Source organism: Enoplosus armatus, chromosome 11 (assembly GCF_043641665.1).
Source record: "Enoplosus armatus isolate fEnoArm2 chromosome 11, fEnoArm2.hap1, whole genome shotgun sequence".
Lineage (NCBI taxonomy): Eukaryota > Metazoa > Chordata > Actinopteri > Centrarchiformes > Enoplosidae > Enoplosus > Enoplosus armatus.
Window position 1 is genome coordinate 10,429,066 of NC_092190.1, and position 107,299 is coordinate 10,536,364.

At 40.1% G+C, this 107,299-nt stretch overlaps 1 protein-coding gene across 1 annotated transcript; it reads left to right on the plus strand.

The window, feature by feature from the left end:
* The first annotated feature begins 595 nt into the window (after positions 1–595).
* LOC139292851 (NALCN channel auxiliary factor 1) lies at positions 596–71,223 on the plus strand. The gene is made up of 3 exons (XM_070915245.1): positions 596–1,315; positions 68,406–68,577; positions 70,922–71,223. Exons 1-3 carry the CDS (start codon positions 596–598, stop codon positions 71,221–71,223), a joined length of 1,194 nt encoding a protein of 397 aa, XP_070771346.1.
* Positions 71,224–107,299: the final 36,076 nt, after the last annotated feature.

The following is a 107,299-nucleotide window of genomic DNA, read 5'->3' on the forward strand; positions in this document are numbered from 1 at the left end:
GATGGAGCTATCGCAACGATGGAGATGACGCAAACATTCCCAGCTCTCCGAAAAAGTGTTTCAAGACGAACATGGCGGCAACTTAACCGCGGTCCAAGATGACAATGGCCAACGGGAGAAAGGATTCTAGGCTTTCCGCCCAGGTACGGGACAGAGAAACCAGCCTGCGTGCATCGAAAGGGCTCGTTGCTCTCCTTTAAGTGAATCTGCAAACCGAACGGCAGCAGACGCGCAGCATCAGTACCAAGAGGCTCGCAACAGCTGGTCTCCCTGAGCCCCCGACGAGAGAACAAACCCGTGGAGGGACGGTAGAAAGAGAGGGGCATGCGGTCAAAGAGGACGCCGTTTCCCCCCGGAGAGCCATGGAGAACCGGGATGCGGCAGCGCGAAGCTTAATCTGTGCGGGCGCGCTAATTGGATCGGAATAGCACCGATTGCTGCGGGCGCGATAGAGGAGCGCCCTGGACCGGCGGAGGCACGGCACCCCACCGTTACAGAGGAGAACCAACCGGAGTCCGTCTCCCCCCAAGTCAATGAGTATTGTGGCAGAGCAGCCCCCGCGGTGGAGTCGGCCAGGGCAGCACTTTCCTAAAATATGACCAGGGGTGCTTGGATGCGTCGGCAGCATGATGAAGGCTTAAAATACTGGTTTGCACCCCGAGAGAACGAGAAGCCATTTACCGAGTCGGAGCGGGCCCAGAGATGGCGACTGTCGCTGGCCTCTCTGCTGTTCATCACCGTCCTGCTCTCTGATCACTTGTGGTTCTGCGCCGAGGCGAAACTAACACGAACCCGAGACAAGCGGTCGGACGAGGGGCTTGCAATTACGGACATGGGCGAGTACCCAAACTCCTTCCACCGACACCATATCCCAACATCACCTGACCCCCACCGTCTCGCCAGAGAGCAAGATGTTATTTTTCTAGGGAATTCTACCAAACCTCTGTGGCGAATGGACACCTGTCACCCCGACAGCCTGTCCAAAGACTGCTTTACTTTCACGGACGCGAAGACCGTGTGCCTGGGCCTCTCCGGTGGAGGGGAAAAGGGGACACATTTGGCGTACGTGAATCTGAGCGATTTGTACCTTTCTTTTTGTAATTCCTACTCACTTTTGGATTTGTTTTACGGGTTTACGAGTCCGGACGATTTGAATTGCACCCTGGATATGGCCATGGGGGGATGCAGCGAGTGTGTCCGGGCTTATCAGCGTCTCGACCAGCAGGCGGAGGAGAACTACCGGGAGTTTGAACTGCTGGTTCAGAAATACGAGACGGATGCATACTCGGTTAGGACGTGCATGGAGGAATGCAAGGTAGGACTAACGAGGCCGGGGTCGCGCACGCGCATGCACACACGCGCCAGTGCATTTAAGGGGGTGGGTTCACAGTCGTCATGGCAACCGTTGGGCATATCTGTCAGTATTTAAGTATTTATTTTTTAGACTTCAGGCTACCAGTGCCTTCACTGCATCATTTGGCCTGTCAGGACTTGCACAAACACACAGTTGCACCAAATGAAACTGGCATGAGGGACCAGAGGACAGGTCAACAGACTCCTGCAGTCCTTCATCATTCTCTCTCCCTCTCTTTTTTCCTTGTTTTCTCTTTCTCTGGCTCTCCAAGTCTAATCTTTCTAATATGGACTACTTTGTGAACTGTGACTGTGGAAGTGACGTTTGACATTTGGAGTAAGGGCCAGGCTTGCACCGCAGCTCCATGGGACGAAGGGAGAGAGGGCTGTTGAGTTGTGCTCATTTCAATATCGTTAATAGCACGCCAGTGATTTCTGCACCTAATCCAGGCTTTGTACTGTCCCCAGTTTACTAGTTGTTCCAATAACATGGCAGTCTTATAGAGCACACATCTCAGGCTGTGGACTACATGTTGTGCATGTCAGCAGCATAGCATACCTAGATCCATATTGTCTATACACACATACACTCACACACACAGACAAACACACTTTGTCTTGTGTTACTTCAGGCATCAAGGCCCACTCGGCTGTGCTGAACAATGAAAACTTACCTGTAAATGGAAACAAGGTGGGGATACACTGGTTGAATTACACTTGAATCTGTTTCATTTGTTGTGCGCTGGACTGTTGCAGAGGCCCTGTCTCCCTGTCAGCTGTGCATCCTACTGTGCTCACTGTCCATGGTGCTGAAACAAGGCCCTGCAAAAGGCCTTACGGGAGGACATGCTTGTTTCTTTTGCTGTGTACTCATGAAATTATATCCATTGTTTTAATTAGTTTGGCAGTGAAGCATGGTTATAAAGTGGACTTTATTAACACATAGACCATAACCAACCTTATTCCTTGAACAAGGCAGACCACTACACTGTATGTTCTCCATCTCTCCCACCTGTACCCATACCTGATTAGCTCAGTCAGGTGGGCTCATGAGTTCCTGTTTGGCTGAACACACCTGATAGATGGAAAATGTGCAGTGTTAGGGTCTTTCATTAACAGGATTGAGAATCGCTGGTATGGAAGGTATGGAATACGATTAATGACACTAGGCATGTGGGAGTGTGGCCTGACAAGGACAATAGAAATGTATGTCTCTGATGTAGACACAGTGCTTGCATTGTTATACTCTACGTGCTGTTGCCTACAGTACAGCTTTGTTTGTGCTTGGCATATTAACTTTTCACCTGTGCTGTAACATGTTTTTGTGTCTGATGCATTGTAAGCTTGACTCATTTCCTTGTCCTGAACATTAAGGTTTTGAGGAGTTGTAATGAACGTTGTTATCAAATGTGTCCAAAGCCAGGAGAGCTGCATCATCACCACAACAGCACTATAACACAGGTCAGGGAACGAACGAACCTTGGAAAGCAGGAAATCTTTCCTGAAAACTGTCCTCCACTGTCTTAATGATCCTGCAGCCCGAACTAATTTCTACAAGATGGATGTTGTACAAGGGCAGATGGTCAGGCTGCTGGGCCGTGAGTGCTGATAATCCATGTGTGTGTGTGAGGAAGGATAGTTAGTGGGAGGATATACTGAGGATAAACCTTCACAGTGGACTCATGTGCTGTTTATATGTTTGTTTATTGTGAGTCATACCTTATTGTTATGCCTGTTTGTCGGTGTGAGTGTGTGCATGCATATATGTATGCGCATGAACCTGTTTCCTATAACATCTTATAGCTGCTTCCTTCTTATGCCATCTAATCAGTAGTGTGCATTTGCACTCCTACTCTCTGCTAATGTAATCAGACTCAGGCAGGGCTATAGCAGCCTTTTAGCCCCTTTAGCCCAATCTGAATTGCTAATCTGCTTCAGTGTTCTTGTGACCTTTGTGAAAGCACAGCACCCCAGGCCTGCATCACAAACCACCGCTCCTTGAAGAACCACTCTCCTGGACAATAAAAAGACATTAGACAGCCTGAAACAATAATTATTGCTTTTCACTCTTATCTCTCTTATTTCTCTCATCTCAGGCCTCTCTCCCGCTCTTGTAAATTCTTCGTCCACATTTTAAACAACTGCACAAGGCTTCTTTTCAAGTGATTTAAATGAATTGAAGCTGTAACATCACGTGGTGTTTGTGTATGTGTGATGTGTGTTATCAATGTTGTATATGTTTTTGGGAAGAAAGAACATACAAGCAGTGAGATGAGAAGAAAGGAGAAGGAATAATGGAAAATGTGAGGTAAGATTAAGAGGTGAATTTAAAGTAGGAAACAGAAAAAATAACTTTGCTTTGAAGATGGGAAACTGTCACAAAGAGGCAGCAACATCAACACATATAAACAGTATACACACACACACACACTGCACACATAGTATGACATAACTAGCCCACTAATCTTCATGGACAGATGTGTCATTATCATTCAAACCAGATAGTTTTCATCAGGATGGTGTATGGCACTGGGCCCGCCTTGTTTACCGTCAGAGAATGATGTGTTACTAGAGTTTGCCAGTTAGCTTAGCCAGAAAAAGAAAATCAAAATTCATTACAAAACAAGAAGACACCTATATATTTGGATATTTGGTTGTTGTAAGTGAAGCAGATATTGCAGACAATAAGACGAACATAACATTTTTCAAAGTTAATATAAAAACATGAGCAAATCCTGTTGGATTTGAAAGGCTGTGGGTGGCCCTCAGGTGATGCAAATTGTTGCAAATATAGAGGATACATTTATTTTTTGAGGTAGATAGGTTGCACTTGCTGAGCTGTATGTATAGTACAGTGTCTGTATGCAGTTCTTAGGTCGATGCAGGATCTGCTTCAATAGTCAGATCTCCATCATGTGTGATATAAATGCAAAGAGAGGTTTGGCATTGCCACTTGACAACAATGCTCAGAAGTACTCTCCTTTCCTTCCACTGTCAATAATATGTTGGCCTAGGTTTTCGTGTTTTCACTATGACCATATGAACTGTTATAATACTGATCTACTTTTCTGTTATTGAAAGAACACAGCTGGTGTTATTGTATATATTTTCTTATGGTCAACAAATCCCATGATAAGATTAAAACCCGCAATATATTGATCCTGCTAGCAAGTGTTACCTGTTTAGCTAAAGCCTCATAAAGCTTATCCCTCTGTGCCATAGAGCTCCATTGTTGCCCAAAAACTACATTTTGATTAAAAACACATCAGTGAGCCACACTGTTGCACCGGGTGACATATTTCTTCATTTCAATGAAAATGCGCACAGTAGTTTATTTAGAGTCAATCCACATACTCATAGTGCTCCAAATGTGTATTAATCTTCTGCTGAAAATAATACTCAACAAATGCACTATTTACTTCTGTTTGAGTAATGTTTGCTTAAAACTACAGTGCCCAGCTGTTATAGGAAATTACTTAGCCATTTTGGATTTTTTTAAAATCAAACTATAAATTCGAGAGATGCTTTTACAAATGGGCTTGGGCCTGAGAGCCACAGACAGGGCAGAGAAGTTTCAGTATCAGATGCTGCCTTTGACTTGTGGCTTTCAGATTCCCACCTGCTTTGCCATATTAACAGTCCCAGACAACAGCCACCACTTCTACTATTAACTTACTCTAAACCGATCATTTGATAGGCCTCTTTCACTGAAGACATTTTGACATGTCATAGTAGCAAAATCACAGCTGTAAATATATGTAATGAATGATGGCTGAATTCCACTGAGCTGCTTCAGTTTCAGGGTCATGCCGGCTCACTGTCACACTGTCATGACTTACTGGGACACTTGAATAAAACAGAGACATTGTTAATGTTAGTGACACCAGTGCTTTACTATGAGAAGTCAACATTTCTGCTGTCAAAAAGGCATATTTATGCAGATTGTTGGGAGCGATATCTAGCCTGGCAGTACCTGCTGTGCCCTGAGAAACGAATTTCAGGACATTAAGTCAACTAACCATCTTTGCAGTGGCTTAAGGTTCTCAATATCTGATGTTTTCAGACAATAATTTGTTCAGACCTTCTTCATTTGAGATGGAAGTATGGCAACATGAGATAAACTGTACACACATGCATGAGATGCATGAAGCATTTAAAGGAAGGTTGACATTATTGTGAACAAACAAGGTGTTTCTGCTACAGCCACAAAGATCAGCACAACTCTGTATCAAACATTTGTGGTGCAGTGTGGCCTGTACAGTACACCGTGCACAGGGTTGCCAGCAGAAACAGAAAAATACAAATATACAAGAAAATACATAAAATAAAAAATAATGGGGGATGTGGAAAAGCTGAGTTACACATCGTGTATCATCATGTGTGATTATGATTGTTTTATGTGTGCTCTGCAAAAATGATTGCCATGCTGTATCCCTCCTTTTGCCTTCTGGTCTTTTCTGTCTTTGTTCTTTCCTACTTGTGTTCTTTACACCTTTTGATCTCTGTATGTACCTGTTTATATCACATGGACACATGCTCACATGCATGTGTTCACACACACACACACACACACACACACACAAAGAGCCCCATGTGCAGTGTTTCCTGCAGGTCCAGACCTGACTGTCCCTTCCGGTGTAATTTAATTTGCACTCCCATAATTCTCTGCTTCTCTGGTGGCTGTGTCTCCAGGGCTCTATCTCAACATGTTGATCTCCTTTCTCCCTCTATCTGTCATTGTCTCTCGCTTACTTTCACATCCTCTCTCTTTGTCTTTCTCCCATCTGTGTCAGAGCTCTGAGGAACCAACATCGCACGTACACATGTGTCCATCTGTCTCTACATCCCCTCCACCCCTCTCTCCCTCCTCCTTATAGACTTACTTCTCGTCAGAGGCCTTGGTTTCTCTCTCCCTCTCCCTTTCTGGAAATATATGGGTGTTGAGCTCTTTTTTCCTGCTGGAATGATAGATACTGATCTAGGTTAAGGCCCTTTCCTTCCCTTCAATTACAGGACTGTCCACACAGATCCCAGCTCCTTCACACAGCCTCTCTGGCCCTCTGCCTATTCAATCACCTCTTCTACTCTATCACTCTCTATTTCGACAAGACTATTCAGTTGAGCCCCTATTTAATTTAGCTGTTTAGGTTTATGTTTTCACTCCACAGTGAGGATAGGCCTGATTGTGTTGTCCATTAAGTGAAGCAGAATTACAAAAAGTCCCTGCTGGATATGCGTGTATATGCCAAAGCAAAAATGAGAAAACATACGACAAGATACAACTTTATTGATCCCCAGGAGGAAAATCTTGCGTTACAGCGCCACAAGAAGCAGACCAGAGATATAGGAAGGAGCAGGATAGAAATACAGTAAGTAGAAACAAGAGCCTGCAGTCATGCTAGCGGCTCTGTGAGGCTCGAAGTACAGAGTTGCCTCAAGCTAAATTTGAATGTCAGCATGCTAACATGCTTATGTTTTGGTATATGATTACCATGGTCACCATCTTAGTTTAGTGTGTTAGCATGCTAACATGTGCTAATTAGCATTAAAGTACAGTTGAGGCTGATGGGAATGTAATTTGTATTGCAATTATTTGACAACCGAAGTATTAGACAAATGATGATGCTGAATGAAAAATTAAGGGATCACCAATGTGATTATAACTCATCTTGAGGGGGACATGAATGTGTATCAGTTTCATACCAGTTTATCCCATAGTTTAGTTAGATTCAAAGTTCATTCTTGACCTTGGAAACAGCAGTGGACAGAAACAACCAGCACAATTTTCTTCCTCAGCAGATGGAGATGTTCCAGTTGCTGTGGTATTGTAGATGTTTAAAGCCCTTTAATGACCCCTTTCCCATGTTGGCTTAAAAGTTGAGACTGTGTGATACGATTGAAAGGTCCAGAAAAGCTACCAAAGAAATGTGGTGAGATTGTCATTGTCAGTCCACTATTTGTGGAGATATTCCACCCTGAACGCAAATTATTAACCTGCTGGTGGCGCTAGATGTAAAGTGAGGCTGTCAGCAGGAAAAACATTGTATTTCATGGAAATCTTCCCAATATTTGTAGCGATAACTGACCAGTCAGCACACAATGCCATCCCTAGAGCCCCACTGCTAGCATGGCTAAGATATATAGCCTACATATAGCAAATAAATATAAATCAGATCTATATGCAGAACATTACCCAGGACCCAGATATTTCAGCTCAAAGTGACAACGTTGATATTTATAGAATATATGCAATATTTGTGTTTGAATTATTCAGTAAGTTTGGGACAACTAGCCATTCAGAGGTAACACCATAAGAAAACACACTGACTCAGCATGTTTCTGTAGCAGATTTAGCTTTAATACAAATGGATGTTGTGCTAAACTTCACATTTTTTTTTAAACAGATGGCTTTTCTGTGTAAATTAAATGAAAGTAGGCTTTGACATGACACATAATGTACAGATTGTTCTGCTATCAACACAGGCAGCATGTCCCTACTGCAAGTCCTGCACTTTTCTCTCTCTCCCTCAAATTCAATTAGGGCTCTGTTGCTTCTCTCTGCAGCTCAAATAGATCCAGGGAAACTCCCCTTCATATGAGCTGCCAGTGTTTGTTTCTCCCCAGGCAGGAGATAAGGGAATGCGTCTGTTCGAGAAGAACACAGCAGCACTCCCATGGAAACGCCTCCTCGTCGCCCTCTATTCCCCTTCTACGCAGCACAATGAGACTGCACAGCTCCCTCCTTAGCTGCGTTGGGCCTCAGCCCCATCCACAGTTCTTTCTATCCATATTTCTTCCGTCCTCTTTCCTGCAGGCCACTACTTTGAGAAAAAGTCCTTTCCATCATTCAGTTAATACATGGAGGAGTATTGTCCTGTTTGCCTGGTGCGTGGGTACCGTTTGGGTCAGCTGAAAAATTCAAAGACAACATTCACGTGTGACTGTGTGCGAGAACAAGCTGCCAGTATCCAGCCACAGTAGGGCATAGCCCAGCCCCACTCATAATGAGATAAAAGTTGCAATGAGTCCTTTTAATGCTTCCAATTCAATCAGATCTATGACATAAACAAATTATGGCATTTACAAATGCACACTCGCTATCTGTCTCTTCTCTGCTGTCTCACTGGTATGCTTAGTCGAATGATTTGATGAGTGGGTGATGTGTTATGTTTGATTTTCTGTGACAAAGTGAAGAGAGAGAAGGGGCTAGAGAGAGCGGAAATGGCTGCTATTGATAAATGACTCCATACAAAATGCTTTAAACACTGGAGACATAAAATCGGCACACATCAGACATTTATTTGTTTAAGCTCGTGATAATTTTAGGGGTTTAACAACCCATATCTATATAAAATACTCAGCATCTTCACGACTTAAGAACAATAACCAGTATGCTTCTGTGCGACAGAGTTTTCACGTGTGTCCAGCATTTGGCGGATATCTGCCTCTTCAGTTTTATGCAGTGTTATTTGGTGGCAAACATAAGGAAGATGAAGATGACAATTAGATTAACAAAAACAATAACGTGAGGAGACTTATTGTAATACACAAACCATCTGAGAGACACAAGTGCTACCATGACGGTAGCAGTTTCACATTTTTGGTCTCAAGTTCTCCTTTGTGTTGAGATGCACAAGTTAATTCGGTTCTTGTGCGTAAGCATGACACTGATCTGTAGACTGAATTGTTTAGTTGAAAGGAATAGAAATTTGCTTTTCAATAGAATGAGTCATTGATAAATATCGAATCCATTTAATCAGAATGTTATTGAAGCAGCTCCATGCAAGCCATTTATAAAGCAGAGAGTGCAAGTATGTGCTATTTTTAGAGTAAAGTCTGTCAGCTGTTTAATGGTGTTGTTCATATTGGACGTGAAATGGAAAGGAAAAGCACATCACATTTAATTTACTCTCAGAGAAGTAAAGGCATCTGAATTATGAACGAATTTGAGGTGAACAGGGTCTTTACATGAAACTTCTCTCTAAATGAGAAATAATAAACACGGTTGATTATCACATTTAATATTAAACGGGAACTCCACTCCAATTTACAGGTCTTTGGAAGTACTACTGCATATGTGAAAGAAGTAGTATAAAGCTCCTCCGGACGGAACTGCACAAAATCTGATAAATTTCCTCAAGCGATGTCACTAGAGTCTGCGTCCTTTGGGTCTGAAGACCACAAGTTTGAAAAACAAAACATCTGGGGGTGTGGAGTCAGAAAGAAGTGAGCTTCGACCTCTGCAGCCCGTTCCTCATCTCTGCTTGAGGCTAATGGCTTGAGGCTACATTAGCCGCTACTAGCACAACACACCAGTCTCTCAGACAGAACTGTTGGCAGTTAGAGTTGCATTATGGGTAATGCAGGTGCCAGACAAGACAGAAGAATGTGTTCAATCAGGATCTGATGAATGTGTATGTGACTTATTGTGTATATACTGTTGATGCTGCTGGAAACTGTCCAAGTTGAGCTTTTTGTCACCTCCCCCGGCTGCAGCCACCAGGCGAGAAGGGATTCATCTTAAACAAGCCTATTTTATCAAATCTCCATCCACTTCCTGCTTACATGCACAAATATCAGAGTACTTTGTTCCCCTGAGCTTGACTTCTGACGCAGCACTTTCTCTCAGGCTGTTTACAAATCCTATGTCCTGTGCATCTAACCTAAAACATACATATCAACCCTAAACTTAACCACCTTGAAGATAAACCTATAACCATTTGATGGGTGGAGTAGTTATGGATGATTAAGGCTCATTGTTTTTATTGATTTTCACAGAAGACATTGGTCATCACAGTTTATAATAAACAGTCTGACTGGGGATAAGTAGGGAAATTAGTAAATAAGTACAATACTCCAGACTCGAGCTTCACACAGATATCAGAATTAGATATCAAAATAGTGTAATTGTAGCCAAAAAAGCAACAAAGCATTACAAGCAGATTAAAAAAAGAAGCATTCTAGCCAGGTATTGAAAAGATATCAATGCATCAATCTCTCTCAAATGATCGTTTGTCCTACCAAATGCAACTACAACCTCAGTAAGCTGCCAGTGGAAGTAACGTTAGCCACTTACAGGGCCTATCGTCTGTGATAATGGCAGCTGAAGTGACACTGAAATTAGCCGTGATTGTTTCTGCCATATTAAAAACAACCGGAAGAAAGCAGGACAGTGCTTTCAACACAAAAGGTCCTACAGAAGACATGACGTGCTGTTTCTCTGATCCCTGATCAGTGTAACCCCTGAATGATCTGTGTGGGTGAAAGAGCGTTGATCTGTTATAGGTGAAGAAGGGATGTGAGTGAGAACCTGTAATAAGGAGCAAACCTTTTGTCATGCTAATCCCTCCAAGTGAGTTACACATGGGTTTGTGCTAGTTTATAGCTAGTTGTTAGCTACCTAGCTAAGCTGCTAATGTTGTGACTACACTTAAGTGCACAAGTTCATCCTCTGGTGTTTGTTTTAGCCAAACAGCTTCAGGTGTGTTACCACCACCCTCTGGACTGAAGTAGCACATGATTTGCATGCAGCCCGGGAAAACCTGGGATTGCAATCAGATTTGGGATCTGGCCAAGGGATTTACGTGTCTGCCTGTCAACAAAAGTGTATTGAATTGCATCTGGATTTTACCTGCATAAAAGACACTTGTAATAAAAACAACGAGAACAAGAAGAAACTGACAGCAGCAATAGTGAAGTGGGCTGAGAAAGCTACAGTCTGAGCATCACTGGCAGAGAGACAGAAACCAGTCACAGTTCCCAGACTCTGGTGACATTCTCACATTACTGACTCATCATCATCATCAGCCGCTCACAGCATGTCCTGATTCGGAGAGAGCAGATCAGAACAGTGAGAGAAGAGAGACACACATACAGGAAAGTCTATAAACTCCATCAAGACCACACACACAGGAGGGAGGCTGACAGCGATCAGGTGACGGAAACAAATACAAGAGGGGTGGAGAGGGAAGGAGAGTGACAAATGAATGGTTAGATTAGAGGGAATACCCAGTGATGTGTGCAGCATGATGGGCTCATGTCAGATCCCCTGACATACTGTATTTTCTCAGGGTTTTGTACAAACAATTCATTTGAGCACCTGGTCCTACATAATCCTTTCCATTTTAATCAGGCTAGTGTTTCTGTCAATGGATGAGCGTGTGTGTATTTGTTGAGAGAGGGCGCAATGTTAGCATGCATGAGTGCATGGCATAGTGGGATGTTCATCATTATTTGTCATAGACTTCGTATGAGAAGTAAAAGGAGCCTGAGACATTTTTGGGAAATCCATTTATTTGCAGAGAGTTAGATGATGTTAGATACCTTAAATATTAAGCTACAGCCAGGAGACATTAGCCTAGCTTAGCAAACTGAAAGCAAGGTTAAACAGCTGTTTGCGGTTTGATGTAGTGATTAAACAAACAAGATAGAAAGTGTTAATTAGTGAGCTTTAGAGGTGCTGGTGGATTTTGTTATCTTTAAACAGACCCAGGCTAGTTGTTTCCTCCCGCTAAGCTGGGCTAACTGGTACAAGAGTGGTATTGATCTTCTCATCCAACTCTCGGCAAGAAAGCAAATAAAGATATTTCCCAAAATGTTGAACTAATCCATATAAGTTATATGTTTGCTGAAGTGTATTTTTCCATCAGTGGAAAACTTGAACAGTTACTTTCATATTAATCTGGCAGATCATAAATCCAAAAGATATTCAATTTACCGTCATATATAACAAAGAAAAGCAACAAATCATCACATCATCATGTCTCTGGATTATAAGTGTGAAAACAAAATGTGACTTTGCTTTGATGATCTAAATGTTTTCTTGGGCTGCCACGACCAAAGATTTTCCTAGTTGACTAGCAGTTGTTAGTTCAAGCCATTAGTCAGCTAGTCGTCACATGCTTATGATATTAATTTAATTATTTATTCATTATTAATTATTATTTTTGGGGGCATCAGAAAATGTTTTGAGTTCCAGGGCTGAGAAATAGGGCTGATTTCTGTGTTACAATTGAAAAGGTCTGTATTGCAACTCCCCTGGACTTTTGTCCCGGCCCTAACGTCAAAGTGCAGCTCCCGGATGGAGTTTAAGGTTTTTTTTTCTGTGACTAACAGACCATTGAAAACATGGTCGACCAAGACTCTTCTCATCGATTAACGGTTGGCTCGATTATTAGGGGACAGCTCTAATGTTTTTTTTATCCGCATCTGGAAATCAAGATAACAATATTGCATTGTTTCATGGCTGTTTCTACGGCAGCATGATGTACAGTTGCACTCAGGGTAACCACCATTCATGTGTGATACAGATTTCCCTTAGTTTTTTAGTAATTTCTGTGTGTGTGTGTGTGTGTGTGTGATGTTTTTCACAAAAAGTGTTTTCCAGGTGGGGTGGAAAAACCTCCAAAATAGCATTTAGGCAACATCACACTAAACGCCTCCATTCAAATTGATGCAAATTAGTTTGTGTTGTCCTCCTCACAGCCCTCATTATGAAGCCAAAGAGGCTGATTATTCACATCATTACTCCAGTGGCACCTAGCAACCACCTCACCACTAAAGAGCTTATCCTGGCGCGTGATACAGGCTTTAAGTATGTGAGACCTACGGTACGTTTGGTGGTCTGATTGAAGATTTCTGGGAGTGGGCTAAAGCTAAGCAAGTAGCATCCTCACCCCAACACCTCCTCCGGTCTGACGCAGTAATTTGATTGTGGGAGGGGCAGAGAGAGAGAGAGAGAGGTTATTGATGGGCACAGATACAACATGGAAAAGGAACAAAGCAAGACAGAAGAGGAATGGAGGGGAGCTTGACCTGATGATGAGGGTCTTATCGGCACCTCTTCGTAATGGTTTTTCGACTGCCGTGTGTGTGTATGTGTATGTGAAGAGGATGGATGGTGGAGAGGTTAGTGGGGATGTTCACCTGTTGAAGTTTCCCTCTTTGTCTAAAATCCTTTTGTCCATTTGTCCTCAGCCCCCATTTGCCATTTGTCAACTGCTGCTGTGTCACTCTTTCATCATCCTTTTACTCCACATTTCCCACTGTTCCTGGCTTCATTCTGCTTTTTATTCTTTTTCTTCCATCTTTTCCCCACTTGGAGGCTACCTGTGTAACATGGATGGTGCTTTAGTCGTGTCCCGCTTTGTCTCTTTGGTTGCAGTTTTGCTTTACAGTGGCATTGGCAGCCCCTGACTGATTCTCTGTAAATTATTCATCTGTCATTGACTTTTCAAAAGCACTGAGGAGGAACTGGAACCCACCCCTGTGACACTCTGCTGTACCTCGCTTTTTTGTAAGGAAACACACACACACGAAGGCCGGTGCATGGCCCCACATTCACATGTAAAAGCATGGGAGCACACTCAAACATAACCACACACACACACACACACACACACACACACACACAAAGGAGGCAGGAGACCTCATGCTTGCAGATCTTCTTATGGGCCTAGTGCAGAAAGAGGGGCTTTACAGTATATATGAGAACTACATTGTTTAATTGTAGTTACATACTAAAAAAGAAAAAGTCACAGTCACTTAGGAGATCACCTTTGGAAACAGGTGTCTCTACCTTACTGTTTTTTCAATCTCCTTTTTCTACCTCTGCACATCCTCTTTCCAGCATATTTCAACAAACATCCCGGGCACATAACAGTAAATAAAAAAGTACTCATGACTCATGTCTCATAGCGTACAAACATTACATCTCAAGCAAGGTTGATGCTTGATCATGATTTAGTTCCTGAGTTTTCTTCTAGGGACTTCTTCATTTCAGAGACCATTTGATCACAAAGGGCCATTTACGTGTGCTTGATGTGTCAAGCAATGTTCCACACACATATTCTCATCTGTGTCTTGGTACCACATACCCATGTGCCCAGAATGCTACAGAGCACAGCTGAGACAGCAGTCATTGAGTATTTAGATAGTAGGGATGAGCTTTACATAAAATTAAGCTTTTTATGGTGTCCAGACAGCCACTGTTTGTGTGTGTGTTTGCCTTGCTCAAACCTGGAGGGCATGAATGTGTTTTGGTGTAGATATCGTCTCCCCACTGTAATTCTACTCTGACCTCCGTATTGACACTTTCTCCGCACTGTCGTCTGTCTCTGTTTCCCCCCTACCCATTTCCTTTTTTCATCCCTTCCATTCCTCTTTCCATTTTTATCAAGGTTCTTACCCGTCACACAATCACTGCCCCTGTTCGTCACATCCTCCTCCTCTCCCTATCTTGCTCCCTGTAGCCCTAATCCTCCTGTGCAGGCTCTTAGCTGGATAAAGCTGTCTCCCATCCTTTCTCTTTATGGCAGGATTTACAGCAGTACCCCTGCATATCCCCCTTTTAGCACTCTTATGGTAGCTTCCACTGTTACAGGGCTGTGCTCTTTGGAGAGCATACAATTCAGTTGCACAACGGAAGGAAATCCCTGAAGAACCCTGATGGTCTCTGAAAAACACCAATGAACTTGAAAGGGTTAAATACAATTGAAAAGATTGTTAAATTTTCATGTATAACTTAAAGAAATCTCACTGCATTGAACAGGAATTAAAAATAGAATGGTCAGGGAAGGACATTTTGGTGGACATTTTGAACTGGCTTTGCGACACACTGTTTATGTGATGACCTCTCTATAACAGACTACAATAGTCTGTAGAACTGGCAAATAGTTTGCACAGAATTTGTCGTTGTCTCGGTTAAGTATTAATCCCACCTTTGTGTTGCTTGTCATTGTTTGTTTTCAACAAGGCGAAGAAGACGCTGCACTCAAAAACAGACTCTGACAAGCCACACTAAGGTGAAATTGATACTTTATTTGATTTTTATGTTACTTTTTACAAGAAAAAGGACTAAGTAGTTGGTTTGACAAATGTACGTCTGGTTAACTGCCCCACCTCCGTTAAAGTGCAGCGCACAGCCACTTCCCTGAGCTTCTCTATGGGAACGTAGCACTAAGGGCTTCACATTCATTTTCATCAGCCACCTTTTTAAATATGATTGCAGTTGGCAAATAGATGTGTGGGCTCCTCATTTTTCCTCAGTGTCCTCTTGTCCTTGGTGTCAGTTAGTTGTGGTATGCATTGCAGCACCTGAGCATAATGTGCTGTCATTCCTACAGTATCCAGAGTGTGTGTTATTTCATTCCTGCAGTGTCTTTGAGTCAGACAGGATGAAAAGGAGACATGAATTTGTCAAAGAGATTTTCTAAATTTCTAACATTTAGGATTTAACGGTTTGTTTTTGTGTTTCATAGCAGTGTTGGTGGGATATGAGGGAAGGCGTATTACTGTATATGTGACTGTGTGAGTGAGTAAGCGAAAAGAAAGAGTGAGAGAGAACGAGGGCGTCTTTCTCAAACGGACTTATTGATTTCCCATTTGAAAGCAGGGGTGAGGTTTCGGACGGGAGAGATTGGGAGGTGGAGACGTCAAGAAAAAGGAAGACATGAGGTGGAAAGAGAAGACAAAAAGAGAGGGGGGGTGAGATTGACAGCAGAATAATACTGATGATGCTTGGAAACGGAGTGAGCTGGAGAGTCATGTAGAAGGAGAGTGGACAAACAGGGGGAGGGCTGGTGATGGGGAGGATAGGGGCTTGACCTTACACCCCCCCATCTGAGATTGATGTTTTCAGTCCAGGCACACAGATGCTGGTAACTCTGGCATAGGAAATGATGGTGATTGATTGATAGGGGACGATGAGGGTCACATCCTGTACAGAGAACAGCAGGACTGTTACGGACAGAATTACTTTGCCTCTCTCTTTCTCTCTTTCATCTCTTCTTCTGTCTCCATCTGTCCTCTGTTCACCTCCCCCAACCCACCAAACCATCGTCTCTGCCTTCCTGCATGCTGTATCAACTCATCTTCTTCCTCTGTCTCAGGTTTTCTCTTCCAGGGATGCAGTGATCCAACTTTTTCTTCCCTGTTGCTGCTGCTGATACCCAGACTTAGAGTATCTGCCTATTTCGAGTATCCATCTGATATCAGTGCTCTTTTTTTTCTGAAAATGTAACATCTGTCAACCTCCCTGTGTGGAGCAGATTAACATATGTGTAAGCTTACGTGAGGCTTCTTAACTACAGAATCAGTGGAGCTGTTTATACATTATCATGCTTTTTAATAAAATGTTATTTAAATTGTTTAGATGGATTATGAAATTGACCCCCTTAGTTGCTGTTTCTACGCCAGTCAAGCTTTCTGTTCTGACACAGCACATATGCGGTTTACCATAACGATGACTGGTTTACCACTTGAAATTTGATGTATTGAAAACTACTGCAATAAAACAATGGGTCTTTGATTTGATATTCAGTTCAGTTGATGATCTACAGAAGACATGGAAATACATTTGCAGCATTGTTTTGCAAGTTTTGCAGGGTAGAGCTACTTAGCCCTTGTATTATAGTACAGTTGTTTGTTCTAACATGAACCTTGCGTGATTCGGATGCTTACTATAGAAAAACATCTGTGGACAAGCATGCAGTAGTTAGATTTATGCTTTAATGTTCATATGTTCCAACAGTGTGCTTTACTTTTGCAAGAGAAAAGAATTTGAGAATAACCTCATAATGATCTATCGTAAATATTGTAAAGTTTGACTGGAGTTGGTGGAGTGTAAACCAGGACAGAACTGCTGTTGTTATTCTAAAATCTGAAATATTAGCACCTTGGCTGCCACAGGGTGGATGTTCCAGTCCTGAACAGATAGTTTTGTAACAATACCTGTAACGCCCCAAAACAATATAGTTTGCTTACCTTTGGAAAGTTACTTCTGTAGGTAGTAAGCCAGTTATCTGGGGATGCTATAATTTGAAGCTTATGTTAGGGCAGATAAACACACACTGTTTAATCTCTTTCCTACACTTTTGCTGTTGTGTTTGGAACAGTAATTTTAAAAAGCTGAGACCCCATCAAGTTCTGGTCTAACACACACACAGTCAGTGCTGTAGAATAACTGCTGCTGTGAGCAGCGGGGATCAGAGCTGGTGCTGCACTCAATGTTTTCTGTGTCCACACTGAAAAGGCTTCCCTCAGTGCAATTATATAATTACAGCTTCTACATCTCTTCACCAAACCACTTCACCTGTCCGTGGCTCCATTTTTTTTCCCAGACGAAAACTAACATGCTGAAGAATGTAGCTCTTAGTGGTTTGAACTGCGGTTGTTGAAGATTTGTTGGTAATAAGACATAACATCAGTATGAGGTCTATCTCTGTGAGGATCCTTTCCATAATTTTGTCAGTTTGACACTGGCAAAAACAACCACTTTTAATGACTGTACTTTTCACGGGTGCAATATTTTCCGCAAGGATTACGTTGCAGCAATTGCAGCCTGTTTGCGGCTGAGGCGACCGACTGGACTAATTCCGAAACTTTTGGTAAATATAACTTATTTAAACACCAAAATGTGTAAGAATAGAGCCCACGTTTAAAAATACTGGAATTTCCCTTTCAAATGCATTTATAGTGAAGCACATGCTGGAAGTGTATCAGTGGTAGCCTTACGTACGTTAGCTTACCGCTCTAAATGAATCATGTGGAACAGAAAACGGTCCTTAATGTCAAGTGGTGATGTTAGGGCGATATCGGCTATCAGTATTAGTGCCGAAAACGTATCCAATACTTCGAATCGGTGCATTCCTACTCTTTTCCTCTGCCTGTCTGGATTTCTCTGTCTCAGTTTCTCTCTCTCTTTCTCTGTATGTGTCTCTCGCTCTTGAAGCTGCTTGGCCAGTAGCACAGTGCAACAGTAGAAAGGAGAAGGTTGCAGGTGGAGCACATGACGCAAGCTTCAAGTCTTTGCTTGTGAAACTTCGATCCCATTTATGTTTGTTTGTCCACATGTGTGAGTGTGATCTGGGCATGTGTGTGTGTGTCTGTATTATTGTGTTCCAGTGTGTTCTTGGGGCTCAGTGTAATCACAGCTCTAATCTGTCTGCCAGGAGTCTGTGTGTGGGTGACATTAAAGTTCTCATTAGCACTGTAACTCAGCACCAATGTCACTGTGAAGACACCAACGACACATCCACTGCAGCAAAATCTACCCACCATGTCTGCGTGTGTGTGAGAGAGAGAGTAAAAGCTTCTTAAGTTAACAGATCGAATGATTTCTTGTGCCCATTCTCCTCATTTTCTTGTCTTAGTCTGTGTTAATGTGCTGTCGATTTCATTACTCATGTTGGCAAAATTAGATAAAACAGTACCCGAGTGCTCCGTTTAATAGCATGCACTATTAAAAAGTTGAGAAATAATAAGTAATGTGTGATTTACCGGATCAGATGAATCATGTCTTGCTGCACCACATTTTCATTAAATAACTTAACAGTTCTCTTTATAGACACACTATTTGATGTAGCTTATGCTGAAGTAAGGCAAGGATGAATGAGAGAGAAGAGGTGGAAAGAAGGAATAGTTAGGAAGAAGGGAGAGACAGGTTGCCATGGTAACAGGAAATGGGCTGGAATTGAGTGAAAGATGTGGTGTAGACCGTTTCACTGAGTGAAAACCACAACAATATATGGTCTACCAGTCGTAACCAGAGCTGCTGGCTGTGCATGCTGTAAACATTTCTTTTCTCACGTCACTCAGATATCAGCATCCTATTTCTATCCCCATCCCTTGACCCACCTCTGAATGCTGTTTGAATAAGCATGGCCATGAGCGCTCTGCACCAAGTTAGTCTGAGTTGTTTGCAGCAAGCATATTAAGTAAAAGAACCAGAGCGAGTGAGAGAAGTGGGTCAGGAGAGGATATGGGCGTCTGCACTCAGGCCGGTTCTGTCTGATTTCACACATCCCAGCTAATCAGCCTCTAACACTTAGCATCCTCACTTTCTCCAGAATGCTAACGCACAAGCAAGCTGCCTGACTAGTTGTTCTGGAAGAGGATAATGCTAACATGCTAACACAGAGCTAATCGTTGCTGGTGTACATTGGTGGTGTTACTGTGTGAGAGTGCCGCACTGGGAAACTGATTCACAGCTGGTCCGTGTGAGTGTTTGGATGTGGTGTTAGCATTTTAACGTGCAGCCATGTTTCTCCTGTTGTTAGCTGCAGCTTTTATTTGAAACAGACTAGATTTTGTGGTTCAGGATGGTTTTCCCTGAATGAATGTTTTTTTCTTGAAAAAGACAGCAAAAAGTGAAAGCAAGACAGAGTGGAGAGACTGATAGCAGATCCATCAGACTTGTCTCTTGTGTCCTTGGTGACGCAGATCTGCAGTTTTTCTGCAGTAGGAACAACAGAGACGAGGAGAGAGAGACAGAGAGAAAGAGAGCACATTTCGAGGGTCAGGGGCTGAGACAAACACTGAGGCTCAGGGAGTGAACATTCGGCACCTGCAGTGGGACTTGGTTGCTACAGTAGTTCATTTTATTCTGGAGGAAATAGGGTCTCTGATTTGCATTATGCAGCATCCTAGCTGCAATGCCAGCTCTGCTGCAAAGTATAAAGTTGACAAATATGCGCTTTATTTTCAGTAGCTGGGCTTGACTTGTTGTGGAAAAGGAAAGATTTCTTATTTGGCCTTTGGGCTGAAACCGTGTAGCTTTTGTTGTTGATGGTTTGTGTACGTGTGTGTGTGTGTTTGTGTGTGTGTGTGTGTGTGTGTAAGGGAGGGGGGAATAAAAGCCCGGGACTGCAGTTTTGAAGTTGAGCTTTCGAGAATAAAATAAATAATGACTGCAGAAAGCTGAAGCAAGTTGATAATATTGGAAAAGTGCTGGGCTACTTAAATTTTATTAACTTCTTCTAATATTTCGGGCTCTCTAAGACTCAATAGCCTCCTCAAAAAACCAACAGTGCAATGATACGAAATAATAGTATTCTCCTGTTTCAGAAGTAAATGAGGGAGCGAGCAGGTTCACTTAGTCATGCAGAGTTTGCTTGATGACAACCAAAGTGTTTTTTACTATACTCGCCTGCTGAGTGGTGCTCTTGTTACAGGAGCATATTATCACTTCAGTGATACACTTTCACTTAAGCATAAAAACACTCACTTTTACTGACAACAGTTTCCCATACTTTTAATTCTTGGAAATGTTTGTATTTAATTGAACTTAGTAAATTTGCCTCACCACTTTTACTGCACAAAGGAAAACAGTTAAAATACAGGATCTCTATAATATAAAGTATTCAGAAAAATTGTATTAGGGGTGGGTTATACCACAAAATTTGGTTTCGATCCAATACCAAGTAATACCAGGGTCAGGATCACAGATATAGATACTGATATGATGATCTATGAGGTGAATACATTATTAATAGGCTACTTCTGAATATATTTAAATTACTACCAAATAATTTGCCAAACGGGGCATTTATTTTTACTGTTCACTGTTTATTACTTAATCACATGCTTGTTTAAACACAAGACAATTTTTAATGGCAAATACCAAACGTTCATCATGTGAATTCTCTGAACTAAAGAGGTGATCACTGCAAACAACAGCAGCAGAGATGCAAATATTGCAACATTAAGAAGACCGTTCATGCACTCATGATGATCTAACATGCGATGGATCGATTTTTTTAAATGAATCCTATTGGCACTAGTATTGATACTCAAAACAAGCAATGTATCGCTTCCTTAATTTACTTGTCTATTAAAACTGTAAATTTACGTAACAGGTAATATTCTTCAAAAATGATTTGCATGGTGGAACTTTGCCACCTCTCTAATATCAAAATAGCAAATGTCATAAATGAGGATACAGTGGCGTTGGAACGTTTGTTTTCACTATTAAACACTGCAAAGTTTGCAAATTAGTTTATTGGAAGGTGAGGTGGGTGGGTGTGTGTGTGGGCGGGGGGAATGATAAGTGTTTGGGATGGTGGGATAAGAGTGGTCGATGGGTGGGATGAATTGAAGGTTGGATGGGGATCTATGATGGACTAGAAGGCTTTGTAGCAAGGACCCAGGGGAGTGAGACTCAGGTTCGGGGCACGTCTCAATGAGGCTTCATAGCTCCTGTGGTTCCTGTACTAAGAGTGAGCGTGGACAGAAAGCAGAAAAGGGGTTTGTGGTTGAGACTTGAGACAAATGGGAGAAGAGTATAGGCACAGTCTTTGTTTCTGTACCTTAGTTAAAATACATCAAGTGTAAGCATACATCAAGATGTGTTATTACCATATAAAGGAAAATGTTTTACATGAAGTGTGGACTGAGTTCATGAAATGTATGCTTTCTGTCTGCCTTTTTAAAATTTTAACCAGCCATCTTTAAGCTAATCCAGTCAGAGTGGTTCTATAAATGGACCACTGAAAACTTTTGCTTAATTAATAAAGGTTAATGCATTCAAGATGGAACACTTAATCCTGCAATACAAGGGCGTTTGGTTGAACATTCACTTTCAGTATGTTTGATATCAGTTTCGTCAATATTTAATGTAGAAAATGAAGTAAAACTTTAAATGGTCTTTCCGGGCCTTTACCAAATCTATTCTTCAAGGGAATAAATCGTGTTGTACTTCTTCCCCCACTACTTTTGTAATACAAGCATGCACATGGAGAGCATGTGACAGGTGTTTACTCTAGATTCTTAATTTCCACACTGTGAACAGTGGAAAGTTGCAAAATGGCTCTCTGATTAAATAGCATAAGTCTATTGTCTTCCTACTTATTGTGTACACCCTTAAAACTGCAACAGTCATTTTGTGTGAGTAATAATTCATTACATTCACCAATTTTCAGTTGATCCTTTAATTAACACACTCACTGAATGTAGCTTTTGGTGGAAGTTCATGTGGGTAAGTACATTATCATTTTAATTTCCTCATCGTGTCTCAACTTCTCATTAATTGCTCAACAAACTCACTGGGCGTATGCTCAAGGGGCTCTCCTGCGTGTCAACCAATGACCATCCAATCTGAAGGGTATTCAAACTAGTGGACAAGTCATGTCTTTCTACCGTAACTGCAGTAAATGGCGCTTTGGTCGCCCACTGCCACCAATGTCAAAGCTCTATGTATGGCTCCCTACATGGACGTCACTCTCTCTCTTATTTGTTTGTGCGTAATGTGTTTATGTTCATATTTTAGGTGCTAACTGAATTTTTTCATTCTTTCCAAGTCTCTACCAGCACTGCTCCATATGTACTGCAACATATTTGCGTGTGTTTGTAAATTCAGTTCAACAGATCACTCTCGATTTACATTATTAGAGGGATTAGGTACCGGGTGGCCTAGCAACTGGTGGAGCAAATGTCTGTCCACCAGACAAAAGCTTCTGCTGCAAGACATTTTCAAGAAGCTGCTCTTCCGTCCTCAGCCCTCTCTGTTTATGCCGTCCTAGAAATCTCGTAGAGGTGTTTATGAAAGACCACTTAAACCGGAATGTAAATAGATTTTTTCTGTGAAAACATTTCATTCACAGGGGCTCATTGAGGGCTTCTCTTTTACTTGTTTCTTGTAATTATACATAAACGAATTTACATTATGTTGATGTATGTGTGCATGCAAATAGATCGTCTATATATTCATTCAGATTCTTTTGTAGATCCTACTGACCTCATCCAACTGGTTAATGAGTTCATGGAAAACACATTTTGCCTCTTACCACCTTTCTCCTGATTGGTTATTACTGTTTGTCTGATGGGTTCAGATTGAATGAAGTAAATTTGTTTCTGCACAAATTTGACCATTTAACTTTTTTTGGCTGTCAGATTTTTTTTTCTCTACGCTAAGTTGCATTAACAGAACAAAAGTTAGCTAGCTAGCTAACAATGCACGTTTTGTGTGTGTGCAGAGTGTGTCTTTGTGTGATACAGCTCTGGCTAAGACAGATTTTACCAGAAACAATTCTATCTATTATATCCCTTCAGACCCTCTCCTTTTTACACTTGTCTCTATATTTCATGACGTGAGTCTCACAGCACAGAAATCACATTTTTCATTGAAACATTTTCAACCTCAATTTGCATTTCCTTGAGTGAACCCTCGCCAGCCTCACTTTATAAGCAGTCTTGTCAACTCTAAACATCGCTTTGGTTTATTTTTCACTTTAGTTAACCTTGAGACTCCGACTATAACTAACCAGAAATTATTAGACAAAATCAAAGACTGGGAATGTAATTGTAGTGCTTGGGTACTTTTGAGAGAAGAGGGAAACAAAATTGTAAAAGAGATACAGGACAACCAACAAGGTTTTAGCACAACTGTTATCAAAAACTACCAGATACAAGTGAGACAATAATATAAACTTTAGTCTTGTGAGTCATGACTTGATTTAAACCATAAATGAAGCTGCAGGTAAAAGTTCAGGAAAAAGGGTCTCCTGCATGTAGCAATGATTTCCAATACTGGGATAAACCAAACTACACACATCAACAGTCTACAGCGACGGCTATTTTGTTTAACTGGCAAACTGTTCTCTTGTTTGTCATATTTACTCCCAAACAGTTTCTCTTGCTGTACTCAAACTACAAACTAACAAGTAGTATTTCAGCAAGTGACAGTTGCAACGCTGTCCTGAGAATGGTGCTATCGTCTCCAAACGTTAGCAAATATCTGTCCAAACACTGACAGTGTGAGAGGTGCATGTTGATTTTTTATGGCAATCTGCCAAGAATGGATGGTCCATATGACATTCAACAATAACATGTCGGTCTGCACATATTGGGGGCCAGCTTTTTGTACATCTCGAATTAGGTTTTAACGTACTTAAACCTGTCCCTGAGAATATTTCAGAGCAACTATACAAATACTGAAACCATTATTATTAGATTAAAGGTCATACTGTTCCGCAGTGTATGCAGAGATTTCTGTGAAAGATGATATTGGAGCAGCTGTGGTTACATATCACACCTGCAGCTGCTGTAAGGGTTCTCCCTTAGCTGTCAGAGGTTTGCCCATACAAGTGCCGGTGTGTGTGTGTTTGTTGCTTTGCACACTCACAGACACAGACAGAGAGAGAGTCAGTGTCAGCTGTGCACCTGTGTATGTTATGTCCTGTGTCAGCGTGGCCTCTCTGAAGCCTGATGTTATCAACCTCTGGTGATGAAAGGCAGATTTTCTCCTTTCCAGGTGTCCCTGGTAGAGGAGGAGGGAGAGGGAGCGGGTTCTGCAAGTCCTCCCTGGGCCTTGATGAGCATTCATGATGGGCTTGTTATTAAGCTATTTCATGCTAATCTGAGTCGAGTCTCAAGTCAAGGCATGGGTCTGAATCAAATCTTAAATCCCTTTGGATTTATTATCACCCTTTTGTATAATCTCTCACAGGACCAAGTGCCGTGAACAGTCACCATGATAATGAAGCACCTTGTGTCTGAAGATTGAGTAATGTAGTCTTCATTGGCTAAATAGCATTTCTTTCAACCTTTTGAAATTGTACAATGTCATATTACAGTTTATACGGTAGAACATATGGAACATACACTCGGTTGCCACTTTATTAGGTAAACCAAGCTACTGCCGTCTAATGCAACAGCCCTGCACTAAATCTTATAATGTTCAGTTTGTTGAAACTGTTTCAGAGAGGTTTTGAATCAACTTTATGGTCATTTGTGTCATTCTATGCTATAGTTTGTGGTAGTTTAAGGGGGTTTTAATATTTAGTCTACCTTCATTGATATAAATAGGGTGGAACAAATATTAGAAACATCTTCGAGTATAATGCAAGAAAATCTATTTTTTGTCAAAGTCAAAGATTGTTTGATTTGGTTTCATTGAAGAAACATTATGAAACAAAATACAGATATTGATATGGTTTCATACAATGTGATCAAAGAGCATATATAACAATGTATGCTGGGGTATATTCCATTTTATTTACAATACATACATGCATTTTTGATGAACAGTCCTGGAATCAATAACTTTAAACAGGGCAGCACCAAACATACAGTGTGCCCTCTCCTTATCCTCAAATGATCATCCTCTTCAACATCTTTCCCGTTTTATCCTTAGAAAACCTGTATGTTTGTGTGTTTCTTCCACATCTTGCTGCGTCTATGTGTGATGTTGAATACATCTGGGAAGGCCAGGGAACAACATAATACACAGGCACTCTGCCACCTTTCAGGACACTGAGTTTATATTAGGTGACAAAGCCCCTGCTGAATATTTCAGTTATCCTGCCTGGCTGCAGGGAGGCATAATTCTTGAAATGAAAAAGCTGTAAGGAAGAAAAGGACCATATGTCACTGTGTAGTGCCTGAGCATGTTGTTTGTCAATAAACACAAATCTTTTTTTTCTGTTTACCTTCTCCTTCTAATTTTATATTGAATAAACTGGGGGATGGAAGTTTACTATGAAGCTTTCTAAGGTTTGACCTGAATGTTTGCATAAGGACACTCTTTGCTTACGATTCATTACGAATCACACGATAAGGGGTCTCAAACTTCACCAATCAGAAAAAAAGATCATGAAATAGGTTAAACGTAGTTCAAGCAGTGTTTTATTGGTGCCCAGTCCAAAATGGTTCACATACAGGCAGGCACTTGTTCCCATGGAACCAAGCAAAGCTTTCCATTTACCAGTCGGTCTACGTTCCAACTTTTACCTCTGGTCATGAGCTGTGGGTATTGACTGAGAGAATGAGATTGCAGATAGAAGCAGCTGAAATGAGTTTCCTCCGTAGGGTGGCTGGGCTCACCCTGGGAGATAGGGTAAGGAGCTCAGACATCCAGAGAGAGCTTGGAGTAGAGCTGTTGCTCCTTCGTGTCCAAAGGAGCCCATTGAGGTGGTTTGATCAGGGTGTCTCCTTAATGTCCAACTGGTAGCGTTAGGGTTTCAACCCTGGGGTAGACCCATAACATGCTTTCCCATTGATGAGTTATGATAGAGAAGTGATGTCTCACTTTGTGCTGCTACCATCTCCCTCCGCCAAACCACTGTCACAAGAAGTGAAATTTTGTGTTAACCTGCTTCTTTTGTGTCTGTGTGGCTAATAAGTGCTTTCCTTTGAGAGAGTCTTGGCAGGAGGTAGCCAACTACTGTTCAGGCCGCCTCATCTCCCCTCACTGTGCACCCCCTGCTGGCTCAGCTGGTCTGGAAACTCACCTTAATATAGATCTGGCACCTGGGAGAACAGCATGGGGTCCTGGCCCTCTGGCCTGTTCCAGAGCTTTATTGATAGGCACCGAGCCGAGCTGCCAATATCACAGCAGCACATGGACCTAGTGGCTGTCGTTCAGTGTGTGTTTGTGTACTGTAAGTGTGTGTCTCTATACTGGAGCACTTTTGCTTTCTTCTTTTTATGTTTTTGTTTTCCATCTTTGTGAGAAAGGCTTTTATTGACAAGAAAAATGCATTTGAACAGCCATGCCTACATACACATGCATTCACATACACACACACACACACACACACACACACACACACACATACTCACCTGTACAATGTGAGCTTAACATGGGATCATTCTGCATAGGAAAGTTGCTGGTCATGAAGTATTGTCAATGAAAGAGAGTGTATGTCATTAGATTTTCTTTGCTCTGACTTTGTTTTTCCTTATACTGCTGCCTATCATTTTTAAATGTCATGATTTATTAGGTCTAAATAATTACATTGTGATGTTTAATCCATATCATGGAAAATGACATACATATACACGTGTACATCTTATATCTTTACCCCATTACAGAGGTTTGACTTCATCTATACAGCATATATGAACATGAACAATCTGTGAAAAATGGGGGTAAAGAGGATGGGTAATGAGAAACATGGAAAAAAAAGTGTAGAAGGAGGCAGACAGAATAGAAGGAGAATGAAGAGGTGGTTAATATTTCATTAGTTAATTAGAGACTGTGCTACGTTCTGAGTGAGTGTGCTGTGGCTTTAGGCTCCTGGGTGTCACTGTGGCCGGCACAGTCATCACTTACTGTACCAGCCTATTTCCGATGGCCTCCACTTCACAACAAATACAGTACCGGGACCAGAGTAGTTCTTTTGCCACAAGCCAAGTGAAAGTGAATGCAGAAAGGTAAAGGTTTTTAGAAGCAAGGTGCAGTTTAACATGCAATGTACAGCCAGGCAAACATTGTGCAGACCATAGAGGGTGTTTTGGTGTCTTTGTGGCCAGAGGTGCCTCGTGCACCTGGGTAAACTTGAAAGGGTGGAATATGATATTATCCATAATTAAACCTTGTCAGAGGACATGTTAGAGGGTGGTTATGGTCTGGTATCAGTCACAGCCAGTCACATCAGCACCTTTAAAATCAATGTTCTACCACCATGACATAGCGTTCCTATAAGAAAACTCTATTACTCTGCAGACTCAGAAGAGTAATAGAGAATCATAAAGTGGCAGCAAACATAAGGGTGACACCATCTTCTTTGATTTTGAGGACAGGTTCAATTGACTAACCCTCTACCATCACAGAAACATAAGACCACATGTGTAAATATGTATAAATGCTGGGTCTCGTTATTTGCATAATCAATACCTACACTAAGTTTCAAGCTTTAGCAGGAACAGGCTGTGAGGGCATACAGTGATGTGGAGAAGAGATAGATTATTTTTTTATTTACCAAAATACAGTAATTTGATTAACTTTGCATTACTACTGTACATCTGAATGTGTTTACCAATTTATAGTCAGAGAGAAACTAAAATGCATAAAATACATGTGGGCTTTGGCTGATTTTTGTTGAGTTAATTATAGGTGTTCCTCCATCTTAATGGGAGATAATTAGCACCAAACACGTTCATGCTATTTGCCTTACTGCTCCTGCGGCACCACTTTGGTGCACAGTAAAGTCTCCAAAGTAAAGAAAAAGGTGAAGGCTGCGCTTTTTCTGCATCTGCACAAAAATAAGGCCCAGAGACCCAAGGAGTGGGGAAAAGTGAGGACATAAGGTAAGGACAATCAAGGACAGAAGGGCAGCTTTGAGGAAAGCAGTGGGAGGCGTTGGTTTCCTCAGAGAGAAACCATAGAAATGCCACGAGTTACCTCAGGCTTCTGGGGAGCAGCACTGAGAGAGAGAACAGTGAGTGTAAGAGAGAGAGAGACGGGCAGAGAGGAACATTTGGAGAAAGAGATTTAGCTTTTGACACATGGTTGCTTGAAAAGTCTCTTTTCTGTTGAGCATTTGCCAATTCTTAATTAAGTGTCATTGCTATTTCAGGCATGGATGTTGAGACAGAGGTGAGAAAGTGTCTTCTCTTATTAACAAGCGTGTTATGATGTGAGAACGTCACTCTGCGACCAAAAAAAGATACAGAGGTCTCAATGATTAGTCATAGATACAACAATAGGGTGAGAGTGTGTGTTGTTGGAATAAATAACTCTACAGGTGGTGAGTGTTTTGGTCCGTATATTTGGCTGCAAAACATTCTGGAAACTTATAATTACACATACAAATACAGGAACGCACATGAGAAGCTTTGTCTTGTTTTGCGAGTCCCCTATGCAACAACATCTTGCCAGTCCATGAATAAAGTTTTCCGCTGAGAGCAGAGCAGAGAGAGACTGATGCACACGAGCTGTGATTGATGCTTTATTGAGCTTATCAACCCAGAGGGGAACAGAAAACCTAATTCTCCAACTCTTCTCTTCTAACCACGAGACCAGAGGAAAGAAGAAAGAGAGTAGGGACCAAGGTCTGCATGTTAATTACAAGTGTATAAGATAAACCCAAGTGCATTGTGTGTGTGTGTGTGTGTGTGTGTGTGTGTATGTGTGTGTGTGTGTGTGTGTGTATGTGTAGTCAATAATTAGCACCGTTACTAGTAGAATTAGAGGTTTGAAGCCCAAGGAAGTCATTCATTCAAAATAAAAGGTCTCATTATAGAAGGACTTACATATTGCAGCTTTAGAAGAATCACAAGTAATGCGTCACACTTTTAGAAGTACTTGGCTTGTTTGATACTTATAACATTGGTCTTACCCAATCAAAATAAGGAAGTGAACACTAAAGAAACACATTATAGGATGTTAATATAATCTTATAATATATTTCAGCATATTTGTGCTGTGAGTTGATGTATTTTACTGACTTGTTTGAGTCAGAAATACCAAAAATGACCAAAATGTGGCACAGTTAAATTATTCATACCTTTACATTACGCGTTGCATAATGGGACAACAGTTTCCATTGATATCATACTCTAAAATAGGGAAATTGTGCATGTTGATATCTTTAAGTGCATTTAGTCTTTTCTTGTCAATTAAAACTACATGTTCCAAAAATCAAAACAATTTTATGAATTATAAGTTGTAAAAACACAGCAGATTTCAGTATTTTACAGTTTAACAGAATCCAACAGTGTTCAACTTTCCATTGGGTGAATGACTTTATATAACCTTACATGGCTTTTTTATGTGTGTGAGTAAGCGTCTGACTGGCCTCCAGCCTTCTTCTGAGTTTGTTATTTGAATTTTCATGCATTTGATGTGAGCCTAAAGCGTAGCTGCAGTCAAAGGAAATGCATGGCACGGTCCCTGTGAGAAGTTTGAGGGCATTATGCAACTGAGCCACCGTACTGTTACAGTAACCGAGGCAACACTTTCATATGCATCACACCTTCAACATTTTAAACGGCTGCAACTGTATGAGCTTGAGCCCCCTTTGCACTTCAAATGAATTTCCACTCAGATCTAGGCTGGCAAGTTTTGCAGTCTCTGCCTGCAATGTTTCACTGAGCAGAATTTTTTTTTCATGTAGGAAAATTTGCATTCTACAGTAGCTTTCACCCTCACATCAGGGTGTTGTTGCTGCTGTTTTTAGCAGCTTTCACTCCTACACTCCTGGTTCTAGCCAGATATGATTCAGGACTACTAATTGTCTTCATGGCATGAAGGAACCCTCGGGGGTATCAGAAAATAACTGAGTGATAACTCACGTTCATACTTTTTTAGATCCCTCCTTTGCTTCCAGGTATATCATGTGATCTACAGTACGTGTGTGTATACTGTAGGTGTGAAATGTTCCTTGTATGCACATTTCTCTACAATACACACAGTATGTCTGCTAGTCAAATATCCCAAAATATGTGATTAGAGTTTCTTGATAGGACTGGGCATACATTGTGTGTGTGTGTGTGTGTGTGTGTGTGTGTGTGTGTGTGTGTGGGGTTTGGTGGGTGCAGCAGTGTGACTGGGATGATGTCTGCTGTTGGAATAGATAGTGATGACCTGGCAGTGGTGTTATTTGGCTGAGAAAAGACTCTGGCCCTCTCCAACCCTACGCTGTACTGATTACTGACTCCTGACTCCTGGCACACACACCCCAGCTATAGGCCAGGGCAGTTCCAACCCATAATCACTATTGATTACTGATAATCCAGTTAGGTGAAGGAAAACTGCCTGTGTTCTGGCAATGAGGAGAAGATGGCATCAGTTAGATGAGCTATCTTCTGACAGTACTGCTGATGCAGGAAGGATTGAAAGCATACTGTCTGATATTAACTTTGTGACATAAATGTGATGGCGAGTTTATATGTCGGCCTCATTTTGGAATAATCTTGTGACAAATCTTTCTGGATCAGACCTAGTACCATTTCCATAACACTTTTAATACATTTCATTCCCTTTATTTTAATCACTATATAGCTCTTCATACTATAGAATATACAGTATATTGTACATATTACTCTTTACTATATTTTGACTGTTACTGTGTGCACCACAACACCAAGGCAAAATCCTTGTCTGTGAAAACCTACTTGGCAATAAACCTGTTTCTGATCAACACTTCAAGTCTGATATGGTCAAGGTTAAATAAACAGAGAGATACTGAATGTTAGCCTTGTTCCTCCTTCAAAGAACACTTTAGTAACGTTGTTTAATTACCATCTATAATGCACAAAGAAAACCCAATCGTTGAGTATACCACAATGAAGGAATGAATGAACGAGCCAGTTTAAATTTGTATAGGAGATTCTATTCATGTCAGATCAGTCTATATAATTATGTTTTTATTAATTTCCCTCTTTGTGGTGAAGTACAAAAGAGTAAAAAAAAAACCAAGATAATTATTAGACCATCAGTCTAACGTTTTATCTTTCATTAAAGATAAAAGTTAGCTAGTTATGAGTCTGGCAGAACACCATGTGAGCAAGTCGGAATTAAATGAGAGTCAAAACCTAACTCTGCTTGGATGCTGTTGGATTGTAGGCAGGGTTGGTTGGACTAGTGAGAGGAGGCGATGAGCGTCATTCGCACTCACAGTTGTCATTAACTAAAGGTGCCCTGTGGAGTTTTCTTGAGGACAGACAAAAGTTATGTTTACATCCAGTGTTACTCACCAAAATACATTGTGTGTATCCCTGAGCTCTAACAAATGAGTTGAACGCATTATCTTCCTCATAAAACATTTGCAAAGCCATTAAAAAACCCCAATAACATTAGTGTTTGTTAGCTGGCATATTTTGGCCTGTTATGGCCGCAAACTCTTGATTAGTGTGGAACCAAAGGCAGAATAATTTGCAAGTTCATGATCGTGCATGCATGTCCTTGTGTGCGTCCATGAGGCAAACAAAACGGGGACCCACTTGTGAAGACATGGCTCCATGACTGCTATCAGTCTGTCAGAGCAGTTTTGACAGGGGACAGGGTATTTAATTCCAGCTTGAATGTCTTTCCCAAGAAGTCTAATAGTTGCTGGGAAGTAGCTGCTGCGGAAGCACTTCCTGTTTGCTCTGATGCTCTCTGGTTGGTTGGTGGTATCTTAGCTGCTGTCTGGAACTTCTCCACCTAAACAGAGAGTGTACCGGGTGAGGTGAGTCTGCAACCTGCGAAATAAGTTTTAAAAACTGTGAACTCTTTCTTGATATCATTACTTTCCAGCTCACCGCTGTTCTCCAGCAGCACTTCCTCCACCTCTCCCTCACCAGATGCAACATGTTACATGACCATTCCAGCTCTACCTGTTGTGGTCCTGTCACGTTTTAATGATCCAACAGGGAACATTTATGCCACAGAGACCTATGTTTGAAAAAGTAATTCCCTTAACTGATAGATCAAGCAAGCAATGCTACAGATTCTAATGGGCTATGTTCTTTGTGAGAGTGCAGGAGAGAGTCTGCATTATTTCAGTTCAGCAGCCTTTGATGAAGAAATATGTTATGATAAAGAAGTATATTTTCTGAGTGCCGATTAAGACAATCAGATAAAAAGACAGAAAAGAGATTTTGAGAGAGGAGAGAAGAAAAGCAGAAAAGAGACAGAAAAGAGGCAAAACAGCTTCAGTTAATCTGCAGAGTGGGAGATAAAGATAAACAGAGAGATGCACTGTAGGTGTGAGACTAAACTGAGTAAGGCATTAACACACAGATGTTTTTGACACAAAGATTTTAGCATTATATCATACAGGCATGTTAGGAAATGTTAAAATTGAAACTCTTCAAATTAAATGTTGAGTTCAAAAGCGGAACAATGTGAAAAAACAGACTACGTTGGAGTTATATATTAAACATTAAATTTAAGATAAATCAGGAAAAAAGGAAGCCTTTGTTCACACTATATTCTAGCTTTCAAGTAAATGCAAATGTAAGTCAAATATGTGTACAGTATATAAACATGATCAATTAATATGCTTAATGCTTTTAAACCAGCTCAAAGTTCAATTAAATGAAGATAATATTGAAAGAAAATACATTTAGCTTCATACAGATTCCTTGAGATGCATTCTCAGTAATGGTTAAAAATGTGAGGAAGCAGGCATCTACTGAGCTGTGTGGCAAAATCCTGGCCATCAACTCCCACGCTCTCTGCATCTCCACAGCATGGAGCATCCACTGTCTGTCAACACTCTAATGGGAGGCAAACCAAACAACGCAGAGGGAAGGGGACAAGAATATATACATAAACTACACAGAGATGAATGCATATTGGGCCAATGTTCGATCGAAGTATTATGAGTTATGCTGATAATGGATCCTGTTTTGGACGATCTGCGTCGGACAGCTGGAGTAGACTTTTCCTTGTGTCACATTTCAGCATTATTGCTTCAGTGCTAAGAGCCTGTATCAATTGTAATGCGATTATAAATGCTGCAGCTGGGCCACAGGAGGAGGGCAGGATTTAGAGGGTCATTACGGCAGAACCTGTTAAAAATAGAGAATAAACCAAATGTCCTCAAGAACAAAACCAAATAGCAGGATGATCTAAAAACTGCACGGTGGCATATTGATAGAAACATTGAGCTTCATCGCCTTTTTTTTACCCTTGTCACGGCACAGTGGATTTAATGGTACTTGCATAAAACTGAAGGGTGATTAAGGGACTGAATACAAGATAATTGTATTTACTGCAATGCACACATGGGGTCAATAATAAGAGTGAATAATGCTGTTGCATGGTGCAGTTAGCTGTGTACAGTGCTGCAGGGCCGGCTCATGTCCTTCCTGTTCTCTGAATATGGGGTCCCATCGGAGTCTGACGGCAGAGATGGCAGCTAAGTGGGCTCTGGATTGATGTTCTCCTACAGCAAAGCACTGCGGAGGCCTGACTCTCGCCCCCCCCACCCACCGCTGAACCTCTTTTTCACTCACCTGCATTGCACCAGTTATTTCTCACCTCCAACTTAACATCTCCTCCTGTCCTATAGATTCAGTGCTCCCACCTCCCTCCCTCTGTCCCTCTATCTCTCTCTCAGTAAACACTGCATGGTTTCATTCACAGGTGCTCAGGTGTGGGCTGACTTCAGGGCAAATGAAGGCTAATAATCCTCCTGTTAGCAACAACTCTGAAATACAGACATCTACCGTGAGGGAATAATGGCATTTTTCCAGTGCAGGAACTTAACAACCCGTAACATGGAGATTCCCAAAAACGTTTGTGAACCTGTAAGGGTTTGGTTCAACGTTGTGCCTTGTTTTTCCACTGTCTTTTACAACGACATTGAAAAGGGGACACTGCTTTGGATCGGCCATAAAAGTTATAATCTTAAAGATTTTTGTCCTAGTTGATTTGGTGACACCTGTGGTTATTGGTGATGACAGCAAGCGAGGTTTAATACTGCAGCAAACGCTACATGAGCAGCTACTTTGTCAGAAATACAAAGAGCGACTGGTGTGACTGTTCACAGTGCAGCCAAACAAACTCACATTGCGATATTTAAAAGTGACCTGACCAGCTCTTAAAAGACTGCAGAAAATGAATGTGATGATTGTGGTCAGTGCCAACCTCGTCGTCAAATACACTGCATTTCCTGTGACTGTTTCACAATAAAAGCCACCTTATGTTTCACCAGTTCAGTTCCTTTAATGCAACGCAGCGTCAGTAGTTCGATTTTCATTAGCGGTAACTTAATACATCTCTGGTAGGAGAGTGAGCCATACACAATAAGGCTAAAGTCAATGAGATAAAATTAAAAACAGTTACATTGGATTACATGCTGCATCGTTTTATTTCAATATATAGCGATGCCTTGTTTGGTCACACTGCCTCCTTACTTAGTGGAAAAAAATGATCACTGCTGGATACATTTTATGATTTGTGGAATAAGGAAGCAAAACAGGCATGTCGGATATTCACAGTCAAACTATTGACTGTATACTGAAGCACACTTTCTCACAATCCTGAAATTAACACACGTCCTGCATTATTAATTGCAGTGTTTTGAAAGCTGTTGCATTCCATCCCCTCGAGAGTACCTGCAACTTGAATGTAGCATTAGTGTCACCTCCTAAGCAGTGATCGTAAATGTAGCTCCAGGAGCGCATCCCCAAAGCCTGGAGTATAATGGCAACAAGAGAAGAACCCGTGACAATGACTACATGTCCAGCTTCCGGGTGTTAAGTTGCCGTAGTTGCCCACAAAATCAAATAGGTGCACCACCCTACAACAAATTGCCAACATGTCCTAGCTTCTTGTGGCACCACTGAAGCCATGCTATATACAATGTTGTTCTACCTCCTCTGTATTGTATAATTTCCCGCCGGGGATCAATAAAGTATTTCTGATTCTTATTCTGTCTCAGAAGCAGAGGTCTTGGCCTCCTGAAGCTGAGTCGGGTTGGGTAGACTGTGCTCTCCTCAGCTACTGAACCATGACGGGCTACTGACCGCTGTTTAAGAGCTCTGCCTAGGGGAACAGGACCCAGCTTTATAGCTCAACCCCAAGATTAAAGGGCTAAGGGCAGGAAAAGCAGGAAGACCTGAATGTGTTTCTTTGTGCGAGAGTGTGACAGTAGTCTGTGTGATCGATCATGATAGTAGGATGTGTTTACAGCATTTGGTGGGGCCACTGTAAATCAGGCTTCTTCCTTTCCCCGTCGCTATGGCAATAACTTCCTGATCCACTCTGGGCTGATTTAATAGTCCTGAGGGACCTCTAAACACACGCCATGGACGCTCTCTGGGCTCTGCTCACCAGGCTTAGGCTGCCGTAAATTCAATCAGTTACCGGTTAGAGCACCTGTGTGCACTTGGTTGAATATGTGTCTGTGTGTACAGCTTATTGGTGTGTGTGTGTGTTTGTGTATTTATATAAACAAACTAATCATTTTCTGAAGTAATTCAAAAATAATCTTAAAAAAGTGTAAAAAAATGAGTTTTCAATTCAAGCGTCATTGTGATCTGCCTTGTTTTCAGTTGAAAAAAAGTGGAATTATTTCAGCCCTCTGATAGAAAAACTTAATTTTCTTTAAATTTACATTTAAATTAAGCCCCTTTTTTTTTTTTTTACATAGACATTGAATCAAATAGCTCCTGCTAATGTGTTTTTTAAGTTGCTTATACTGCTGGTCCCACTGAGAGTTAGTGCCTCAGTCTGCAACTCTGTGCAGCTTTTAGCTTCAGCTGAAGTAAATGAGAGTTGAAATAGTCAAAAAGTAAGCCAACGGCACTGAAGTAGTTGATTTAGGGATGGGATAGTATGGATTTAAGGCAAATACAAAAGCAATATTGGTGCTTTATTGTGGGATATTATTCATATCAGTGTGTTTCTGATGGAGGTATAATTACTGTACTCACACAGTTACATTCTCACCTGGAAACTGCCCAATACCACCACTGTCTTGTGTGTGTGTGTGTGTGTGTGAGGCCAACGGATACCTTAGGTACATGTTTGCTAGAATATGAGCCAGGAGACCTTAAATCTACAATAACAGATTTTATGGCCACTTGGGGGCAGCGGAAACAAGCACCTTATAAAGTTGATATTGCGAATTTGTCAGCAAACAGTTGCCTATTTACACATCCAACAGACACAGAGCAACATTATCATTCATTTGGAGTCGTGTTTGTGGTCACCTGGCAAATGTAAGCCCAAAATTCACTCCCCTTTTAGTTTTGATCTCCACCAACTTCTGAGAAAAAAATCTATTGTTGCTAGTTGCCGTTTGGTGCAGTGTACAGTGGAGTTCTTTTAGGTGTTTTTTTCTTAAAAACAGCTGCATGTTGTGGCCGAAAACAAAGCTGTGAGTGTGGTGAGAAGGAATGAATGTTTGGGCTTTGTATGTAAGTATGACATACATAAATTAAATATGGCCACCATTTAAATCAATGAATATGATAATTGTAGGTTTTTCAGGATCATACCTGTTGTCTGTAAATACTTTTAGAAAACGATTTAAATCACAAGAGTATCTGTGGTCTAATCAGTGCTCTTCTAGGTTTGTGGGGTGGTTTGATTCTGGGACCTTGTCTTTATACCCATCTCTCTCTCTCTCTCTCTCTCTCTCTCTCTCTCTCTCTCTCTCTCTCTCTTCTGGCTGTTTCCTCACTCTCTATATGATCTATGGTCAAATACAGTAAAAATGATATACAAATAAATCTAAAACAAAGTATTTACATGACTAGTTAATTTCTACATTATGGGCAATACATTTTGAGTAAAGGCATGAGTGGACATTGGATCAGTCAGCTGGCAATATAAACTAACTTCTGTCATGCTGCTTGTTGAAACAGATAATATGAGATCTAACATATGGGCCCACAGAAACATGGTGTGAAAAAAATGTTTTATGTCAGCACACAAGCATGCGTCTCTTTTCCTCTCTCGCTCTCTCTCACACACAATGGAGTATGAGATCATGGTATAGTGCATTTGTTTAGGTTCAGTTTGTTAACTGGTATTAAGCAAGATTGCAGTACAAGAATCAAGACTGATCTAAAAGGAGATTGCCGGAAAGACCACGAGCAGCATTGTGTATCTGTGTCTGTGTGTGTACTTGTGTTTCAAAGGAACCACGTTATCAGATAAGCCTAATAAGCTAACGCATGTTCATCAATATCCCTCTGCTCATTTATTAGTGAGAGCTGCTGTACAGGCGCATGTGGGCCTGTAACACAGGCATCTGGGCCAGTCTCCCAGTAGAGTAGTAGAGTGTGTACTATTAGTAAGATGCAAGAAAATATGACAAGTAATACTGGCAAAAGTATCTGTGTACAGTGTAATCGTGGAATAATTTGATATGATGTTATTCACTCTATTTTAACCTTTTGCATGTTCTGTCTACACCTATTAACAGTTCATCCTGAAAGCAGATTGCAACTTTTAAATGATATTTTCAGTGTTTTTTTTGTAAGTAGTTAAGATCACAACATTACAAACACATAAATATTTCCTTAGAATCATCACAATAACATAATACCATTACTGAATTACGTATGAGCTGTAGTTAAACCATGGCTTTACTTTTGCTTTAAAGTAAAGTCTAAATGAGCAAAACGGAGCAATGCAACTGTTTATCAGTGTAAAATGAATACAGCCCTGGAGTATTGTTAAGCAAACCACTGGTGCGATAATGGCTTTTTCATTTGTAATATTTCAAGGCAAATGTGCCTCATTTACTTTTTCTTTACTGGTATCACACATTATCACCAGTGGCATTGGTCTATTCTTCCTGGATGCTGAGTCTGTTTTTTGAAAATCCTCTTTAAAAGTCAAAAAACATATCTTGACTTTCATCTTTTTTTTATTTGTGCTCTGGTGGGGATTTTAAGAGTCTTTCCATTGAGGGAGTTTTCTTGTGAACAAACTGTACTTCAATTCAGTGTTTCTCATCAGAACAGAGTGTGTGTGTATCGGCTAGCAGTCTTCTTCTTCTCTGCTTTTTGCTGGTGCATTGCTACATTTCTTGGAGCTTTACTGCCACCATCACTTGGTCAGTGGAATAGTGTGAAGGAAAGGGACATTAGCCACCTCATAATAGTCACGGCCAATGTTTGAGGCTAATACCAGTTAGTTAACCATCACATTGGACGTTTTGATGTGCAGGCCTAGCTAGCAAACTGATGTTTCCAGCTGTTAGTTCTTGAGATGTTGCACCTGTTTGTCTTCTTTATGGCTTGCATGCACTACACCTTTGCATTTCTGCCCTCAGTTCTGTCCTCCCACTTTGACCACATTTGGGTTTTCTTGCTCCAACAACTGCCAAACACTGGCAGGAAATAAACCCAAATCCAGGTTATAATCTTCCCTTCAGATATGTTTGGGTGTCAATACTGATGCTACATCACTATTTTACGTTTCTTAATGAAGTTAGTAATTTGGACTTTTTGTACCTTGATGGTAAAAAGTTAATGTAGGTCAGTTCAAAACCTACAAGAACCTGTGGTTTCTTATTCACCCAGCAATGTTCTGTCAACTTTTAATTAATACAGCAGAGGTGGTCAGCCGTATGCCATGGAGAGCCCGAAGTCTGCAGGTTTTCATTTAAACCAAAAACTCAACCCACTGATTAACACTGTTTCGAGTAGAGGGAGAACTCCTGCAGACTGCTCGCTCTCCACGGCACATGGCTGGCCATGTCTGATTAACAGCACAAAGAAGAGATATAATTGGGAATGCATTCTGTGAATCTGTTAGGAAATCTTCAGTTGTAATTTAGCTGTTTGTTTTTAGAATTGGGCCAAGTGAAACCTTTCGTTTCCTAATCCTCTCTAAACTTCACTCAGATTGCAGGAAGATCCCGTCGTATGACTGCCATTGAGTGTTTGCACACACATTTACTTTCTAGATATTCAAATGTTCTGTATTTAACTTGGCACATGTAAACACCATATTGTGTTTACACTATGCAGGATAAGCCCATATCTCAAATATTAAAAACCTGAATATGCTAGCTGGGATACACTGAGTCTGTCAGCAAATGTTTGTTGAGGTTGATGAATAGTGCAAGAAGATAAATCAGGCCGGAGTTAATTAAGCTTTAAATTTTAAAACCTGCAATACCTGATTTTTGTGTCCACTTGGGGCAGCAGAAACAAGTAGTGAACTCAACATAGACATATCATCATCAAGTTGATACGGTGAACCTGTTGCAAGTAGTTGCTTATTTGCACGTCTAGCAGTTACAGAGCAACATTATCATTCATTTGGAGTCATATTTTTTATTTTCTATTTCTTATTTTTATATTTTGTACATACCTTTAGTTCTAAATTATGCTATTTTTCTACTCTGGAATGGGAGCACCGGTACTGTATAATTTCCCCCCGGGGATCAATAAAGTATTTCTGATTCTGATTCTGATTCTGATCACCTGGCTCTTTAGTTGCTAAATGCTCCGCTGTGTCACCAGCTACTTGCTCACTGAGTCTGTCTGCTGTTCGGTGCTGAGCAGGTAGTGTGCAGGGTTTCGTAGAGCTGAAAATGACACTACAAGAGCAGTGAGAGTGAACCAAAACAGTAAAGCTTGCTATTAAACTCTGTAAAGTCAAAGGGAGGTGCAGATTTAGGTGATAATTCTCTGTAGGTTCAACACAGTGTGAGACTCCTTTCACATATTGTTTTCACATTGTCACAATACATACATACATACATACAGACCCACTTACAACACACAAATTATCGATGCATTATACCCATATCAGTGCTGTCTAAACATATAATATACTTACAATGTAAAGTGACATTACACTTCATTACTCCACAACACTGTTTGCACTCTTGTGTAGTACATACATAAGCTAGCTTGTAAATGTTTAAATCAAAAACTATCTCCGCTGTGTTATGGGTTGATTTAAACTCATTCATCATCATCATCTTCTTTCATTTTACTGAATGTTAGAAATGTCTTGAAATGACTTTGTGAAAGAAAGAAGATTAACAATATATAATAAATTTAGTGTTATTATAGCCTAAAGCTTTACCATTGTATTTTGTACTGTGGATTATAAAGTTCATAGAGCAATACAATGGAACTGAAAATCCATATTGTGCTATATTCATATTATTATATTTAGTCTGCATGGATACTATAATACACTCTAATAGATTATAAAATTAGCCTTTTAGAGAAAAGTGTAACCATGGGAAACATGGCTATATGTTTCACCACTCATTCCTAGCAAGTGCTGTTGGAGGAACTAGGTCCGCGGTTGTCATGGAAACCACTCTATTCATGCCGGGTGATGTGCGACTGCTTCCTGTTCGCTCTCCCCTTGGACATTTCAGCTCAATCGCCTAGAAACTGGCCAAATATGAAAATGTGAAGCAAGTTTGGCAGCATGCGCTAACTTTAAAACAGCAACAAATGTAATGTGTGTGTGCATGCTTTTTTTTTTGTTGGCTGTTCTTCCTGCCGCTGTGGAGGGCATACACATGTGAATTTGGATGAGTAGTAGTTGTGTAGCTCTGCCTCTGACTGTGTTGTTGTAGAAATAGTTTATCTTGGCTTCAGCTGACTCGCTTTCCTTTATGAAGGCAGACTGATGTCTTCTTCAGTGCTCACAGTATCTGACCAGCAGCTGTCAGCTCTTAGATCTGAAGGTGAGGATCTGTCTGTCCCTGTAGACATATTTGACACATATACACACACATCCACTTACACACACCCTTTCCACTTGCTCCTGCTGCATCAATCCTACTCTCCCTTCAAGGGAAATTTAAAAGAGCTCTGAGCAATAGCCTCAGGGCATTACAAGGTGGCTAGAAAGACCTTTCGGCCTGCCATATGCTCCTCGAAAGACAACATGCTGGTGTGACTCCATCAACATCAACATATGAGAACATAAATGATTACAAAGGAATAATTCACCCTTAACATTGTAACACTGTTAAACAAACAGCCAACGGCCAAGTCCTCACCCTTAAATTATTGGACCATTCTGTTGTTTGCTGGATTCTCATGCATAACTGGCAAAATGTCGCTGACATAACAGCTTTTGGGTTGGAACACAACAGCACAATACGTTGTACAAAAAAGTAGGATGGTGAGGTGAAAAGTCACTTTCAAAATGAATGGAAAAATGTGACATAAGACAGTTAAAAACATTGTGATTTCTAGGAAATATTGTGGCTGCACATATTAAACCTTTTTAGTGGTGTTACTTGTGGTTTAAGGGTCCAGTTATAGAGAGGATTCACACCTGAACAATAAGGCTGTCTTAAATGTAGTGCAATGTGTTTAGTCGACAAGATGATCCAGTGGTTTGCAGATACACACAACCAATATGATGGATTTAGCCTGCTAATATTTGTAATGAGGGTCCCGCACCCAGTAGTGAGACGGAGGGTAAACCTGCTGATTTAGAGGACAGAAACATGTTGCTTATATTGAACATGTGACCTCTGATGGTTTGTGTGTGCAGTCAGAGAGCAAGCAGGGCAGCAGAAATTTACATTACATTTATTTGGCAGAGGTGTTTGTTCAAAGTCACTCATAATATGTGCTTTCAAACTCAGGAACGAAAGCAACATGAACTAGATGTCATCAAAAATCAGAAGTGAAACCTCCAAAATAAACAGCTTAAAGTGGGTTCAGATAGCTTATAGGGCTTTTGTTTTTTAATTTTCACCCCATCTACAGTAGAGTTTAATAGAACACTGACTTAATTGAGTCTGAGTTATCAAAAGTCAACTTCAGTCTTTGGTGTTAATTGTAGTAGGGATGAAACAATAAGTTGATTAATCAATTTGTGGCTTGACAGGAATTTAATTGGCAACTGTTTTAATAATCTCTTAATAAGTTTATTTATTTAAATTTAGCTTTCAAGCACAAATGTACAAATGCCAAACATTTGCTGGCTCTAGCTTCTTAAATGTGAGGATTTGATGCTTTTCTCTGTTTTATGAGATTGTAAATGGAATATCTTTTTGTTTTGGACTGTTAACAGAAAATACAATTTAAAGAAGTCTCCTTGAGCATATTTACTATTTGCTGACATTTCATACCAAACAATTCATCAGTTAACAGAAAAAATAAGCAACAGATTAATTCAGAATGAAAATAGTCTTATAAATTATAATAAGGACTTCTTTCTAGACTCTGTGATCTGCATCAAGGTTTAACAGGGACAAAACCATCATAAAAGAGGAAGTGATACTTATCTCTGTGCTGACAGCTGCCTCGGAGGACACATTAACAAGATGTACTGTGTTTTGAATAAGGGCCTCGACCTTCAGTTGGTCTGGACTGGCAACTAGCATTATTATTCACTCACTAGCACATAAACCCCTGTATAGGATGAGGAAAATCTTAACTATGAATACCTTGTAAACAAATAAATCCGATCAATTGTTATAGATGTCATTCCTGTACAGAAAATATATGACAATGGCAAGTGTCTGATATCAAGCTATGATTCTGAGTCACAGCAAAGTGGAACAAGTTTACCTGGTCTCTTTAGAGGTTACTCAAAGTCGTTCTAGGGAATGTAAGAAATGAAGCAGGCACACAACAAAAAACAAATTAGACCACTTCATATGAAAATAACTTCTGGACTTTGTTGAGCATAACTAATTGATGCTATTTGTAATCTTCCTCTGTGACGTATCGCCTCTGGTCACCCTCTCTTGCTCTGACATCTGACCTTTTCCCATGAGGCTGCACTCCAATCACAGAAAAACAGGAAGAACATTGCCTCTGACAGCAGGCGTTACGAGTGGCCTCATGGGAAATGTAGTGCTGGCAATCTAAAGTGGGGTATGAGTCACCATCTGTCTCCCTCACTCAGTCATTACACAAGCGCTGCACATGTGTGTGTTTTAGCGTGTGTGTGTGTTTGTCAGTGTAAACTCTGATTGTGTTTACTGGTTATTTGTCCTACTGCTGTCTTACAGTTGGAATCTATTACATTTTTGATGACATGGAAATTGTGGGTTGACCTTGTAAGATACTCTCAGATGTCACTCCATCTTGTGTGTGCAGGTGATTTCAGAAATGTCTGCATGTCTGGGAAGTGGCGTCGGTGCTGGTAGCTGGTGACGTACACACAGAGAGGATGTACTACTGCACACACACACACGCGCACACACGCACACACACACACACACACACACCACCTCAAGGCTGAGACTGTCCTACTGTGTCTCTACTTGGCACCATGTTTGGGTATTCCAGGCAACACTCACAGGGTATATTGACATTCCTGTCTCATTGCTTCTCTATTGTGCATTCTGTGAGAGCTAACCCCCCCATCTCTCTCTCTCTCTCTCTCTCTCTCTCTCTCTCTCTCTTTCTCTCTCTCTCTATCCTCACTTACACTCAGCTTTGGAGCACAGCAAGACAATGCATACATCAAAACAGGCACACACACGTACATAAACAGTGATTACTGTACACAGATAATATTTGAAACATACATTGATTTAGTGACCCTATTAATGTGACCAGTTTACTGATTTGTCGATGTGCCAGTTAATCATGATGTCAGTCTCTCCTTCAACAAAAGTAAAGGCAGGGCATGGTGTCAATACTAACAATCCTCCCATCAGCCTCAGCTGTGATCTGAGCTAAATGCTAATGTCAGCATGCTAACATGCTTACAGTAACAATGCTAACATACTGATGTTGATATAATGGTTACCATGTTCACTATTTAGTTTAGCATGTTAGCATATAGATTTTTCAACTGAGACCAAAGTGGTGGACCAACCAACATGGCTAAATGTTTGGCCATATTCTTACAGTAGTGTTGCTTACTTATTCTTTGATCAGAAATCATGACTTTGCTCGGGCAAAGTTCTTGAGTGAGTGTCAAGGATGATTATTTTGTTAAACAACAAAAAGGCTTTTCAGTATGCTTACACTCGTAATGTGCTGAAAGAACTTGCTGGTTGTTGGGTGTGATTTTGTTTTTACACTGGAGATTCAGCTCTTTGTACAGTACAATCTGTTGCAGCTTTACAGGATTTTGTTTCTTTAATTCTTCACCTGATGAAAAATTACAGGTGGCATTCTGTAATCATGCTGAAGCATTTTTGTGATAGAGAATAAATTACTGTAGGATTACTATAGTATTTCCAATATAGCTACTGTGTATAGTTACCACAGAATTGATTTTGACGGCTTGAAACTTAGTCATATAGTTGATCCTTATGATCCATATTTCTAGCTTTCGTGTGAATGATTTATAAGCCATTTTTGAGAGTCAAGTGGCTTTTTATTTGGAAGAGAAACTGTGGGTACATGCTGGCAAAATGCATTGTTTGTCCATGTTTTCTGATCTGACACCTCTGATGGCAGAACAAAATAATTTCTGCTTTCCAAAACCATTATAAATCAGTGTTGACAAATAAATCTGTTTATATGATATGACAATGCTAGGGTTAAACTTTAACCCTAGGTTAGGTTTAGGCACAAAAGTGACCTGGTTAAGTTTAGTGAAAGATCATGGGTTGTGTTAAAAAGACTACTTTGTGAGGGTTAGGGGACCTTTGTTGAGGTTACAATGACAAATACTTGGTTAAAGTTAGAGAACGATCATGGTCATGCCTAAAAATAAAACGTTGACTATCGGCTAGAAACAAGAAACAAAGACACAGCGCTATCCTGTGTCAAAGTCCGATATTTTGTTGATCGCCTGACTTTGCTCACATCATGATTCCTGCGGCTGCTAGAGGGCTTTGTCACTTGAACATAAACGTATGTCATTGTGGGGCACTTGCTGAAAGAACTAATGCTATTGCTCCTCTTGGGAGGACAGTCTCATTTGGCAAGTGAATAACGTATCTTTGATTATTTGTATACAGGCTGGTGTACAAATAATTTCAGTTGTCATTTCACTAGTACAACCCATGGCTGTTTGGTTGGGGATGGGGAGCTGCTGTTACTCCAGTAAATGTACTGTAGAAACTATTCAAAGGTGATCACTTGGAAGTGCTATGCAATACATCAAAGCAATGAGACCTTATCAACAAAGGTGTTGCCAAAATCAATTTACATGAGAAGAAGCACGTATATAGTGCTAATTTAGATCTCAGGATCTCAGACCTCAAGAGCTGCCAACCAAAGTAAATTTAAGGTGATAATGCACTCATAGTCTTTGTAGCTGTGTCAAACAATGAAACAAGGTTACTGGGGCAGGCCAGGACACGAAACAACAGAAAAACACACTTGATTAAATAATGGTACAGGGGACTATGATCTCTATGTGTTTGCTTGTCTTCATCTCAGACAAGCAGTCGTGGCTTATCTGCTGCTTGTTTATCTCAGTGCTACAGGTGCTGTAAGGGAAGACACACAGGTAAATATATTCCTCTTGCAGCACAGAATTGGACCATTTAAAACAATTCCTTGATTATGTATTTTTTCCCCAGAAAATAATAAAATAATAATAATGAACTGAAAAATATAAATAAATTGAAAATGTGAATTGAAAAGGACTGAAATAGAAAGACTCCATTACACACACATTTAAAAAGACCTAGTTTGCACACACACATACATTTGCACACCTTCAGGAGCTGGAAGCAGTGTAGCTTGCTCTCATCACACTGGCCTGTGATGTTGGTTTGTTTATGTGTGCCAAGGGAGTGATAACCTGCTACTGTAGCTAACATTTCTAAACAGCTCCAGCAGCAGCTTGCACTGAGAAAATGAATGGGCAGATTTCACCTGAGTTTGGCGGAGAGAAGTCTTTGAGGCAGCTGGTCTCTTTGCCAGCTAAAAACACCCATGGGTTTATTTATTTTGACCGTGCTGCATCCTTATCTTCCTTCATCCACATCACACCTCTCAACAGTTGGTATCTCAGCTGTTGGTGAGGAGACATATAGTCTTTTCTTTTGAGTAGTTTTAACTTACTGTAATACCACCCTCCTTTGCTACTTACTCACTACATACTTGTTTTGCTGGTACTGTGTATTACAAGTCTAGAACTGAAATGAGCAACCAGAGCTACTATTTGAAGTATGCCCCTGATACCAAAACAGCCTCAATCAAGGACAAATTAATCAAGTTTTTTTTTTTTTTTAAGTTTTCAAACTGTATTAAGCTACTTTTGTGACTTTGTTTACTTCAAGTGCTTCCATCCAAAGACTTTGACTTGACCTTGACCCGTAGGGTCAAGAGATACTGATGAAACTCTTAATGAGAGAGCAGTACATTTGAAAAGTAAGACACAAGATGAAATGTAGTTTGTTTTATGTCAAAATAATATTAAGCTGTCAGCTGGAATATGATCAGCCTCTGCCAAGAGGTCAGATGAGCCAGTGTAACACGCATACAGTACACATACATTTAAGAAGCCCTTTGTGTTTTTACTGTAAAATGTCCACCTTGACAAATTATGGTTAGCAACCTAGTCAATAAAATTTAACCTGTGAAAATAGGTTGAGACTTAATTATTCTTATTTTAATTATAGTTCACCTGCTTATCTGCTAGAAACAAGTATTAAGATTACAGCAAAGTAGCAAAAAGCAATTCTTAAAACAAGTTGAAGTGTGTGAAAGACAAGAGAATTTATTGTAGCACATTTGCAGATTTTGTGTCTTTCCTTTTTAAATTTTATTTAATTTCTACATTTTTAATGCCACTCTTGCCATTTGATAGCATGACAGTATGATAACACAGCGAGATGGCGTGATGACATGTGACAAAGGTTCCTGGTTGGAATTGAACAGGGAACATTGTGGTCAGGCTTTTAGAAATGCTAAGGTCATGGGTCCCCCCAACGTACCCCCCCCCCACCCTCAGAAAACTTTATAATATAATATAAAGTATCTAAAGAGTAATTAAGCCGAAAACCTGTGCTTCACTGTCCTCTGGTTGACACACCAAGGTGCAGTCAGAAGTGTGCTTTGTTACACCTGCAACCACACCCAGCAGTGATGTCATGATGTACTGACAAACCCTAACCCTAACCCAAGGTGAGAAGCTGAACTTCTGGAAATCAGCAAAAATAAGAATAAGTGTTAAGTTGCTTTTAAAATATCAAGGACATGACCTTAGCTTCCACTAAAAATACTGAGAACATGACCTCAGGTTACATGCTCCATGGCCCTGGACACATCTGAAATCCCAAATCTTAAGAATAAACTCTTAATTAAAATTCTGGGGATGTATATTATTTGCATTGTATATAATTACATTCTACAATGTGTAAATATTTATGCAGCATCTCTTTTTGCATGTCACCTTTTTAATCATCGGTCAAGCAGTCATCCATCAAGTTCATTTAAGAACAAATCTGAACCACATAAACAGGCATTTATATTTGCATATGTTAGCATGCACACACACATACACACACACACATGCACACACACAGGCCTACTAAACTACATTAAGTGATTCAGCATTGATCAGAGCCCCAGAGAGTGGACCTCTTAGCTCCTTTATTAATAATTGATACAGGCCAGGAGAGCACTGGGGCGCTCATCTTTACTTAGCATATTAAGGCAGGAACCTTTTCCTTCAAGGCTTAGAGGCAGAAGCCACTTATGGGAGGTTTGTGGCTACTGCTTTCGCATGCTGATGACATTTAGCCGAGCAAAGAGTCAGGGGACCTTATTTAGATGATGGAGACATTAAGACATGGCTGTAAGCTGGCAGACCAAAGTCATAATATCCGACCAAATAATGTGGAGAAGTAGAGTGAATCCCCAAGAGACATGCTTGTTTGCTCTATTATCATACATATTTGTCATCGCTGCATCGTTTACGGAGGTGTTTCTAGGAATAAGCTCCATTTAAGAGGAAAATGACTCCATACCAGTGCCTGCTGTATGTTATTTTTTAAAGTTGATAGAGGGCTTTTACACCCTGCTTACACTGAAAAATATACATCTCTGTGTGTTCTGTCAGACAAGTAAAGCTGAACATAGATTGAAAGAGTTTGGAGGGTTTGCACATTTAATGATTTGTTTCTTACTAATGAAGTTGTTACATTACACATATATATTGTTCCATGGCGAGAATCACAGTAATCCATAGGATGAGATGTGATGTGATTGTGGAGTGAAAAGTGAGAAGTGAAGCTGCTGGTCTTTATGCCCTAGCATGCTACTCAGCAGGCCTGCAGGTCAGAGCTGCCAGGCTGGCAGACAGCGGTGGTGGTGGCGAGCCACTTACGTACAAATGACACAATGCGCTGTGATGCCACAAAGCTGGCACTGACAAAGACCAGCGAGAGGACAGGCAATACACATCCTGGCATTTCTGTGTTATGTAACTGCCTGCACACTGTGGAACATTTAAGGCCAAGCTGCACCTCAGGCAGCAGATGCACGTGTTTTCAAACATCCTAAATGTTTTTGGTGGCCCAATGAGCAATGAAAGTATCATGCCACGTGTTATGTGAAAGCAGGGCATTGCTGCTCTTAGCCTGATCCAGCACCGTGTACTACGTATCACATGCATGTTTATCCCTCGGATCTCCGACATTTCAGTCACACATCCAATCAGAGAATTTGTTAGGCTGAAATTACAAAAGTACAAATGAAGCAAAGCAGATCTTGACTTACAGTCGGCAAGAGGGACGAGAGAATTCAAATTTGTTGTGACCAGTAATTTAGCAAGTATTATACAATTGTATAATTGTATTGTATTATTGTTGAAAATGTTAAAAAAAAGTCTGCAAGCTAGTTCAGGCAGACCAACTCAAATCCGCCGCTACACTCACATGGCATACTCCTCTCATTGCAACATATATCCAACGCATCCTTTTACTCATGGCAGCATATTATATATCCTTGCGAGGAGCCATGAGGTCAGAGCCTAGATGCCAAACATTGATGCTGTACATTCACATGCAATCTATTCCATGTGAGTTGTCTGACTGAAATATGAACAATATACACAGTAGTTATCTGCACTTCTGTTATTCCTACACACCACGGGGTTGAAACGCAGGACAGCACTGCTGACATTTCAAATCTCCTGTCTGCAGTGCACCACATTTAAAATGACACATTTAAAAGAGTATTGCTTTGGATCAGTTTCATAAATTCAAATCAATTATTTTATGTAACCCTCAGAGGGCTTTAGATTCTGTTAACAGGTATCAAGCCTAGAAAAGGGCAAGCTGTTTATGAAACAGTTCAGATGAGTATAAGCAGGGGTGATAGAGATACATGTGCTTCAGCAGATTGTCAAAAACAGCCACCTTGCAACTCTGGGTCAACTCTGTGCTGTGATTGAATCCATTCACAATTTCAGTATGGTCAGTTAATTGTGTCTTCCTAAGCATCATTTCCCTGGTTGGTGGAAAGGTGTCCTCAGACCACAGCCACGGCCACCGTTATAGACTCATCACTAAGAAAGGAGAGAGCTCACAGCAGTGCAGGAGCCACTGTGTTTCCCCTAATGACAACACAAATCCTCACATGTCCTCTTCTGACGCTGACATGGCTTTGTGTGTGCATGAGCTTGTGTACACGTGTATGTACACCCTTTTGTGGATATTATGTGGGGGAGGAAGAGGAGGTGTCAAGCACACAGTGGTATCCAGGAAAAGATTGTTCTGTTCTTGTAGATGTGTGGGAGGACACTGTGGAGTGGGGTCACCTGGGACCGTGGATACTCAGGGAATTGAGGAATGACTTATTCTGTTTTCAATTTCACTGCAAATGTTGGGAATGTGAGCTTCCAGAAGAGTGCAGAGACACCAGGAGAGGAGGGGACAGTGGGCTGTGTATGTGTGTGGAGGGATGTTTAGAGGCCTGAGTATATTACCCATTATTGGTTGTTGTCAGTCAAGATCTCCAAGGGCAGGACCTGGTGGGATCATTACAGCTGCAAGAGAATGACCTGAAGTAGGTCAGCAACAACAGCATATGCAGCTTTGTCACATTTTCAAAAGCTGCTGGCTACAGTTCATTCATAATGTCACGGTAACTGTGTTAACTACCTGTCCGGGCTCGTCCACCCTGTCCAGTGGAGGACACAGCATATGTACGCTCTTTACAAAAGTCTGCCCCGCTTTCATAAATTCCCAGGAGTAACTCTTACATTTACATAATGGAATAGAACAGACTCATTGGGGATTGTGACTCTGCAGAAATATGCACCAAATTTTCAATTTCATAAAACACATTGTCGTGGCTCAGCAAGCTGTGTCCCCATACTCAGATACTACTCCGCCACATGTCATGGGAAACATTGAACTGAAATTGGGAAAGGAGGGCAGAGTAATAGTCAAGGTCAGAAAAAAAAGAAAAACATAGATGGTGGGTGAGTGCAACTGGGAGATAACTGGGAGGAATAACAGAGATTTATAATCGTAGAATACAACTGTACAGTCCATCACCCACAGATGGTTTATCTTACTGGGATAAATTGGAACAGTACAGTGATTGATCATAGCCTCACAGGTAGCACACCGTCACTTGAGTTTAAAATAAAGTACGTTTATTTGAACACACCGGCAAATCAGTGTGGCTGAACACTGTGCGCATTGGAAGGGAAGAAGGCAGGCGCATAATGTAAATGCATGAGTCGGGTCTATATTATTCTTATTGTTGTAACAGTTGTAAGTAGTATTGCCGGTGTAGCCAAAGCCTGGTATAGTTTATTCCTCTGCGCCATATAGCTCTATTTTCCAAGAAAGATTTAAAACACATCAATGAGCCACACTTTTGCAGCTGGTGACATCTTCCTTCATTACCAACAATGTGTGTAGTTTATTTTAGGTCAACTGTACACACCTCATTCTCATTTGCTCATCAAAACCACAGCTGAAAATAGTCCCCAACAAATGCACTATTTACTCCTGTTTGAGTGAAATTTGCTGCACTACGTTGCACTACAGTGCCTTTCTTGAAAATGAAGGTATATACAACAATCTGAGCCGTATTTAAAGATTTATGTCTCCAATAGAGATGAATGGGCTCGAGGCTCAGAGCCAGAGACACAGTGAGTCAGAAAGCATTGAGCGACGGTCTAATGCATTGTTGGTTTTGGTCTTTCTGTGTGATTTGTTAACAGTATTTAAAATAAGATTGCCAGAATTATCTTTTACAGCTAATTCTGAAATGAATATAGTGTGACTATATGGGACCTGACTTGTGATCCCACTACAGCTCGGACACTAACCCCTATTCTTAGAAGATTTATGTGAAAGGGCCTTGAGCTCTAACGTCCAGCAGAGCAGACCTTGAACTGCAGGGAGATATAAGCTATCAATTATTGAAGTGAGATATGGGTTATCTATTATTGCTGTGCACAGAAAAGAGTGATGTACTTTCATCGCAGCAGACAGTTGGTGAGAATGTTCCTCATTAAGCAAGCCCTCCATGAGTGGGTGACAGTGATTAGTGCTGAAGAGGACACATACACTTGATGAGGCTGAAGTGTAGTATTAGCCTTTGTTACATGGAGCGTGTGTTTGCAAGTGGAGCAGAGTGCACCAAGAGTTCCTGTGTTCTCTCCTCCTCACAATGGAGGCAGCAGAGTGGAAAATCTCTGGATTATGAAGAGCCTGACCCAGGGATAAGCACACATGCACACACACACACCGCTCCACACATGCTACACTCACCCCATTTATGTAAAACACTGCTATGCCTGTGCACCTGCGCTATACTCACAACATAATGATCATGGGTATTTCAGGTATTGCAGTGTTACTATTATGGGAAACTGCTGCTGCCCCTAAGCTTCTCTCCTCCCCTCTGCTCTCCTCTCATCCTCTCATATATCAACTCCCCTAAGCAGTGGTGAGCTGGGCCCCGAGGCTAGCTCTCTTTCAGCCAATGACGCTATTAGATGGTCCATTTTGTCATCACATCCCAGTGGAATTACAGCCATGCTCCTGTTCAGATAAATATTAGATGTGAAGAAGGAAGCCTTGAACACACCTTAGTGCGCCTTTCTCTGCCACCCGCCTATTGTCTCAATATTGTACAATACGTACTCTGTTACATGTGATACCGTGCTGTAGATCGATGATATGAGACGACAGGCGAGGTGGTTTTGAGTTGGCTCTTGAGTTGTAATAAGCCAACAGATAATAGGTAGCAACCATGTTCCTACACAGTCTCTTGTAATGGGATATATTGCTTAGATTAATGGACCTGTCATTGCTTGGTCTGAACATATGGTCGACATTCACCTGAGAAACACATGTTGAATTTTAGTGCATATACATTGCAAATCTATTTTCCTCAAGCATCTGTCAGGTGTTTCATTTTATAATTTCCTGTGTGTGTGGAAGCACTTAATCAGCACTTAATATCTTGTTTTATTGTGACTAATTTTATTGCTGTTTTGGAGATCACATCTTGTCCTACTTCTCTCTACCTGTTTACCTTTATATCGCAAAATCTATTATTCATGCAATAAGGCATGTGACCAATAGTAAAGCCCAGCCCCCTTTAGTTACTTACGTGAGCCACCAGGGCGCCCCCAATTTGTGTAATTCTATTGTTTTCATTCATAGCTGTTTGTGCGTTTAGTGTTTTCTTATTAGAGCAGTACTGTTCTCTGCCTAGGTTGACACGTTTATGGATACACAGAGTATGCATTTAGGTGCATATCTTGTAGGACCTTGAATGCTTAACTTGATCATAGTAATATTCTCCAAGCTATCATTATAATTCACTGTAAACTTGATGCTTTTCCCTGCAGTAGGCCTCCCAGCAGTGTGGGGGCTGCTCTGTTCTACACTCTCCTCTGCTTGCACAAACTCACATTCTCTCCATGATACAGAGCTGCAGCTTATTCTGGCAGCAGCAATCAGATTAATAAGTAAACAAGCTAGTAATTGTCCTCAATAAAATATTCAAATGATACGGCTGTTTACTAAAAGGATTCTCATCCTGGAATTTCAAGCCTTAACCACCCATGATGATATCACATGTCACAAGTACCATCTCTCTCTCTCTCAGCTCATCCCCTCTTTGCATACAAGCGCACTCTAACATGCCTGCACTTTAACTTCAGTTGTGGTGTGTTTTAGAATAATGTACTGCAGAATACCAACTGATACTTAATGCTGATCAAATATACATACCAAGTGTGCTTTGCAAAATATGGTGTCATGTGTTTCCACTAAAACATACATCTACGTATGTGCCATCGCATGCATTAGGTCTCCGCGTTAATCCTTTCATCTTGCAGTGTATGTGAGTATGAGCGCCCATGTATGCTTGTGTGCCTCTGTGATCTTGCTTTCTGTCTAAGCGCAGCATTGCAGAGCACAAGCTGCATACTAACCCAATCATTAAGACATAAATGAGAACATCAGAATCTATCTGCAGTCTCGCACACAGCAGTCCCGAGAGAGAGGCAGAGGGAGGGGAGGGAGAGAGGAGGGGGAGGGCTGACCAATTTATCTTCAGTCTCTCCTCCATCCTCTTCTAATGTTTGCATCTCCCCATTTCTCTCTTGCTCTCCCACTTCCTTTCTTTCTCTGACAGATAGAAGCACAGGGCCAGAATGTGTCCTGGTTGAATATATCAGACTTTCTGCCTGTAGTTTTTTCCCTAATTGGGAGCAGCAAAGCTGCTATGTCTCAGGCTCGGCCCAGACGCTGTGACCCCATCGGATTCTACCATTCCTTTCTAATTTTGTCCTGCATTTCAAACACTGGCCAATCCTGGCCCACTTTCCCGTCCATATGTGTGATAAAAACACAACATCAGAGAGAACATGAAAAGAGGGAAAGCTATGATAGAGAGGAAGCTGGGTAAGGATGGTAGAGACAAAAAGCTACCTGTGCGCTATAGTGCTGTTGCTAGAGAGAGTCAATAGATGTATGCTTTGGATGAGGATGAATGTGTGAAAGAGAAGACAGGGTGTCACACTGTGACCAGAGAAACCAGTGAAGATGAGAATGTGAGGGACGGTAGGCAGGAGTGACAGGAGAAGACATGATGAGGGATTGAGGGGGTTGTGAGGTTAATGATTCATTGAGGTCAAATAGGCACTACTTATCTCCCTGGCTCTATGGAGAACCTGCACCACTGGGAATGATTTCCAGAGGGACAGTGGCATCTTCCTCTGTGGGAATGGAAAGCTTATTTTGATCAATGCTACAGGTTACATGATGATTCAAACTGCATGTGTGTGTGTGTGTGTACCTACTGTGTATCTGTGTGTGCATGAGCATACATAAACACACACATATACCTAACATGGAGCATTGCCCTTGAGTTTGCTCTGTCTTTGTGGGATAATCATGTTATAAATTAATCTTCTTAGATGCATTGCTGACACAGCATGTTTTGTATTGACCTGAGCTGTTCCAAAAATACCCCAAAACAAATGCATACATATTCCTGTCAGGAATTATGTGTTTAAGGACTGTTGTTCCTGGACTCACTTTCTGTCATGCACACTTCTTCATAGCCTCCGTGTAGAAAGCAACACCGACTGACTAAACTTACAAAGCATTTCAAGTGTGTGCATTAATGTATAGGCTGGTGGGCCAAATATATCGTCCTCTATGTGGATACAAGACTATATATTTGTGTATACACACAATTAGAAACATGAATGAAACCATGCTATGTAGATCAATAACCAATAGCAACAGCAAACACAATGATTTTTAACCTACCTGGTTTGATTGTCTAGGGCTGTCCTGCCTTTACCTTGATTTTTATTGTGCAGCATGAAAAAGCCAAAACAGGCTCTGTATTGTTATATACAGCCAATAGCCACAACCACTGTATATACTGTGCACCGCTTTTTATAATCTGATATGAGGGTGGAATCGATAGCCATCAAATGATATGGTGCATTCAGAGTTAATTAGATTTTTGCTATCTCTACCACCTTTAATTAGGAGCTGCTTTTAAGGTCACATTATTTAACTCAACTCAACAGCACTTCCATCATAGTGCAGTCACATTTCCGTCCTACCCACCCAAAAAGCACATGCACTCAATGAGTTACACTTCACAGGTTTGTCCACAGGGTTTGTCATGTAACTCGCAACATAACTATGGAATCACTGATTCCGTAGTTTCTGTAAGATAACATCACAGTCTGCTCTGCCCCATGCAAGAACACATCTGCATGTGCATTTTCAACAGGTAGATATGTTCATTATAAAGTGCATGGATACATCATACTGATGGGTGGTAAGATGTCAACTTAGATGACACACAGTTAACCTGATTGAATTGAAACAAATGAGGTGGTGTTGAAAGCAATATCAAATTAAGTGCAGCAATGAGTTTACAGAATCAGTGGCAAGTAAAATTGCACTAAATCAACTTGTTTAAGTTTCTTGTTGATTGAGTAAATGTCGAGCTGATAAAATTGAATCATGAAATGATTTGTTGACAATTTCATTTTGATCACTGTGAAATCATGTAATTTTGGTAATTGGTTCTAACACTTCAGTATTTAATTTAATTGCATTTAATTTGATTCAACATTTAATGTAACATTTTATTCAATTCAGCTTTTCAATTGAGTCAGTGTTCAATGTGGCATTTTTGTGACCTCCAACCAAGTCTGAGGTCAAGTGGTTAGTTGAATTTATCTCCAAGTTTGCAAGATGTTTTTACTTCAACTACTGTATGTTTTGATGATAATATTCAAACACATCTACTAGAGTAAAAATGATGTTATAAAGGAAGTGGAACTGTTAGATGTCAGATGTTAGTCGAGTTCTGAATGTTACCCCAAACAGCTGAGACACCTTTTACTATAATTGAGTCCAAGTATGTGTGTGTGCGTATGTTTGTGTGTCCTTGTGTGTGCAGTAAGGATGTTCATATTTTTTTTTTTTATTCATTATTTGTTTTTGTATCTCATGTGTTCCTGGCTTCATGTTGACAACATCTTATTTGTATTCATGTAAAACTAAATCTACTTAATTATAACACACAGAACAATTAATCTCATTACAAAACTGTTTTTCAAGACTTTATATGTATGTTCCACCTCCATACTCATATTGACTAATGTTATTTATAAACATCTGATAAGTGAATGGACAGAACTTAATTCACACAGTAATTACATTTCCTCCAAAACATATAGGGTAATCACATAGGATGTCATTACATCTACATAAATAGAGGTCATTTCTAGGCGACACTAAATGCTATATAAAGCAAAAGAAATGACCTGGGTGAGAGGGTGACTTTTAAAGGTCACATTAGTAATGGCTTGATGGAAATAAAGACAATGGGGATGAAGACAGTTTCTTAAATAGAATCATCCACAAGAACACAATACAATGCAGTAACTGGACCGTCCCACTTACACCTAAACGCAGCGTAGCAGCCCTGACAAGAAAAAGGATGAAATTAACTTTTTTAAATTGCTATTTTTTTTTTACTTTTTGTAAGTGGTACTATGATGTATTTTTAAAATTGTTTAGAATATAGCTCATGCATAAGATGTCACGTCACACTGTTGCAACAGTGTGAAGGATTTTGCTGACTCTTAAGCAGAAACAACTGGAACACAAACAGGACACTGACTAGAAGTTACTGCATGACCTTTGAATTATAAGCTTCTTTCTGATAAGGCTTTACAGAAAGCAGCAATTTTTTTGAAAGAAGTTGACAGTTTAATCTTAAACTTTACACAAAGTATTCACTAAAGGGAGTTATAATACCAGTAATTGGGCACAGACAACACATTTTTTACATTTTGACACAAACATTTTGGTCACATCAAGATTTTCACTGACAGATATGAAATGATAATACATATTTTAGGGGCATTAAGGCACCAAAGTCAAAATAAACCTACACAAAATCTTAATGACTTAATAACAAAGAAGAGTTTCATGTGAAAAAAAAGGCAGATTTAACCTTTTCATTGATGTTTAGAAATTCATGGGTTTTAAACTTTACAGTGTGTGGACCAGTGCCCTTTTCTGCTATAGCAGGCGTGCAGAGCAGACGGCATGTTTGTCTTTCTCAGTCTCTTTTTCCTTTGCGTAGCTTTGTAGGTCCAATGGGAGCCATGTGCTATAATGGGCATATTTAACAGCAGGAGTAGGATATGTTCATTTTAAATAAGGTGAGGGCTGTTATTCCCTCTAAGTCTCTGCTTTACAATTATTTAAGGTGAGGCAATGAACAGCCATCAGTGCATTAAAGTAAAGCACTAATGGTCAGTGTTGCTGATCTGGGGAATTAGACATTACCTGCACTAGCTCCTATTTGTAAATTGTATCCTAATGCCTCCACACCTGTCACAAAGTCAGTATACGAGCTTCTATAAACCGCCCCATCCCCCATTAGGTGCTAGTCTACATTCGATTTGCTCTGTCCGTCACCTGTTCCTCTACTTTCTTCTCCTCTGCATCCCATGGATCTTACCTTTACATTAGCTTCTAATTAAAAGATGCTGTTTTTTCTCTCTCATATTTCTTTGAAGAAATCTTTGATTCCCCTCCCCCCCACCAAATGCAGAGATAAACATCAGTGACACCCTTTGAAGATTCCTCCCTCCTTTTTCTCTCTGACTTTATTTTTCATGCCGGTGCCCAATGAACATGGATGGAATGATTTCCTTTTTATGGAGATGTGAATAGCAAAACATCTGCGGGGAGTTATTAACGGAAAGGTTTTGTGTATGTGCATGCACACAAATGCATGTTTGTATATGTGTCAAAATAGAATATCTACATTTTTATCAACTAACTGCAGTGTGGATTTCTCATCTCTAAACGTTAGATGCTAACACTGCCATATACACACTGTGCACATTTGGTTTATGTGCCTTCAAAACAAAAAGGTATTCAACTGATAAAACTAGGAGGCCAATTTAGGACGTAGACCCAATTTCTAGTGATCCCCCTTTAAGAGGCTCCACGGGGCCTGACATGGCTGGCCTGGCTGGGTCAGAGGCACCCGTGGGAGGAAAACCTTCTGGAAACAAGCTAATGACAACTGTAGGTTACTAATACTACAAAGAGCTGCTGACACTGCCGTCCCTCCTCGACTGTCTCTAACTCTTTCTTTCATTCACTCTTGTTCTGTATGCCTGTGTGTGTGTTTGTGTGTACGCTTGCTTTACCTGTAAAAGAGACAGAACGAGAGCAAGCTAGAGAAATAGCACAGCAAAGCTAGAAAGAGAGCACAGTGTGTGTGTCTGAAGGTGAGTGTGTATATCTGTTATGTGTCTGCTGGCAACCTTGCACCAGCCCCCCCTCCCAGGCCATTTTTCATCCAACTGCTGCAGTACATACTGCAGAGGGAGACAAGGGTGGTGGAGTGGGGGTGAGGTAGCATGGGTAGCAGCAGGAGAGATAGCAGTTTCGCGAAGAGAAAGGGATCTTGCTGTGATATTGTACAGTTATGTTGAACAGTTGTCTGTAGCTGGGATTATTTAAATTATTTAACAGGCTGGCACAGCTGAAGATGCAGGAATGGGACCCCACAGAGGCAGAGAGAGTTGATAACTGAGCTGCAGGTACACGCACATGCATACAAGCATGTCCTGGTAGAGCTAACAGCAGGCTGTATGACTGCAGTGGGCGTTGATTCATCAGTCTCACTCACAGTAGGCCCATCTTGCTCATAATTATCTTTGTCAAATTAATTATCAGTGTAAGTGTCAGCATGACAGTGTCGATGAATTACATCCAGATAACCTTGATTAATCAACAAAATGAGTTTTAGGGCAAATGTTTTGTGCATATGGATGTGCTCCCCGTAGAAAGTCCTCTTTTCTTCTTCATCCATCTCCATCCTCACATGCATAATTCCTCATCATCGGGGCTCTCTCTGTCTCTGCAGTCTGTATTCTCATACAGAAGTTTTTTTTCCCTCTTATCTTCTCAGTCTGAAAGCAAAGCTGTCTGTCTGCAGTAGGTAGAATCAGCACGTGTTACAGCTGAGCTGTGGATGTAAACTAGCCAGGATGCTGTAGTACAGCATCCATGTGTTTCTATTTAGGTTTTTCTTTCATTTATTTATTTGCTCACTCTTTTCTGCTCGACTGGACAGTCTGCTCTTCACTTCATGAAACATAGTGAATGATGAGATGTGGTTTGTAATTGGCTGACTTTAGCTGGGTCAGTAACGATCTCTCTGAGACCAATTTCTTTTCTCTTTATCTGATTTTTCGGGTATTTTGGTCTGTGGTGCTCAGTTGTTGTTGTTTTTGTCAATCAAACTGTTATCTGCACTATATGGAAAGTGTATCACCAAAGTGATATTAATTCACCCTGAGGGGGCAGGAATGTCTTTACCAAATTTCATGGCAATCCATCTAATAGTTGTTATGTCAGCCTGCTGGTCATTTGGATTCATTCTCTGGGCTCTATGAATGTATGTACAAATTTTGAAGATGAAATCTTGAGATGTTTCTGGACCGATTGACCAACAGAACGACTTTGCCTATATCTCAGTCAGGGTTCGAAATGCGGAGGCGCTACGGGGAGCTGAAAGAGAGATTAGCTGCCCAGACAGCCTTTAAGAAATTTAGGAGGAGCTCTAAAATATCGGATTTTTTGGTGCTAACGGACATGAAAGAGTAGCTGTTGGAAAAGTTATCTTGTTCCGTTTTTTGTAAGGCCAACATTTGAGGCTGTGGGAATATTCATAATTATCATTGGATGCGACCGAGGTCTGGTCTGTTTAACAAAGTAACGCAAGCCATTTCCTGTACACTGTGCATTGACATTTTCATTGTCTCTAGGCAGAAAGCGAATAAAAAAAATTTGGTTGAATGATTGTTTGTTGTTCCGGCAAAATATTCTCTGTATGTATTGATAGTATACTTTAGTAATATATGCATGTGCATGTGTACAGTACCCACCCCCCATCCCCAAAAAATAGGACTCTCCTGAAAGCCTTGGTGTTATTCGAACACTGTCAAGAGTCATGCCTAAAATGAGTTCAGTATTGAATAAAGCACAATTTACTCCTGAATCAGAGCTCCACACCAAGCACAAATGTTTCTTTTATAACATTTGTGTCACATAGTTCATGTTTATGAATGTGTGTGATGGGAGCTGGGTGATAACTTTATCCAGTGGTCCAGACAGAACGACATCCTGACAGCAGGACCTGAAATGGATCGTCTCCAGGGCTCAGAGGGCAGCGCAGACCACCACCTGACACACTCTTGCAGGCAGTGAACACCTCCTGCATGGAGGAAATTCATTCTTTCATTATTAATTCACACACTGCCATGGCCGTATCTTTCGTTCATTCATTTTTCATGTAACCCTGTACAGCTGCTATTTTGCGATTCAGGGCTCATAATGCTTGTTGTATTTTTTCCCTTTCACTGAGAATCATTGAAACATGGCCTGTCAAACGTCTCAGCATAACAGTCTGGTGAACTTTGTGCTGTCTGTGGTTATTCTATTTATACACACATGTCCCCCTCTGTCTCTCTATTTGTTTTGGACGTATTCTCCTCGCACAATATAATACTTTATGTCCTTGCCGTGTGGCAATTAGGTTAACATGGCTTTTGTTTGTCAAATGAGCAGCCCATATTAAAAGATATGAGGTGGTGTTTAGCTGTCGGTGATTGCATGTGCGTGTGTGTTTGCTGCATGTCGTGCATCCACCACAAACAGCAGGTGGGTCATTATTGAGAAACCAGGCCTTATGTGCCCACACAGTAATTCAAATGTTACATGAATGTAATTGAATAGGTATCTCTCAGGGAGTTGCATGAGTGCTTTCTGCTTCACTTCACTTTCAATCAATGCATTGTGTTCGTGGCTTCAGTCTGCCGGCAGCCTCGCTAGTCCTTTTGTTTTACTGTTGCATTCTCAGTGGCTCCTCTAACCATCTTGGCTAAACCTGCCAGTTGATTTCATGTCTGTCTTGTTGTTTAGATCATTAGCTATGTTACATTTTCTCTGTGTAACTGCAGCTGACACAGTTTGTACGCTTGCCAGGTGCCTGGCGCCCCAGGCTAGTCAATATACACACATGCATTTTTTCACTGTACACACAAGGAAACGCTCATAAGTAAATCACAGCCAATTAAATGTTACATGCTTAAGTTAGCAGGGTAGTTCTGCAGTGATACTGAATTGATTATACATGCACTTTCCTTGCAGAGACCAATGATCTGTTTTGTCTTTGTGTTTGAGTTCACGCTTGATTACATTCATTGACTTACCGACGTGTTTAGCCATGTACACCCGTTTGTTTGCATATGTGAATGTGGATGTTGTTTTTCCAGATTATATTTGGTGTAACCTTTACTATTTGACCCTTCTGCCCCATCTTGTAGAGGAACTCCCATGGGGCACTGCTGCTGCTGCTGCTGCTGTCGGGATTAAAGTGATAGTTTACATGCTGGCTCCTACTAAAGAACACCCTCTATTTGACCCCTTACATCTCAGACGGCTTTAGTGTCACTGCTTGAATGGACTGCTCATTTCATCAGCACTGTGGAGAGCATGCAGAATGATAATCTGTGCGTCTATGGACAGGGTATGGGAAATTACATTTTCTTCAGTGGACAGTATAGAGTGCACAGGGCCAATTAATTCATTTCACTATTAAAAAGATAAATCTTGAAATGGATCTCTTTATTTAGATTATTTAAAAACACCCAGAAAAATTTAAAGACACATAAATCCAAAAGCATTCCCTAGTTTAATAATTTCTAGTTCTAGATTTTCTTAGCTCTGCTTGTTGAGACCTAACAACGTGTTGGTGCGTGGAGACAAAATCTGGATTATAATCAGTTTAAATCTGTGTTTTTTCCATTGAAAATCGGTAAAAAGCAGAGACAGTGAGCCTTAACTTGAATTCACTCAGTTTTCATCATTTCCTTCTGTTGTTCTACACCCATGCCGCAGTCTGACACAATTTAAAAGTATGCTAATACCAGGCTATTGCGCTGTACACTTGTCCTGGTCCATTATTTAAGCTGAGGATCATTTAAATAAACAGAGCAGAAAAGAGGATAAAAGAAAAGAGGATAGCCTAAATGCAGTGAAGCAGTGAATGGCTGTTTTAGTTGTAAATGACCAGGCGGCTCTGCGTGTGTTTGTGCCTCTCTGTAGCACTGCCGTACTGTATCGCATGTCGAAGAGGAATGAGTTGCAGCAATCTGGTGCGTTGCTACCAGCTCCCTCAGCCTCTGTCAGCAGTTTAGCCACAACCACAAGTCCAGATAAAACATTAAAGACGAGGCACTGACAAGGCAGGGCCCTCCGGGGCCACTTAAAACCAATACCACAGGGCAGGGTAAGGCCTTCCATCAATTACAATCTTATTAGTCTAATCGTTATGAAATAATCCAATCCAGGAGACAGCTGAGTCTCAACTCTGCACATCACCAACAACAAGCACAGCAGTGGAGGGCAGAGAAGAGAGAGGGGTGTAACAAAATATTGTGCCATTATGTTTTGCAATTCAAAAATGATGTGCATTAGAGCTGAAGATTGGATTGTATCAGCTGAACATCTTCAGTTGCCTTATTTTCAAATTTCAAAAGCTAACTGGCTTTGATCACTGGAGTGTTTTTAGTCTTTCAGCCACAAGCAATGAACAAGTTTCCCGACTGGCTTTTGCTGTGACAACAAGCACCAACTCTGTGTGTGATTGCTTAGAGCAGATAAACCAGGAGCTCCAGTTTCTCTAATTTCCGTCAAGACCCTCTCTTATCTGCTGATATCTCTCTTTATACCATCTCTGTATACTCATGGAGTCATACAACTCAGACGACCACAAGTTTTCACTCAAGCTGTTGTTGTCATTTTCAGCTTTAGCAGATGTGTTTTCACCCACATTCACAGTGGCACATTTGCATCCATTCATCTCCACTGTCTTCTTTTCATTGACTTTGATTGCATTCATGCCGACTCTAAATATCTCTTTGCATTGTGCATTTGCTGTGGAAATAAATCAATAGCTGAGGTCAAATAAGCTAAGATGCTAAGGAATGTTAACCTTTAGTCCAACCAGATTTATACATTTGTTCTTTATCTCCATGAGGACATTATTTTATATTACATATATTCATTTAGGTCCATTACGCTTTTAAATCATGTACATTTTCCACCACATACACATACATGGAAAGCACTTTGGGATTCAGTGTCTGTGTGCTATCTACATTTTGCACTAAAACCTGACATAAAAAATAATGATAAAACTGAAAACATGTCGTGCTTATAAGGAATAAACTACTGTCATAGTTTATTTTCAGCCAAACGTTACTGTTAATGCTCAAGTGGCTGGTGCCTTATTTACCTTTTAAGATTTACCATTTGGAAGACAGAACTAGGCCTGTATATGAAACAGACTTATATTAGAGACCCTTATTGCTAAGTTTAAAGTATATTTGATCATATTTTTTTATGATCTTTTTAAATAATAATTAAATAATGTTTTCAGTTACTAATTTATTCCAGTTGATTGAACTTTCATCCATTTTTTCAATCACTGTTTATTAATCTCAACACCTCCTTCATAGATGTTTCACATTAAAAATCTCTGAACAACTCAACTGGTATAATGTGAATCATCTGCAGGAATTGTTGAGTTTTGTTGAGTTTTACAGTGACTGCAAAGCAAATGAGTTTGTCACTAATAACTAGTTCTGTTAAAAAGAAACTCAGAGCAACAGTACAACTACTGATGTGGTGCATAATTATCCTAAAATTAGAGAATGGTGAACATGACTGTTGTTGTGCTGATGGATTCAACCTGCCTAGGGACCTCAGGTGAAAATTTGTTTTTCGGCCTAATCACATATTACATCTTTATATCGCATTAATGTTAATTATTGTGGGCTATCCTTGATAAATACATTTATTGAAGTAAAGAATTACTGTTGTGGAACTATGTATTATCCTGAATATGATCCTTTGTAGTACAACGGCAAACAGCTGTTATTTCGGACCAAGCTATTATTTGAAAATACATTTGGTAGTTTTTTCATGTGTGCCTATCCGAAAATGTACAGTAAAAGCATCTCTTGCAAATCAAACCATGAGGCCTGTATTGTGACACTGTATCTGAGTCGCAGCCTGGGAAAGATGACACAGTGACAGGAGCTGAGACAGCAAAAGCGAATAGGAGATGTAAAAGGAAGTGAAAGGTGACAGAAAAAGGAGAATAAAAATTTGAGAGCCAGCTGGCTGACCTCTAACTCACCGAGTCAGTGATTGAAGAGAAGGCAGTATTTTACTCTCTCCCCAAGGGGGTTGAGAGAACACACCAGATTGGAAAAAGTTATATAAAGGAGAGAAAGAGTCCATCCCACCACTATCTTTATCATGACACTCGCTATCTCTCTCACTCGCTGTCTCTTTCAACCTCTCTGAGATTTGACAGCAGGATGATAAACTACTAGTCATGGGTCTACAGTGGACCGAGGGAGTGCAGATCCCGGCAGCAGCAGCAGTGGGCTTCACTAACTGGGACTAAGTGCAAAAGGACATGACTGGGTGGCAAAGAGCCAAAAAGAGCTGTGGTTTGCCTGGTTTTTGGTCTAGGTGTCACCTAGATCTAACCTACTGTAATTCATTGTCCTTATAGATAAGCATTACTAAACATTGACTTGAATTCTAATAGAAGGAAATGTGAAACAGATAATGTATGAGACCTTTTCTTCTATGCTCAATTCAAAGCTGAGGGGCTGCTTCAGGCGGTGTTTAAAGATAATCTCTTCAGTTGTGATATTATTGATTATTCAGCTTTTGATTCATGTCTGAGCCTCAGTGCAAATGACCAGGCAGACCTTGACTTTCACACTGCTTTCTGAGATTCTGCTGAGCATGGGAAATGTCTGATAAATACCAAAACAGACACTACTTGACACTCATTGCCAATGACATTGTTATTGTAATGTGATACAGTTTGTCTTTATCTCCCCATGCTGACAGCTACAGGATGAGCAGTTGTCCAAACAGGGGGACATGAAATGGAAAATGTGTTGCACAAGCAAAATGCAGAAGACAGCCACGTACTCTCACACATACGTGGACACTCAGATTCACACATGCACATACACAGACGCACAGTATGTTAATAATTTAGAAATATGAATCTAATGTGTACAAGATGTAATATTACATCATGTGACTACATTATTATTTGTGACATTCACACAGTGATAGATTAGAGAGAAGGGCAACCTCATCTTGGACTGGAAATCTAATTATTAGTGCACAGCAATTTACTGTACAGCATCTGTGAATGTGTGCAGAATGTCTGTATGTGCACATGCCTGTCAGTCTACAATATACTGTACATGACAGATGATTCATCCCAGTTACTGTTATTTTGAAGCAATATTTAAATAAAGATATAATGATATGATACATTTCAGATGCTACAAAATGACATCACAGTGTGGCCATTAAAAGCACAAAGGATATCTGAGTACCAGACAATAGGTACTTGTCACAATAAAGGCGATTGTTAAACTTCTCTTTGTTATTCCAGCAACATTTTCACCTCCAGTAATGAAGCCCCCACTCAAATTCTCAATAATTTGTGAACATGAATCAAAGAAGGACAATTTCTAAGAATAGTTTCCTCAAGCATTGCATTTTTACACCCTCATTGGAATCACACATTGCATTCTCATTTGCCTATTTATATTCAGTGAAACAGACACATACTAATGTATACATATTACAGGGTAGTCAAGAAGACAGAGTGCGTGAGAGGGCTTTAACTCTGCCTTATAGTAATGCAAAAGGAAAAATAATAGGTACTCCATTGTGCAGTAAATGTTTTAATAATAAGCCCATCAATGATGTTTAATGAAGTCAACGTATCATTGTCTTATCTTTGCCTGTTATTCACCCTTTAAGATTATATTTAGTATTTTGCACCCTCTATATTGTTCACTGCTTGACATTACTTACCATTTCCAACGTATATCAATAATCATTACATTTTGTGTGCTTGTGTATATTTCTTCTTTGATGTGCTCAGGGATTTTATTGGTATTTATGTGTGTCATTCAGAAGATGCTCTACATTAATGTAGCCAGAAGGTCCTTTTTATTTTTACACTGGTTAGGCTTTAAATTTGAGAGGGGCTTATAGATGTGAGGTTAGGGTTAGGGTTAGTTTTTTTTTTTTTACAGATTTATAATGAATTATACATGACATTGTTACTTTAGCTTTTCTTGTTTTTTGATGTGGGAGTTGTTTTTATTTCTTAAATTTTGGTGATGTTTTTTTGGATTTCAGGATTGTGCTGTTTATTTTTTTTGGCATCTTGGGACCATGTTGGAAATGAGTGTTTTCACTTTAACATGGTATCCTTTGGATTTTCTGTTTTTTCTTGTTTTATCTTGCTCTCTTCTTCTCTTTTTGGCACACACACATGCACATACACAACCACAAAAGCAACATGTTAGTATCTATGGAGGAGTGATATGATCCACAGTATGGTTTGGTGCACTGTTTTTAAATGTGATGATTAACTCACAGCAGGTGCTAGCTTGCCTCGCAGTCCCTGGAGTGTTTTGCAGGAAATACCGGCTAATTGCTGCAGGTGATAATACCACACAATGAGGCGACCACCTTATCGCGTGAGAAAGGAAAAGTAAGGTGCTAAGTAAATCGGTTGTCCCCATTTGTGTGCTTGTAGAGTTGAGAAAATGGGTGTGAAAAAATTACCAAATTACTGCACACAAACATCAACATTGCATAATATAAGCCCTGTTTTGACCATACACTGTAGATCTGAGCTAATCTCACATACATGATGAAAATGTGATTTGTTTTAACACAAATGTTGAATTGAATGTTTGTGACATTAACGTAAGAGCTTCAGATACCATTAGTAACTTAGATTGTTGTCTGCTGTTGATATTGTATTATAAGAGCTGTCAATTAATTTGGTAGCGATAGGTCATCCAATTCTGTGGTGATGGTGGTACACATATGTTTTCAGTTAGATCTCAAATTGTAACTTTTAAGGGATAATTCTTACAATTTTAATTATCTTTAACCCATTTTTTTAAAACAATGTATATGTCTTTTTGTCAGCTATCGCCATTCAGTGTATTTGTATACTGTAAATTCCCCTCTTTGTAGTTTTCATTGTTACTAGGCTTTTGCATGCAGATTTAAAATTGTGTATCCACTCATAAGGGATTCACAAGAAACTATATGTGCACATACTGGACTCTGTGTCGGAAACTGAGGAAGAAAAGTGGAAGACCACATTCGATCATAAGTTCAGTATTACCTTACCAGACGACATTGTTGATTTTTTTTAACAATTCATGGGTTGCTCTTTTTCTGTTGCATTTCTGCCCAAAGAGTGTTTGCTGCGTTTTATTCTTCATAATCACACTATTTCCAAAAAGCAAAGCTCCTGTAAGTATTTCTGACCACATAATTTGAGATGTATCAGTGAAAGAATCTGCAGTTTGTTTGACAACAAAATATTAACTCAAGGCCCACTTACTAGCTTTTTCCAGATCTTTCAACTACATCTCATGGTTCGCTTAGTTGTCATGGAGACAACTTTTGTTTTATTCTCTGGATCATAATTGATAATTATGCTGTAGGCAAATTGTACATTACTCATGAAAACAAATCCTAAAAAACCTTCAGAAAACATTAGATTAGATTTAGTTGTTGTCTAATGTTAGTCTGTCTATTAATATGTGAGTGATAATCTTTTGTTATGATTTTTGGTGGTGGGGGTACTAATATGTTTACATTTACGGTATAGATTGTGACTTTGAACGCTTGCAACAAGTTGCAGGTCCTCTAGTGCCTTACATTTCACTCAGGCTGGATATAGTAGTAGTGAAATATGTGTTGTGTATTCCATTTGAGGATCTCTGCATATTAAAAAAACAGGAGTTATCCTTGTGAACTGCAGCCGCAGTACTCAGTTGTTCTGAAGAGGATGTTGGGTAATACTGTATATTGACTGCCAAAGTGATGACTGCCCAGCAACAGCCACATTCATTAAACAGTGGATATCAGGATCACCAGGATATCTGGATCAATAGCTGTAGAGGTCATGGATGATGCACATACATGTGAGAGTGTGCATGTGTGTGTATGCGTATCATCCAATACAAACTCTCCCTAACTCATCAATATCCTCTCTCTGCACCCCCTCCACTTGTCCTCCTCTCTCCCCTGCCCTCACCTCTGTCTCCCACCTAGATGGTTTATAAGCCCTGGCTGTGTTCTCAGTACTTCCAGACCACCCAGATGCACTGCAGTAAGCGAATCCCCTGTGGTCAGTACTGCCTGGAGGTGCAGCAGCGGTGCCCCTTCGTCCTGCCCGACAATGATGATCTCATTCATGGAGGCAGCCCCAGTTTTATATGCACAGGTACAAAAAAATTATATTACAGTTTATGCATTCTTCTGTGTCTTTGTATCTCCTGTGTTTGTTGTCTTTTAACCTAATTTTAAAGGTTAATGTCAGTACAGTACTTGCAGCTGCCCAGTGTAACTTTAGTACTCAACCAGTAGTCACTGAGCAATTGGGCCCAAGTGCTTTGTTGACTATTTTAGGGATAAAAGAGTATTACTTCCCCACATCCTGGAATTCCAAGCTGCGAGTAACAAGCTTGTCTGACCTCTACTGCTTCTGCCCACCCCGTGTACTGTAGATCATCCTCTTTGCCTGAGCAACATACTGTACGATGAGCGAACACATCGTGAGCACAAAGGGAGCGTAGTGTCTCGATACTTCAATAAGGAACACAACATCTGATGGACACACAGTGAACACTTGTGACTTTACAGTTACAGGATGTTCTGTCTAATCACCAGACTAACAGGGTGATGCACCATAATGACAAATTGTTGCCAATTACTCACAGCACTAAGAGGCAGCTGCACAATGGAGCACTGTGGCAATAAGTCTGAATGCTATGTCTGTACTGAACAGCATAAAGCACTCTGTGGGTCAGTGTTAGTGTCCCCCACAGTATTACTGTGTGAGCAGTACACTTGCATCACATGCTGATGCTGCCCTCTGGTGGTCATGTTGAGCGTCAGGTTACATTCATGTACAGAAGAAATTCACAGGAGTGTTTGTGTTTCTTATTTGTGTACGTTTTCCTATTAATCATTTGTACTGATTCATGTATTTATGACGAATAGTAAACAAGGCCGCTTTTGTCACTGAAATTAAAGGACAAGGCTGGCAGCATTCTATATTTTTGCTCAACAAGTCTTACGAAAAGTCCAAAACTAACAATGTTTTATTCCATGTCTGATTTCCCCAGCCCAGCCCCTGGTTCTCAGCCCGTAGCCCAGAAATCTTTAAAATGGGTCACAGAATTTTCAATAATTTCTTAAAACAGCTGGGCACTATAGTTTTTGGCAAATGTTACTCAAGCAGGAGTAAATAGTACATTTCGTGGGGACTATTTTCAGCTGCGTATTGATATGCATTAATGCAAGTATTTACGGCAACAGGACATTAAATGTGGGATTGAAAACAAGCTACAGTGCCCATGTTAATTGTAATGAAGGAGCATGTCAACAGTGTGGCTCACTGATGTGTGTTTTAATAGATTTTGGACAATTATGGAGGTCTGTGGCACAGAGGAATAAGCTATATCAGGCTTTGGCTACACAGACAATACTTGTTATTTGGATCACTGAATTGGTTTTGGTCTTTTCATCAGCTGTGCTGACAATAAGAATATTATAGAATATCATCAAACCTTTTAGAAACATTTTATCCTATAGAAAGTTCTCACCATGTGACAATCAATACTAAATGTAAAATCTACTCTGTGATCACAAGCTGATGTGCAGAGCAAGACTAATGAAGCATTGGTAAATAAGAGTAAGTGAGTGAGGTGACAGCAGCTATTGAAGATCTTGAGGTTGCGTCTTTTGCTTCTGCATGTATGTGCATGTGTGTGTGTTTTGTCAATAACTCTGCAAAGACTGTCGCTCCAAATTCAGATTTGTCAGAAACTTGCAGTAATTACATGGTTCCTCTTGTCACAGTTAAGCTGTTGACAGTCAAACTGTGCTGAGTGGGCACACACTTCTTCCTCCTCACATTAGCATGCTCACAGTCCATGACAAACCCCCTTTGCTTATAATGTCAGTGGAGAGAGTGTCAGAAAGCTGTTTGTGATTTCAGTCCTTGTGTGGATGCAGTACATATTGATACATAATGCTATTGTTGCTATCGAATATATCTTTAGTATGTACTGTATAGTACAGTCTCCATAGATAGTACTTAAGTACTTAAGATTGTGATGGCATGATGTGATACGAATAGAGATCTTGGCTATACACCCAGTGATAGCCTTTTTCTAATTACTAGTATATTCATCAGTTTTTAGAGTCCATTGTTTTCTGTGTTTGCAGAGTGTTTCTTTATGCTGTGCATGTGTTGTGAAATAGGTGAATATGTTTTTTCTTTGTTTTATTTTTTCCCTTTGCTTGTGTTTTCTTACATTGCAGCACACTGAGTTCTGAGTTCATTGCTTTCCAACCTTAATTTAAACATGTTCATAGGAAATCATTCTCACTGAAGTCCATTGTCTTTTATATCTTTTGGTAGCAGTACTCTTTTTGTAAAAGGAAGCAAGTACAGGATGTATTAAAATAAATGCTACATGCAGTATTTTTAAGACAACATGTGAGCTGTGAGCTAACTGTTTATATTTCCTCTCTTTCCCTTCCCTAAAAACAACCCCCAGGGCTGCTGGAGGACTATCCATCAGGTGTGGACCCAGATGCAGAGTGCTGTGACGTGCGGTGGGACTTGAAAGTGGACAACCGTTCCCGGGGGACCCTGAAAAGAACTCACCCGCCATGCCAGCACCGTACCTCCCTCAGCTCCTCGGCAGCCTGCAGACTGTGTAACAGCCGGCTCAAACTCTGCCTGCTGGTCCTCGTCCTCCTACACACTGTTGCCAGCCTCACTGCATCCCACAATGCAACAGGACTGGGCCTCCCCGCCATCACGCCTCTGGAGGAGAGCCCTGCCAACGAGGAGTGATACAGCTGCCAGGAGGAGGTGAGGTTGTTGGGGTGGGGGATTCCCTCACCATGGCAACCGATGTGGAAAAATACAGCCACAGTTGTGCGAACGGCTGGAGCTGTGTGCCTCCTGTGGACATTCTGCAACGCTTTATGGCAAATGGAAAATGTGGGACGCTTTGAGACGAAAGACACACAAATCAATCAAAACAAACAACTAAGTAAACAAACAGACATACTAAGGGACTCAACCAGTCCCTTAGACAGAAAGGGGACAATGCCACAGCCTTTGTTGAGTGGGAAGGTCGGCTTCCTCATGGCTGAGTTTCTCTCACTACGCTTTTTTACACTGTGTTCCAATTATTGGTTTCTGTTGCACTGGCTGACTATGGAATAACACAATCATATTCTCTTTCTAATGTTCATCCTTTGTGTTTGTTTCTGGGTCTCTCATACAGGAAGAAAATGTGCTCTCTAAATAAGACAGATAACGTGTAAAAAAAGAATAATTAGCTGCAAGGTTGCGTGCGTGCGTAATGGTTTGTGTCTCTAGATTTTCTGTGTGTATGCGAGCATGCGTGGGTGTGTGTGTGCTTGTATGCATGTCTTTACACATGTGTGTGTATGTGTGTGTATGAGAGGATGAGTGTGTGTTGCTGACACGTGCCCTAAAAGTCTACCTAACAGGCTGGTGCAGCGATGATGTTTTTTATGGAGGCCCCCTCAGATGTCACTTAGCTCTGCCGTGCTGGTTTGTTGGCCACAATCCCATTAAGACGTCACTGGGTTTTGAATGTGGTTCTGATGTCCATGATAAGCACTGTGTTTAACACAGGTTTATGGTTTTCCCTCACTTTGTTTTGTGAGATAATATTTCTGTAATTAGCATCAGTAAAAAGCCAACACCTGGCTAAACTGTGAAAAAACATCAGGAACAAACAGGATGCATTCCTCTAATGTCACCAACGCTCAAAATCTTGAAGGATGTCTTGGTTTTATTACACCTTGAGTCCTCTTTTCATAGTTTTGACCATGATTCCTATCACAGCCCGGTACTCACCATGGTTATTGGTTTCCGGGAATGGGACGATACATTTCATTTTTACACCATAAACAGTGGTTTAGATAATCTGGCTAAACTGATGTTGTTTATAATATATGTCTTATCATCTGACCCCTTGGTTTTCTTTCCCCATTTGACTTCATTATAACGATTCTGACGTGTTGCCAGATCTCAGCGATTACTTTGTTGGGTAATATCTCTGATTGCCAAAACTACAAAAGTAAGACCCAAGCTGTAATAAACCAGAATGATCCTTTAAGCTTCAGGCTAACACTACAATAGGGCTTTTACATAATAACACATTGAAAATAAATATAAAAAAGTTTAAAATAAAAATAATTTTAGCTCCCATCTGGATTCTCAGTCTGCATATTATGTGTTGAATAATCATGGTTTAAAGATGCTAAACTAAAGCATTAGGATTAGCATGTGAACATGCTGACATGAGCAAAATCAGGAGGTTCAAGGAATCTTTATGTTGATGTTGGTAAATCTTTGGCTCATTACCTTTTAATAATGCTAGTTGATGAAATATTATACTTGGAATAACTGTCAATGATTAAAGGCAGGGTAATAACATTTTACAATAGATCTTCTGTGGTTCAGTTTTTACAGAGTTAGCCACTTGTTAGCGACTTTGTTAATTAGTGCACATGATGCTAAAGAAAAAGCACAGATAGGATCATTTTATCTCACAGAACAAAACATGAAACTGTGTTAAGCTTGTCTTAACCAAAGATGTTATTTCAGGCATTTTACCAAAACCCCATTCGGATTCTGGTCACTTTTCAGCAACACTGCTCAGCAAAGTTAACTGACATCAGGATCTTAGCGCTGGATCAATATGTATTATTCACTGTTGCTCCAGACGAAGAAGCTTTTGTTATTTTAAAGGTACTATCCAGTCAAAATAATATCTGCTACATAACAATGATGGTTGCTGAAGGTTCCTCTGTTTCCTCCGCCCTCAAGAGCCTTGGATCTTTTCCTTCTCCCTGCTTTGATTAATAATCAAATGTGACCAGCAGTTCAAGTATAAATAATTCTCTCACCACTACTTTAAAACAAAAACTCAATTGTTTGCCCTTGAACCAATACTGACATCTACATCAGTGGTGTCATTTTAACCACAGGCTTTTTTATTCACAGGAAATGATGACTGGATGTTACCTTTAAGGACTTTTTAGTCCCATGCAGTTATGATGAAGACAAAATGTCAATGTCTCATTAGGAAAGGTAGCATGCTACCTGCAGTAGTGTGAAAGAAAATCCCCTGACCACTAATAGGTATATTACACTATGACCCCACTCCCTGGCCATACAGTACGTATAGAGTGACATTCTACATATCACCAACACAGAGACAATTTGTTCAAAATAGTCAGTTTGTTTCTTTAAGTGTATAATCTATTTTCATGAACTGCATGTTGAGGCTCTCTGCAAGGTTGTGACAGCCTCTTTTGTTGATTGTCCTCAGCCCCACTTCTGCACCACATCAGCTCCTGTAGCATGCCCACTGTCTTGTACTTTTCTCCTCAAAACATCAAACTCATGTCTCATTAAGTAAAGGGCTTATTAAGATATACAGTACAAACATTACCATCAACACAGTCAGACACACCTTAACAACATGCACATCCAAACTGTTAGCAGACAAAGGGTAGAAAATATGGCTCATTTCCTGTTTCTGGCTCACTTCCTGTTTCTTTTTAAACTCGTACACCTGCAGTACAGAGGCATCCCACTGGCTGTTACTGGAGAGCAGGAACAGAAACAAATTCAGAGAGAGGAGCATGTCATTGTTTGTGTAAGCACTAATGGCATAACCCAATAATTGTCTAAGTCAGCTGACACTTGTGTTTATTTTATAAATGTTGACCAGCGTGTGAACAGAAGGGAATGGTGTGACCTTAAGGGCTGACTTCTTCTTTAGTTCCTACATTTTCTTTTGTTTCTTCGATGAACAAGGCTGTGAGATCAGGTATTCGAAGATAAACAAATGTTGTTGAATGCATTTTTTTTGTTGATTATTTAAATGAGATGTCCAATCCAATATCTGATGTCAAGAATTTTATTATACAGCTTATATGAGGATTTAAAATTCATCATTATTCAAACCATGTCTATATAACCAGTATATTGGCTTATTTTGACACTGTTCAGACCTTTAACCCCCACTCTAGACTTTACCATTCCTGCTTGCATGAAATACATAACTGCTCATTGTCATTCAGCACAGCACACCCATGCCCATCTTGGATGACCGCATTCAGTGACAGAAAAATGCTGCTATTCTATTGACCACCAGTAGATGGAGATATTTTATTCTTTTATATTGCCACTGCTGCTGAAGACCTACCACACAAGGAGTGTCACGGAATCAGGAGGTGTGAGCTGGAAGAAAAAGTGATGGGCCTTTGGGTAGAAGTGTGCTTTTGTGTGTGTGTGTGTGTGTGTGTGTGTGTGTGTGTGTGTACATCTGTGTACATGCATATGCAGAGATGTCTGTCTGTTGCTAATTGCTGTGTGTTCTCTGGAGGGCTCATGAGTGATGCCACACCCTTGGGGCCTGCAGGACAGGTGTGGCAAACCACCACTGTCTTTAGACCCACAGGAACCTGCTACATTAGTTGCCTCATTATTCACTGCAGCCCTAAAGCTGCACGGACTGTAGTGTGAATCCATTGTACTGTACAATGTGTAATAACTGTGTCAGTGCCCCAATACAAAAACAGACTAGGGCAGGGGCATCCATGTTTCCCCTGCACCGGTCTAATAGAATAACTCCCCCAACTCTTGTCTGAAATGAGATTTCAAAGGCAGTGCACGGAAGGTCAGGGAGAATGAAGTGGAAACTGGTGCCAAAGCATACCTTGATTTCAGTAAAATAAGATCCATTTCAAATCTGATATGATACGCTGCTTTTCATGATCAAACATTATAGGAAACGGGAGGAAAACAGGGTCTGTCAGTGTCGTGGAAACGTGCCATGTTAGCAATATATGGATTGCACCTCATGCGCTTCACACAACCCTCACCATAAACACATGTAAGGGATCTCTCGAAGACATACATGTGGTTTCATTCTTCCTATCATGTCAGCGGCCATGCTGTGATGCAACAGCCATCACAAACCAACTGTTGGACATGTATTCACACAATAAACTTGCATTCAAAAGTCATGCAGAGGCTGGTTGCATGGGTGCGAATGCTGCGTATATGTATTGTCCTTCATGCCCCTTCAGACATGTTTGCACCGAGGATGGACATTTTTGTGTGCAAAGTTTCTTCCAAACAATATTAGAATTAGATTTGACTGATGTAAATCTCTAATTTGACTTTTGTTGATAATGCAGGCATGCACGCAACAGTTACTCTGCTGTGATGATTTTACTTTTTGTGTGTTTTGGTTTGTCAATTTTTTACTGCATTATACTGAGAAGAAATTGTTTAGGGTCCTATAGATTCAGTCTAGATCCCCCGACAATGGTCTGTAGCAGTCGTAGGGTATGGTCTGTCTCATTCCACAACACACCAACCTACAAAAACTAATTTTGTGTTTTACCCCTGCACATATAGACTATGTATGCCACTTGCCCCTAACCTCCTGTGCACCCACCACCAAATGGTATGTACACAAATATTGCCCTCTTTCACTCCCTCTCAGCCTCTCTCTGTTTTCACAATAGTTCTGTTCTCTATCCTGTGGATCTATGCAGAAGCCCATTCTTTTTTTGGTTGTAAATACGTTCCCTAGTATGCTGAACAATGTATGTCTTTGCGTCCAGGTTTCCTTGTGTATTTTTAGTTGATGTCATGTTGTTCCTTTCCTCTTCCTCTTCTTCTTCTTCTAATTCTTTTTTTTTATTTGAGCGTCTGAAATCATTGATGTGGTGAGGTTTAACCAATAGACTTGTCCTCAGCTTCGCAACCTTATTGTGAAAGGTTGTGGTTCTGTGTGTGTGAAAGCGAAAGATTTATGATTATAGAAATGAAAAAGGTTCAAAGTCATATAGAAGTATCATTGCGATTATGATTATTATGATTACTATTATACTACCAGTATATTGTAATATTATAGATGCTTTAGTTCAAGTAACTTCTTTAATTTTTTTACAAACAACTTTGATGAAATGATTTATAAAACAGTCTCACAAGTCATGATCTTTTCGAAAAGTATGAAAACTACTGCTACAATGATTAAAATTGTGTTCTGATGAAAATAAATACAGACATACAATCTGTTCCTCTGTTGTGTTTTTGTATGACGTGTCATTGTTCCAATTACAATGCAAAAACAGTGTTGGAAACAATAATGTCTCAGCATCCGGCAACAGCTACCCCAATGATGCACTCTGCTGGTGGACAATGATGTCATGTTCAACAAAGGTAATGTATGTTGTCAGCTGCCTGAGCACATGAGGAAAAGTAAAAAATGAATAAATAAATAAATAAATAAATAAATAATTTCCATCCACTGGTTGTATCCATCCATGTATAGGAGAAAATATGTAGCATATACACATCATGCGGTTACCCTTAAAACCATGAGATGGCAGTGTCAGCATATTAGAAGGAGTGTGTGCTGCATTAGTACAAAAATAGACCAAGAGAAAATATAGACAGCAGGGTCACAGGGGTCATGAATGAATGCCATACGGGTGTTTATGGACTCAATTTTGTGCTGGACTCAGTGTATCTTCACATCAGCAGAGGGATTAGTTTATACAATATCCACTGGGTGTATTAAAGTATTTACTTCATTAAATATATATACATATCGCACTCTTTAAATATATACCTTATAGTGTGAGTTAGTGAGTTAAGCTCTTCCAATCATATATTATGAAACTGCTGATCAAGACCTGCTGAGGCCAGTCAATTACACTCACCTTTTAATATTTAATGTAACTGCACATACATTTATTCAGCTGTTTATCGTGCATCACTAACATTATGGAGTGAGTGAGTCAATGACTCTCCTGAGTTTGCATAATAATGTGTGAAGCACTGAAAAGTGCAGCCATGGCTGTTTCCAGTCATACTTTTTGTGTCCCATCAACTGTGTCACCTGGCGAGATTAAATTATTGTAGGTCAGTGAGACGGGTTGCCTGAGCTTTATTTCTCACTGGTAGACTATATTACATACAGACAGGCTCTAAACTCAGTGCTATTGTAATGGTGGATTACAAAACTGAGGAACAATACAAAATTACATATTCTCATTTGCCTTCCGCTCTGTGCCAATGGCCCCTCCACTTCGGATTAAAGCCCTCATTTCTATTTCAACTTGTTGGGACGGATGATGTGCTCAGCTGGCTAATCCTCAACTAGCCTGCCAATAGTCAGCATCCAATATTCCACCTGACCACAGACTGTGTGTATGTGCTGTGTATATTTCATATTGTATATAAAATTGAGTTTGGCATGCAGCATTACTGACTGGGTCAACATCACATAGAAATGTAAATTGGTCTTAGTTATTAAAAGGAAAAAAAGTATTTTACAGACATCATAGCCCTTGGAAACAAATACTGTTATATACTGCTAATAGAAAGCCTATACATGTATGTGTTTTTGCTTTAATCCTTAATTAAAAAGGCAGAAACTGGGCTGTGTGGCGAGCAAAAGCACTGAACCAAGCTGAGCTGAGCTGAGCTGAGCTTGGCTGAACTAAAACATGTTTTGTTTTTTTTCTTTCCACCAGCTTGCATGTTGCTGATTGGTTGTAAACTAATCCTTCCGAGAACAGCTGTTTGTCAGTTCAGCTGGGAGCTTTGCAGGTGTGAGGAATAACAGAAATTAATAAACATTTAATTCAAGCTTCAAATCACTCTTTCACCGATTTGGCATCAATTACTGTTTCTCTCGTGGAGGTGTTGCTACTTAAATTGTTCTTGTGTAGACTTCTCTTGTGAGAAGAGTTTAGAAATGTCAGCCTGGTTTAATATTTCCCAAAGTTAAAGCTTCTGAAGTCCTTATGTAACGGTCCCTCGTAACAGTTTTTAAGCCAAGTCTCTGGCGCATCCTCCTGGTTTTTTTCCCACTTGTTTTTGCAGCACAGTGTGTGTACTGTGTGTGTTCAGGTTTTATAACAAGAGGGAGGAGGGGAGGAAAGCAACATTAGGACTACAGGGATTTAAGAAGATCATCTGCCCCAGTGAGAATTCAAACTCATTGGACACAGCAGTGTCATTCACATAATTTCAAAAAAAGCTATTGATTGTGCTGCGTTGTTTCTGATCCACGAGCCTCAGTTATGGGCAGTGATATAAGGGCTTAATGGATGAGGCATAATTAGACAGATGCCTAAGCATAGGGGATTCGATGAGCAGACTTGGGCACTGGGTTGTAAATGTTGCTTATGGCAGCGTGAGTGGCATTGTGGCAAATGTCAGTCACAGCTAGAGATGGCCAATTACACACTAATTGGTTCTTATTGTCCCTCGGTTACTGATGAGGTGCCTCTAATCTGTAGGTCTCCCTGGATTTTACAAAGGAAGGAGAGAGAAACCACCACTGGTAGCTAAATGGACAGGTTAGCCCGAGGAGCTACTTTGACAATCCTCACCATTAAGTTCACCAGTCCATTGTTATTGAGATATGGATTACATAATAATGTGAAATGACAGAGAATACAGTATACAGTCTTCTAGGGTCCTGGTCTGTCATTATAATGTAGGAGAACTTAACCTTGCATTTGCAACAGCAACATCACTTAATACTGTTCAATGCAACCCTGACTGCTGCAGTGAGCCCTCAAACTGGAGAAAGTACGGGCAACCTTGCAGTTGGGTCTCGGTACAGAGAACAAGAGAGGGGGTACATTTAACCCTTGTATGGTGTTCGGGTCTGTGGGACCCGTTTTCAGTTTTTATCAAAAGAAAAATGAAACAATTAATTATTTTTTCAACCTGAAATTCATTGGCTTTGGCTCATTTTCTGTGAAGAACATAAATCAAAACACATTTTCAATGACCGCATACTGTACACCCACCCTACGCATTTATATTACATACAGGGTGTTTGGGTCCACTGGACCCGGGGCTAATAAAAGTGTGGAAAGTGTAGGTCCTGTGTACCTTCACTCTGTCTTCCTTCTTTCTGGGGCTACTGATAGTGTTTTCTGCCCCTCCTGCTCCCGCACAAAGTTGCAACATTATTGAAAATTCAACTACCAACACCGTCTGCTCTTACATTCCCGCACATTTTACCCTCTGTCTTGCGGGAACCAAACTTTATTTTCTCATACCCTATCCCACCTGCAAATTAGGGGTGTAACACTATAAATATGGCTTTGCCAGTGTGGTTCCTTATCACAACTGATCAAGATGGCCAAAAGATTATCTGCTGAGAGGGCCTTGCAATTGATTTTGGAAGAGAGAGAAGCTTCTGATGATGATGTCGAGGAAGAGGTTTCAGAATGTGAAGATCACATTTCTGAAAATTCAGAGTCTGACAGTGACTTTGAAGAAGAGGATGAGGTTGAGCACCAATTAGTACCAAAACGAAGACGAGTAGCCCGTCAGCAGCCAGCTCCGGGACCAGCCCGTCAGCAGCCAGCTCCGGGACCAGCCCATCAGCAGCCAGCACCAGGACCAGCCCGTCAGCAGCCAGCTCCAGGACCAGAACAAGCCCACCAGATAGCAAGTGAAGAAATATGGATGTCAAAAAATGGTGAAATTGAATGGTCTTCTTGCCCAAGAAATGAGCCACCCCGCAGAGCTGCTAATGTGATAAGGATGCAACCAGGGCCAACACGGCTGACAGTTACTCGTGTGCAGGACATCAAGTCTTCATTTGAGCTTTTCATCCCAGATTCCATCCAGAAAATTATTCTGGATTGCAGTAATCTTGAAGGAAGGCGTGTTTTTGAAGAGAGGTGGAAGGAGATGGACCAAACTGATTTACATGCCTACTTTGGGGTTCTTATCCTTGCTGGAGTTTTCAGGTCCAAAGGGGAATCCACAGAATCCCTGATGTGTTGAGACTGATATTGTTACTGTATGTGTTCAACTTGTGTTATGTAAACTGACCTGAATGAGTTATATGTCTAATGAAGTTCAAATGAATAAAAATCAATAGTTGTGAAACATCTTGCTTCATTTGTAAATGTGTTTTTTTCCACTCACTCCACTTGATTATAACTGATTTTCTTTTTTTATTACATTTTATTAAAAAAAACGAGTTGCACATTAATTCATAAATGTGATCTAACAAAGGTAAAGGGCAAATATTAACCATGTTTTCTGTTCATATGACTTGTAATTGGGATGAAGTAAACATCTGTTGAGTATTTTAACATAAAATTGTTTGATTGTGTTGTTTTGAAAACCCAAAACTCTAGCGGGTCCACCAGACCCATGAACACTGGCTGAGTAACAAAAATACTAACACCACACAAGGGTTAATGCAGTCGGAATGAAAATACTTCAAAAGTCCAAAGAGTGCATTATATATGGTTGCCAGGCAGAAGCACTCTGTCCAGCATACATCCGTCTGTATCAGTTGAACATGCATGCGTAGATACCTCACACCTCACATGTGCGTGCTACATTCACACACCCACTCAACTCACATCCTTTGGCATATGAGAAGAAATAATGAGAAGAACCCATTTGGAGCACTGACTCTCTCTGGCTGTCATTCACTTTATTTTCCACTCTTTCTCTGTCCCAATCATCTGTCTCTATAACCATTAAAATGGTTAAATCCCCACTAAAGAAAACATCACATTTAATAGTAAACCACATATGTAGACTATGTAATTTTAATTGTTAAAAAAGACAAACATAACTTGATCATCAGTGTCCTAAAGGTGAAGCCTACCTATTCTTCAGTTCTGGGGGAGCTCGCTGGACCCACACAGTAATGCACAGTTAGCGGAAGGGAGGAGGATGGCGACTGAAATAGTCGCCAGACTTATCCTAGGATCAATGTCAGCACAGTCATTCACCAAAACACACAGGTAAGGGTGGCTTCTCATTGGTGCCAAAATGTGGACACATGATAGTTTTGCTTCATGGTACAAAAAAAGGCAAGAAATATGTAGAACAATGGATATGATGCATATGGCAAGTGCAGGATCTGTGACCTTAGAATGAAGTTTACTTGTAATTATGAATTACATAATCTGCTTAGTTGGGAGGAACAGTCAGTGCCCCCAATGTTGATGTTATTCAAGTGAATAACACTAGCTTCATGAATATACACTGCTCATTAGAACTGTCAACCTGGATGGAGCAGGCTTCCTATTTAGCCATTTCCCTGGTGCCATGCCATTTTAACAGGACTGCATTTGTCACAAGCATACTTAAACATCAAAGAGGATGCTTGTATGGATGGTGCTGATGTGTGAATGTACCCACCAGAGTACCATCCTGAAGCCTTTTACGCCTCCTCCATTGGAAGTGGACTGAGATCCTCCTTTTCAGACTTCTTCTCAGTGCAGTTGTTTGGTCCTTACCAGAATTTGACAGCGTTGAAATCAACATAAATAAACCGAACCAAACAAACGTTTCATTTGAACTGCACCAAACAGGTTAGAAGTAAACGGTTCACAGACAGAGATTCTAAAGTGTGTGTTGGGTTGCATAAGCAGGAAGTAAGAGCAAAATGTTTTTGGGCATATATTAAGTCAAGTCAAGTCAATTTTATCTGTATAGCCCAAAATCACAAATCACACATTTGCCTCAAGGGCACTACAATCTGTACAGTATGCGACACCCTCTATCCTTAGGCCCTTGATTCGGATAAGGAAAAATCTGATGAACAGGGGAAAAAAATGGAAGAATCCTCAGGAAGAGCAACAGAGGAGGGCTCCCTCTCCCAGGCAACAAGCTGCTTTGGCCGATCACATACATGCAAGCTTACATTGCTGGATTACTTTGAAATGTAAACAGGGTAATTCCACTCTTCATGTCAGCGAGGTAAAAGACTGTCGGCGTAATAACATTCCAGGGTTGTGAAATCCTATCTCGTAGTATTGTAAACAGTTGTGAAATGTTTAGGCTTCTGAAAGGACATTTCTGGATGCTGTACTCCAACTTGACTTCCTGGATCGTATTTCTTCGGCTCATCAGCGCCTTAAGCAATGCCCACACCAACGCATCTCTCTGCGATTGTATTAATACAGTGCTGTTTTCAGTCTGAATGCCCTGTAAGTGACTCTCACACGAGTGTTATGTGACATTTAGATCAGAGCCAACCAACATCATGTTACATCGTGATGTGAATGACCCTCAGATGCCTGGGACTCTCCACCAGCCAGAAATGATTAAGCCTCCTAGATTATTAGCGAAACATCTTACTGGATAGTTTAAGTCCAACTTGATATTATCAACCTCTAAACTGATGTTAATGATACAGTAAATGATGCTTAAGGCTGATGTGTAACAGCACATGTCTCTGGTCATATAAGATGGGGATGAAGGGAATAAGTTATGGTTTTGTCTGTGTGTTTTGCGTTTTTGGCAAAGCTCCCAGAAATAAATCATGCAGTAACCAGCAAGGACGGACACACATACACACACACACACACACACACACACACACACACACACACACACACACACACACACACACACACACAATCTTGCCTGCTGTTTGTTTCTTTGTGCTGTTAAAGAATTTGTATGGCTGGTTCGGTATTCAAGCAAGGTATGCTGATATTTACAGGCAATTAAATGAATGGAACAATTTTCCATTCATGGTTCTTGTTTCCCTTGACTACTGTTGCTGTGACTAATAGCAAATATAATGAAACGCTACATCATATTAGGAGTTATGTTTATTACCCAGCTTTGTGATCTTGTGATGTGTGTGCATTAGGCACAGAGATCCAGAATGTGCAAACAAAGCTTAGCGAATGACCAAAGGCAGAAGGAAAGTATTAGCTTTTGTGTTTGTGCATATGTGCAAATAAATAAAAACCATTTTTAAAGGATGACATTGTATTTTATGGAACAGTCAGTGTACACATTGAGCTATCCTACCCTGAGTCCATCCTATGTGAAAGTCTTTTATTGGAAGACCAACCAACCAACCAACATTCTTCACATCTGCCACAACTGGAAACACAACAGGAACACCCCATCATAATGAGATTACCATTCTGTCCCATTTATTATCAGGCATCAGCTGGTCTATGGGCTGGAAATCTGTTTCATAACTCGATAGTTCAGATGATCTGATGGGATTATCAAAGGATGACATAGAGTCGATGATAGTCAGTAGTATTATTAACAAAGCGACATGTCATGTGAAGAATCTACTGATGAAATGTAGAAGTAGTTTTGATGGGAGGTGCCTGTTCTCATCACACATTTTCCAGCAAATATCAAAATAAAAAAAGTCTCCCTGTAACTCACAGATTTACATAATTATTTGCAAATCCTGCTTTCTCACACACAGACAAAATGTAGTGAAGGCCGTTAGTTCTCCAACACCATTGACAGAGTCACTGTGCTCATGTGTATGTTGCGCAGATGAAGTAACGGTGGGATCCAAAGATGTCTGTCACCCACCATACACATATGCCTGACCCAGGCACACACACACACACACACACACACACACACAGCACAATCTGGGTGTCGTTCCTCATTTCCATCATCTCATCACCATGACAGCACTTCAAAGAGCTGGTCTGAAGCTCTAATTGCCATAAGAGCTTCTTAGAAACTCGAAACATGTGGATGGGTCACACAAACACTGACACATTGTGACACACACATATATATTTGCATTTTTTTGTTTCAGATCTGAAATCTTCCTTATTTTGGACGAGATTGTGTAGACAAGTAAATGGGCACTGCTTCCAGATCATACGCTTCCACCCTTATCATTCCAGACTGATAAGAAGAGATACTGGAGCATCTCAGAGCTAAAGTGAAGGAGCTGGAGAAGGAAGGTTCCTGAGTAGAAAAAAAACTGGGCTAGTTAGCTCACCCTGTTTCTGAGCACTGCAACCCTGAAGTGAGATTAATTCAATTCAATTCAATTCTATTCAATTAAGTGGCTCAAAAATGGATGGCTGGATTGATAATGCATGAATGCAGGGAAAATCATAATTATAGATACACAGTTTCAACAAAATAGTACAGAAATGTCATTCTTCTATATATTACCAATGGCAACCCTGCCTGTCTTACTTAAATTTTAGCAATGCAGAGCTGAGTGTTTATGCTGTCCTTACAAACGTTTGCATGTCATTAGCATAATAGAGAGTGGGAGCCACATACCGTCATATTCTTGTCTCCAATAAGACTGTGTGCCTCTTGAGAGTTAAAATCTTCAAAGCTTGGATAAAAAGCGCTGTCCAATTACTGAGGTGTTGTAGACGCCCCCCTCCCCGTTTCAATCTCTCATTCTCTTACTTTATGTGACTTTTGGGTCACAAACGAACACATAAACATGTGGAAAATCACAGAGTGAGACCACTGAATCAAATTGTGTTGTGCCCTTTGAAGTGTCACTTGACTTTTCCTTCCTACGGTGCTCGTCAATGAACAAGATGTTCGAACAGCAACGCTCCAGCTGCAGTTAATTTTGTGATTACTGTTATAGCTAAGCTGTATCACAGTCACTGGAGAGGTCACAGGCCACACAGATGGGATGGACTGAAGATTTTAAAAGTAAGTGGGTAATGGGGTACCGTCTAGCTCTCTGCTGCGGCTAGTTTTAGAACAGACTAATCCTGTACACACACACACACACACACACACACACACACACACGTATATGAGCAAACACACAAGCAGTTTTTAGTTGTCTTAACAGGAGTAGAGGGATTAAATTCACTGACACACTCACACATACTCAACTGCCTGTATATGCACGCGTTAACACATGCACACGCATGCATAGGTCACATAGAGCATCAGTGATTAGACCCAAATGGAGCTGAACCCTGACTGATAGCATCTGTTTCGAATGCCATCTGTCACAGACATCAGCCACTGGCTGAGGATCGGCTGACTGTGTCTACAATAAATAGACCGGGAGCATTCACGGTGAGACTTGCGTAACATTGTTTCCGCAGAGCAGAAAATTATGAATGCATATTTGTTTTGCTTTTGTTAAATGATGATACAGAACTTCCAAAGGTGTGATCTTGACAATCAGTAAGCTGGTTCCTAAAGGCTCAGCACCAACACATGGATGGGTTTCCAAGCGCCATTGACCTTTTTCATGGAAGATATATGTTTTAGTAGGAAAAGCAAAGGTGTAAATGATAAAATGAATAATAGCTGAATTCCATTTAGCTGCTTCAGTTTCAGGGTCAGAGTATTGTGCAAGCTTTCTCGCAGTCACACTGGCAAGGCTTACTGGGACACTTGAATAAAACAGACTCATTGTTATTTGCAACACCTATGATTTTCCTAATATGACATGTTAAAATTTCTGCAGTGAAAAATGGCCTGTTATGAAATGTTCACGCAGGTTGGGGGCTGAAAACAAACAACAATGACTAAGAACTTAAGAGGAAGAACTTGAGTTATAAACTGCACAAATTACAAAAGTCAAAACGACAAAACAGTCCTAATAAATCTATTGGGCTGATTAATGAGCTTGATACGCAGTGAGTCTGCAGTGGTTTGTACTGCATCTAATAAATAGCCTCCACTCTGAGTCCCACAACAGCTGTTCCCAACCAGTTCCCTTCTCCTACAATAGCAGCATTGTGACTCGTTCCATATTCTGAGTTACTGTGTATTGAGTATCTTATGTTGAGCAACGTAGAAAGTGACATGTTTTCCTCTCAGGACAGTTCTCAAATGACGACCTGAAAAAACCTGAACATTTTTGATTTGTATAAAAAGTAGGTGTGATTCACTAATAACAGAGAGCTTGATTGTATGCCTGGTGTTCGTTAGACAAGCCACAGCTCTCATGCTCTGTGGGCTATACGCTGTGCCTGCCCAGGAACTCACCTAAGGGACAGCTGCCTCAGAAGTAATCAGCCTGTGGCCTCAGGAGGAACTGGTTCTAACAATGAATCACATACTGTAAATAACATACCACACCAACAGCGTAATTAACCGGCATAGAAGGAAATGAAACAATCAGTCATGATCATGAACATTCATAATAACAACGTTTATCTTTTATTTGTCATACGACTTCCTTTCAGCAAGAAAAACCTTACACACATACCCACACAAAGAAATGTATTCACTTTTCAGACTAGACTTCACACAGTTGATAACAGGATATTAGCACAATCAAAGGGGAGGCACGTCTGATCCTGATTAACTCATTAGCATAGGTTGAACCTTCACCTTAAATTGGGTTATGAAAGGTGTGCTGGAAGGAGGGAGCATGACATAGAATATGACACAATGTGTAGAGCAAAGCACCTACAAACGTCCTTCTATACATTGAAAGTACTACTAATATTTCTGACCTACCTACACATGAGGCAGGGTGTAATCCATAAAGATATCATATGATGATGGAGCTTGAACAATATTGCACGTGTTAAATATGATAAATATATACTGTTTATAAGAGGATGGGGCTGTGCAGCCTTTGATAATGTCAAGATTATCCAGCTTGTATTAGTTCATTACCATGCCAGGGAATAAAGACTTAAGACAAAGCTAAAGCATGTTTGGTTATGTTTATTTGTGCCAGAAAAAGAAGCCCCATGCTGTCATTTATTTTATCGAGGAGCCCGCTGAGCCTCAAGCCAAGGTGATGATGCTACAACAGAGCGCTCTGTACCACAACAGCAAATATTATTGAACCAACCAATCTTCAGCAACTCATTCTAAGTTACAAGACTGGACTTGAAATGAAATGAAATTTTAACGTGTTAATTCAAGTTGACCTGAAAATTAAAACATATTAAAACATAAAACATATCAATTCTTAATAAGGGGTGGATAAAAGATACAAAATGGTGGATGTGAACAATAAATGGTTTACAATTTGTGCATAAAAAAAACACACACAATTCACATTTTCTTTTGCGGATTTTCTCAAAAGTCAGTTCAATATGTGCTATATTTGGATGGAAACCTACTAATGGTCAGATAAACTGCTATGAAACCAGAAGTGGATGCAACTTGCAACAGAATGTTTACCAGCCAGGACAATCAAATAAAATGACATCACACAGAGAGATAGATACTGTAAACACAGTTACTCAGCTTCACTTATGTCCCTGACGTCAAGTGGAATGGTAGTGAAGCATTAGTGATTTCTAAATGCAAAGAAAATCTAATAGAGAGAAAGCAGAGGTTGTCCTGAATTCAGGCGCATAAACAAAGCCCTCAAGTTTGGTTCAATCAGCTTGATTGGGTTTGTTATTTTTCTTCCCATACATCACCTTGGCAGGTAGCGATGGCTGGTATTTTTTTCTGTTTTGATATTGTTATGGCATTACCTAATGGCAATCAGAAGAGTAATATTATCTGATTCCACCAGATATGGTGTCTTCAAGGTTAGACTGCCATATCCTTTATATATTTGAAAACTATTTTTATCAGTGAGTCCATATTTGGGCTTGCCATGGATGTGTTTAGTCTGAGTGGTTTCAAAATATGCTGTCCATATATAACTCTGGCAAACAAGACAAGATTTCTCATTGATTACATGCAGCCCTGTTCTTACATCTTACATGAAACCAGCTCTGCACACAGTATCAGGCCCTGACAAAGTCAGCAATTCAATAATCAATGTGTTAAGAAGGATTTGTGAAAAAAACAGTTCAAAGCACAGCACTAAAAGCTAATGCTCTCAGTGAACATAGAGTACATAAGCTTTCAGTGGTGTAGAGAACATGGAAGTGCATGTATGTGCTGTGTTTTGCCGTTTTTTTTCCACAAACGTTAGAACAGCAGAAAGCCCTATCTATGTGTTTTAATTCATTGTTTTCAAATGTACTCTTCTGTGATATTCCACAATTAATATTCTGAATATATGTTTGAATATATGTTTAAAGCCCCTATATACCCACGGTGCACCCCCACAGATGTTTTCACTTAATAATGTATAATGAGGACATACTTCATCATAACATTGCGCCTTGGACTTTGACCCTCTTGTTCATACTTGCGTTGCAGTCCGTAAAGCGAAATTTGAAGTAAAAAGATACGATTTGCAACGGGTGCTACATTACTTAACGTTAATTCTAACATACAGTATATATTAACAACTGTAAAATGACATATGTCAGATGGCAGATGTTTTTTTTGTTGTTGATTATATTTTCATACAGAGATGCAGCTGCTGGTACTTTGTTCTATCTGCATGTGAAGCAGCCTTACATTTAACTTGTAACTTGTGTAACACACTTGCCAATTCTGCTGTGTAACCGTATACATTTTTGCAAAACTTTATGATATGTGACGGTGAATAATCAGATCATTGCAGTCCTAATATGTAGTGTCATCTGTCATTGCGGCTTCTGTCATCTGTCAGTGAGCTGTCATCTGTCTGTGCTCTTTCAGCAGTCACAATTGCATGTGACGTATCTTCCGCTGCGCAGAGGATTGTGGGTTAGAATAGCCAGAAAAGCATGCTGGCTCGCATACTGCAAAATGCGACTGGATGCAGTAGGACATCCTGGTATTTTTAGCAAACTGCATTTGACATACTATGTATTTGGACATACTAAGTATATTTCTGGCATACTAAATAGGATGGTAGTATGGGTGTTGAATACAACCATGTTGTCACTTGTCACCTTATCATTCTTATTAGTTAATTGAATTTGGTGCTCCTACATACTTCCCAGCATAGCTCTGCCCAACATCAACCTGAGCAGAGGTCTAATCAGCCAGAGTAACTGAAAACACCTGTGTGGGGTACCTGTGTGTTAATTACTGTGAGTCATTCAGCTCTTGTATTAAGTTTTAGTTTAGTTTTTCTCTTTTTATGTCATGGATTTTAAACTAACATGTTTCAAACCCATCCAGGACTACCAGGCATGTACTAAGCACAAGACACTCAAAGTTGCTGTCAGAATTTCTTTTTCAGCAGGACTGGTGCATCTACATCTGTTTGATCTGACTCAGACTGAGCTATTTGCAGCATGTTGTGTCTGTGTGTATACATGACGTATTTTAGCACAGCCAGTCACCGCGTCTCTCTGTGTGACAGCTGAGTCTGGCAGTGCTGTGACAGCAATAGGGAGAGAATAGCAGCAAGCAATGATGAAGAAATGTCTTGCTCAAAAATGAGATAAGGTGATTCTGTGTTTGAAGATGACACCAGTGAATATGTCATCTGCACTGCACTCCTCATATCTGTCAGTTTGTCAGGAAAAAGAGTAATTTGTCTCTCTGATTGGGAGAATTAAAGGTTGAAGAGAGAAATCTCAGGGAAGATGTGTTAAAGTTAATATGCATTATACATGTACACCCAAGTGTTAGAAACATGACAAGATACATGCACACCCAGTAAAAATGATTTATCTTGTTATATTTGATCAGCATAGTGAATTCATACACCAAAGACCATTAAAAAACATTGAAGTCATTTTATACGTTATATTAACGTACATCACCCCTGTCCCCCCTGCATTACATTAACACACCCACCCCCTACTGGACACTTTATCTGGACACTTTACTTTACCTTATTTTGGTCACTGCACTGTTTGTTATTTATCATATCTTATCTTATTTTTATTTTATTCTTATTTTACCTTTTATATTCTACTTATTTGTTGTCAAAACAATAGCACCTTCAGACTACGGCAAATTCCTTGTAATGTATGTTACTTGGCAATAAACAGTTTCTGATTCTGATTCTGAAGTCTGAAATCAGTTAACAATGGCAGCATTACTCCAAATCTATTGAGTCACGTGTCAAATTGAATCTAGCTGACAAGCCCATCTTCACAAAGCAAATATTTGGGTTCACATTGGATACTTTACAAACCTCTAACTGCTTAACCTGCAGTCTGCTCTGCTGGATGGGCTGATGTGATTGTAAAAGAGGATTTTGGAGGATTTCGGGCTGAAAGACCAGAATGGCAGAGCAGGGATTCATTTGGTGTTTTCATCAGCACAGCAGTGCAGAAGACCTCTCAGTACAGGCTCAGAAAGCATCGGATCTGTCTTTTATTCAGCCACCTATAGGCTTTAGGTCTGGTTATTATACCCCACTAGGTGGTCAGATTGTTGTCAAAAAGCAATGGACACTAAACACAACAAAGGTTAAAGAGGACCTATAATGCTTTTTCTTATTTTCTGTCATGTATACATAGTGTTACAATGTCAGATATTCATACTAAACATTGCCAAAGTTGCCAAATAATGAGGTAAACGTATGTAAAAGTAATCCTTGGCTGGCCAATCAGAAAAAAAGTGGGCTTTTAGGCAGGGGGAGCTTAAAGAGACAGGAGCTAAAATCGGCTGAAGGGCTGTATGAAGGGCCAGTATAGGATAAATCTGGAATTTTTTGAACTGTGAATCATAAAAAGCTGCTCTAGTGGAATCACAAAATGGAAATATAGAACTGTAAATAAGCATAATAAGTCCCCTTTAAACTCATGTCCTCGAGTTCCATCAGTCTGTGTCTCCAATCTTTTAACAGTGCTATAATGACATTAACTTCTATCCTAACTTCCTCCTTTGCTCCAGTCACAATTCCTGTGCTGCTAGAGGATTTTGTCACTAGCTATTTTAATATATAAATTCCATGTTCCAGATTTTAAGGGAGGTTAAAGGTTTTTACACTTTTAATTTTCCCGGTAATTTAGTAACCCTTCAGTTGACTGATGGTTAAATGAAGTCTGTTTGCAGGTCTGTTTCATTTGAAACAAACTATGTTGTGCAAGACATCATTATTTCTCTTAGTGTGCAGCCTGCTAGAATTTCACTGGAAGAAAGTCATACTGTGTACAATTACAGTTAATGTTCACAAATTAACTTTTAGTTAAGGTTAATTCATCATAAATCAAATAACAACAACTAAAATAACAATAACACAATAAGTGTATTGTGAAAGAGTTGCTAGTACTGTAATTCTTCACAAACGCAGACAGCTCAAATGAATTACAGACAAAGAGGGAAAAACTTTTTGGCAGACAAACATATGACCCCTCAACCTAGAATGCAGTTCATCCTCAGAACAAATTGAATTTGAAAAGAGGATGACTGAATGAAAACAGATGTTTGCTCAGTGGTATAAAAATATGAACTGATGTTATGAAATACTTCTAAGCGGCTTGGTGAGTAAAAATAGCGTGTTTGCTTTGACCCCTACTGTGCTCAAAGTGCAGTGCTCTCAGTCGCAGACCTTCTAAATATCAGTCCTGGCAACACAGGTTAGCTCTCCTCACTGTTTTCATTCACAGCAAAAGGTCTTTTAACGTAGCACCAAACATTCAGTTCATTACTCCAATGCTAGATTTTGTATGTTTTTGATCCATAAATCACCTGCATTATAAGCTTCCAGCTGCTAGAATGATGCTGGTATATATATAAAGACCACAAAAAAGTACACTTAAAAACAACTTAGTCGAAATAAAAGTTGAAAGCCTAACAGAAGTTTTAAATTTAATTGCCTTTTCACTCTGAGAAAGAGCTCAAAAAGAGTCTGAAGGAGAATCTGAAGAAATTTGACGACAAATGCAGTGTGTCCTGTGTTGTTGGTAGTTTCTATGCTCTGAGGAAAACATGAAACGATCCGGTTGTCTTTGTGACAGCGGCGCAACAATAAAACCACTTGGAAATGCTGGGGGGGGGCACTTTAATAAGATAATTAACTCTCTCTCTGTTACTCATTCTTTTGTGTATTATGAATAGATCTTCTTTGTTTAGTCTTTGCGTCTGTCTCTGAGTCACTCGTTCTATTTCTGCTTTACTCGCACATACAAGTTTATACACTTAGTGATGTGTGTGATTGTGAATGCAATGCAAAGGGCACAGCGGGTAAAGCCTCCTGGACATGTTCCTATTCCTTCTGCTTGCTGTATTGAGCCACCACCTAAGCTCTGCTGGATCAGTGCGTCAACAGGGGATTCCAGCCAGTTAAGCTGCTGTGGGTGGACACCTACCCGTCAAGGCTGAGCGTTGTCTGTGTCACGCACTTTTCCATCCAGAGGTGGAATCTTTATCACTTACCCAGTCCTTATCATAGTCTGCAGTGTCACCTTCAGTGTTTTCCATCATGAGAGCTCTCAAGGCCAGGCTTTTGTTATGGGTAGTAGACAGAAGGCAGAGGCTGTGTTACGGTAAGTCTCCATGGCAGGTGTCTAGATCACCTGGGACAACCCCAATCCTCATGTCCTCTAACTTGAACAGTAAAAACATCCATCAACAACCATCTACCATTTATCTACATGTAAACAAAAATATTAAATTATTACGCTGTATTTTGTTTACTTTTTACCTGCACAATCTCTTGATTTTTACGTCTCTTTTTCTGACACAGTACTCATCAAAACATAGCACATTTATTTGAAAAACACTCAAAAAAGAGGATGTAAAAGTCACAGTTTAGATAACAATTATACACATTTACATTTATATTATCATTTATATTTATATATTATCAAACCAGCTATATTTGCCTCTGTTGATGTGTGCACAGTTATAAACACAAAATTAAGTTAAGCTAAAGTCTATAAAAAAACAGCATATGGCATTGCACGTTTCTCATTTACTGTTTGTGTTTTTTCTTCATTCTTTCGTTCATCCAGTGCAGTAGAAACCAACCTCCAGAGGAATTATTTATGCTCTGACATGCCTCCCCACTGATATCCAGATTGAATGGAATGAATACACACTGAATTGGATCGTCGTCATCCATGGTGAAACCTGGCCTGCTGTCTGTGATTGTGTCAAGTTAACAAGGATGGATCCCTAAAAAGGGAAGTCACGTGGGACTGCTACTACATGGGAGGTGAAGGTCATATGACACCTCTCATGTGCTGAAGGCGTCGGGAGGCTACTTTTTGGTGGCCCTGCTAGCTTGTCTACTTTTATTGAAGGAAGGTAATCAGTGAAAAGGCAGATAACACAACGGTCCTTGAAATGTAATAGTCAATAGAATTAATCCTCTGGAGACCTTGAATATCTAAACCAAATTTCACAGCAATGCATGAAAGTTCAAGATATTTCACACAAAATCAAAAAAGTGTATCTCATAGTGGTGCTAAAGGAAAAGTCAGGTGATTAACAAAATCTTTAGGATTCATTCTGGTTAAAAAGTGGTGGACCGACCTACATTGCCATCACTATTGCCTAAAAACAAATATCGTTTCAAACTAAACTATGCAGATTCACTTTTAAGAAGGAGATTATAAAAGTAAGAATTGTAATTTGAAATGTCATCAAACTAGAGTCGCTTTTGACCACTCTACACATTTACTGTAAGGATTTATTTGTTTTCTGATCCACTTAAAGCCCCTGAAAACATGCATGGTCTCAAAAACATTGGTAAGTTTAATTTATTTAAGAGTTTCAACTGTTATAAATTCAGCTAATCTGCTTCGTCAGGACTGTGTGGGCTTAGTTTGATCAGATTTGATTGACAGTGGCCTGGCAACATCAAAAAAACAAACAAATTATCATTACATTTTGATTCAAATATTGCTAAAACAGGATTGGTTGCCAGAAATCACCTTTCCCTTTCTACTTCAAACCAGTGAGAAAATCACAAACAAAACAAAAAATACAGAAAATATCATTCATATATCACTGTTTTTATAGTGAAGCTTCAGATAAATATGCATTAGAGAAACCTCAGAGGTTCTCAGTTTTCCATTCCCCAAACAATACTTGTCCACAGTGTAGAAAATTGTAAATCAAATAATTTATTTTAGGGGTAGTAACTTTTTAATGTAAGATGCAACAGTTGTAATTTGAAGGCCCATAAATCACCTTGCAAATCAACTTAAGTAGCCTGATAACAAAATCAAGTGAGCAGGTGAACAGGACAAAAGGCAAGTGGAAAGTGAGAACTTGCAGCAGTGAAATCAAATCAAACAGAAGCAGGAAGTGAGGTCAAATGTCAGAAATGGAAAACACTGACTCCAGACGGGAGGCAGAATGATGAAAAACAAAGGCACCTTCTTCACCTCCACTGGTTGCATTATTGTTGCTGCGTTGTGAGTGCTCTGTTTCATTACAGCACTGATTCTACCTCTAGTGAGAGACACTGAGGGGAAGCCAGCAATTAGCACTGATAGATTTCATTACCTTAGTTGGTCAACCTGCAGTGTGACTGTAAAAGCAGCCTCCGGTCATCCGCACCTCTAAGCACAAGATGAAAGGGGAAGAGGAGATGATGAGCTGCAAGGTTAATTGAAGGTTGATGAGATATTTCATGCTGAGGCTGAAAGAACATATTAATGTTTAATAAAGCAAGATACCTTGGCTCAGACCTCATGACAATGACATTCATGACTGGTCTTTGCTCCAACAGACAGAGTTAATTTATCAGGACATCGCTAGTTCATAAATCATCGTGAGCCACATGTTTATGCATTGAAACACAACCCTTTGGACTTACGTATTGTGTCATATTGAAAGTTTTTATGGTCAAGCAGAGTTTGGATCAGCTTTCTGTCACCAGGTAATGGACAAATCTATGTTATCGAATGTTTTCTGTGTTTGTATGCATGCGTTCCAGAGTGCCTGCTTGTGTATTACCTGAGTTTATGGTGTCTGTGCATGTTTTGCTCAGTGCTAAATTAACTCCTCATTTCCCTTTGGTAGAGACAGTCTCACTCTTTGATTAACAGGTTAGAATTCAGCTCTGTCGTGGCCATTTACCAGCATCCCACAGGCAGACGGAGAAGATCCTGCACACAGGCACTCGCTCATTCCTCCCTCTTCCTTTCCTTCCCTCCTTCAGACTACATCAATCATCATTAGGGAATGAGGTGCAGGTGACACCAGTAATTACCTTAAACTATTTTGAATTAGAATTTCAGTGTGTGTGTGTGTGTGTGTGTGTGTTTGCACATAAACACACACAAACATGTAACCATTTTGGTGTGTGCCTGTCCGGACCCTTACCCATTAATTCAATGTCAATTTAACTGGCTGGCATTCGCTATAATCGAATAATCTAGATGAAGAGTCAAAGTTTCATTTACCATTTTTCATCTTTTAACCTCAAAGTCTGCATTATTTGATAAGGATGTTGACCCCTGGTAAGTGGTCTAACACAGATGTAGGAAATGAAATAACAAATTCATCTGCTTTCAGTCTAATGTTGTTTGAGCTGTTGAACATTCACCTCATTCCACATATGTTTGCTTTCCAAAGGACTTTACTTCCTCCACATTAAAACAGTTTTCATATGTACCTCACCACAAACTATATGCCCTGGCAGAGTCATGCATGATCAAGTAGCTGAATATGAGTAACTAGATACTGTATTTCTGTACTTCTTCAAAATGTAACAGCATACAGTATTATTCATTTAGTTGGTAATTTACTTTTATGTGTGAAAATCATAGAAACACTGTATTGAGGGTTGAGCTCCAGTGTCACCATCCATGGACCTCCAGTGTCACTGAAACTATTGATTGTCCCAATAATCAGCCTTTCCATCACATCACGTCTGATAATGGAAGCGTGACTCGAATGCAACCCCCTGCCCCCATCCCCCGTGGAGATATCCTGTTGCATGATGATGAAACAACCTAAAGGTCACATGTTTGTCTCATTGGCCTCCTATCCCTGAATCTCCTTACAACCCACTCACCCAATAAGACAGCAATGTTAGCACATGCCATATGTTTCATATGTTTTTATCTCAAAATCTGGCCTTCAAACATTTAAATGGCATCATAAATGAAAGGAATACTAACTTTTGAATATTGAATACTCTCTCTCTGTAGGCTTGAAAGGTGAAAAAGTTTGTGCTTTGCTCCTTTGCAGAGGGCTGCAACTGTACTCAGAAGTTATTATGGACTCCAATGCAATCACAGTAGTTCAAACCATATCAAAAGGTTCACACAGAAACACTACAACTCTCATGAGGCCAACTGCAGGTGTCAGAATCTATCACTTGACAGAGGAGCTCAAACTCAATCAGTGTGTTCAGTTTTCCTGAGCAAGCAAATACTTTTAGATATATAGAAATTAAATTAGGATGTGTAATTGCCACCAATAAATAGCTCAAATGTTCCAAGCCTATCCAGCCCTCCTGTTTATAGGACAGAGGACTGACGTGACATGATGAATAACATTGGGCACAGCTGGCCAGGCTGCTACAACATCTATGTGTCAGCTGTGATTTACAATATTGAACAATTCCTCCTAAGTGGCTGATGTCTGTCACTCAATCAACTCACCATCCATCCTAGTTAGATCTCTTGATCCAGCTTCATTTTGTTAGGTGGTTTTCTTTGCCATCATCCTTGAGAAGAAGACATAATAAGTCAGTTGAATACACTTCAAGCTGCTGTGTTTTATTCACCAAATTTAACAGCTGTACAAACATGGTGTGAGATCGCACAACATGTTGAATGTGCTGTTATCAAAAAACTTGTCAGGCCCCCTTAATCCGGCCAGTTCAAAAGTTTCCACCGGTTTGATTTTAACCCTTGTGTTCAGGTCTGTGAATGAAATTTGGCTCATTTTTATGTGGAGAACATGTAAAAGAAACACATGCACACTGTACACCCCCCTTACACATTTACATTACATATATGGTATTTGGGTACACTGGACCCGAAGGTACTAGGCACTAACAACCTGCATTTCCAACTCTATGCTGACTAGGCCCTCCTTTATCTACTAAACTTTCCTCAAGTTTTTTCTTCAGGTGCTCTGCAGACAGTGCTTTCCACCAACTCAGCAAATTCGACAGCAGGGACGCACAAGTCCTACCGCGTCTTCTTTTCTGCTTTACTTTGTCATGAAGGGTTTCTTTTATCTGTTTTCGGAGATAAAGGATTTAACTTATTTACCTTTATTAAGATTTGATATTGAAGTAAGTTTCTTCTAAATAAGTGGTGGCCAAATAAGTGCTGAATTATTATTTAGGAGCTTGATTATTAAAGGCTTAACTTAAGAAAAGTTAAAGCTATGATTAAAATTGCTCAGTGCTCATTTTGTCAGATTCCTCAAACAGCCTAATTTTGTAAATTAACTATAGACATTGGAGTATATCTATATTCTAGGCAGGAAATGCAAGGGCTCTGTAATGGATTTTAAAGTAGTAGGTTTGGAAAATAAGAGAGCTCAGTCGTCTCAGAGGTAGGCTTTTAGCTATGTGGTAGTAATATCCACACGGAGCTCCATCAGGTCTGTAGAATTGCTGTACTTTGCATCAAAACTCACTCTCTGGAGCACTTTGTCCATTTTTCCATCCTGTCTTTTAATGTGACAATTAGGTAAGAGGAAATGGAAGAGTCACTGACCAATCGCCTCTATATGTCCCTTTTTTTTCCCAGCTCTGCTGCCCCTGCATTGCAGCTTAAACATGGTCGGCTCCCTCTTTCTCTGTCTTCTCTTCTGTTCCTCCCCATCTGAATTTACGTCAGTCCCTTTGTAACACATCTGAGTATAGATGAAAAAAAAATGATCTGAAAAATACTCATTGGAGACAGTCATATACATGCAATGTAAATTTTCATACCTTCAGTCTTAATGTTATTTTACACACACTTGATCACTATTTGTTCAAATAAAGAATATTTGAAAAATGTATTTTCTGCCCCATGTCTGCAGTTTGTTGTTGTTAGCTTCTGTCCACTGTATTAAAATGTATATTCAATCAGATCCAAGTTCATCAAAGAGATTTTATGAATAAATACAGTAACATAGAATGTTTAATTATAATACTTATTGAAACAGCTTCACAATACTGTATATATACTATATTCTGAAGAACTTGTAAATACATTTTAGTACAATTAATTAGAATTAATTACAATATACTTTTGCAACCAGTTCAGTCTTGGTTGGTAGTAGTAGCGAGGTAGGTATTTCACAACTTTTGCAGCACATGTTGAAAGACAGCTGACAGCTCTGGCAAGTTAACATGACACAAAGAATTCCAGTGAGAAACAGAAGCAGTTAGCAGTAATCACACTAATGGGACTGCGCCAATAAATTTGTAGCTTTTATAGCTTTCCAAAATGATGTTGTTAAAACACAGTGGAGCTCATTGACTCATTGACTTTTTTAGTTATGCGCATAAACCATACACGATGTTGTGAAGATTAGTAATTGTTGTGAAACTAATGGTTCATGGTTTATAATTATTCTTATCTTATACTTTTCTGTTCAAGGTGTCACAGTTGTATAGCCTTTGTGAAATGTTAAGTATTTTCACAGCACTACACACTGCAAGTGTGTATGGAAGTGGACACTGGGTTTATACATTAAATTAACAATACTTTATCTTTTACAGTTAATACATTCACTTTGAAATGAATGGCAGATGTAATACACATGTGCTATTATTTGTCCAAGGTGCCAAATGACTTTCTAATTCTGGTAAGACGCCCACCACAGTGACACAAACAAAAGATGTCATTTCCCTCTTTTTATCACAGAGTTAGTTGCTAAGTTACTGAAATCGACTCATGAAATGCTCCATTCAAAAACAAATCTTTTGAAAGAAAGACTCCCCCAAATGCTTTGTGTTTCTCTTTCTCTTATTTGTTCTCTGGGGGGTCTCGTTGTCCTTACCTCTGTAGACTGTTGGCTGCTGTGTCAAAGCGATGTGAGTCATTATGTTGCTTTGTATGTCTGTCTTTCTACTTGCCTGCCTGTTAGCGTGCTACTCTGTGTCCATCATTTCCTTGCATTCCTTCTCATAAGAAGCTTTTAGCATTTACAATATATTGTGATGAACAACCGAGGGCTGGTCAGGTAGGTGATGAGATCACACGCAAAATTAGTGATTAATGTACCTCAGCCACAAAAGCAGTTACTCAGAAGTGCCAAGGGGCACAAAGTCTCAACAATTTGTCAAAACATTCTCATGAGATTTCAAGTGGTTCCTGAGTTTAAATTTGGAAGGACATCCTCATATCAGTGGAGTTGTAGGTAAGAGCCAACAGATGCTGTATTTTTTCATACTATGTAAGCTCAAGCTCTTATAGGCTTCTATATTCACAGTAATGTCTCTGAAAAAACAGTGAGCTGTGGCAAAAACACTGGAGACACAATATCACACATCCTACATTTATGTCTTCAGTGATGATGATCAGTGATGTGTATCACATGTGTTATATTTATGTTGTTTTGCTCCTTTCTGCTAAAAGGGTTACCATTTTACTGCCTCCCTCAATATATCCTGCTCATATGGAGTTCACACCCTGTTTTCCAAAGGTGTGTCTGCAGCCTTTATTTACTGCCAAGGTGTGTAGTTCATCTTGTCACAATGCAGGTTTTCTTCTGTCCAGAGAAGCAAAAGCAAAAATTCCCATTCAATTCACAATATGCAAAATGTCCAGGGTACAAGGAAGATTAGGGGGAGTGATTATTTCCATCCCATAACATGCCCTATGGGACACACAGGGTCACAGAGATACACGATTGCTTATCAGCCCCTTTCACACAGATTAATGGACAGTTTAGCTCTTCTATATTTAAATAACTAAAGTAAGGCCTCTTCAGAATAGCTCCTTGACAAAGTCTCAGCATCTCTGTGTGGGCGTGTTGCCACTGGATACCAAATAAAGTACAAACCAAGAAGGTAAAGGCTTATAGGACACTCATCAACATCAGTAGTGATCTGCTCAAACTGTATTGAGCTGCATCAAGGTCTTAGGAATGAGCCCTCACCTGCAGAAAACCAGAACATCACAGAGAGCACCACCACATTTCATGTTTTTTTCCCACCTTAGTAAAAGCTGACACTCGTCATTTACCCATAGAACATGAGTCATTGCACAGATGTGTGAAAATGTGTGCCCGGCAAAGCCAGACCATTGCTTTGTTTTGACATTTCATTTGGGTGTATTGTTGGTACAACAGCTTGATATCTGGTGGCGTGACGAAACAAATCAGCAGTGATAAACATCTAAATTTCTTTCCGAAGCAATCTGCAAGCACAATGAACTGAAAGTGATTTCTGAAGGTAATGTTCTTGGCTGATGGATGCAACTGAAGGTTCCAGTGTACAGGTCCTAAAAATTGTGTGTGTAGGGTTTTGTTGATTTTGTAACGTCTTGTTGTGATAAGTGCTACATAAATAAACTTTATATTATTATTATGCATGTCTCTGAGCATTGACAGAGGCATACATCTCAAACCCGACCTACTTGAGAGGAGAGTGTTCAGGCAATCTTTGACCTCCGTGACCTTTCATACATGGACTGCACTGAGGTGGTGATTGGAGGATGTGCAGCAGGAGGTAATGGCCATTGTTATTAATTGGTCACAACATGAGCCTCAATAAGTTTGATAGTATTGGTATTTATTGATCCAAAGAGAGATCAAGGGTTCTTTTTATTTCTTTTGAGATAAGGGTATTTTCTGCTGCTTAGTACTTTACCTTTTTGAGTCTCTCAAGTATGTTGTTTTTATGTAAGCCAAACTGGGTCTCAATGATAGCAGCAGACAAGGTAACTGTAATTCTAGTCACTTGGGGCTGAAAGGATTTCAGGATGTCATTATTCATATAGGAATGATGAAACCCCTCTTCCTCCACATTGATTTCTCTTCTGAATGCTCATCCATTCATGAATTAGCCAGGCAGTGCTAATCTCCGTCAGAGTCACTGTATTGATAACAAGTACTCCTTTCATCAATAGCCATCTATTACACAGAACCTTGCCATCTAAATTATGTTCAGTTTGTAGGGAGTACCTTTTTGTGTGCATGCTGTTATCCATTACAATTAAAATGCTGTCAAGAGATGCCAACTTGAAGGGAATTGTGTTTTAAAGGTCAAGATAACGCTGTTGAATAAGCCCATCTCTACTAAACTCTCATGCATAAAGTCTTTCTTTTACTGCATGTGATGGGATGCTCAGTTTTTGTATGTTTTATTGTCCATTAAGGCCAAGTGTTTGTTTTTTTTGAAAGTACATGATATAGATTTATTTACATTTTATGTGCTATTGGTGTTTTTGAGAGGAGCTATGTAAAGAGTAGCTATGAGCCAACATTAAGTTTCCTTTTGATTCCATTAAAACCACTCCAAGCAGAACCACCAAGTAAGCAAGAGAATGAGTCAGTGGCAACGCCTGTGCACTTTACCTTCTCCAGTTTCAGCATGGCCTCGTACTTTGCTTAAAGCGCTCACAGGAGCTGAAACTGGCTCAGATGAGGCCTGACTGCCTGAATTTGTTACTCTTCTCTTCCCAGTTCACTTAAGTAGTTTCAAATTCATGAAAAACATCAAAAGCACAGAAGAAAATCACGTATAATTGCAGTAAAATGTCAAAGAATTAATGAGGAGATTAGGTATAATTTGACATAGAGACTTTATTAGAATTAAATAATATTACACAAGTAAAGCAAAAGCAAAGTACTACCAGCTGGATAGTCACCCAGGTGTACATACACATTTATAACTGTGTGTGTGTGTGTGTGTGTCAGAGAGAGAGACATAGAGACAGACAGGAAAACACACAATGTGCATCTGTCAGACATGAGGATCGCCAATTTAGTAAATCACAGCAGCCAGCCTAAAATCTCAAAGATCACATATAACAAATGGCACAAACTCTGACTCTTCTTTATGATCCTGGCTTCTTCTCTGACTGATTATAGTACATACACACACTCACCTACACACACTTTCCATACTAAGCTATGTTATCCAGATGATTCTCGTGCTGAGAGATAGCACATCTCTCCTTTCTTCCGAGTCAGAAACAATGAATAGTGGCTGTGATGACAATCATAATAGCAATGAATCTGCGCTGTCAAAAGGGAGGTAGACCTGTTGAACCTCCTCCATCTAGAGCATAAACCAGAACGGAAAAACTACATATTCCAAAGCACATGTAAACACCTAAGGCCTTATAGCGTCATAGCAGCACAAAGATACTTGTCAAAATAACAGCGTGGACAGCAGCCAAGAAAACCACATCAACTATTTTTCACAGATTGTTTTCTCAATAGTCACAGTTAGCTCTGTTCTGTTAGCGTTTACCCATAGACAGTTGATTATGTCAAGCCAACCCTGAACATGTCAGGCTCAACAGTGGTTGCCCATATTCTTTTCCATGGATGGGGAAACAACGCTTCCAAATGCTTTTATCTCCAGCTCTCGTTTTGCCTCAAACAACAGGGACTCATATATACACACAGTAAATGCACGAGGGACACACACACAGACATACAGATACTGTACACTCTAAACACACTTAAGGCAATGGTGGCCTGGCAACTGTGACCGTTCGAGTAGATCTAAATGTGCCCTCATATGCTTCTCTAACCCTTCATCCTTGCTCTTCCCATATGAGCCTACGGCCTGAACAAGCTGCTTAGAAACATGGCACACTACTATATATCACTGAAACACAAGATCAGCTCTTTCCCTCACAGAACATCACTAAACAAATATACAAGAGAATATTTAGTTTCAACACCTGATTTCAGTACTATTCAGAATATGATGTGTATATTAATAAGGATACAGATGAGCAGGTATGGGCACAGATATGGAGCGGATGCAATTTATATTTGCATGTGGTTAAAGAAGGCTTGCATCTCCTCATATTGTCGCTGACATTCACAGCAAGATGGCTGCACTAATCCAAAATCCGCCCCAGAGACAGTGAACATCAAACCTAATGAAACAATATCCCAGATGCTTACTATGAATCTCAGACAACACGGCCTTTAATCCTCATCATTATGTTTCCACAATATTATTTCTACACTCATGGATCATGGAATAAAACATCTTCATTATAACACAACCCTGAAGACTTTATTAAAACATAACTCATGCTGTCAATTCTGCTCATCTTGATGACTCAACAACAAAGATGCTTGTGACAGCCTTTAAAAAAAAGGCTGCATTGTATGTTTTTTTTTTTTGTGGTTCTTTCAAGGGACAATGAAACCTTTGTTGTGCCAGAAATGAGATTCTCATTCTCACAAGTAAATGTGTACAAGTAATTAAAAGAGCCAGACTGGATTATCAAACAGGAAAAGCTGGCCTCAGACCTCTAGGGATCCCCAAAACCCACATATTCACTGTGTTGGTTTTGGAAATTTGATTAATTGCAAATTTGTCAGTGAATTTGCACCACAAAAGCACATAGTGTCGTATCAACAAAGGCAGCTAATGTTGTGGCTGTCCTGTAGAGAGGTCCTGTTTCAAAATCTAGTTTTAGTGCTTTCTTATTTCTATTCACATGCATTTCTAATAACATTATTTTTAATCAAATTACCATAATCAAAGTATTGATTTTAGCACTGGGCTACTGGTTGCTCCTGGTTCCGCAACTTTAACAAAGTACTTATTTTAATCCAAACCACGATGTTTCCCTAAAGCTAACCGAGTTGTTTCTGTGCCTAAACCTAACCAAACCTTAACCATCATAGGACTGATATTTTTCAAAAGTGATTTGTAACAGTTTTGTGAGGCACAGACAATTGATGTCGTCTTGCCGGTAACAGCGTCAGATGACAAAATGCTTCTATGTGTCGTTCTAGACAGCATGGAAAACGTATTTTGAGGTTTATTTTGGTGGATTTGTTGGAGGCCTCTTACATGGCCCGGGCATTGTGCCAAGCAGTGTTATTTGCCATCCAGATAACCAAGCTTTTTTATTTTTCATCTTATCACTACTGAGTGGATTTGTCACGGATGCACCTGGCTGTGCAGCCCAGTCAGACAGATCTGCTCACATTAAGCAATCATGCCTCTGCCCAAACTGCCAACCTATGTGCCCCAGAGACTCCCTCTGCAACACCTGTGGACAGTGTCCTTATCATTCACTAGCAGCACTCCTGAGCACAGCTTCACCATTTGTCAGTGATGCTTTTGTCAAATAATACAGGACCATTGATTGTAACAAATGGTTACACTTTTAGTTGGATGAACAGGCTCTGCTCATGAGGGTGGTCTGCAATCCAAGCAGCGGTTAGAGTTTCAGCAGGCAACCCAATAAAGCCCCCGAGAGCCCAACAGACATATCATTGAGAAATGAGCACACAAAATGCTAAAGGTAAGAGATGCCATCGTCAAGCATGGTAATAAGAAGCTAGAACAGGGCGAGACCCGGGTGGCGGAGGGAGAAATCAATCAACACAAATAAAGGCCATCTCATTATCTTGACTGAACATGATTGATTACTTGCATGAATGTGAGAAGAATCCCTGATAGTAGTCAGTAAACAGTCACAATTTACGGTAGAGACACTTTTACCCCTCTTAAAATTTATAGTGCTATTAGCAACAGACGTTTACATTAGCACATTTGCACTCACACCTTAAGTGTCTCATTTATCTATCCATTGTATGGACCATTGTATGGACAATGGTTATAATTTGGCCATTACCTGCCTGCCGCAGCTGATTGATAAGAGGGGAGTTATTGGTGGGAAGACAGAAACAATGATCCAAGATTGGCAAAAACTCTCTGTGGAGCCGAGGGGAACTGCGGAGATTACACATGTACAAGTACAAAATACAAGTAATTAGTTTGTCACTTTCTACCATGTCTCTTTAACTGACATTTAAATATGCATTTGAGCATATTAGGACTGATTGAAGGTAGCATTCACAGTAACCTTTAGTACTTCTTAGTTCATTTTGACATGTACCTATACCTAAGTGGAATATATTAATTTGAGCTCCAACCACCAACTTCATCTTCTAACTTTGTCATCATGGTTATTTTTATACCGAGCTTTAATTTTCATGGCCAGTATTAATTTTGTGAAGGGGAAAAAAAAGAATTATTCACATCTGTCTGTAATTGGTTAAGAGCAAGTGCGTAATAACCAGTTTAAGCTGGAGTGCCTCATGTATGTGTGTGTGTTTGAGGCGACTGGATGAAGTGGGGTGGATTGGGGAGTAAGTCATAACGTCAAATGGCCTCTGCGACACCGCAGGGAAATCAGCCCTTCACAGCTCTCCATAAAAAAAACACTTTCCGAGTGTCACTCATAAACAACAACACAGACGGCTGTGTTACATTTTTTCTCTAGCTGGAAAATGCTACTGGCAGACGCATAAACACTCCCGTCTGCTTTTTACTGCAGGAGAACTTCATTCATGGTTAGAAATATCTGCTATTCAATTGAAATGTGCCCATCTCTACATGAACTGGCCACGAGAAGGTAAGGTTGTGTCAGTGTACAAACATAGGAGCAGGAGCGGCAGATACTAATTAATTAGCACATAAGTGTAAGATTGTGTTGTCCTAATCTAGGTGTGTCGACAAGATTGTCATTTGCTGTACTTTCCGTACATAGATTGTGGTTTGAGCTGATAAAAGTCTTAGTCTCCTGCAGTAAGACATCACTATGATTTATATTTCAAACACAAAGGGAACAGTGCACCCAATAAACCACAAAAGCTGCAGGCCCATCTAGAATCTTCCAAAAGAAATGCTCACAAAGGCAGGTCATGCATCTATTAGTTCTGAGACTGACAGCATTGTGCTTTGGTGCACTCAATGAAATATGCTCTTCCGTTCAGCCTGGCAGGGTTGAGGTTATAACACAATTAGTGCGAGGTGAGCAGGGGAGCCAGAGTCAGGCACGCCAGACAGGACCTGACAAACAGAGACCTTCGAAACCTGGCTGCCATTTTGTAGCCTGCAGGTGAGTTCACCAGGGACTGCAAGTCACTGAGCAGTCAGTGAACTTATTTGTGTATACTGTAGTTACTTGTTCCTCTTGCTAACTCCTTTAAAACCAACTGTAAGGCTGAAGTGAACTTATTGTTCATAAAAATCACTCTTTCATACTGTCATACAATACATATATGGTAAGAAATATATCATATTAGTAACATTTACTGTTTATATAAGCTACTGAACAACATAATTAACATATACAGTACATGAGACTTCTTGTTTTAACCTAAACTCATATTTGATGTCATTATGTGTAAAATGTTCTGCTGGGTATATTAGAACCATATTTTGTTTTGTCGTCACCAAGCGCTATATATCTATCTGAGACTGTTATTATAAGGTTAACCACATAAATTATTTGGCTTATGTCATCATTTAAATGCTGCATTTTTGACAAAGACTAAACTTGCTCTTGTCCTGCTCTTTGCTTGGACTTGGTCTTGAGTGTAGTACAGTGTTATAAGTAAGCTTTTACCCATAAGGCCACAAGTTTTAGAGTGGTAAACTTGCATGCTTATCTGCAGCGCAAAAGATTGACAAAAGGTGCTAATGGATTCACGAGCTGTGGTTGTCTATGCAGATCTAAGCTACCTACTGATACTGTAACATGAACGTTTATCACAGCATTACATTAGTGTTCTAAAATATGGCCAGTTATTGTGTCATTTCAAATGTATGCATTAAGATATGCATTTGTGTGTCATAATTTCTTTAAAATCCTCATCTAATATATGACATTGTAGAATATTTCTTTAAAATCTCATTGTTTCTCTGTCCAAATTGAATTTACTCCTAATAACTTCATCAATGTTGATTTGATTTTTTGTCCTTACATTCATAGCAATATACAGTGCTTTCTGTTATACTGGGTTTGGTCTAATATGGTATCAGGAATATAATAATGAAGGTACTGTTAAATAGTATCTTAAATAACTCAGATTGCTATCCCTATGTTCTCCACAACGTGTTGGGTACTTATCAGTCAATGTTGTGCTGCCCTCAAACTAGAGGCCCTGATATGAGAAAGGACCACAATTCAAAGTGTCAAGTCACCCTTCTCATGTTTGCTACTGTGTTCACCTGCAAGGACACAATACAAACAAACATTGCAGCAATACACAGAACAATCCAGCTCTAAAAACTCAAAAACACAAAGGTGGCTAGCATTACAGTTTACAACCACAACACAGCCCATCTAAGCTGTTTTCTGCGAACCGTGGAGTAGAACTGACACTCCTTTATCAGTTCCCATCTGGAGGAAATTCCTCCAGTTTTTCTTCTGAGGAGGATTTTCAGTTTGTTTCGAAGATATTTTGAGCCTTTGAACTC

What these genes read in the sequence shown, in the direction of transcription:
- LOC139292851 (XM_070915245.1), top strand. Translation starts at nt 596, where the DNA reads ATGACCAGGGGTGCTTGGATGCGTCGGCAGCATGATGAAGGCTTAAAA. An exon ending in CGTGCATGGAGGAATGCAAG is followed by an intron (nt 1,316 to 68,405) that starts GTAGGACTAACG and finishes TCTCCCACCTAG; the next exon opens with ATGGTTTATAAGCCCTGGCT. An exon ending in CCCCAGTTTTATATGCACAG is followed by an intron (nt 68,578 to 70,921) that starts GTACAAAAAAAT and finishes AACAACCCCCAG; the next exon opens with GGCTGCTGGAGGACTATCCA.